The 140,842-nt window shown below is 49.3% G+C and overlaps 3 protein-coding genes, 1 non-coding gene and 1 pseudogene across 8 annotated transcripts; 2 read left to right on the forward strand and 3 right to left on the reverse strand.

The window, feature by feature from the left end:
• Positions 1–1,282: 1,282 nt before the first annotated feature.
• LOC103225943 (alpha-actinin-4-like) lies at positions 1,283–15,573 on the reverse strand (annotated as a pseudogene).
• EPHA10 (EPH receptor A10) lies at positions 15,520–60,881 on the forward strand. Its single transcript, XM_007979347.3, has 17 exons — positions 15,520–15,677; positions 17,783–17,847; positions 18,550–19,228; positions 26,890–27,045; positions 27,975–28,325; positions 42,842–42,975; positions 46,662–46,833; positions 50,910–51,018; positions 55,107–55,168; positions 55,313–55,438; positions 56,643–56,828; positions 57,627–57,688; positions 57,917–58,120; positions 58,414–58,563; positions 58,953–59,146; positions 59,738–59,893; positions 60,068–60,881. The coding sequence occupies exons 1-17, from the start codon at positions 15,572–15,574 to the stop codon at positions 60,180–60,182; spliced, it is 3,027 nt and encodes a 1,008-aa protein (XP_007977538.3). The 5' UTR covers positions 15,520–15,571; the 3' UTR covers positions 60,183–60,881.
• Positions 30,944–31,042, reverse strand: LOC119626496 (small nucleolar RNA U13). The gene has a single exon (XR_005242670.1). It is a non-coding gene; the product is annotated as a small nucleolar RNA U13 (small nucleolar RNA).
• An 8,259-nt stretch (positions 60,882–69,140) lies between the features above and the next one.
• On the reverse strand, positions 69,141–86,656 carry CDCA8 (cell division cycle associated 8). The gene is made up of 10 exons (XM_007979361.3): positions 86,345–86,656; positions 86,096–86,224; positions 82,847–82,887; positions 79,849–79,921; positions 78,645–78,730; positions 77,339–77,403; positions 75,520–75,615; positions 73,313–73,439; positions 71,788–71,874; positions 69,141–70,509 (listed from the first exon to the last, which is right to left on the reverse strand). Exons 1-10 carry the CDS (start codon positions 86,436–86,438, stop codon positions 70,465–70,467), a joined length of 843 nt encoding a protein of 280 aa, XP_007977552.1. The 5' UTR covers positions 86,439–86,656; the 3' UTR covers positions 69,141–70,464.
• Positions 86,657–86,832: 176 nt separating this feature from the next.
• Positions 86,833–98,355, forward strand: AIRIM (AFG2 interacting ribosome maturation factor). Of its 5 annotated transcripts, none has more exons than XM_073007466.1 (5): positions 86,833–86,939; positions 89,261–89,541; positions 93,517–93,696; positions 96,498–96,616; positions 96,773–98,355. In XM_073007466.1, exons 2-5 carry the CDS (start codon positions 89,267–89,269, stop codon positions 96,808–96,810), a joined length of 612 nt encoding a protein of 203 aa, XP_072863567.1. In that variant the 5' UTR covers positions 86,833–86,939; positions 89,261–89,266; the 3' UTR covers positions 96,811–98,355. The 5 variants fall into 5 exon arrangements, with proteins under 5 accessions (XP_072863567.1, XP_072863570.1, XP_072863568.1 ...); XM_073007469.1 differs by lacking the exon at positions 86,833–86,939 and adding an exon at positions 88,563–88,679 and having other exon boundaries at positions 89,264–89,541; XM_073007467.1 differs by lacking the exon at positions 86,833–86,939 and adding an exon at positions 88,591–89,145.
• The last annotated feature ends 42,487 nt before the right edge of the window (positions 98,356–140,842 follow it).

Consider the following 140,842-nt stretch of genomic DNA (forward strand, 5'->3'; position numbering starts at 1 on the left):
ATTTGTAAACTGCTGATTTCTCTGGGGGTATTGTATTAATCCATTCTCACACTGCTATAAAGAAATACCTGAGACTGGGCAATTTATGAAGAAAAGAGGCTTAATTGGCTCACGGTCCTGCAGGCTGTACAGGAAGCATGATGCTGGCATCTGCTTGGCTTCCGGGGAGGCTTCAGGAAACTTACAATCATGGTTGAAGGTGAAGGGGGAGCAGGCATGTCACATAGTCAAAGCAGAGGCAAGTTGGGGGGAAGGTGCCACACACTTTTAAATGACCAGGTCTCACCAGAACTCACTTACTATCACGAGATAGCGCCAAGGGGATGGTACTAAACCATTAATGAGAAATCCACTCCCATGATCCAATTACTTCCCACCAGGCCCCACCTCCAACACTGGGGATTATAATTCAACATGAGATTTGGGTGGAGGCACAGATCCAAACCATATCAGGCATTGCCCCTACAAGCTTTTTGTAAAGCATCAGCGATTTCACCATTCTTCCGCCCAAGCTTCACCATAAATGTGGTTTGTTCTTCCTTCAATTTTAACAGAATTCATGTCACTTTCTGATAAGGGCTGTTTTCAAACTGATGTCTTATCCTTTTAGTGCCTCAAAGTAGATCCTGTTCAGACATGTTGTAACTGGTTAGTACCAGTTTATTTTGGTGCAATCCATGGATAGTTTTTCATAGTATGTGATAATGTTTTTCTTTCTTTCTCTTCCTTCCTTTCTTTCTTTTCTTTTCTTTTCTTTTCTTTTCTTTTCTTTTCTTTTCTTTCTTTCTTTCTTTCTTTCTTTCTTTCTTTCTTTCTTTCTTTCTTTCTTTCTTTCTTTCTTTCTTTCTCTCTCTTTCTTTCTCTCTCTCTCTCTTTCTTTCTCTCTCTCTCTCTCTTTCTTTCTCTCCTCTCTCTCTCTCCTTCTCTCTTTCTTTTTTCTTTTTTTTTTGGAGACAAAGTCTCACTGTGCTGCCTGGGCTGGTCTTGAACTCCAGGGCTCAAATGATCCTCTTGCCCCAGCCTCCCAAAGTGCTGGAATTACAGATGTGAGACACAGCACGTGGCCTGTAATATGCATGTTCCATGAACTTTTTGAAGACCCCTTAGCCAGGCACAGTGGCTCTTGCCTGTAATCCCAGCACACAGGAAAGTAGAGGCAAAAGGATAGTTCACCTGTCTGGGCAACATAGTGAGACCCCATTCTCAATTTAATAAATAAACAAATAATAAGAATGAAGACCGCTTGTATATTTACCAGACCAGAAACACTAACCTTGAGAGTCTTGCTTACCTCTACCTTGTATGTGTGTGTGTGGACGCAGGTAGGAGAGAATCTCCTGGCCCACCAACAAAGAGAGAGAAGAGAGCCCACCTGCCTTTCCCCACTCAACCCCCCATAAAGGACTGACAGAGTGCTTCACGAAGATACAGACTTAGAGGAATGGGGACTGTAGAGGCCTACATCATGGGAAGGGGGCAAAGGGCTCTCCCAGCCCCTACCAGAGGCCATGAGGAAGGATATTTGATCTAAGTCTCACCAGGGGCCTCATAGTCACTCTTGTTGTATAGAGCTATAGAGAAGGATTTGTAGACAAGGGCACCAGGCACTGGGGACCTGTTGTGGTGCCAGGTGGGCGATTCAGTACTTGACCTGGTCAGAGACACCTCTCCCTGCAGCTCCTCAGCCGTGATGAAGTTCTTGTCCCCTGCCAGGACCTTGAAGGAGGTAATGACCTGGCTGTGTCTATGTTGGTGGTCTCCCAAGACCTGAAGTTGATGAAGGCTTGGGAGGCCACAAGGCTGCTATGGTTGCGGTCAACCACACTCATGATACAATTGAACTCCGCATTGCTCTGCTGCTATTCTCCACATTGTAGCCCAAGTTGATGAAGCAGGCCTTGACCTCCTTCGGCCCCAGCACCCTGCCACGGCTCTTGTCAGTGTGGCTGAAGGACACCTGAAACTCTTGCATCTGCTCTTGGCCAGTGCCCTTGGTGTTGCAGGTGAGGATCTGGTTCTTGACCTCACTGATGATGCAGCCAATGGTGGTGAGCAGCTGCTCCCAGCCATGCAGATGTGTTCCACGATGCAGCTGTTATGCTTGTTGTTGAAGATGAAGACCTCCTGGAGGAGCTGGTGCTCTGCTTCAGCAGGTCCAGGTTCAGCTTGTGGCCCACGATGCTTTGCTCATATTGCTTCAGGTTTAGCTGGTCCTCTGGGGTCTCCTTCATCCTGATGGAGATGTACCCAATTTCCTCCATCTTGGTTTGGATCCAGGTTCCCATGACATTGGCCTGGCTGGAGAACTGGTGGTGAAGGTGCTCGTTGGACTGCTGCTTGCTCTGCTCCTCCAGAAGGACATAATCCTGCTTTGGCACCAGCTGCTGCACCTTTGCCCACCGGGAGTGGATGATCTGGGTGGGGTTGGGGGAGGTGACAGTGGTGTAGGGGTTGCTGCCTGACAGCTTAGTATGTTTGCTCTCTGTGATCCTCTGGGCCTCCTTGTGGGTGGCCAGGATAGCCTCCCTATCAGTATCTGGCAGGTTCAACTTTTGGCTGTGGGCTGAGATCAATCTTCTCAGTAGCGTAGATGATGAACGTGTCCTGGAGCTCCTCCACGGCACTCTCCATCCAGTTGTAGAAGGCGCTGCCCACTTGGCATACTCCAGGTGCAGATAATCAGTGGCCTCCAGCTGCTTCTTCATTTTCTCCAGAGCTTCCCTGTGACAGTGGGTCAGAGAGCACAGGGTTTCCCACTGCTCATAAATCTTCCGGCACTGGGCATTGATGCCATGGGAGTCACAGTAATCCAGCTCATTGAGTTCCTGGGCAATGTTCTCTATGATATTGTGAAATATCTATTTGGTCTTTGATCCTGCTTCCTGGCATACAATGACTAGAAAATCATTAGAATTTCCGAAACCATGTCTTTTTGTATGCTGATGAGTGGATGGATGACTGGCAGCCCCTAGGGAGCTTCAGGATGGAGGCTGGCCACCAGAGAGACCAAGGCATAATTAGAGGGTTGGGAATTTCAGCCCCACTGCCCAACCCCTGAGAAGGGAAGAGGGGCTGAAGATTAAGTTGATCAGCAATAGCCAGCGATTTAACTAATCATGCCTATATAATGAAGCCTCCATAAACCCCTCAAAGGACAGCGTTCACAGAGCTTCTGGAGAGCTGAACACATGGAGGTTCCTGAAGAGTGGCATCCCCAGGGAGGGCATGGAAGCCCCAAGTCCCCTTTCCCACACCTTGCCCTATGCATCTCTTTATCTGTATCCTTTGTGATATCCTGTGTAATAAACAAGCCAATGTAAGTAAAGTGTTTTTCTGAGTTCTGTGAGCTGCTCTAGCAAATTAATGGAACCCAAGTAGGGGGTAGCAGGATCCCCAGTTTATAGCCCGTTGGTCTGAAGCACAGGCAAAAATAATTGGGCTTGTGATTAGCATCTGAAGTGGAGGCAGTCTTGTAGGACTGAGCCCTTACCCTGTGGGATCTGACACTATCTCCAGGTAAATAACCGTCAGAATTGAATTGAACTGGAGGACAAGCAGCTGGTGTCTGCTGCAGATTTGATTGCTTGATCGGTGGGTGGGGAAAACCCCACACACATTTGGTCACAGAAGCATTCTGGGTTGTGTGAGAGCAGAGGAAAAATCGTTTGAGTTTTTTCCACTCTTAGAGCCTCAATCAGCTCCACAAAGTCCTGGTGTATGGCCAGGTCACTTTCGAAGGCTTCGTGGTTGTGGATTAGGGCTTTGATGTCTGATAGGGTGGCCATCTCCTAGTCCCGCTGCTTAAGCCTGGCTTCCTTCTCATGGGTCCAGGCCTCATGCATGGAGATCTTCTGCTAGAACTTCTCTGCCAGGTGGTCGAGCTGCTCCAGCTTGTGGATATCATTCAGCAGCAACTCCTCAGTGAGCCGAGATCGTGCCACTGCACTCTAGCTTGGGCGACAGACGAGACTCTGTCTCAAAAAAAAAAAAAAAAAAAAAAAAAAAAGGGCTGGGCGCAGTGGCTCACACCTGTAATCCCGACACTTTGGGAGGCTGAGGTGGGCAGATCACCTGAGGTTGGGAGTTCGAGACCAGCCTGACCAACACAATGAAACCCCATCTCTACTAAAAATACAAAATTAGCCAGGCATAGTGGTGCTTGCCTGTAATCCCAGCTACTCAGGAGGCTGAGGCTGGAGAATCACTTGAATCCAAGAGGCGGAGGTTGCAGTGAACCGAGGTTGCACCATTGCACTCCAGCCTGTGAGACAGAGCAAGACTTTATCTAAAAAAAAAAAAAAAAAAAAAAAAAAAAAATTACAGTGTTAGTTTAGTGATACTGATTTTTTTAGTTACTGTTTGTACTATATACTGTTTGTATGTTTGTTTGTTTGTTTGTTTACAACCTTTGCTTTAACATATCTGTATCCTTATGTGGAAATTTCTTTTCTTTCTTTTCTTGAGATGGAGTTTCACTCTTGTTGCCCAGGCTGGAGTGCAATGGCATGGTCTTGGCTCACCACAACCTCCTCCCACTGGGCTCAAGCGATTCTGCTGCCTCAGCCTGCTGAGTAGCTGGGATTACAGGCGCATGCCACCATGCTTGGCTAATTTTGTATTTTTAGTAGATATGGGGTTTCTGCATGTTGGTCAGGCTGGTCTTGAACTCCTGATCTCAGGTGATCTGCCCACCTTGGCTTCCCAAAGTGCTGGGATTACAGGCATGAGTCACTGTGCCCGGCTATGTGTAAGTTTTTTAAAGCAGTATAAAGTTGCTGTATAAAACCCAATCTGGGCCAGGTGTGGTGGCTCATGCCTATAATCCCAGCACTTTGGGAGGCTGAGGCAAGTGGATCACTTGAGCTCAGGAGCTCAAGACCAGTCTGGGCAACATGGTGAAACCTCATCTCTACCAAAAAAAGAAAAATACAAAAATTAGCTGGGCATGATGGCATATGCCTGTAGCCCCAGCTACTTAGGAGACTGGGGTGTGAGGATCACTCAAGTCCAGGAGGCAGAGGTTGCAGGGAGCTGTGATCATGCCACTGAACTCCAGCCTGGGTAACAGAATGAGACCTTATCTAAAAGAAAAAAAAAACAAAAACAAAAACAAAAAAACAAAAATCCAGTCTGGGCTGGCCATGGTGGCTCTCCCCTATAATCCCAGTGCTTTGGGAGGCTGAGGCAGAAGGATTGCTTGAGGCCAGCAGTTTGAGAGCAGCCTGGACAACATAGCAAGACCCTCACTCTACAAATTTTTTTTTTAGAATTAGCCAGGTGCAGTGGCACATGCCTGTAGTCCTAGCTATTTTGGAGGCTAAGGTGGGAGGATTGCTTGAGCCCAGGAGGTTGAGGCTGCAGTGAACTATGATTGCACCACTGCACTCCAGCCTGGGCAACAGAACAAGATCCTGTCTCTAAGAAATATTTTGAATACTAAAAAATAAAAATAATAAATAAATTAGAAACTCAATCTGACTATCTTTGTTTTTATTTTATTTTATTTGGTTTGGTTTTAGTTTCTGAGACAGGGTCTCACTCTCATCCAGGCTGCAGTGCAATGTCACAATCAAGGCTCACTGCAGCCTCAACTTCCCAGGCTCAAATGATCTTCCTACCTCAGCCTCTCAAGTAGCTGGGGCCACAGGTGTGCATCACCATGCCCAGCTAGTTTTGTATTCTTTTGCAGAGATGGGGTTTCATCATATTGTCCAGGCTGGTCTCTACCTCCTGGGCTCAAGTGACCCTCCTGCGTCAGCCTCCCAGAGTGCTGGGATTACAGGCATGAGCTACGGCACCCGGCCCAATTTTTATTTTAAAATAGGAATATTTAGGGGTTGGGTGTGGTGGCTTACTCCTGTAATCCCAGCACTTTGGGAGGCTGAGCTGGGCAGATGATGAGGTCAGGAGTTCAAGGCCAGCCTGGACAACATGGTGAAACTCTGTCTCTACTAAAAATTACAAAAATTAGCTGGGCAATGTGGTGCGTGCCTGTAATCCCAGCTACTCAGGAGGCTGAGGAAACAGTATTGCTTGAATTCGGGAGGCGGAGGTTGCAGTGAGTGGAGATCATGCCATTGTACTCTAGCCTGGGCGGCAGAGCAAGACTCCATCTAAAAATAAATAAATAAAAGAAATATTCAGTCCATTTATATTTAAAATAGTTATTTATACATCTGAGTTTCAAGATATCCTAGTATTTGTATTCTATCTCTCCCACATGTTCGATGTTCCTTTTTTCCTCTCTTCTAGATATTTTTTGATTATTTTTATTATTCCAAATGTTTCTACATTAGCTTGTTAGTAACATATTTTTGTTACTATTTTTCCATGATTACCATGGTAATTACAGCATGCATCCTTGACTTGCTAAAGTTTAACATAAATAATTCTTTTACCACTTCATAGACAATGCAAGTACCTTAAAATACTTTAACTCCATTTATCTGCTCCCACACTGTGTGCTATTTTTGTGATGTGTTTTAATTCTACGTGCGTTTAGAACTTCACATGACATTATCACTTTATACAGTTATTGTTCATTTATTTTTACCCACATATTTACTTTCTTTTGATCTTATTTTTTTTCCTGGATGTTCGTAATTCTTTTTGAGTTTCTTTTTTTTTTTTTTTTTTTGAGACGGAGTCTCGCTCTGTTGCCCAGGCTGGAGTGCAGTGGCCGGATCTCAGCTCACTGCAAGCTTCGCCTCCCGGGTCTTTTGCCTCAGCCTCCAGAGTAGCTGGGACTACAGGTGCCCGCCACCTCACCTGGCTAGTTTTTTTTTGTTGTTGTATTTTTTTAGTAGAGACGGGGTTTCACCGTGTTAGCCAGGCTGGTCTCGATCTCCTGACCTCGTGATCCGCCTGTCTCGGCCTCCCAAAGTGCTGGGATTACAGGCTTGAGCCACGGCGCCCGGCTTGAGTTTCTTTTTAAAAATCGCCTTTAGTATGCCTTTAGTGTGGATCTGTGAAGAATTTTGACTGTCATAAAACATACTTATTTTACCTTCGTTTTTGAAGAATATTTTCACTGAGTATAGCATTTTAGATTGATACTTTCTTTTAGCACTTTAAAGATGCCATTCCATCATCTTCTGGATTTTATCATTTATATGAAAGAGTCAGTTGTCAGTCTTTTCACTTTATTTTATTTTATTTTCGAGACAGATCTTGTTCTGTCTCCCAGTCTGGAATGCAGTGGCATGATCACAGCTCACTACAGCCTTGACCTCCCAGGCTCAAATGATTCTCTTCCCACCTCAACCTTCTGAGTAGCTAGGATGACAGGGGCATGCCACTATGCCTGGCTAATTTTCCCATTTTTAGTGGAGATGGGATTTCACCATGTTGCCCAGGCTGGTCTCAAACTGCTGGGCTCAAGTGATCCTCCTATCTCAGCCTCCCAAAGTGTTGAGATGACAGGCATAAGCCACTGTGCCTGGCCTCAGCCCTTTTTTCAAAAAATTGAGACAGTCTCGCTCTGTTGCCCAGGCTGGAGTACAGTGGTGCGATCCTAGCTCACCGTAGCCTCAACCTGCTGGGTCAAGTGATCCCCCACTACAACTTCCTGAGTAGCTGGGACTGCAGGTGCACACCATCATGCCTGGCTAATTTTTGTATTTTTTTGTAGAGATGGGGTCTTGCCTAGGCTGCTCTTGAGCTCCTGGCCTCAACTGATCCTTCTGCCTTGGCCTTCCAAAGTGCTGGGATTACAGGCATGAGCAACCATGCGTGGCCGAAGTTTTGTGTGTGTGTGTGTGTGTTTGTGTGTGTGTGTGGAGGGGGGTGTTGTTGTTGTTTCATTTGTTTGTTTGTTTGTTTGTTTTTAAGACAGAGTCTTACTCTATCGCCCAGGCTGGAGTGCAGTGGTGCACTCTTGGCTCACTGCAACCTCCGCTTTCCGGGTTCAAATGATCCTCCTGCCTCATCCTCTCGAATAACTGGGACTACAGGCACGTGCCACCACGCCTGGCTAATTTTTGTATATTTAGTAGAGACGGGGTTTCACCATGTTGGCCAGGCTGGTCTTGAACTCCTGACCTCAGGTGATCCACCCACCTCGGCCTGCCAAACTGCTGGTATTACAGGCGTGAGCCACCGCACTCTGCCATTGTCACTTTTTTTTTTTTTTTTTTTTGAGACGGAGTCTCGCTCTGTCGCCCAGGCCGGAGTGCAGTGGCACAATCTCGGCTCACTGCAAACTCCGCCTCCCGGGTTCACGCCATTCTCCTACCTCAGCCTCCCAAGTAACTGGGACTATAGGCATGTGCCACCACACCTGGCTAATGTTTTGTATTTTTAGTAGAGACGGGGTTTCACTACGGTCTCAATCTCCTGACCTCATGATCCGCCCGCCTCCACCTCCCAAAGGGCTGGGATTACAGGCGTGAGCCAGCGCGCCTGGCCCATTGTCAGTCTTAATGTTGTTCCTTTGAAGGTTATGTGTGTCTCTCTCTCTCTAATTGCTTTTAATATTTTTTCTTTGTCTTTGGTTTTCAGCAGTTCTATTATGAAGTGCTTAAATATAGTTTTTGGTCGAGCACGGTGGCTCATACTTATAATCTCAGCACTTTGGGAGGCCAAGGTGGGCAGATCACTTGAGGTCAGGAGTTTGAGACCAACCTAGCCAGCATGGCAAAACCCTGTCTCTAATAAAAATATAAAAATTAGCTGGGCGTGGTGACACGTGCCTGTAATCCCAGCCACTCGGGAGGCTGAGGCAGGAGGATTGCTCGAACCCAGGAGGCAGAGGTTGCAGTGAGCCGAGATCACACCACTACACTCTAGCCTGGGTGATACAACGAAACTCTGTCAAAAAAAAAAAAAAAAAGTAATTTTCTTTGCATTTATCCTGCTTGGGATTGATAATGCTTCTTGAGTATGTGTCTTGATATCTTTCATCAATTTTGGAAAATTTTCAAATACTCTCTCTTCAAATAGTACTTCTTTCCTATTTTTCCTCTTTCTTCTCTTTCTAGGACTCTAATTCCATGTAGTTAGGTCTTTTTGGCATGGCCCATATGTCTCTTTCTCTCTTATCTATATTTTCAATTCTTTTCTCTCTTCCCATACTGGATATTTTATGCTGAAACTATATTCCACATAATTAATCCTAGAATTAGCTGTGTCTAACCTGCTATCAGTTCCATCTACTATGCTAAATTCAACTATTATATTTTTCAGTTCTAGGATTTCAATTGCATTCCTTTTTAGAGTATCCAGGTTTGGTGATTTTGCACTCTACCACAATTCCAATGCAAAATCTTACTGTTCTACACAGATCTACTCCCATCCTATTGTATCAACCAATAAAATCTCATTTTTGTTTAAGCCAGTTTTATTTGGTTTCCTGTTAAACACAACTGAAAAATCTCAACTGCCATTGCTGAGATATCCCCCTTCATGATGTTGTAATGGCAGGCAGCAGCTCCCGGTGTCAGATGCAGACATGACATCCAGAGAAGAAGTGGAATGCTGCCTGTCATCCATCTCTGTTTATTAGGAGTGAAAACCTTTCCTATAATTTCTGATTCAGAATGCCAGGGTTGTAATCACACGCTACATGGAATGGGATGGGAGTGATTAGCAAATAGCAATCTTTACTTATCCCTGAACTTGGGGAGAGGATCATCTTTCGCTAGCAAACAGCTACAGTAGAAGAACATCCAAATAAAACTGAGACTCTGGCAGCAATATAAAATATGAAAGGGGAAAGCTATTGGGCAAATAATCAACAGCATTTACCATACTAATAGATGTATTAATTTTCTGTAAAGTTGTGTGTGTGTGTAGAAAATATCAGGAATTGTACATATCAGTCTTTTTTTTTTTTTTTTTTTTTTGAGACGCAGTCTGGCTCTGTCGCTCGGGCTGGAGTGCAGTGGCCGGATCTCAGCTCACTGCAAGCTCCGCCTCCTGGGTTTACGCCATTCTCCCTCCAGCCTGTAATCCCAGCACTTTGGGAGGCCGAGACGGGCGGATCACGAGGTCAGGAGATCGAGACCATGCTGGCTAACACAGTGAAACCCCGTCTCTACTAAAAAATACAAAAAACTAGCCGAGCGAGGTGGCGTACATATCAGTCTTTAACAGGATTTAAATTTGGGAGGGGGACTATCTGGAATGGAAAGGATAGATATTTTTACCTATACAATTTTCATTAGTTTATATTACTTTGGTGATTTAAATTTAAAAGAACTGCAATCTAAAAATGGGCTGCTTCCAGAATTAGAGCTAGAATAAAAATAGAGAGTCAGAAGGCTGGATATGGTGGTTCACACCTGTAATCCCAACGCTTTAGGAGGTTGGGGCAGGAGGATCACTTTAGGCTGGACTTTGAGACCAGCCTGGGGAACATAGTGATACCTCGTCTCTACAAAAGAAAAAATAAAAAGAATTATGAGCATGGTGGTGCATGCCTGTAGTCCTAGCTACCCAGGAGGTTGGAGGATTGCTTGAGCCCAGGAGGTTGAGGCTGCAGTGAGCTATGATCGCACCACTGCACTCCAGCCTGGGCAACAGAGTGCTTGTCTCTAATACATACTAAATATATGTATGTCTGTGTATGTGTGTGTGTTGTGTGTATGTGTGTGTGTGTGTGTGTATCTGCGTGTGTGTGTATGTATATATGCATTAGGGAGAAAGAGAGAGAGAGAGAGAGTCAGAGAAGCACATGTTTGTATATTCCAGTCCCAGTCCTGGCCCCTACACAGTTACTCAGGTGCCAACAGCAGGTTTATCCCTTCTGGGGATTTGGAGGAACAAGGCTATCAGAGCCTGATGCCATCAAATATTTAAACCATTCACTTCCCTCTCCTCCCACTCTCAAAGCTGTCTTCACATCATAAATTGGCTTCCAGGACATGTTTTCCTACAGGGAAAGAATGTGCTGGACATGCCATTGTGAGCATTCTGTCCCCCTTGGCTGTTCCATTTCTCATCATAAATTAATACATTGCTTCTCTGGCTCAGATAGCAGGATAGGAGCTGGGTTAGTAGGATCTACTTTCCATTCCCCAATAGACAGATTCTCTCTTAATGCTGTTAAAGTCAAGTTCATAAGCCTGGACCATGATGAATTCAAAGTAAATGTCACCTCTGATGCCACTTGGCAGCTGGCCAGCCAACCTGCCCTGATGACACTCCTGTCTCTTCAAGCACATTTCTTTCAGACTCCTGTGCTTTCTAGCCACATTCACCTCAACCAGCTGTCTCTTTCTTTCTCTCTCATTCTGTCTTTTCCTCTATGACTCTCTCTCTCTCTCTCTCTCTCTCTATATATATATATATATATATATCTTTCTCTCTTCCTACCTCACCACTTAACCTTCCTTTATCCCTTCTTTTCCTTTTTCTTTTTCTTTTTTTTTTTTTTTTTTGAGATGGAGTGTCTCTCTTTTTTGCCCAGGCTGGAGTGCAATGGCATGATCTCGGCTCACTGCAACCTCTGCCTCCCAAGTTCAAGCAATTCTCCTGCCTCGGCCTCCCGAGTAGCTAGGACTACAGGCACACACCACCGCATCCAGCTATTTTGCATTTTTAGTAGAGACAGAGTTTCACCATGTTGGCCAGACTGGTCTCGAACTCCTGACCTCAGATGATCCACTCGCCTCGGCCTCCCAAAGTGCTGGGGTTACAGGTGTGAGCCACCATGCCCAGACTTCTTTTCCTTTTACCTTCTGTTTTTTTTTTTTAAACCTTAATTAACCATGGAGTTGAATAATAATATATACCAGAGCTACGTGCCAAGCACAGAGCTGGGCCATATGTAAAAATTATATTCTGACCTCACAATAACTCTGAAAGGTGTTTTTGTTCCTATTTTACAAATAAAGAAGTGGAGGCTCATAAAGGGTAAGTAGTTGTGTTTCATAATCTTAAAGGTTTTCTCTGCTTAATTTTCAAAATTAGTAAATTAAATGCTTTATGCTTCCTTTATCCAAGAAAATACAATTGAGGCCAGGCGTGGTGGCTCATGCTTATAATCCCAGCACTTTGGGAGGCTGAGGCAGGTGGATCACTTGAGGTCAGGAGTTTGAGACCAGCCTGGACAACCTGGCAAAATCCTGTCTCTACTAAAAACACAAAATTAGCCAGATGTGGTGGTGTGCACCTGTAGTCCCAGCTACTTGGGAGGCTGAGGCAGGAGAATCGCTTGAACCTGGGAGGTGGAGCTTGCAGTGAACCGAGATCGGGCCATTGCACTCCAGCCTGGGCAACAGAGTGAGACACTGTCTCAAAAAAAAAAAAAAAAAAAAAATGACCCTTTGAACGATAAAGCTCCCACTGCTCTTTGCCTCTCCCCATCCTTCTTCCTGAGAGTGGGACTTGACCCTGATTCCTCTGACACAATCTTAAACTTCTTTATAGAAGAGATAACCTTCTCTGTCCAGTCAGGCTCACCATACTTTCTGTATCTGTGCAAAAGGAAGAGGTCAAATCTTCAGCATCTAGATTTGTAACTTTCAGTAACTTGGAGATGGAGGTTGTGGTAACATTAAATCTGCTCCCTGGAAGGTCACTTTTTATTATTTTGGGTGCTTAATTAAGTTGCTCAGCCACATCAAGTGTCCTCCCCCACGATCCTAGAAGATAGTGAGGTAGAAGTAGAGAGGGGTATCTCTTCCAGCCTACTTCAGTAGAAGTCTGAGAGGAGCAAAAGAGAAAACAAGATGTTTCTGGGTGGGTTCCAGGCCCCTCCACTCTTCTGCAAGGGAGTGAAGGCTGTTTATCTCCTGAAGACATGAATTGTCAGATTTTGGTTATAGGCTGGAGGAGTAGAAGCCACCACTGTATATTCTTAGCTAAAGGAAATATAAAGCATTTAATTTACTAATTTTGAAAATTAAGCAGAGAAAATCTTTAAGATTATGAAGCAAAACTACTTACCCTTTATGATCCTGCCAAGGATCAGAACATGGCAGTAGAGAAGTCCCAGGTCCAGCTGAGGGTCCAGACCCTGTTGGATTCAGCATCATGGATAGAAAGCCCAAAGCTGGCCGAAGGGCTGAGGGTTCAACACCAGGGACAGATACCCCCCCCTCCCCTACCTCCAAATTTCACCAGTCTCCACTGCTATTCCTGGGAGGAACCTAACTCTAGCCATTAGTTAACTGGCCCCCAGCACTTAAATGTCCTGATAAACAATGGGTTGGTTTCCTTCTAAGGCCCTCCGGAATTTTACTGAGCTGTCCGTTCTGCAGCTTCCTGATACAGTGGGGTCCGCCTTAGAGCAACTCTTATTAAGATCCAGCTGATTTGCATATATCTGCATTCACTGGGGCTTCTCCATTCTGGTTTTATTATAAATGAATTGCTCAGAGGAAGAAAGGGAAGGATTATTTCACGACTTTTTGTCCTCTTCTTTCCTCCTATTCCTAGGGTCTCCATCTGGAAATTCACCCCAGATGCCTGAAGGTGTGTATGGTGGAAGAGGGTAGAAACCAGACTCCAACAGTCAGATGTTTGCCAGAGCATCCTATGTAGATTTCCCCGGGGTAATTTCCCCCATCTGCTTGGTTTCTGAAAGGTCCTTCTCAGGTTCAGAGGACGTCTGTATTTTGTTTTAGCACCTAGGGTCAGAACCTCTGGGTTGAAGTCCCTGGAGCTTCAGTAAGAAACCCTGACTGGTGCCTTAGAGCCTGCTAAGGGGATGGCACCCTGTTCTAAAGAGGAGTGAGGGATGGTGGAGTGAGGACTCATTTTGAAATGAAAGGAGTCCCGGGTCTCTAAGCAGCTTCTAAAAATACCATCTCCCAGAGCTGGAGGGAGGGGGAGGGGAGAAATCGAGCGTGAGGAGAATGAAGATGGAAAGGAGGTGGCAGTGTGAGAACCCTTCCTCAGGTAGGTCTGGTTTTAGAGGTTCCGCCTCCATCCAAGGACTGGAGGGATGCCACACCTCCTTCTGCTTCCTCAGCGGGCTTGTCTCCCGTAGTGTCCAAGCCACAGCCTCTCCTGATGACCTTTCTTTCTGCAGGTAAAGAAGACCAATTCCTCCCACCTACTCCTCCTATTGCTACTGTCCAGCAAGTATGTCTGAGTGAGCACGTGTGCATTTACTCACACACATACACACGAACACACGCAGAAATGGCACATGAAAGCAGGTTGTAAATGGCCAGTGATCTACGATGCCAGGAATCCTCCTTACACTCGGTATTCAAAGAGGTATGGACTGTGGCAGAGACAGAGTGGTTCACCAGGGCATCTGCAGCACAGAGCATGGCGCCCAGTGAGGGCTGGGTGGAGGGGTGAGGGATACATAGATGCAAAAGCACAGACACTCAGACCGCAGGGGCCAAGTAGTCACAGGATTCACATTCACTCTCGAGGCTTCTTAGGCTATGTTCGCTTCCAAATAGAGAGTGGGTGGGTGCCCCAAGAAAAGAGATCGGAAAAGCCACGAGGTGGGTGGAGCTTTCTCCCCTCAAGTTCAGCCCAGATGGTGGCGCTCAGTAGCCGCCTCCCTCGTCCTGGAGGGCCCCAGCCCTTCCCACCACCAAAGTGTTAAACCCTCAGCTTGCACATAAATGACCTTCACTAGACAGAGGTCGTGTTCCACGTTTTCTTGCGGCTTCTTCAGTTCCGGCTGAACTCTTCCAGGATTGCTCCGCCTCTCTCGCAGGAATCTCCAATTCCTGGCGGCTGTGCTGTTCACTAGTCCCCTGGGGTGGGCGGAGTGGGGTGATCAAAGAGGCGAACCCCCGATTCTGAGCAGACTGAGGACAGGGGTGGTTGTGAGGTGTGCTGCTTGTGTCTTGACAGCAGGAGCAAGAACCTGAGGAACAGATCGTTCATGCAAAACCACCACCGCCCCCATCCCAGCGTCCACATGGTTTCCCAGCCTCGGCAGCGCGCGCTGGTAGGGCGGGACCCCGTCCCTCACTTTGCTCTCCTTTCCCGAGCAGCTCCCGGGTTCGGGTTCTTTTCCTCCTTCCTGCTGCTGCTGTGTGTGTGTGTGTGTGTGTGATGAGGGCGGGAAGAGAAAGGGGAGGGATGAGCCAGGAGACACCAGGAGCCTCAGACACAGGAACAGACCTAGGGCAGGGAGACAGGAGAGCTCCCCAGAGCTTGGGGTCAGGACATAAAGCTTCAAAACCCCCAAGTCCTGGGAACAAGGGAGCTTCCAGACTAGCTCAGAGGCTGCAAGTGTCGCTGCCTCCCCGAGGGTCGCCCCTCTTTAAGCCAAGCCCACGTTGCCTGCCTACTTCTCAGGAATGAGGAGCTAAGGTTTAGCGCTCTGGACCACCGACGCCAGCTCATCCCCCTCGCTCAGAAGCCCAGCCAGCTTCCACGGCTGCCCCACCCCCCACGGTTTGGGGATCTGCGGGACCCCTTCCTTTCCCCACCAGTTGGGTGTTCCGCCCCTGGCCTATGAAACTCCACCTTCCCACCCTCTGCTGGCGGGGATTGGTGGGCATCCCGCGGCGGTGCCTAGTGATTGGTCCCCATGGATGATGGCGAGCGGCGAGACCCCGCCCCCAGCTGGCGCTGGGGTCTGGGGGCACTGCTCAGCGGTGCTAGGCTGGCGCGGCTTGAGCCGCCGCCGCACTGACAGCTCGGTCTGCGGACCATGGAGACCGGCGCCGGTCCACACCCGCTGCGCCTGTTCCTCTGCCGGATGCCGCTCTGTCTCGCGCTGCTTTTGGGACCCTGGCGGCCTGGGACCGCCGAGGAAGGTGAGAAGACTGGTGGGCTCTGCTCGGAGCCTGGCATGCCAAAAGATAGGGGGTTGGGGACGGGGGTTCTGCGGGAAGGAGTCATTGGAGAGACTAGAGTCTGTACTGGGGCTTGAAGTAAGCAGGCAGCAAAGACCTGGAGAGACAGAGAAAAATGTGGCCAAGCAATAGCGAAGAAAGGGGCGCTGAGGAGCTTGGGGGCTGGAGACCTGGGAGGTTGGGGAAGAAAGAGACCAGGAACCGCGGGAGCCAGAGGCAGAGGTCCAGCGGCTGCCGGTGAGACGGACAAGCTGAGTGATTGGAGGTGGAAGGTGCGGGGGCGGGGAGATGAAGAGTGGAGACAGGGAGATGCGGAGGTGAGCTCGGAATATGGAAAGACCGGACGGAGCCCGGACCACAGGGGCTAGGAGACCACAGTGTGGCCAGCATGAGGTGGAATGCTAGTCGAGGGGGGCTGGGTCCGGGCGCAGCCCGACGTGCAGATCATGGAACTGTCCGCAGTGCTGAATTCTGAGCGTAGTCTACCGCTCCGCGTTGCCGGGTTTGAGGCTGTCGGCGATACTGGAGCCCGCGTCTTGCCTCTGATTGTGCATTTGGGGGAGCTATACGCTCAGTTGAATCCAGAGGCGTCATATCCAGGTGCAGAATCCGGAGGAGCTGGAATCTGAGGCGTTGACCGCGGGGTTGGTCGGGGCCCTGGATGGCTGATGCCTTCCAGTATGCAATTCCGATGTGCTGTCAGTTGCGCGGATCTCGGAAAGCTGTCGGCGGTCCTGCCCACAGTCGCTGATGCCTCTGGAGAGGCCCTCACCTTGGTGGCCCACCCTCTGGCTTAAGCTCCAGAGGGTAATCTTCCAAGACTGCGGGATGTCCTGGCCTCCTGTCTCTGGTCTGCGGGCTCTGCTGTCCAAACCAGTTTCTGTGATCCATGCTGAGAGGTTGCAGGCTGCTGATCCAATGCCTCCTGGGGGAATAAAGGGACTCCAAGCTTCTCTGGTAGGAAGGGTCATAGATGTATACATAAAAGGACCCCTGACATTCTTTCAAAAGCAGTGGAAGTGACAGCCCCTGGGAAAAGGGTTGGCTGAGGAGAAGAGAGATTTTATTTCTCCAGTTGTTAGCAGTATCTCTCCACATTGTTTTCTCAGAGGCCCAGGGAGTCAGACTAAAAATGTTCAAGTCTTCATGCCTGGGGACCACCGACCTCAGAAAAACCCCTGAGTGGGAGTGGATTGGGGGGTATATACAGGAATCCCCTGATATATTCACTACTCACTTTCTCTCTCTCTCTAATTGACACTTAGTTATAACTTTGGGAATCTAAGAAGGCTGGGAAGAGTCACTGACTCCCACCCCAATCTGAGAGCCAACCTTAGAGTATTTGCCATGGACCCTGTAGAAGGCTGAATAATGACCCCCACTCCCAATATGTCAATATCTTAATCCCTAGAACCTGTGAATGTTACCTTCAGTGACATAAAGGACTTTGCATATGTGATTAATGATCTTTTGAGATGGAGAGATTGTTTTAGACTATTTGGAGGGGCCCAATAATCACAATCGTCCTTGTATGAGGGGTGCAGGAGGAGTCAGAGTCAGAGGAGGAGGCAGTGTGATGTCTGAGGCAGAGATTAAAGTGATATGATTTGAAGATGGAGGAGGAGACCACAAGCCAGGGACTACAGGCGGCCACCAGACACTGAAGATGGTAAGGACATGAATTCTCCCCTCAGAGCCTCCAAAAGAAAACAGTCCTGCTGACACCTTGACTCTAGACCAGTGAAAGTGGCTTTGGGCTTCTGACCTCCAGAACTGTAACAGAAAAACAATATGTTGTTTTAAGCCACTGTGTTTGTGGTAATCTGTTACAGTAGCCCCAGGAATTGAATACAAGCTCCTTCCCTACTGACTGTGGCTACCTCTCTCTGGATTTGAGCTATTCACACCCCCTCCTGGGGATTTATGAAGTAGGAAAAACTTGTCCATATCATTTGTCACATTTTGCATTCTCTCAGCAAATTTACAGGGACTTCACCAAAGGATTCCACTCTCTTGCTAAACTGACGTTCTCGATTTCTGACATTTCTGTCTTCCCCTCTCCTTAGTCATCCTCCTGGATTCCAAAGCCTCCCAGGCCGAGCTGGGCTGGACTGCACTGCCGAGTAATGGGGTAAGTGCACAAGTGTCCCTCCCTGTCCCAGGGATCTTCTGGTGGTCCAGGACACAGTCTCCTCAGCTCCTCATGTTTACATCAGACAAAAGTGCTCCTCAGAGTGTGTGGTCTCCAGCAGCCCTGGCTTCAAGCCAGAGTTGCCTATTAGAAAACGTTGAGTCTTCAGGCAGTTAGACAGTCCAAAAAAAAAAAAAAAAGTGAATAAGTGAGGACAGAACTGGCTGTCTAGGAACAGAAACCTGGCATCCAGATGGAGCTAATACAGGACAGTGGCTTGCACATAGTAATAGATCCTCCAAGCAATGTTGTTGATTGATTGACAGAGCAAGCAAGACTGGGAGTCCTAAAAGAGGCTTGGAGACTTGGGGTAGGGGTGGGATGATGTGGGCTGTAACAGCAGCTTGGTGGAGTGCAAAGGGCACTGGTCGGAGAGTCAGGAGACTACAGGCACCATTCCTAGCTCCACCACTAACTTGATGTGCATACCTGGTCAAATCGCTCTCACTCTGGAGCCTTAGTTTCCCCATCTATAAAAATAAAGATTGGGATCATTTGTTTCCAAAGTTTCTCCCAGCGCTGCATCTTACAATTTCCGGGGTGTGCATGGTGGTGAGAAAGAAGTCAGGAGTCACTGCTAGCGCTCCACCTCCTGGAAGGACGTTGACTCTGGGCTGCCCACCCCTTTATTCTTGTCCCCAGTGGGAGGAGATCAGCGGTGTGGATGAACACGACCGTCCCATCCGCACATACCAAGTGTGCAATGTGCTGGAGCCCAACCAAGACAACTGGCTGCAGACTGGCTGGATCAGCCGCGGCCGCGGGCAGCGCATCTTCGTGGAGCTGCAGTTCACACTCCGTGACTGCAGCAGCATCCCTGGCGCCGCGGGCACCTGCAAGGAGACCTTCAACGTCTACTACCTGGAAACTGAGGCCGACCTGGGCCGCAGGCGTCCCCGCCTAGGCGGCAGCCGGCCCCGCAAAATCGACACGATCGCAGCGGACGAGAGTTTCACGCAGGGCGACCTGGGTGAGCGCAAGATGAAGCTGAACACAGAGGTGCGCGAGATCGGCCCACTCAGCCGGCGGGGTTTCCACCTGGCCTTTCAGGACGTGGGCGCATGCGTGGCGCTTGTCTCGGTACGCGTCTACTACAAGCAGTGCCGTGCCACTGTGCGGGGCCTGGCCGCATTCCCAGCCACCGCAGCCGAGAGTGCCTTCTCCACACTGGTGGAAGTGGCCGGAACGTGCGTGGCGCACTCGGAAGGGGAGCCTGGCAGCCCCCCACGCATGCACTGCGGCGCTGACGGCGAGTGGCTGGTGCCTGTGGGCCGCTGCAGCTGCAGCGCGGGATTCCAGGAGCGTGGTGACATCTGCGAAGGTATCCAGCTGGTTGGGGGCCGTGGGGTGGGAGTGTAGAGCGTAGGTGGCAATTGAGAGAGAGTGTGCCCTAGATGAGGAGAGGCGGGGGTGGGGTCGGGATGCAGTGGAGAAGCCTTGGACTCTGGAGCGCAAGGAAAGCCCTGAAGTTTGTGGAGTTTCCAGTGGGTCCAGTCAGGGCCAATGAGTGAACGTACTAGGAGGTGAAATTGACTAGCTAAGGAGGCATTAGGGACCTTTATCTTAGGCACCTCACACAGGCCGCCTCGTTTATTTTCATGGCAATAAAGGAAGTATTTTTTTTTTTTGATACGGAGTCTCTCTTGCTCTGTCACCCAGGCTGGAGTGCACTGGCCTGATCTCGGCTAACTGCAACTTCCACCCCCGGGTCCAAGCGATTCTCCTGCCTCAGCCTCCTGAGTAGCTGGGATTACAGGCATATATCACCACGCCCAGCTAATTTTTGTATTTTTAGTAGAGACGGGGTTTCACCTACGTTGGCCAGGTGGCCAGGCTGATCTCAAACTCCTGACCTCAAGTGATCCACCTACCTAGGCCTCCCAGAGTGCAGGGATTACAGGCGTGAGCCGCTGCGCCCAGCCTAAAAGAATTTTCTTTTTTTTTTTTTTTGAGACGGAGTCTTGCTCTGGGGCCCAGGCTGGAGTGCAGTGGCGCGATCTCGGCTCACTGCAAGCTCCGCCCCCGGGTTTCATGCCATTCTCCTGCCTCAGCTTCCGGAGTAGCTGGGACTACAGGCGCCCACCACCACGCCCGGCTAATTTTTTTTGTATTTTTTAGTAGAGACGGGGTTTCACCGTGTTAGCCAGGATGGCCTCGATCTCCTGACCTCGTGATCTGCCCGTCTCGGCCTCCCAAAGTGCTGGAATTACAGGCGTGAGCCACGGCGCCTGGCCAAGGAAGTCATTCTTTTTTTTTTTTTTTTTTTTTTGAGACGGAGTCTGGCTCTGTCGCCCAGGCTGGGGTGCAGTGGCCGGATCTCAGCTCACTGCAAGCTCCGCCTCCCGGGTTTACGCCATTCTCCTGCCTCAGCCTCCGGAGTAGCTGGGACTACAGGCGCCCCCCACCTCGCCTGGCTAGTTTTTTGTATTTTTTAGTAGAGACGGGGTTTCACCGTGTTAGCCAGGATGGTCTCGATCTCCTGACCTAGTGATCCGCCCGTCTCGGCCTCCCAAAGTGCTGGGATTACAGGCTTGAGCCACCGCGCCCGGCCGGAAGTCATTCTTATCTCTATTTCACAGATGAAGAAACAGAGCCTCAGAGAGATTAGTACCTCACTTGCAAAGTTAGGAAATGGGGAGCTAGGACTTGAATTCAGGCTTGCCCAACTCTCACATTCTTTGTATGACACCATGTGGTCTCCCCTGTGCATAAGGAAGAACTCTACAACAGCCCAAGCTTCAGACTAGTGGGATTGGCAGCATACAGAGAGGAATATCCCAGTCACAGACCACATACTTGGAAGTTAGAGACTGGTGGGGGGATTTTCATGCTGGAGAGAGGGATTGGGAGGTTGCACTAGATGGTTACTAAGATCACATCCCACTCTCTGAACTACAATCAGTGTGCTCCCTGGGGGAGATCCTTCATGTTGAGGGTTTTGCTGGGTTCTTAGGCTGGTGGGGGCATTAGGAACAGACCTCTCATTCTCTCTCCTGCCTGTGGCTTTGGACACAGAGAGTGAGGATGGGGTTATGAATGTGTATACTTAATATAGAAAGATCAAGGTATGCTTTTTCTAAACCATGTCCTTTTCTGGGTGCCAGGGTGACAGAAATGAGTCAGACATAGTCCCAACTCTCAAGAAGTTCACAGTCTAGATGGAGAGATGCAAAAATTTAAAAATCACAAGAGGGTAAATATATGCTATAACAGAGGGATACACAGAGTGGTGGGAGGATGGGAGGAAGTGACTAAATTTGCTCTCATCCCTTTGTTCAATCATCCATCCAATATGAATTGAGGATGTGCCAGCTGCATTTATTGAGGGCTTATTATATGTATATAGATGAATGCCACCATCTCCTCCCTGCAGAAATTGTAATTTAGTGAAAGACTGGGAGGCATGAACCTTCCTGAGCTCTCCAGATATAGTTAGGATCCACCTCTGTACTCTCCAGTATTCACTGAAAACTATTTCTGTACTTACCCCATGGTATGCAGTGATCTACTTATGTGTGTTTTCATCACTAGATTAAGACCTTCTTTTATTTTTTTAGAGATGGGGGTCTGTCTATGTTGCCTGGGCTTGAGTGTAGCAGCTATTCATAGGCATGATCATAGTGCATTACAGCCTTGAGTTTTTGGGTTCAAGCATTCCTTCTGCCTCAGCCTCCTGAGTAGGTGGGACTACAAGGACCACACACTAGTTTAGGAACTTCTTGACCTCAGGCACTGGGCCTTACTAGTGTCAGCAGCCCCAGCATCCATAACAGGATAAGCCATATGGTAGGTGTTTAGTGAAAATGCATTGGGTGAAAAAGTGGTTACTATAGGGTGTGATATATAAACAGAGAGCGAAGGAAGCATGGAAGGGAGAACCTAATTCTAAGCATGGAGAAGGCTTCCCGGAGAAGACTTCCCAGGGAAGGTGAGAAGGTCCTTTTTCCCAGGCAGCCTAGAGCATTCTAAGCTTAGGAATTGCATGCAGAAGCATGGAGGCAGGAAGGAACACAGCATGCCTGGGCCTATGTAACTAAATGTGGTTAGAGCAGAGGGCATGTGGGGGTATGGGAGTGAAGTGTTGGGGATGAAAGGAGCAGGGGGAAATTGTGAAGGGCCTTGAATGTTGGGATAAAGAGCTTAGACTTTATGCTGTAGGCCAATGGGGAGGATTTCAAGCAGGGATCTGACATGCTCAGATTTGTATTTTCAAAATATCACTCAAGCTGAAATTGCAAAGAAAGGATTGAAGAGGGAATAATTAGGAGCCAGAAGATGAAGAAGGAAGATGGTGCAATAGTGCAGGAGAAAGAGCACAAGGGCTGAACTAAGATAGTAGCAGAGATCATTGAGAGATGAGGACAGATGGGATCATGAGTTAGCAGCCACAGCACTTAGTGACCATGTGTTACAGGAGGAGAAAGGAGTCCACTTTGACTTACATGCTACTGGGGATTGAATGGACAGAGGGATAATTCACTGGGGTACAGAACACAGGACACGGATAGATACATCATATTTATGATGTCCATGGTGCATTCCAGTGGAGGTAGCTAGAAAGTGGGTTTGGAGCTCAGCAAGAGAGAGACAGTACTTGAAGCTGTGGGTGTGGTTGGGACAGACCAGGCAGAATGTGTGGGGTAAGAAGCCAAGAGGGCCAACAATGAAGACTCATAGAATAGCAATATTAAGGACAGGTAGAAAATACAGAGCCCATTAAAAAGGCTAAGAGGGAGTGGTCAGAGTATGGAGGAGAACCAGGAGAGTGTGATATTATGATAGCCAAGAGAGATAGAGGTGTCCAGGAAGGAATGGCCTACAGAGTTGGGAAGCAGTCAGGTAAGTTGAGGGTTAGAAAGTGCCCAGTTGGTGGCCTTGGTGAGAGCAATTGCAGCTGAGTGATGGACAGAGAGACCAGGTTGCAGTAGACTGAGGGATAAAGGAAGTTGAAGAGCTTGAGTCAGGGAGTCTAGAAGCCTGGATTTGAATTAGGTGAAGAGGAGGTATCTCGAGGAGAACATTGGGTTGAGAGAGGAGTTTTATTATAGATGGGAGAGACTTGTTTGTATGCTGAAGGACAAAGAGCCACTGGGGTACCAACTGTGTATATGGGCATATCCCCATCCCAGTCCCAGGAGACAGGAGTATTTTATTACTGATGTGGGCTAGAATTGCTGGTGCATGTTGCTAATAAAAAGCAGGCCAGATTTTAGTCAGTTTTATTATTGTTTTTACACACTCTTTAGTTTGTGCCCTTATTGCCCGCACCCAAAATGGAACACTTTTTACTGCTTCACTACCAAGAGGGGAGACGACTGATGGAATGTAGTCTTCAATGAGGTTAAAGGGAGAGATCCAGGGTGGAGACAGAGGGGCTGGCCTTCAACAGGAGGTGGCTCATTCCCTCCTCTAGGACTGAAAGGGAGGAGGAGATGGGAGATGGTTGTGGATGGGGGCATTTGTGTGTTTTGATGGGCAGATGTTGAGGGAATTACCGACTGATGGCTTCCCTTCTCCCTATAAGGTGGGAGGGAGGGCATCTGTACAAATGGACAGTAAGGTCCTTGTCTGTTTTATTCATTGTTGTGTATCTATAGAGTCTACCTAATAGACGCTAAAAACTATTTGCTGAATGAATGGATCAGGAGTGAGAGGAGGAGGTTTCTCTGGGAAATGAGGGAGAAAGAGAGAGACAGACAAAGAGACTCAGGAACCCAATCCATGTCTGATGAGACCAGAAAAAGGCCACTTGTAATGGCCTCAGCTCTGCCTTGGGGAGTGGGCAGCTGGGGACAATGCCAAGGAAAGCTTCACAAGGGAGATGTTATTTGAACTGGGGTTTGGAGAAGTATAGAAGTTTGCCAGGAGAAAAGGGATATAAGGAGTTATAGAACAAGACCCAGAGATGTGAAAGGACGAGCTCACTGTACCATGGGTAGAGTGGTTGGCAGTGGGGAGCTGTTGGAGGATATTAGGAAGGGAAGAGAAATGATTGGATTTGTATTTAGAAAGTTAAGGCCTTCCAAGTGCCTTCTGCAGCTAACACGGGCTCCCCTCTAAAAGTAGATGGATAAGGGGGAAATAGAGCTAAGATGTTCTTTTCCACTTTTTGTTTCTCTTTAGTGACCTTGACTTTTGTTCTCCCTCTGTTAGCCATTAGAGAAATTAGTGAAAGAACTGGGGTTTCCTTTGGGGGAAAAAATCAGGGCATGTAACCAGTATCTTTAATTCTCTGCTAGGGCCAGATGCAGTGGCTCACACCTGTAATCCCAGCAATTTGGGAGCCCAAGGCAGGAGGATCGCTTGAGCTAGGAGTTCAAGATCAGCCTGGGAAACACAGGGAGATCCCATCTCTACACACAAAAAAATTAGCCAGGCATGGTGGCACAGCATGCCTGTGGTTCCAGCTACTTGGGAGGCTGTGGTGGGAGGATTGCTTGGCCCCAGGAGGTGGGGGCTGTAGTGAGCTATGATTGTGCCACTGCACTCCAGTCTGGGCAACAGAGCAAGACCCTGCCACAAACAAACAAACAAACAGAAAACAACTCAGTGGGATTGCCTTGGAGCCAAGGGACCTAAGCAGATATGTTCTCTAAGGCTCCATAGGGAACAATGAGCCCCTGTGATGGGGTGGCACAAGGGGCATTACAGACAGGGAAGCTAATGCGGGCTCATCCTAACAGGCACTTTCTGCCAGCATTGTTCAACAAAGGCAGCCTCAGAAGCGGGTGAGTGCCTCATGATAAAGTATGTGACAAAGACTGTGGCTACTGCTGGGGAAGCTGCCGGAGGACCAGGCCAGTGGGAGCTGAGCTACATTATCTCTGAAGTTCTGACCTTGAAGAGAGGGAGGGGCTGGCAGTCAGGAATCCCTGAATCTGCTCTTCAGCACAAACTCCTTCTAAGCAGAGCCTCACACAGCAGAGATACCACTGTGGTCACTGATGGCCCACCCACCTCTAGCACAGCAGCCACCCTCATCCACTTGTGGGGAGGGAGCCTCCAGCATTCTTCCCCTTTTGCTGTGAAGCCCCGTGAACAGATCATTTATCTAGGCTCTCACTTGCTCTCCTATTTCACCACAGAGGTGGGCAGGGCATGGTTGTTATTGCTATTTGACCAATGCTTCCTTGAGGCCAGAGAGGCACAAGGAGTGGCCCAGCCAACACTAGAACCCAAGCTTTCCAAGTCCCAGCCTGGGTCTCTGCTGCCCACCAGACCACAGGGATAGTTGGCCCATGCTCTGTTCTGCAGGCAGAGGAGGCTTCTGAAGGCTCCTGGGCTGCCAAGCCCCTCCCCAGAGTTGTGATGCCCAGCACTCTGAGCGAGATGGACCCTCTCAAACCTATGCCTTCCAGACAGCGGAAATCCTAGTCCCCTTCCCTCTTCTGCCACACAGGCGAAAAGTTCTTCCCAAGGGCTAGCCTGCACCCTTTCTGTTGTACTGCGTCTTCTTGGAGCTGGAGAGCAGCCAGCTAGACTAGAGGACAGGGCCAGGGAACAAGGTGAGAACCACCCAAGCTCTGAGAGGTAGGGCTGGGAGCCACCTGGCCCAGCTGGTGAGAAATTTTTTAAAAGTGGGTGTTTAGCAGTTATCACTTAAGGCCTGTAGGGGAGGAACAGTAATTACTACCATTATTGTGAAAATGTGGTTGGTACTGGGCTAGGTAGTTCACATGTTTTATCTCAATCCTCCAACAACCTTTTTGAGGTAGGTACTCAACACAAGGCTCAGAGGGGTCAACTGATGTGCTCAAGGCCACACAGCAAATAAGCGGTGTGACTCAGCTACAAACCCAGGTTGTTCAGGTAGAAACACTTGTGATCTTAACAACCTGTGTTCTGAGAAGTGAGAGAAGCAAACTGAGTAGGTGTCAAGACTGGAACTAGGTCTGACTCATGGTCCAGGGAACTTTTACTGGCCCTTCTCTCTCCACCCACCCCCCTCCACCTGGTTGGCTTTACTTTCAGTTGGGAATTTATGACGCACTAACTGTGGTGGTGGGAGGGTGTGTGTGTGTGTGTGTGCGCGTGTGCATGCGTGCTTATGTGTTTGTCCCTGGGTAACTGTGGAACAGCTCTTGGGGCACTTCTCCTCCCCTCTTTTCCTCACAGCAGGACTGCAGAATTTGACTCATTTTCTTCCAGTGGTCCTGAGGGTGGTGTGATGTGGGCTTGGGTTGGAATCCCACAGGCTGTGGGACAGTAGCTGTAGGCAACCTCACCTCTCCTAGCCTTAGCTCCCTCATTTTTAAAAGGGGATAAAGGGCCAGGCACAGTGGCTCATACCTGCAATTTCAACATTTTGGGAGGCCAAGATGGGCAGATCGCTTGAGGCCAGAAGTTCGAGATCAGCCTGGTCAGCATGGTGAAACTCCATCTCTGCTAAAAATACAAAAAAAAGTAGCCAGGCATGGTGGTGCACGCTTGTAATCCCAGCTACTCAGGAGGCTGAGGCAGAAGAATCGCTTAAACCTGGGAGGTGGAGGTTGCAGTGAGTGGAGATCCGGCCACTGAATTCCAGCCTAGGTGATAGAAGGAGACTCAAAAATAAATAAATAAAAAGAGGATAAAGTATATAACCTCACAGACAGTTGTGAGGATTCGATGAATTAATAGATGTAATTTTAAAAATAATACATAGAGACGGGGTTTGGCCATGTTGTCCAGGCTGGTCTCCAACTCCTGGGCTCAAGTGATCCTCCGGCTTTGGCCTTCCAAAGTGCTGGGAATACAGGAGTGACCACCGCGACCGGCTGAAAGTAAAATGTTTCAAAGTATTCCGAACACACTGAGCATTTTCTAAGGGTAGGAAATGGGTTGTTCAGGAGTCACTCCACGGGGCAGTGCTGACTGGAGTGGCTGAGTTCCCTGTTTTTCTATCACAATTTGAGGAGATAAACGCTGCCCTAACCAGGCCAGTCAGGAAAGTGGGGAGAAACTGTGGAGGAGCCCCCTCTTCTCACCAGCCATGCCCTGCAGCCTGTCCCCCAGGGTTTTACAAGGTGTCCCCGCGGCGGCCCCTCTGCTCACCGTGCCCAGAGCACAGCCGGGCCCTGGAAAACGCCTCCACCTTCTGCGTGTGCCAGGACAGCTATGCTCGCTCGCCCACCGACCCGCCCTCTGCTTCCTGCACCCGTGAGTCCCCCTCCAGGCTGCACTGCGGAGGGTGGGTTGGGGGGTGGCCAAGGAGGAAGGCCTGATCCATGTGGTGGTGAAGGCAGGGGTTCCGCACTGGGGCCCACGAGGACGGACATGGGGGCCAGCTCCCGGAAGGCGGGGTATGGGGAGCGGAGCCTGGGCGCGCCCTGGGGGCCGGGGCCTTTGACGAGAAGAACCAGAACAACTACAAGAGTCCAGACAGAGGATGGGGTTAGGATGCCTGGTGGATCACTGAGGAGAGCGCCCCTCCGCTGCCCTCTCCTCACCCTGCCTACCCTCCAGCCGAAAGGGGGGCTCCCGACCTTCCTTCGCACCATCGGTTCTTGGTCCCTATAGGTCCCCATCCTCCGCTCCTCACTAACCTCCTCCCAAATCCTCACCAACCGCCCCACCACTCTCACATTCCAACCTCCCAAGGGCTCCCACGCCCCCATCCCTGACCCCTGGGGGAGGGGCGAGCCCCTCCTCCTGCTCGCCCGTGCTCCGGCTCACCCCGGGCTCATCCGCCATCGACCCCTCACTGACTGACCATGTCTGTTCCAATGTCCTTGACTGAACCCACGCCCCCATTCCTCCCACCCCAGACCCCTCACCCCTGTCCTATCCCCACTACCCACTGGCTCCCACGACCCATTGCCGCTCATCCATCCCTGTTCCTTCACTGGCCGTCCCTTCTACCCTCCTCCCTGACAGACCCCACGCCACTATCCCTCCCGTCCCCCGTCCCCCATCATCCACCCAGTCCCTTGATGAACGGCCCCGTTCCCTCCTCCCCGACTGACCCTCGCGCCCCTGCTTCTCCTGCCTCCCGGGGGGTGGACCAGCCCCCGCCCCCCTCGTGCATTCCGCCCCCCTCACGGGCACCCACGCCCCGCCCTGACCGCCCCGCCCCTCTGCCGCCTCAGGGCCGCCGTCGGCGCCGCGGGACCTGCAGTACAGCCTGAGCCGCTCGCCGCTGGCGCTGCGACTGCGCTGGCTGCCGCCGGCCGACTCGGGAGGCCGCTCGGACGTCACCTACTCGCTGCTGTGCCTGCGCTGCGGCCGCGAGGGCCCGGCGGGCGCGTGCGAGCCGTGCGGGCCGCGCGTGGCCTTCGTACCGCGCCAGGCCGGGCTGCGGGAGCGAGCCGCCACGCTGCTGCACCTGCGGCCCGGAGCGCGCTACACCGTGCGCGTGGCCGCACTTAACGGCGTCTCGGGTCCGGCGGCCGCCGCGGGAGCCACCTACGCGCAAGTCACCGTCTCCACCGGGCCCGGGGGTAAGGCCGCCCGCGCCCCCCACCCTGAGGTCCCCGCGCCCTTTCGGGGCCACCCGGTCGGTCTAGCAGGAGCCCCACCCACCCGCCCCAGAGAAGCCACCCTCTGTACACGCACCCCGCCCCTCTCCAGAACACAAAGTCACCCCCCGGACGCCCCAGCGTCAGTCGCCCTCCCCAGTGTGCGAGAGGGACTGAGGATGCAGGCGTCCCCTTACTACCGGGCCAGAGGGGAGACGCGCGGTTCTGTGCGTCTGCGGGAAGCCCCTGGGCGCTCGCCTTCTCCTGGACGCCTTGCACAAAGCCTCTGTCCCTCTCACAGCCCTGCAGTTGGCCTTACCGCTGATTTCTCAGGGAAAAAGAGGTGGAAAGTCCCTTAATCTCTTAACTTCCCTTTAAAAAAAAGTCAGTAGGAAGCCGAATTTACTTCCTTCCCTCTGTCTCGGGAAGCAGGATCCCGTCCTGTGTCCCTTACCTCCACCACTCGGCCTCTGCATGGTTTTGCTGCATCGGCCACCTCCTTTCCTGGTCCCGGGAAAGGGCAAGGAAGCTTGTAGAGTTAGGCTGTAGGGGCGATGGAACCCACCAGCCAACACGTCTCCGAGTCTGGACATGAGGTGAATAAGTGAAGACCTACAACCTTTTTACACCACGCCTTCATTCCTGACAGTTTCTTTTGATTCGCTTCTCAGCTGGGGTGGACCTTCAAGTATGCTTGTATTCTTTGCAAGAAAGATAAGCGAGTGGTATGGTTTCCGATTCTCTTCCTAATCGAGGCTATAGGATCGGCCTGTCACCCTGCATCCCTGCTTTCTGTGGTCCCGCTTCTGTCTTCTGGTAGTGGTGTTGCCAAGGAGAAGTCTGAGGCCAGGGTTACTTTCATTCTTTTCTACGTAACTTGGACATATGACATATACACGTATGCACACGGATGTTAGAATAATTCTTTAACCTACTTAACTTACTGTTGAATATAAACTTTTTTTTTTTTTTTGAGACAGAGTCTTGCTCTGTCGACAGGCTGGAGTGCAGTGGCACAATCTCGATTCACTGCAACCTCTGCCTCCCGGGTTCAAGTGATTCTCCTGCCTCAGTCTCCCGAGTAGCTGGGACTACAGGTGCATACCACCACACCCAGCTAATTTTTGTATTTTTTAGTAAAGATGGGGTTTCACCATGTTGACCAGGATAGTCTCGATCTCTCAACTTCATGATCTGCCCGCCTCAGCCTCCCAAAGTGCTGGGATTACAGACGTGAGCCACTGTGCGCCCAGCCAAACTTTTTTCTTTTTTTTTTTTTTGAAATGGAGTTTCGCTCTTGTAACCCAGGCTGGAGTGTGGTGGTGTGATCACAGCTCACAGCAACCTCTGGCTCCCGGGTTCAAGCGATTCTCCTGCCTCAGCCTCCCGAGTAACTGGGATTACAGGTGTGCACCACCACACCCAGCTAAGTTTTGTGTTTTTAGTAGAGATGGGGTTTCACCATGTTGGCCACGCCGGTGTCAAACTCCTGACCTCAAGTCATCTGCCCGCCTCTGCCTCCCAAACTGCTGGGATTACAGGCATAAGCCACCACGTGCCTGGCCGAAAATAATCATTTAACCAATATGGATTTCTTTTCTTTTTCTTTTTTTTTTTTTTTTTTTGAGACTGAGTCTTGCTCTCTCGCCCAGGCTGGAGTGCAGTGGCGCGATCTCAGCTCACTACAAGCTCCGCCTCCCGGGTTCACGCCATTCTCCTGCCTCAGTCTCCCAAGTAGCTGGGACTACAGGTGTACACCACCATGCCTGGCTAGTTTTTTGTATTTTTAGGGCTAGTTTTTTGTGTTTTTAGTAGAGACGGGTTTCACCGTGTTAGCCAGGATGGTCTCCATATCCTGACCTCGTGATCCGCCTGCGTCGGCCTCCCAAAGTGCTGGGATTACAGGCATGAGCCACGGAGCCCGGCCACCAATATGGATTTCTTTTGATTGAGTAAACCTTTTTATTTGCACAACTTTTTTTTTTTTTTTTTTTTTTTTTTTTTTTTTTTTTTTTTTCCGGGTGAAGTTTTCTTCAGGCCAGGAACAGTGGCTCATTCCGGTAGTCTCAGCACTTTGGGAGCCTGAGGCCAGGAGCAACATAGTGAGACCCTGTCTCTACAAAAAAATGTTAAAAATTAGCCAGGCATGGTGATGTGTGCCTGTAGTCCCAGCTGCTCAGGAGGGTGAAGCAGGAGGATCAGTTGAGCCCAGGAGTTTGAGGCTGCAGCGAGTGATAATTGTGCCACTGCACTCTAGCCTGGGTGACAGAGCCAGACCATGTCTCTTAAAAAAAAGAAAAAAAAGAAAAAAAAAAAAGTTTTATTCAGCCACTGCTTTGACTAGAACTTCTGATAACTCAAATATATCTCTTAAAAATATCTCTAAGCCTTAGGTTGTACATTCATTTTATGATTCTCAAATCTTGTCACTTCACTTCCCTTATCATTTTGAGCTCTTAATCCATTTCCACTGCCTTTTGGAGATTTCCCAGCTTGTCTGGGTTTCTGAAACAGTGCTGTTTTTTACTGTCTCTATTGTGATTTAACGTTTGCTATTGCATTTACATTTTTAAAAATTCTTTTTTTCCATCTTTCTTTCATGTCAGATGAGTATTTTGCCGACGTGAAAAGGTTTGAGGGTGACACATCTCACACGAGTGTGAATCCCCAATCATCACACTTACAAACTACAAAAGGATCATATTTTTAAAAATTCAGTATAGAAAAGGAAAAAACTCCATAATCTTATTACGTAGATATAAACAACTATTAATATCTTAGAGTATATACTTGCAGAAAATTTTTCCTGTCTATCTTGATCTCTGTATTCGTATTTGTAACTATCTACCTATAAAATCCCTTTTGTTTGAATACAGTCATGCACCATATGAAGACATTTCGGTCAACAATGGATGGCATATATGATGGTGGTCCTGTTAGATTATAATAGAGCTGAAAGACTCCTGTCACTTAGTACTTTCTGTCACAATTGCCTGCAGTATTCAGTACAGTCACATGCTGTCACCCAGGCTGTACAGGTTGTAGCCTAGGTGTGTCATAGGCTATGCTGTCTAGGTTTGTGTACGTACACTTTGATGTTTATACAACAATGAAATCACCTAACAACACATTTCTCAGAACATCTTCCCATCATTTAGCAACGCATGATGGTAGATGTAATACTAACTTTTATGTGGCATTTTATATTAACAATCTTAACTGTTTTGACACAGATAGATTTAGAAGCTTTGTTAGGGATATACTCTTCTATTTCCATGTTCTCAGTAAGAATACTAAGCTTCCACTGATTGAGTGCCGCTGTGTTTGGCACTGTGCAATATGATTTTCTACATTAATTCATTGAAATGGGGCTGGGCGCTGTGGTTCACGCCTGTAATCCCAGCACTTTGGGAGGCTGAGACACGTGGATCATTTGAGGTCAGAAGTTCGAGCCAGCCTGGCCAACATGGCGAAACCTCGTTTCTAAAAATAAAAAAAAAAATTACCCAGGAGTGGTGGTGCACACCTGTAATCCTAGCTACTGGGGAGGCTGAGGCAGGAGAATCGCTTGAACCCCAGAGGTGGAGGTTGCAGAGAGCAGAGATCGTGCCACTGTACTCCAGCCTGGGCGACAGAGCGAGACTCCACCTAAAAAAAAAAAAGAAAAAGAAAAAGAAAAAAAGAAAAAAGCAATGAAACTCATCTTAGATTGGTCTTGGAACCCAGGTCTGTCTGACCTTAAAGCCCTGTGCCTTTAACCCCTAGGCCATATAATGCTTCAGTGAACTTTTCTAAAATCAGAAATGGATGCTAATTTTATAAAATGCTTCTTAAGCATTTTCAATATGATCAATTTTTTTCCTTTTTGACCTGTCAGTATGATGAATTCTATTAATGGATTTTTCAGTGTGAACTCTCTGCACTCCTGGATTATACCCTACTAGATATGAGTATATTATTCTTTGGATGTTTTGCTGAGTTCATTTGCTTATATCATAAGATTTTTTCCATCTACATTTCTAAGAGAGATTAGTGTTTTGTAATGTGTTCTTTGTTAAGTTTTGGCACTATGGTGATGCTGGCTTTGGTAAAGGCATTGGGAAAAATTTCTTCTTTTTCTCTGCTCTGGTACAGTTTTAATAACACATTTATATATTCCTTGAAGGCATGAAAAACTGCCTGGGAAACTTTCTGGGTTCTATGCCGTTTTTGGAGAGAATGTTTGATTTATTTATTATTTATTTATTTATTTATTTATTTATTTATTTAGATGGAGCCTCACTCTGTCGTCCAGGCTGGAGTGCAATGTCACCATCTCAGTTCACTGCAACTTCCACCTCCCAGGTTCCAGTGATTCTGCTGCCTCAGCCTCCCAAGTAGCTGGGATTACAGGCGCCCACCACCACGCCCAGCTAATTTTTGTGTTTTTAGTAAACATGGGGTTTCACCATGTTGATCAGGCTGGTCTTGAACTCCTGACCTCAGGTGATCTGCCCGCCTCAGCCTCCCAAAGTGCTGGGATTACAGGCATGAGGCACTGTGCCTGGCAGTTTGATATTTTTAATCTTTACTGTAACTTCTTCTTGATCAGTTTTATAAATCGGTGCTTTCCTAGAAAATATTTTGGTATTCTTTTTCTAATTTATTATTAGAAATGTATATATATTTCCTCAGTACCTGGAGTTAACATCTCTTTCTCTTTCTTCCTGTTGCATGCTTGTGATTTCTCTCTTTTTTCTTAATTATCCTTGCCAGAAGTTAATTTTATTGGTTATGACACAGAATCAGCTCTTGAACCTATCAATTACATTGTTCTTTATTTTCGTCACTTATTTTATGATTTTTTTTTTTTTTTTTTTTTTTTTTTTTTTTGAGATGGAGTCTCACTCTGTCGCCCAGGCTGGAGTGCAATGGCATGATCTCAGCTCATTGCAACCTCCGGCTCCCAGGTTCCAGTGACTCTGCTGCCTCAGCCTCCCAAGTAGCTGGGAGTACAGGTGCAGGTCAGCATGCCTGGCTATATTTTATGATTTTATCTTTATTAATACCTCTATCCTGCTTTCCTGAAGTCTTTTTTTTTTTTTTTTTTTTTTTGAGACAGAGTTTCACTCTGCCTGTCACCCATGCTGGAGTGCAGTGGCACAATCTCGGCCCACTGCAACCTCCGCCTCCTGGGTTCAAGCGATTCTCCTGCTTCAGCCTCCCGAGTAGCTGGGATTGCAGGCACACTCTCCCATGCCCAGCTAATTGTTTTTGTATTTTTAGTTGAGACAGAGTTTTACTATGTTGGCCAGGCTGGTCTCGAACTCCTGACCTCGTGATCCGCCCGCTTCAGCCTCCCAAAGGATTACAGGCGTGAACCACTGTGCCTGGCCAAAAACTTTTAATTTTGATGAAGTCGAATTTATTTATTTTTTCTTTGATTGCTTGTGCTTTTGGGGTCATCGCTAAGAAACCATTGCTTAGTCCAAGGTTAACATTTCTGTGTTTTAGTGTTGTAATTTTGACTCAAATTATTTTAGAGGATGTGCTTTTATTTCCAGATGACTTGTTTTTATTTTGTTTATCTTTATGTTGCTGATTGTAGTGCTTCATGGAGGTTCGTACAAGTTTAAAAATTTTTAAACTATTTCATGGCTACTGTAAAACAATGTGCACTATTTTATAGTGTAGTTGTTTTTCTCTCTCTGTTTATATATCTATATCTCTATCTATCTATATATCTATATATACGCACATCTTCCTCAACTTAATGACAGGCTTATGTCCCATTAGGCTCATTATAAGTTGAAAATACTGTAAGTTGAAAATGCATTTAATGCATCTAGCCTGGCAAATATCATGCCTTAGCCTAGCCTTCTTTAAACATGCCCAGAATGCTTACATTAGCCTACAGGTGGGCAAAAGCACCTGTTTTACAATGAGTATTTTACATTGAGTATCTCGCGTAATTTATTGAATACTGTATTGAAAGTCCAAAAACAGAATGGTTGTATTGTTTTTACACCATTGTAAAACAATCATCAGTTAAACCATCACGAGTTATTAGTGTTGTAGTTCCTTCTTATTTTTTACTTGATGTTCCAAAGACTGAGAGGGGTTTGTTTTGCATTCTACTTGTGATTTTGTTAAAATTCCTTGTATTTGTAATGAATTTTATTTTAAATATTTCAATTTTGCTGATGCACTTTTATTTTCTTCACCCAGGCCTTCTCAGTTTCTCCATTTTTATCTCATCTCACCTTTTTTTTTTTCTTCTCCACCTGTTTACTCCTTATGACCTTCTGTACCTAGTTGGTGGAGGCTGTGTTTTCTTTCTTCTTAAAGTGCCAGAGCGTTTTACTTACTCTCTATCATATTAAATCACTTTTCAAGATCTGCTTCTCCTGAGTCTTCAGAATAATGTTGCTATTCCCTTATTCTGAAATATTTTTCCATATATCCAATTTCTGGTGTTTTCTGTTTACTTGTTCTTTTTTTTTTTTTTTTGAGACGGAGTCTCACTCTGTTGCCCAGGCTGGAGTGCAGTGGCCGGATCTCAGCTCACTGCAAGCTCCGCTTCCTGGGTTTACGCCATTCTCCTGCCTCAGCCTCCCAAGTAGCTGGGACTACAGGCGCTGCCACCTCGCCTGGCTAGTTTTTTGTATTATTTTTAGTAGACACGGGGTTTCACTGTGTTAGCCAGGATGGTCTCGATCTCCTGACCTCGTGATCCGCCCGTCTCGGCCTCCCAAAGTGCTGGGATTACAGGCTTGAGCCACCGCGCCGGGCCCTACTTGTTCTTGAGTAAGGAGATAGCTGGTGTTTGTTAACAACAACAAAAAAGATGGCGTGAATTGCCCTTTGAATTAGTTATGAGGTTTTCAGCTGCAAGTAACAATAAATCTCAGTCTGATTTTATTTTATTATTATTATATTATTATTATTAGAGACAAGGTCTTACTCTGTCACTCAGGCTGGAGTGTAGTGGCATGATCATAGGCTCACTGCAACCTCGAACTCCTGGGGTCAGGTGATCCTCCCACCTGGGTCTCCCAAGTAGCTAGGACTGCAGGCATCTGCCAACATGCCCAGATAACTTTTTTTTTTTTTCTTTTTAAATTTTTTTGTAGAGACGGAGTATTGCTATGTTGCCCAGGCTGGTCTCTAACTCCTGGCCTCAAGCAAGACCCCCACCTATGCCTCTCAAAGCTCTGGGATTATAGGCATGAGCCACAGTGCTGGGCCCTAACTGACTTTAACTTAAATGATTTCTTAGCTCACATAAGAGGGCTAGAGTTAGAGCTTGGTTCATTCAGCAGCTCAAAAGTGTCAAGGACCCAGGTTTTTTCTGTCTGTCCACTCTGCCATTCTTATCACATAGGCTGGTTCCCTCATGGTAGCAAGGTGGCTGCAGCAGCTCCAGACGTCACATCCTTACCATTCAGTGGCAGAAAAAGAGCTGTTTCTTCCTTGCAGGTATCTTTTCAAAAGCAAGAAACTTCTCTGAATCCCATGTCTCCAGCTAACTTCTTTTGTTGGCCAGAACTGGACTGTAAGCCCAACCCTAAACCATTCATTGGCAAAGGGAGTGAGTGCACACAAATGTCTTAGAACAACCAGAATTTACCCAAGTCACCTATGGGGAGACAGACTCTGAACCAAAAATTCAGCTCAACTAGCAGGAAAGGGAACAAGGCTGTTGACTAGGTTTCCAATAGTATCTGCTGCAACTTTGGCCCCACTTGGGTGCTGGCTGATTCCTATCCCAAAGCTACAGCTGGAGAGCAGGCGCTGGGTGTTAGTTTTTAACTCCATTAGCAGGATTTATCAGGCTTTCATCTAACTATCTCTTCGGAGCTGAAATGGAACCATCTTCTACCTCTCTATCCTCTCTATCCTGGCCATCTGATACTTTCCACAAATGTAGCTCAAAAATTAACATTTCTAGCCTCCCTTCCCCATCTCTGCCCCTATCTGAATTCACAAGGAACTTTGCCACCTCCTAGAATGCTTCATCACTCCTCTTACCTTTGTGCTCAGGTCTTTTCTGGGAGCTGCCATCTCAAAGTGAATTTTGGCTGAGAAGCGCCCCTGGGGGATAGGGAAGAGCACTCTTCCTCGAAAGCAGCTCTGCAGTAGAGTGCTGGCTGTGCATTGTCCACTTGACAAAGACCTGTTTTTTTTTTTTTTTTTAAAGGATCAGACACTGAATGGAGGAATAAAGGATTTTTCGAGTTATTTTTAGAATGGGAGGCAGTGCTACTCTGTGGGCAGTGTAGCCTGGGGATTCATTACAATTGCACTTTTTGATCTAGTCCCACTGGCTTAATCAAAGTAGAAATGTGCCACTCTTCTCTCCAGCGCCCATTCTGGCGATCAGCTGTCAAGACTAGTTCATGGTGATGGTGTAGGTTTTCAACTGCTACTGTGTCTTTATGTTTTAATTGGAATTTGGGAAAGACATGGAGTGGAGGCTGCTAGCTGTATATAACATTGAAGACTAGAAACCACATCCACGCACTTATCAGAGCCTGAGCCACCTACTCCCTGTCTCCACTTCCTTGCCTTATTACTCTCTGATCAGTACTTTCCTCAATCCCCAGAAGGCACCAGGAACGTCCACTTTATGAAAGCCAGTGGGAAGTTTGAATCATCATCTTACTCTGTCTCCTGTCAGCGTAAGACATTGCCCAGTGCCAGCTCCTCTTGCTGGAATGCTCAGTCCCTCATACACATGACTTCATAAAATTCCCACAGCAAGCCTAGGAGGTGTCATCATTGTTCCCATTTTACACATGGGGAAACCAAGGATCAGGGAGTAAGATCACTTGCTTGTGGACCAATAGTGGGCTGACCACCAGAAAAGTCAGGAGGGAACCTTCCTAAATGTTCTCTTCCCTGGGCTTCCATCACCATGGTCTTCCTCCTGCCTCTCTGGCTCCTTCTTGTCAAGCTTCTCTTCCTTTGCCTGGTCCTTAAATGTTGGCGTTTCTCAGGCTTATTCCCTGAAAGCCTTTCCTCTTCTCTTTCTATGCATTTTCCCTGGATGGTTTCATCCCTTCACCTTCTCATGGCTCCTGCATCTCCATCTTTCTCCCAGACACCTTTTCTGAGCCCCGGAACCATTTCTCCCACTGCTTTCCTGGCATCTTCTCTTGGAAACCCCTTTGCTGAACACTAACCTCAGACCTTATTACCTCGCATACATATGTGTATGTGTGTGTATGCTGCTGTTCATCTGACGTCATCTAGACCGGCTGTTCTCAAACTTGCCTGCATACTGAAATCACCAAGAAACTTAAAAAATAAAACAACTAATCCCTGAGCTCCAGCCTACAGTGATGATGATTTGTTTGCTCTGGGCTGTGACCTGAGCATCATTTTTTTATTATTGTAAAAAACACATAAAATGTATCATCTTAACCCATTTTATGTGTATAGTACGGTAATGTTAACTAGATATGTTGTCCAATGGATCTCTATAACTTTTTCTTTTCCTTTTTTTAATTTTTTTTTTTTGAGACTGGGTCTTGCTGTATTGCCCAGGCTGGAGTGCAGTGGCAGCCTTGACCTTCTGGTCTTAGGCAGTCCTCCTGTCTCAGCCTCCCACGTAGCTGGGACCACAGGTGTGTGACACCATGCCCAGCTAATTTTTTTATTTTTTTGTAGAGACAGGGTTTCACTTTGTTGTCCAGGCTGGTATTGAACTCCTGGGCTCAAGCGATCCTCCCACCTTGGTTCTCTCAAAGTGCTGAGATTACAGGCATGAGCTCTCATACCTGGGGTGTAGAACTTTTTCATCTTGCAAAACTGAAATTCTATATCCAGTCAACAACTCCCCTTTACCCCCACCACCCTCCCCTGGCAACTACCATTCTACTTCCTTTTTTGGTGGGGGGTGGTGCTGGGACAGGGTCTCTATCAACCAGGCTAGAGGGCACTGGTGCAATCTTGGCTCACTGCAACCTCTGCTTCCCGGATTCAAGTGATTCTCCTGCCTCAGCCTCCCAAGTAGCTGAGATTATAGGTGCCCCCCACCACACCTGGTTAATTTCTGTATTTTTAGTAGAAACAGGGTTTCACCACACTGGCCAGGCTGGTCTTGAATTCCTGGCCTCAAGTGATCTACCGGCCTTGGCCTACCAAAGTGTGCTGGGTTTACAGGCATGAATCACTGAGATTACAAACATGAGTCACTGCACCTGGCCTACTATTCTACTTTCTGTTTCAAAGAGTTTGACTACTTTAGATACCTCACATAAGTGGAATCACGCAGTATTTGTCTTTTTGTGACGGATTATTTCACTTAGCATAATGTCTTCAAGGTTCATTCATACTGTAGCATATGACAGAATTTTCTTCTTTTTAAGGACTGAATAATATCCTCTTGTATGTATATACGACATATTCTTTTTTCTTTTTTTTTTTTTACTCTTTTATTATTATTATACTTTAAGTTCTAGGGTACATGTGCACAACGTGCAGGTTTGTTACATAGGTATACATGTGCCATGTTGTGTGCTGCACCCATCAACCGTCATGTACATTAGGTATTTCTCCTACTACTGTCCCTCCCCCCACCCTTACCCCCAACAGGCTCCAGTGTATGATGTTCCCTGCCCTGTGTCCATGTGTTCTCATTGTTCAACTCCCACCAATGAGTGAGAACATGCAGTATTTGGTTTTCTGTCCTGGTGATAGTTTGCTTAGATTGATGGTTTCCAGTTTCATCCATGTCCCTGCAAAGGACATGAACTCATACTTTTTTATGGCTGCATAGTATTCCATGGAGTATACACCATATTTTCTTTATCCATTTATCCACTTATGAACGTTTAAGTTGCTTCCACCTCTTGGCCATTGTGAATAATGCCACAGTGAACATGGGTGAGCAGTATCTCTTCAAGACCTGATTTCAGTTCATTTGGATATATGCCCAGAAACAGGATTACTAGATCGTATAGTAATTATAATTTTTTGAGGAACCTCCATATTGTTTTCCATAGCAGCTGCACCAATTTACATTCCTACTAATTTACATTCCTACACAATGGTGTACAAGGGTTCCAATTTTTTCATGTCCTTGCCAACACTTGTTATGTTCTATATTTTTGGTAGTGGTCATCCTAAAGGATGTGAGGTGATATCTCATTGTGATTTTTATTTGCATTTCCCTGATAATTAATGATATTAAGCATCTTTTCCTGTGCTTCTTGGCCTTTTGTATATCTTTTTTTTTTTTTTTTTTTTTTTTTTTTGAGGCAGAGTCTCACTCTGTTGCCCAGGCTGGAGTACAGTGGTGCAATCTCAGCTCACTGCAAACTCCGCCTCCCAGGTTCAAACAATTCTTGTGCCTCAGCCTCCCGAGTAACTGGGATTACAGGTGCACGCCACCATGCCCAACTAACTTTTGTATTTTTGTACAGACGGGGCTTCACCACATTGGCCAGGCTGGTCTCAAACTCTTGACTTCAGGTGATCTGCCCCCTTGGCCTCCGCAGGTGCTGGGATTACAGGCAAGAGCCACCGCGCCTGCCCGGCCTGTATATCTTTTTTGAAGAAATGTCTACTGAAGCTGGTCTGAGTGCAGTGTTGTTTACAACTAATTGATCACAATCAGTCATAGATTTCTTTGTTCCTTCTCCACTCCCGCTGTCTCTATTTTTTAATCGAGCTATCTGGTCTTTGTTGTTGAGTTCTAGACGTTCTTTGTATATTCTGGATATTAACCCCTTAGATAAATGGTTAGCAAGCATTTTCTCCCATTTCAAAGATTGCCTCTTCACTCTGATTATTGTTGCCTTTGCCCTGCAAAGTTTTGATGTAGTCTCATTTGTCTATTTTTGTTTTTGCTGCCTGTGCTTTTGGTGTCATATCCAAGTAATCATTGCCGAATCCAGTGTCATGAAGCTTTCTCCTGTGTTTTCTTCTAGGATTTTTATCATTTCAGATCCTACCTTTAGGTCTTTAATCCACTTTGAGTTCATTTTTTGTATATGATGTTAGGTGAGGGTCCAACTTCATTCTTTTGCAGGTGGATATTCACTTTTCTCAGTGTCATTTGGTGAAGAGACTATCCTTTCTGTATAGCATAACCTTGGTACTCTTGTGGGAGATCATTTGATCATACATGGAGAGGAGTTATTTCTGGGCTCTGTATTCTGTTTCATTGGTCTATATGTCTGTACCATATTGTTTTGATTACTGTAGCTTTGAAATATGTTTTGAGGTCACGAAATGTGAGGACTCTACCTTTGCGTGTGTGTGTGTGTAGGTTTTGTTGTTGGTTGGTTTTTGTAAATGATGGAGTCTCACTGTGTTGCCCAGGCTGGTCTCGAACTGCTGGCCTCAAGTGATTCTCTTGCCTTGGCCTCTCAAAGTGCTGGGATTACAGGTGTGAGCCACTGCCTCTGGCCCAGCTTTATTTTTCCTTCCCATGATTGTGTTGACTATTCACGGTCCTTTCAGATTCCATATGAATTTTAGGATGTTTTTTGTATTTCTGCAAAAAAAAGCCTGGGATTTTGATAGGATTGCATTGAATCTGTAGATCACTTTTGGTAGTAGAGACATTTTAACAATGTTAAGTGTTCTATTCCATGAACACATGATGCCTTTCCAATTATTTGTGTTTTATTTAATTTCTTTCAGCAATATTTTACAGTTTTCTGTATAAAAGTCTTTCATCCCTTTGGTTAAGTTTATGTCTAAGTATTTTATTATTTTTGATGCTATTGTAAGTGGGATTGTTTTCCTAATTTCTTTTTTGAATTGTTCCTTGTGTATAGAAACACAACAAATTTTTGTGCATTGGTATTGTATTCTGCAACATTGCTGTATTTTGTTTATTAGTTCTAAATTTTATTTTATTCTTTTGAGATGAAGTCTTGCTCTGTTGCCCAGGTTGGAATGCAGTGGCACGATCTCGGCTCACTGCAACCTCTGCCTCCGGGGTTCAAGTGATTCCCTTGCCTCAGCCTCCTGAATAGCTGGGACTACAGGCATGCACCACAACACCCAGCTCATTTTTGTATCTTTAGTAGAGACGGGGTTTCACCATGTTGGCTGGGATGGTCTCGATCTCTCTCTCTCTCTTTTTTTTTTTCCCCTGAGACAGAGTTTTGCTTTTGTTGCCCAGGCTGGAGTGCAATGGTGCAATCTCGGCTCACTGAAACCTCCACCTCCTGGGTTCAAGCGATTCTCTGGCCTCAGCCTCCCAAGTAGCTGGGATTACAGGTGTGCACCACCATGCCTGCCTAATTTTGTATTTTTTAAGCAGAGATAGGGTTTCGCCATTTGATCAGGCTGGTCTCAAACTCCTGGCCTCAAATGATCTACCCACCTCGGCCTGACCTCAAGTGATCCACCCGTCTGGCCGGTCTAGATCTCTTGACCTCGTGATCCGCCTGCCTCAGCCTCCAAAAGTGCTGGGATTATAGGCACGAGTCACCACGCCTGGCCTAACAATTTCATGTGTAGACTCTTTAGGGTTTTCTATATATAAGATCATGTCATCTGTAAACAGAGATAAATTTCCTGCTGCTTTTCCAGTTTGGATGCCTTTTATTTCTTTTTCTTGCCTAACTACTCTGGCTAGAACTTCTGGTATTATGATGAATAAAAGTAATGACAGCAGACATCTTACCCTTTTCCTGTTGGAGGGAAAGCTTCCAGTCTTTCACCATTGGGTATGATACTCCCTGTAGGCTTTTCATATATGTCCTTTATTCTTTTGGGATAATTTCCTTCTATTTCTAGTTTGTTGAGTGTATTACCTCTTTTTTTTTTTTTTTTTTTTTTTTTTTTGAGATGGAGTCTCGCTCTGTCACACAGGCTGGAGTGCAGTAGTGTGATCTCAGCTCACTGCAACCTCCACCTCCCGGGTTCATGCCATTCTCCTGCCTTAGCCTCCCGAGCAGCTGGGATTACAGGCGCCCGCCATGACACCTGCCTAATTTTTTGTATTTTTAGTAGAGACGGGATTTCATCGTGTTGGCCAGGATGGTCTCGATCTCCTGACCTCGAGATCCACCCGCCTTGGCCTCCCAAAGTGCTGGGATTACAGGCGTGAGCCACCGCGCTGGGCCGAGTGTATTACCTCTTGGTCAGACCATTGGAATCATTAAGTAGCAGGTCTTTCTGCCTCTAAATGCTCCCTTACGTCTCCAAGCTGCAGCAAGTATAGAAAGAGCCTGGAGCATTAGAGCCAACCACCATGAGAGAAGCTGGGGTGTAAGGGGTGGGCAAGCAGCAGAAGGCCTAATGCTTTTCCTCTACGGGACAATGAAGAAAAGGGCTGTGCGGGCAGAGCGGCCTCTTTCCTCTGGTCCCACAGACTCCTCCCCTTTGGCCGCGCCTCTCAGACTGTTCCCTAGCCCCGCCTACAACCCCTTAGACCACGCCCCAGGCCTCTTTAGTTCCATCCCACAGCCACGCACGCCTCACCCTCTTCCCCCGACCCCCAGCCCTGCCGTGCAGTGGGGCAAGGTGGAGAATCCCACGTTACTTACTTTCAGCGCCCTGGGAGGAGGATGAGATCCGCAGGGACCGAGTGGAACCCCAGAGCGTGTCCCTGTCGTGGCGGGAGCCCATCCCTGCCGGAGCCCCTGGGGCCAATGGCACGGAGTACGAGATCCGATACTACGAGAAGGTGAGTGCGTGTCTGGGAGGGACCTGGAGCCTGCCCTGCACCTGTCCCACCGGGCTTCCGGTTCTTCAGGCAGTCCTCCCAGCAAAAGCCCTCGTTACTCCCTTTGTAAACAGAACCGCCCGTCTCCTAGGGGCCCCAGGCTCGAGTCTCCTCGTCCTCCCCCGGACTCCTACTCTTCCTCTCTCAGCTCAGGTCTATCTCCATCACCAACCATCTCCATTGTCCCCATGTCACCTAGTGTTTCAGTTGACAAAGAGCTTTCTCTGGGGCCTGGCCCAGATTTTGTGTGGCTGAATCTTATACGTACCATATGTAGAGACCTTTTAAAGAAAAAGGACACAGAAAGATCATATCATTTCTAATTTTACAAAAATGCCTGACCATGGAGCACATTGCTAGGTGTGGTGGTGTGCTGGTAGATGTTTAACAGCCAGCTTTCCAGAACAATAAATGTATGAGTTAATATAATTCCAGTCATATAAAAAAAATGTGTAGCACAACATTTACAGTGATAATAAAATACGTACAGAACTCTTGATTGTGAACTCCATATAGCCAATTGATCCCCATAGGATACTTGTGCTGATTTTTGCTGACCTCTTGTATCCATTGTCAGTCGGTGGTTGCAGCTTAGCTGTGATGTAACAAATGGAGTCACATCCCAATCTGCTCTTTTCCCCATAAGTTTATTATCTTTATTTTTATTTATTTATTTATTTGGAGGCAGAGTTTCATTCTTATTGCCAGGCTGGAGTGCAGTGGCATGATCTCAGATCACTGTAAACTCCATCTCCCAGGTTCAAGCGATTCTCCTGTCTCAGCCTCCCAAGTAGCTGGGATTACAGGCATATGCCACTACACCCGGCTAAGTTTTGTATTTTTAGTAGAGACAGGGTTTCTCCATGTTGATCAGGCTGGTCTCGATCTCCTGACCTCAGGTGATCCACCTGCCTTAGCCTCCCAAAGTGCTGGGATTACAGGCGTGAGCCACTGCACCCGGCCAATTTATTATATTTAAATCTGATATGCAAGCTACCGTTAAACTGTTTCTCACTTCGGTGCAAATTATATTCACTAAAGTGAAACCTCTTTCAGCTTCTACATGTGTCAGAACTTCACTCACTCCTCAATGACATGAGGGACTCCTTTGCTGAAAATAGTTTTTGAATACTAGAAGTCTATTGAGACCTGTGAGTGTTGGGGGTGAGTGAGAAGGAGGAGAGAGTCCTGAGTCACTGCTGGGTGTCTAACCTGGGTAACCCAGAGTATGAGGTACCACTGACTGAGATGGAGAAGCACTGAGGTGGAAGCACAGGCTTGGAGCAAGATGATGACCCTGGTTTTGCTCATCTAGCATTCAGGTGGCCTGTGAGAGATCCAGGTGGACTTGCTGAAGCTTAAGGGAGAGATCTGGCCTGGAGAGAGAGAGAGAGAGAGAGAGAGAGAGAGAGAGAGAGAGAGAGAGAGAGAGAGAGAGAGAGTTGGGGGCTCTCAGCATAGAGACAGTAGCTGCTGCCAGGGGACTGGAGGAGAGAAACGAGAAGGGGAATGTGTCTGAGAAGAGTGGCCAGGACAGAGCCTTGAGGAATGCTGATGTTTAGGGACAGCAGTAAAGGACACTGGGAAGCAGGTGCTTAGAAAGGACTCACTGAATGGACTTTGAGGATCAGGGCACAGATGAGAGTCCCAAGGCTGAGGTGGGTGGATGCTCCCAGGTTGCTGAGCATGAAAACCCTCAAAAAGAGGAGCAAGGACCAGGCTCAGTGGCTGCCACCTGTGATCCCAGCACTTTGGGAAACTGAGACGGGAGGATGGCTTGAGGCCAGGAGTTCAAGACCAGCCTGGGCAACAAAGTGAGACCCCCACCTCTACAAAAAAGAAATTAGCCAGGTATGGTGGTGTGCGCCTGTGGTCCCAGCAACTTGGGATGCTGAAGCAGGAAGATCGCTTGAGCCTAGGAAGTCAAGACTGCAGTGAGCAGTGATTGCACTGCTGCACTCCAGCCTGGGCAACAGAGTGAGACCCTGTCTCAAGAAAACCCACCAAAACCCCAAATACAACAAAAAAGAAGGAACAAGGCCGGGCGTGATGGTTCACGCCTGTAATCCCAGCACTTTGAGAGGCCAAGGCAGGTGGATCACCTGAGGTGAGGAGTTTGAGACCAGCCTGGCTAACATGGCGAAACCCAGTCTTGATTAAAAATACAAAAATTAGCCAGGCATGGTGGTGGGTGCCTGCTACTCCCTGCTAATCCCAGCTATTCAGGAGGCTGAGGCAGGGAGAACTGCTTGAACCCGGGAGGCGGAGGTTGCAGTGAGCTGAGATTGCACCACACTGCATTCCAGCCTGGGTGACGCAGTGAGACTCTGTCTCAAAAAAAAGAAAAAAAAGAAAAAAAGAAACAAGTATCAGGTATAAAAGTGCTATATTTGAAAGGCTTCAGGGCACTCTCATGGAGCCTGCTGAGCAGAAGCCTTGCTGGGCCACTAGACCTGGGCGGGTGTCCGGCAGCTCCTCTCTGGAGCCACAGTGCTTCTCATCTCAACCTTTCTCTCTGCACACCAGTCCAGCCCACGTTGCAGAGGAGCTTGCTTGCAGCACATTGCCAATGCCCAGGTGGGCAGCCTTGCTCCTTCCTCCTCCCTGCCCCTAGCCTGCCCTACCTTGGAGGTCCTGACGCCACTGCTTCTCCGTCTTTCAATGGATTGTTGAGATGCCTGGAAGAGAGATTCTGATTGGCCCAGCTTGGGTCAAAGTCCGTCCCAATTCCTGAATGCTATGGTCAAAAAGCTGGAGCCACAGAATATTAGCGGGGAGAGTAACCTTCCAGGGCTGTGAATATGGCAGGGACTCTAATAAGGTGTGGGCAGGGACGAAACGACGGGAGGAGCATCTCTAGTATGCCATTGTCAGGTGTGTTGGGGTGGAGTGGGGGGCAGCATGATGTTAAGCAAAAAACACAGGCTCTGCAGGGATTCCGAGGGTGCACCGGCCCCTTCCTTGATGTGAACCTCACCTAAAAAGGAGGTGGAAATGCTGACTCCACAGGGCCATTGTGAGGCTCACGGGAGGTAAAGAGTCTCATGTAGAAGCTGGCACTGAGTAGGCACTCATCAGTGATAGCCCCAGCTGGGGCCTTGGGGGAGTCTTCACCCCTCTAAGCTGGGTTTCCTTATCTGTGAAACAAAGAAATAAGATAATACTTTCTGTCCTCTGAGCCTTGCAGGACAGTTGTGAAAATCAGACATCAAGGAAAGGAAAAGTCTTGTGGGCCATTGGGGGCTTTCGTGGGTTAGGGCTCATTCTCTCATTCTGTCCTCTGAGGCTTCAGGCCTGCCTAGGGCACTGGCCCAGCTCAGCCTGGATGGACAGGCCCTGGTGGCCCTCATCCTATCATCCCCCGGAAGGAGGATCTGGCGTCTTCTCTAAAATTTCTCTTACACAGAGGTGGGGCTATTCTCAGCTACAAGTGCCACAGACTGTGGGTGGGAGCTTGTGGTGAAGACGGGCTGAGGATCCATGGGAAAGATCCCTGGGAACCCCCAAGATGATTGGGGTTGGGTTTTCCCGCTCAGCCCACGTTCACCTAAGGATGCTTCTCCTGCCTCCCTGTTCCTGTTCACCCTTTGTTCTCCTAGAACAGTGGACCTGGCGCTGGTGGGCTTCACTTCTTGATCTCTCTCCAGGGTCAGAGTGAGCAGACTTACTCCATGGTGAAGACAGGGGCGCCCACAGTCACTGTCACCAACCTGAAGCCAGCTACCCGCTACGTCTTTCAGATCCGGGCTGCTTCCCCGGGGCCATCCTGGGAGGCCCAGAGCTTTAACCCCAGCATTGAAGTGCAGACCCCGGGGGAGGGTAAGTAGTGTGTATGAGTGGACAGGGACCTAGATAGACAGAACCCTGCACGGGGCTGAGGCAGGGAGACAAATAGAGGGGGAGAGTTATCTGGAGTTATCTGTGCCATTAAGGGAGCCTGCAGAACAGTTTAATTACAGCCTAATTAATTAATGACTTTGGAATCCACTGACTAATACCTGTTCACCGACTTGAATTAGATTGGGAAACTGTCCTGGAGGAGCTCACAGAAGAGGGGTTTGTGAACAGCTGTAACCCATGTCTCAGCTGGATAGAGACTCAGTTTGGATAGAGACCCAAACATGGGATGCTGTCCCTTTCCTCACCAGGCCTTAGAGTGTGATGCTGACTTCACTAAAGGTTGATGGATATGAAGGGGTTGCATTGCAGTGATAAAAACAACAAATAAGGACTGCAACCGGGCGCAGTGGCTCACACTTGTAATCCCAGCACTTTGGGAAGCCGAAGCAGGTGGATCACCTGAGGTCAGGAGTTCGACACCAGCCTGGCCAACATGGTGAAACCCTGTCTCTACTAAAAATACAAAAATTAGCTGGGCATGGTGGCGGGCACCTATAATCCCAGCTACTCGGGAGGATGAGGCATGAGAATTGCTTAAAACCATGAAGCAGAGGTTGCAGCAAGCCAAGATTGTGCCACTGCACTCCAGCCTAGGGTCACAGAGTGAGACTCTGTCTCAAAAAAAAAAAAAAAAAAAAAGGAAGAATTGTGTACCTTAAGTGGGTAAATCACATGTTATGTGAATGGTATCTCAATAAAGCTGTTACCAAAACCAAACAAAAACTGGACATTGAATATCCTCATCTGAAAACATCTCTGGCTTCTCCACAATATTGTGCTTTCCTCCCTCCTCCTTTACTTCCCTCCCCTGGTTCCTCTTCTCCCCACCCACTCCCCAATTCCCTGACGTGTGCAGAGCAGTTTAGCTCTCTTGTTGCTTTGCCTGCTGCTAACCTGGCCCTCAGGATCTCACCTCTATCTACCCTGAGCAGCTCATGAAAATATTTTCCTGAACAAAGGCAGTTCCCCCTAAGAGGCATTCTGGCACCAGCTGTCAAGATAATAATTCTTTCCAACCTGCTACATGACTCTAATCCAAGATAGGAAGAGCTCTGAGCCCAAAGCAAGGTGAAGATAAAATGTTGAAGGGGTCTGAGTTCTGGGAAGAAAGACCACACTTCTTGCCTGAATGCAAAAAGTGTTAGACCTCGGCCAGGTGCTGGAAAGAGGAGATTAAAGCTGGGGAATATTTGAATGTGTACAGATGGGCAGGGAGGCATTTTGGGGAGAGGAAGCCATCTGAACAAAGGCGGGCAGGTTTTTCTGGAGTGGGCGTGTGGGGGGCAGGAGCTGGGGGCTGTCAGCGGAGAAGGGCTGATGGTCTCCATTCATTGGGTACCTCTCAGTTGGTAGAGACTGCTGAGATCCCCAGCCCCCCTTCCTGTGGCCGTGGCTATGGTTCTCCTAATCTGCAGAGTGTGGTTTCCCATGAGCTGTGTCTCCAAACTGAGATTTTTGTTTGTTTGTTTGTTTGAGATAGGGTCTTACTGTGTCACCCAGGCTGGAATGCAGTGGCACAGTCACAGCTCACTGCAGCCTCAACTTTCTGGGCTTAAGTGATCCTCCCACCCCAGCTTCCCAAGTAGCTGAGACCACAGGCGCTCGCCACCATGCCCAGCTAATATTTTTACTTTGTTGGGATCTCACTATGTTGCCCAGGCTGGTCTCGAACTCCTGGGCTGAAAGCAGTTCTCCTGTCTTGACCTCCCAAAGTGTTAGGATTACAGGTGTGAGCCACCATGCCCGACCCCAATCAAGGTCTTGGTGAGCATTTATGCGTCACCACTGTGCTAGTTACGTGTTGCTATGTAACAAGTTGCTGCAACATCTAGCAGGTGAAAACAACAAATATTGAATATCTTATTTTTCCATGGATGGGTAATATAGGTGCCTCTCAGCTAGGTGCCAGCGACTTAGGGTCTCTTCCAAGGCTGCCGTCAAGTTGTCCTCAGGGGCTGTGATCATCTCGGAGCTTAGCTGGGGGAGAGTTCACCTCCCTGCTTGGGGTCTTGCTGGTTGCTGCTGAGGCACACTGTTCCTTGCCCCGTGGGCCTCTCCTTAGGGCTGCTCACCACAACTGCTAGGTTCTTCCAGAGACTGTGAGCCAGGGAGAGGGCACCCAAGACAGAAGCCATTCGTCTTGTTTACTCATCTTGGGAATGACACCCCAGTACTCTTGCCATATTCTGTTCATTAGAAGTGAGTCCAGCCTGCACTCACGGGGAATGGATACCAGGAGGTAGGGATGCCATCTCAGAGGCTGCCCACTGCTGGCATCTTTCTCCATTTCTGTGTCCACATGGATGCCTCATTTCAAGCAGTTCTTGGCAACTCTGTTCCCCTCTGTCCATGCCCAGACCCTTGACCCTCTTTACCTCTGGAACCCTGGGCTCTGAAATACCCTCTTTGACTCTAGCATTTTTGGTCTCTAACTCTCCTCTTCTGTTCCTCCTCACATGCTCTGTGACATCCGAAAGACAGCTCACTGGATCCTACCTCATCTTCAAGGCTTTTAGCTCCTCCGGGCCCCACACCCATCTCTACCCAGCCCCTGCAGATGAGCTCATCAGAAATACCCCCTAACTCTGCCAGCCCTCATTCCCTCGGCGTCTTGCTGCGTCCACCTGCTAGTCCCCAAACTTGGACCTTTCTCCTCCCCATGTCCCACGCGGAAGCTGCCTGCAGAGGTGTACTTTCCAATCTCAGTTCAGTCTTCAGGGCCACTTAGTACTTTTCCCATTCCTAATAGTTACGCCAAACCTTCACCTCTCTCAAGCACCTCCTCTCCATCCTCACTCCCACCTCAGCAGACACCCTCATTCCTTTTCTTCTTGGGCAGGAACTCTCTCCACTGCTCCCTGTTGCCCACAGGAGAAAGTTTTTACTCCTTAGCTTAGCATTCAAGGCCCTCCAGGTTCTGGCTCCCCCAGTTCCCTCCGTCTTCCCACCCTCCAGCTTCCTATTTGCCACTCTCCGCCTTCATGCAGTCTGTTTCCCAGACACATGGGACGACTTGCCATTTTCAGACCCAGCGTGTGCATCAAAGCACCATCAAAAATCCTTCCAGTCTGCAGGTCCAGTTCAGATAGCACCTTTCTTTGTGAAGCCTTCCTCATTGACTTTAGGAATAAATTATTGTGCCTCTGCTCAGCTCTGCTCATTTCTGTTTCTTTTTCTATCCTACAGTTAAGATTTTTGTTTCTATCTCACCCATAGGCCCATGCACCCCTCCAGATTCATCACTGTCTCCTCAGTACTAATGCAAACTGGGCACATAGGTTGGATGGATAGATGGGTCGATTGGATAGATTGATGAATAGGGCTGAGAGCGAGGGTCCTCTGGGCTGCTCTCTTGGGGAAATAGTTCAAAGCAGAAACTTTGGAATCAGGCAGAGACTTTTGGAGTCATGCTCAGATCTTAGGTTCACCACTTTTTAGCCATGTGATCTTGGGCACATTATGTAATTTCTCAACCTTAGTCTCCTCAGCTGTAAGATGGAGATGATAATGCCTTCCTGGATTATTGTGATGATGAAACAAGACAGTATAGTGAAGGCAAATGGCCCAGTGTCTTGAATGGAGTAAGGTGCAGTTACCATTAGCCTTTTTTATTGCTGTTGGTGGATGGTCTGGATGGGGGGTAGGGAGCTCAAAGCAGAGGTCATTCCTCCTGCAGAGCGACTTTGAATCTCTCACTGCTCATCTGAAAGGCATAGAGAGAGGCCTGGCCCTGCCTGTCTGGACTCCTGCCTGTCTCTCTGAGCAGGAGCTGGGCTGCCATGGAGGTGTCCTGCCCTGAGAGTAGAGGAAGCTCTTGGGACTCCAGGTGCCACTGTGGTCAGTGGGACTGCCTTGGCGCCTCTGTGGCTGGGAGACAGTGCCAAGTGCAGAGGTGCTGTGGGAATCCTGCTACAGGGTGAGGACAGGAGTCTGCCCTGGGGCTTGCCTAGGAGCCTGGTCCTCTGCCCGCCTCAACCTCGTGATTTTCCTCCCAGCTGCCTCAGGGTCCAGGGACCAGAGCCCCGCTGTTGTCGTCACCGTAGTGACCATCTCAGCCCTCCTCGTCCTGGGCTCCGTGATGAGTGTGCTGGCCATTTGGAGGAGGTAGGTGGCTGGCCCCAGCCTAGGTGACCCCTGGTGTGCCATGTCCCGTGCACAGTAATGTGTGCTCACAGGTATCTCTGCCGCTTTCCACACAGGCAGATTTGCACCCGCAAGCACACTGCTGTACAGATATAGGTGCGCATCGTTCTGGCCCCTCCCCCGCTCACTGTTCATGCGGCAGCCAGCACTGCAGCTAGATCAGCCGCTCTGGGATGAAGGGATTTAGCGCCTTAACTCATTAAATGTCAGAAGGCATCACTGAGGAAGGAATCAAGCTCTGGCTGCTCCAGTGTGATTAGGATTCTCCGGAGGTGCTCAGAGGCCCCCAGGCCTCTTGAGGCCCTTGAACACAGGAAAAGGGGGAACAGACAGAAATCTTGTGTATGTATGTGTGTGGGCGGGGTAGGACAGGGAGGGCAATTCATAAAGCAGAAACCTCCCACCCCTAGCAGAAAGAAGCTTGCAGGAGGGTGAGCAGAGAAAGGGAATAGGAGGAAGGGGAAAGACGTAGAGCTTGAGTCTGGTTCAGAGAAGATTCTAGTCCTTTTGCAGGCAGCAGAAGCCTCCTGGCATGTATCCTCCCCTTCTCCCCCGGGCTACACTCTGCTGCAGGCAGAGTCACCCAGATGGGTCCCAGGCTGCGCTGAGATCAGCAGACCAGAGAGGTTAGAAATTCTGCATGAGATGGGCTGGAGTGGGAAAGCAGAGGAGAGAGGTGGCCTTGGGAGCCACCTCAGCATCCTGAAACTGCCTGGCAGCTGGATGGACAATGAGCGTTCATTTGGTACTGGCTATTTGCTTGGCCTTGAATGAGGCACTGAAAGTGACTGAGTGGGAGAGAACACTGTCTCGCTAGTCTAGAAGCCAGCTCTGCCTGGGCCAGGCAAATCAGGAGGGCAGGACAAGAGTAGGGAGCTCCTTGCTCATGGAGAATGAAGGTTCATGTGCTGGACCTGTTAAAAAAGCAGGGATGGGCCGGGCGCGGTGGCTCAAGCCTGTAATCCCAGCACTTTGGGAGGCCGAGATGGGTGGATCACAAGGTCAGCAGATCGAGACCATCCTGGCTAACCCGGTGAAACCCCATCTCTACTGAAAATATAAAAAACTAGCCAGGCAAGATGGTGGGCTCCTGTAGTCCCAGCTACTCAGGAGGCTGAGGCAGGAGAATGGCATAAACCTGGGAGGCGGAGCTTGCAGTGAGCTGAGATCCGGCCACTGCACTCCAGCCTGGGCAACAGAGCGAGACTCCGTCTCAAAAAAAAAAAAAAAAAGAAAAAGAAAAAGCAGGGATGGACAGATGCCAAGAGCATCTTATCCTGGCTTTGCACTGAGGGGCTCTGAGAGGCAGAAGGCAGAGGGAGATGAGCAAGCCAAGAGCCCCTCTTCCGGGCAGAGGCTCTGCAAGACAGGAGTGCCCTGGGGACAGGTGCACTACAGAGGCGGAGCAAGCCAGTGCGGGATTCCAAATCCAGCTGCACCGAAATGGGGAGAGTGAGCCTGGTTTAGTGTGGAGGGGTAGAGAGGCGTTCTCTGCCAGCATGCGTGTCCCAGCCTGGCGGGCTGTCTGCAGCACCTCTCACACCGTCCTGTGTTTAGGACCTGCTCTGCGCCGTGGTCCCTCACCTCCAGTTTCCCTCCTCTCCAGTCCACCCTGGCTTACCCACTTCTGACCAGGCCGTGTGGTCCAGTGGAAGCCTCTCTCCTCTCCGCACCACGTACCCTCTCTCGCTCCTCCATCCACTCAAGCTTCCCCACTTCATTTCCACCCATCTTTCCTGGATGTTGCTCCTCATTCATGGAAATCCTGTCACCACCCTGGGTGACTTCAGTAGCTGCCAGACAGCTTGTCCCATCCCTTGCCCCTTGGTTCTTTGACTTCTCATTCCCAAGAATCATCTCTTCTGTTCCTCCTGGCCATCCCCCTGGAATCCTTCGCCTCATTACCTTTTTTTTTTTTTTTTTTTTTTGAGATGGAGCCTTGCTCTTGTCACCCAGGCTGGGGTGCAGTGGCACGATCTCAGCTCACTGCAGCCTCTGCCTCCCCGGTTTAAGTGATTCTTTTGCTCAGCCTCCTGAGTAACGGGGACTACAGGCCTGTGCCACCATATCCAGCTAATTTTTTTTTTTTATTTTTAGTAGAGATGGGGTTTCATCATTTTGGCCAGGCTGGTCTCGAACTCCTAACCTCAGGTGATCCACCCACCTCAGCCTCCGAAAGTGCTGGGATTACAGCCATGAGCCACCATGCCTGGCCTCATCCCAATACTTAATCCAGTACCCCTCTTGGCCTACAGATTCCCTGTCTTTGCAGCTTGCTGTCTTGGCCACACCTGTCACACCTGTTCTTTAGCCTCCTCACTGGCCCCTGGACTACTTACCACCAAACCTACAAACCTGCCTGCTTCTGCACCCGTCCTCACCCCCTTTCCTCTAGAGGAGGTGATCCTCCCAGCCAGGATCAGTCCTTCCATCTATGACCGAACCCCACCCTTTTGCCATCTTGGGAGCCCACTATTACTCCTAATGTCCCCCTTTCCCCCCATAACAGTGAACATGTGTGGAGGCTTGGTAAGCTGTCTGACATGCTGCTGTCTGGCAGGCCTATCTTTATCTTGATTTTATTAAAGAGAAAACGGAGCCATCCAGTCCCACAGTTACCGAGTGGAGGAGCTGGGAAGCAGGTCCGTGCAGTCAGGTTCTGAGCCCAGGCCGTCAATACCCTTCAGTGGCTGCTTCCCCCTGTGTAACAGCCTTGCTCCTCCTTCCCATCTATATCTACATGTGATCATCTCTGTCGTGAAAACTTCGGAAACTCCCCGCTTGTACCTTTATGTGATTTCTCTCTACCACCCCCTGTACTTTCTCTGTCCTTGGTCCCCGTGATACCCTGCCCGAGTCTCCCTCCACTCTCCTTCTGTTCCTCTGGTGGTTCTTTTGTACTGTCCTTGGTGCTTCCTTCCTCTAGCCTGGATGTTGGGGTTTCCCAGACTTATTCCTAGTCCCTCTTCTCAGACTCTATCCTCTCCCTGGGCCACGCTCATTGCTCCTGATTTGTATCTGCAGAGCAGGCCTCTCTTCCAAGTTCCAGATACATACACGTTGAACCCCCTTCTTATCTTCCCTGCTTATCCCCTAGGCCTGCAAACTCAGGTGTCTAAATATGAACTTTTTGTGTCCTCGTCCCAGTAAATGGCACCACCATAAACTCTGTGGGCAACTTCTCCCTCTTCCTTTCTGCCATCCAGCAACCTCTCAGCCCTGTGGCCCTGTCACCTTCATGTCACCCGAGTCCTCTGCCTCTCTCCATGCCCATGTTGACCCCATAGCTGGAAGCACTGCCAGCTCCTCTCCTGTGGTGACACCCGCGGCAGCTTCCACTCTGCAACTGGAGCTGTTTCTAAAGTAGAAATCAAATCATTGCAGTCCTCTGCTTCAACTCCACGGGGGCTGTCCTCTCCTCCCAGAATCAAAGCTGAAGTCTTTATCTTGGCCAGAAAGGCCCTGCCCCTGGGGGCTCCAAGTGCCAACCTGTGGCTTTGTTGACTGTGATGCAGTCCTTTGGCCCGTGGCTGCCTCTGTCTCAGGAAGCCATCCACAATGAGCTCAGATCAGGTCAGGGCTGTCTGTCCCATGTCCCCACAGTACACCGCCCTTCTTTGCCAGCACTGATGAGTGGGCTTGTGGCTAACTCTCCGTGTTTGTTTTCCTGACCAGACCAGAAGCTGCCCCTGAGTGCTGGGTCCGCTTGCCTCATTCACACTTTGATAAAACCGCAGGTTGGGGTCAGCTGGGCCCCTGCAGTCAGGGTGTGGATTGGGTGCCTCTGGAGTTGCAATAGTTTTCACCGTGTGAAAGTAGCTAGGGATGGTGGTGGTGGTGAGGGTTTGGTCTAGGGCTATGGTTGTATCTGTGCCATGGGGAGGTTGTCAAACCACAGAGAAACTTTTAAACCAGCTGGACAGGAAGGTCCCTCCCCCAGGGCACAGGCCTTGTCTTTTGAAGGGACCAAGGGGCACTGCCCTCAGTGCTCCGCAATGGGAAGGGCTGGGGTGGCCTGGCTGAAAGAATGATCCTGAACTCCCTGCCAGGCCCTGCAGCTATGGTAAAGGAGGAGGGGACGCCCATGATGAAGAGGAGCTGTATTTCCACTGTGAGTTGGCTGGGCCTGGCTGGGGAGGGGCGGGCTCCACCTTGCCTCACTCCTCAGCCCTCTGCCTTGCTCTACTGCATGAGCCCGCTTGTCCACCCCAGTGGCGGAGGCCCCGTTCCTTAGGTTCATCTCTTTCTCTCCCAGTCAAAGTCCCAACACGTCGCACATTCCTGGACCCCCAGAGCTGTGGGGACCCACTGCAGGCTGTGCATCTGTTCGCCAAGGAACTGGATGCAAAAAGCGTCACGCTGGAGAGGAGGCTTGGAGCAGGCAAGCTGGGCGCCCAGGAAGACTTGTCCCCATCTGGAAGCCCCACCCACTCTACAGGCCCCGCCCCTACTCTGTCCACACCGCTATCCTGAAGGCCACCTCCACCCAAGTCCCTGCTCGTGTCTGGAAACCCTGCCTCCACACCAAGCCCACCCTCCACCCAGAAAGTCCCTGGCTTGCCTGATTATAGGGAAGAGGATGGCAGAGGGGTCTGTGACCCTCTCCTGGTCCTCAAGGTCAGACCTCTGCACACTACCACTGGCAGTTTAGTCCCAGGCCTTTATGGGGCCGTGGGGAGGGGCCTTTGCAAGCTTGGGGGCCAGACATAACTGAGTTCTAGTCCTGGCCCTCCCCCTGACCCACTGCATGATCAGGGGCATGGCCCTCTTTTGCTTAGAGCCTCAGTTTCTCATCTGTGAAATGGGCATGATATCTGCCTTCTGGGGGCTAATGTGAGGACCTCCCAGCACTCCTCACAGGGCCTGGCTGTCGGCTCTTGCTCTCTAAGCGCCAGTCTCCTGCTAGCCTTTCTTCCTGACTACAAATCCTCAACCTTCTGTACTCAGAGACGGCAGCTGCTTTCACTGGGAGCCTGACATTATCCCCTGACACTGTCTCCAGGCAGAAGCCAGAAAGGAGCGGGGTTGGAAGAATAGATGTCATTGTTATCCGTCCTGGGTCACATGGGGTTTGATGGCCATTGGCACGCTGGCATGTGCCCCGTCCTTTCTTTAAGACTTGGAAACCTCCCCCCACTGAGGAAGGCAGGGAGGAATCCCCATTTCAGAGAGGAGACTGGCCAAGAAAGGGAACGAGATGGAATTCTAGGTCACACTGCTGGTACTAAGTTTACCAGGATTTAAACTGGAAACAGTCCATGATCTGGAGTCACTTTTTTTGTTGTTTTGTTTTGTTTTTTGAGACTGAGTCTTGCTCTGTCAACCAGTCTGAAGTGCAGTGGCACAATCTCAGCTCACTGCAACCTCCGCCTCCTGGGTTCAAGTGATTTTCCTGCCTTAGCTTCTCAAGTAGCTGGGATCACAGGCATGCGCCATCATGCCTGGTTAATTTTTGTATTTTCAGTAGAGACTGGGTTTCGCTATGTTGGCCAGGCTGGTCAGAGTCACTTTCTCCTCGGCTCAGCCTGTTCAGCTCAGCCAGGGCAGTGGCCTCTGGCAGTATCTGATGTGCTGTTTCCCCACAGGGCGGTTTGGGGAGCTGTGCTGTGGCTGCCTACAGCTCCCCGGTCGCCAGGAGCTGCCCGTAGCCGTGCACACGCTGAGGGACAGCGCCTCCGACTCACAGAGGCTCGGCTTCCTGGCCGAGGCCCTCACTCTGGGCCAGTTTGACCATAGCCACATCGTGCGGCTGGAGGGTGTTGTCACCCGAGGTAGGGCCCGGTGCTCCCTTGCTGCTGCCCAGCCCATGAGTATGGTGGGTGGAAATGATGGGGTGGGAGTTTGGGGTGCCCCTGCCCCTCCAGGTCCTTCCCTCAGCTATGGGAGGTAGCTTCAGCCAGGGACCTCAGCTTTCACTGACTCAGGGTGGCCCTTCTCCTAGAGTGGCCACTCTGGCTCAGAATGACCTTTCTTTTTTTTTCTTTCTTTTTTTTTTTGAGACAGAGTCTTGCTCTGTCGCCCAGGCTGGAGTGCAGTGGCATGATCTTGGCTCACTGCAGGCTCTGCCTCCCGGGTTCACACCATTCTCCTGCCTCGGCCTCCCGAGTAGCTGGGACTACAGGCACCCGCCACCATGCCCGGCTAATTTTTTTTTTTTTTGTATTTTTAGTAGAGGTGGGGTTTCACCGTGTTAGCCAGGATGGTCTCGATCTCCTGACCTTGTGATCCACCTGCCTCGGCCTCCCAAAGTGCTGGGATTACAGGCGTGAGCCACCACGCCCGGCCAGAATGACCTTTCTGACCTTTCAGTGATATTCTGACCCCCTAGAATATCACTCCTAGAAAGACTGATCTTTCTTAGCAAGCTTGTTGCAGCTCATGACCTTGGCCTTTGTCTCTTTTGTTCCTCGGCATAGTGGACCCTGGGCTGGGCAGGCGGATGGCGAGATTAGGGAGCTTGGTGCTGGTTCTGGCTCTCGAGGCCCGGTCTGGGGCACCGGGGGGGAAACTTGTGTGTGCGCGGGGTGGAGTAGTCAACTTAGCATGTGTGTTCCCATCCCTGGGCACAGGAAGCACCTTGATGATTGTCACCGAGTACATGAGCCATGGGGCCCTGGACGGCTTCCTCAGGGTGAGTGGCCCTGGGGCTGCCAATGACCACTTTATTCTGTAAAGCGGGCAGGGGTCCCTCACTTTTCTCTTTGGTAGGGCTTGGAATTGGCATCATCCCCAGTGGCCGGGCTGACTTGTGGTCACAGGGTGAACTAAAGCCTGGCGAGAGCTGGGTGACTGCCCTGGCATCACACAACACCAGGGGATCCAAGCCCACAGCCCTGGCCTCAGTCTCTTCCCTCCACAGCGGCACGAGGGGCAGCTGGTGGCTGGGCAACTGATGGGGTTGCTGCCTGGGCTGGCATCAGCCATGAAGTATCTGTCAGAGATGGGCTACGTTCACCGGGGCCTGGCAGCTCGCCGTGTGCTGGTCAGCAGCGACCTTGTCTGCAAGATCTCTGGCTTCGGGCGGGGCCCCCGGGACCGAGCAGAGGCTGTCTACACTACTATGGTGAGGGTGCCCCCAGCCAAGCCTGCCTGCGCCTTCTGATTCCCGCCAAGCTGCGCTGGAACCCCTAGCTCCCCACTTCCACTCCCTTCCCTGCCCCTCCACCCAGCTGGTCTTGGCATAAATGCGAGTGGACCTCCCCTTGAGGTCAGCTTCTGTGTCTTTCCCAGATGTGAAGCTGGAGTTGGGGATTGCTTGGGAGGATGACACTCAGGGCTGGATCTAGGGTTCAGTCGGGTGGGGGAACCTGTGTGTCATCCAGTTCCTTCTTGCCCCTGACCTGCCTGCTCCTACAGAGTGGCCGGAGCCCGGCGCTGTGGGCCGCCCCTGAGACGCTTCAGTTTGGCCACTTCAGCTCCGCCAGTGATGTATGGAGCTTTGGCATCGTCATGTGGGAGGTGATGGCCTTTGGGGAGCGGCCTTACTGGGACATGTCTGGCCAAGACGTGAGTAACTGGTGACTCCAGCTCCATGCCTTCTGACCCTCTGACCTCAGGCCCCAGCTCCCTGACCTCTGCCCATTGGCCCTCAGCCTTCCAGCCCCAGGCCCCTCTTCTCCGTCTGCTTGCTTCTGGTTCTGCCTGGCCACTGCCTGAGTCTTCCTTGTGTGAGTGTGTGTGTGTGTGTGTGTGTGTATGCGTGTTTGTGTGTCTGCGCATGTGTGTATGTCTGTGCGTGTGTGTGTGCGTGTGTGTGCGCGCGCGTGTGCACGTGCACATGCCTGTGTGTGTGCATGCATGTTTGCGCGTGTGTGTGTGTGTGCGTGTGTGTGTGCGGGCACCGTGTCCTGGGGAAACCCGGAGCCTCCTCTCTGCTCCCCATCCCCGTCGTCCAGGTGATCAAGGCTGTGGAGGATGGCTTCCGGCTGCCACCTCCCAGGAACTGTCCTACCCCACTGCACCGACTAATGCTTGACTGCTGGCAGAAGGACCCAGGTGAGCGGCCCAGGTTCTCCCAGATCCACAACATCCTGAGCAAGATGGTGCAGGACCCAGAGCCCCCCAACTGTGCCCCGACTACCTGTCCCAGGTATGTTCCCACAGAAGACAGCCAGCCTCTCACCTGTCCGTGGAGGGTCTTCCTGCATGTCTCAAGTGCAAACCCACCACCTCCACCCCGCAACCTGTCCAGGAGCGATTGCTCACCCCATTGCCCCAGAGGGCTGTAGCCCTCCCACCTGCCCAGGCCCACCCCACTGCACATCCTCCTGGTCACTTCCGCATCTCCTGGATTTTGCCTGCATCCCTGGGTACAATGACCTCTGACTGGAGAAATAGATGTGGTAATAGCCCTAACACATTTGTAGTCCCAATGAATCAAATATGTGAAATTAATATTCATTGTTCCAAATATGAGTCACCAACCAGTCCTAGACATGTCCTACCCCAGACTGTTCCAGATACTCCAATACCTTTAGCTGGCTCTGCCTCCACCTGCCTGAAGAACCTGAAGCCCTCGCCTCTTCAGGAAAGCACGGTGCTCATGTGAGCTGGGTCCAGCCCCAGGGCCCAGTTACCCTCCCCTTCTCCTGTTCATCCTCAGCTGGCCTCTCCCCGGGAGACCACCAGGTTTGGGCCCAGATCCCAGCTGTTGGTTGAGCACAGCTCCTCTGACCCACAGGCCTCCCACCCCACTAGCGGACCGTGCCTTCTCCACCTTCCCCTCCTTTGGCTCTGTGGGCGCGTGGCTGGAGGCCCTGGACCTGTGCCGCTACAAGGACAGCTTCGCAGCTGCTGGCTACGGGAGCCTGGAGGCCGTGGCCGAGATGACCGCCCAGTGAGTCCGAGGCACCAAGGTCAAGGCCGGGGCTGGGGGATACCAGGGGCCCTGCCCCTGCCTATATTGGGAAGTCCCAACCTGTCCGGAGAAGCGGAGGGAGAGTGGAGGGCCTTCATGGGAGGAGCAGAAGTTGGGGTCAAGCCAGCTGAGTGTGACCAGCCTTTGTTTCAGGGACCTGGTGAGCCTAGGCATCTCTTCAGCTGAACATCGAGAGGCCCTCCTCAGCGGGATCAGCGCCCTGCAGGCACGAGTGCTCCAGCTGCAGGGCCAGGGGGTGCAGGTGTGAGTGGACCCCATTCTTCAAGGCAGGACTCTGGTGGGGGTCCAGACCCCCAGCCCTGCCCAAGGACCGTGGCAAGCTGTGCTCCAGCAGCGTGGGAGGGAGCACTCTCTTCCTCCACTTGGGCCCAGATCTGGTTTGGGGCCCCAGCTTCCCCGCTTTCACTGCCTGCCCCTCCCATTTTCACCAGTCTGAACACCTTCGCTAACTCAGTGCCCCGGAAAAGAGGTTCAAGTCCCTAGAGAGGACCCCTGAGATAACAGCAGGAGGAAATTCGGGGTCTCAGAGAAGAGCTGGGGCAGGGATTGGAGGGAAGACAGTGGGTTGAGATTGCCCTGGCTCATGCCCTACTGCCATTCATACCCACTAGGGGCTGGGGCCTACCCCGTGGGGTGTTCCCTTTTCCCACAGACCCATTGACCAGTCAGACAGCGTGGGTCCCAGAGGGCTCTTGTTCTACCTGGCAGTGACTGCAGCTGCCTGGTGGCTCAGGCCTCGGGGGCTGTGCCAGAGATGCATCGTCCTCAGCTCCCTGTGCCTTGGCAGGGGCTCACTGGACACTGGCCAAGGCCCAGGCAGGCAAAGATGGTGCTGAGCTCAGGGGCTGACGCCCAAGAGCCCTAGACTCAGGAGCTGGTTTCTGTGTTCCCCTGTCTTGAGCTGACAGTTCAGGGTGAGGCCAAGAATCCTGACCAGGCTGGGTCATGCAAGGCCCTGGTGTTCCCTGGGGCTCCACGAGGCCCTCGTGTGCATTCCTTTATGAACTCAGTGGCCAAGACATCTGGGAAAAGCATAAAGGGCCATGTCATCTCCCCAGGGACCCAAGAGCTTTTCTCTTCAGCCTTGGGGAGGGTGAAGAGGAGACTCAGAGACGGGTCCTCTCTCTCAGACAGGCTAGTCTAACCCCCAGTGTACAGATGGGGGAACTGAGGCCAAGTGAGGTGTCAGGGTCAGAGCTGGGGTCAGAACCCAATCCAGGGATGAGGCTGGCTCTGGAGAGAGAGTCCTTGGTCCTGCCCTATGGCACCCCCACTTCCCTGTATAGCCCGTGGGGACTCTAGAGGTGACCCCCTCCAGCCAGCTCTGTGCCTTGGGCACTAGCCAGCCTTCCATGGAGCCCCTCCCTGCTCTGACTTCGTGGAGCCCTGGCAGGAGTGGTTGTGCTGAGCCCACCATGGAGTTCCTTATCCACAAGGGCCCCCGGGAGTGGTGGGGCCCAGGATGCCAGGGCTTTTGTAGGATAGCAGGAAGGCAGCTGGATTTTGGAAGGGCCACAGGGGCTGAGTTTGTTCAGGCCACCCCTGACACTTGTCTGCTGTGCTTGGCTGTGTGTGGGTGGGGTGGGATGGGGCGGGAAGGAGAAGACAAGGGGTAGAGAAAAGAGATGAAAAAGACACACAGCCTGCCCTTGGGGGGCTCAGACTAGACCAGGAGAAGAGCTCAGGTACCAAGAAGTAATTCCAGGGCACCATCCACCAGTGCCCAGGGCCCCCAGGAGCCCTCTGGGTCAGTGGGTGGGTGGGCTGGAGGGGGAGATAGCCACTCTTGTGAAGTGTGAAGTTGAGATGTAAGTTGAACAAGGCCTTGCAGGTGGGAAAGGGAAGGTTCTTTCCTTGGAGTAAGGGGAGTGTTTGGCAGGCAAGATGGCAGGCCTCAGACAAGAGGAGTCCATGCAGAGAGGCTAGCATGAGAAAGAGCCCAGAGGCGGAAGGTGCAGTGCATCTTTGCAGAGCACCCCAAGGTGGGGGACAGTGACTCACAGCGGTGCCTTTGGCCCCACCCTGCCAACAGCAGCTCCTCTGCTCTTGGAATATCCCCCAGCCCCCTGCCTCCCCGTCTCCTGAGCACCTGCCCCAGCTCAGTGACTCTAGGGGTACTGGGGAGACCAAGATGTTGCTACCACCTTTGTCAGGGTTGGGGGAGCCCCCGGCCAGGTGCCCTCCAGGGTCCGCCTTCCCCACCCCTCCTGGGAAGCCTGGACCAGCATCCCTTCTTGGGTGGATGGAGCCTCATCCCCATCTCCAGCTACATCAGTCATTCTCTGCAGGGAAAAGTCTCCTCCCGCTACCCCAGTTGTTCCTGCAGAAGGGCCCCTGGCTGTGTTGGCAGGACTTCGGTGTCCAGGGTAGATCTCCCCTCCACTGAGGAGTGAGGTCCCAGAATCCTGATGGGTCCCAGGCCTCAGCCCTGCACAGGCGTGGTGCGGGGCGATGGCTCTCTGGGAACCCTCTACAGATCTATTTTTATATGGAACTTGTTCGCTGGACAGAGGTGGCCTGCAAGCCCCCATTACCCTGGTCTGAGCTCACCCTGGGAGGGAGGGGGCCAGTCGGAGGGGGTTCCTTCTGGACATGTTTTTATATTTCCTGGGTTCTCTATGCAGGATAATAAAAACTTGTCTGTGATAGGGTGCCTCTTTGAGTGACAGTTTCTTGATCATTGTATAGCTGGTGTGGAAGGGTTTCTGCTCCCTTCCTCAGGGACAGGGATATCCTGAGTGTGCATCTGAGATGTCTTTGCATAGAGGTGAGTCCAACACTGCTCCTGCCATGAAAGATGTCCCAGGATCCGTGGCAGGACGGTGTGACCCAGGGTACCGAGGGGAACTGGGTGCCCTGGGTGTAGAGAAGTCTGTCACCCAGTCTCAGGAGCAGCAGAACAAGGGAGGTGTCCCAGACACAGTGGGGTCCTTTGCTGCGATAGACAGTACCAGGGAGGGCAGAGACCAGGAAAGGATGCCCAGCACTCAGTTTTGGATATGTGTTTGAGATGCCCGTGGGATGTGCGGCAGAGATGTCTAGGAGGCAGGTGGATATCTGGTCTGAACCTCGGAGCACAGATGTAAGTTAGAGACAGTTTTGGGGTCATCAGCGTTCAGATGGGGGTGGAAGCCGCGGTGAGAAGGAGGTCACCCGGCCAGCATGTGCAGGAGAGGGGAGACGTCAGCGTTGGAGGCACCCGGATGAAGGGGAGCAATGGGAGAGGCCAGGAGGAGCTGTGCCATTGCTGCTGAAGAGCAAGTTTTGGTGTTAAATACAGAGAAAATGGCCGGGTACGATGGCTCACACCTGTAATCCCAGCACTTTGGGAGGCTGAGGTGGGTAGATCATTTGAGGCCAGGAGTTCGAGACCAGCCTGGCCAACCTGGTGAAACCCCATCTCTACTAACAACACATAAATTAGCCGGGTGTGGTGGCGGGTGCCTGTAATCCCAGCTACTCAGGAGGATGACACAGGAGAATCACTTGAACCCAGGAGGTGGAGGTTGCAGTGAGCTGAGATTGTGCCACTGCACTCCAGCCTGGGTGATAGAGCAGAAAAATAGACAAATAACAACAAAACAGAAAACAGAGAAAGCAAGTGACAGAGGAGGGAGGAGTGGCTGTCATTGTGGGCACTGGGATGTTACCAGTGAGTGTATTCATTTGCTTGGGCTACTGTAACACAGCACCCGTGGCTTTGCTGACAGGGGTTTGCCGTCCCACAGCTCTGGAGGCTGGAAGTCCAAGATCGAGATGTGGACAGGGTTGTTTCCTTCGGAGAGCTGTGAGGGAAGCTTCTGCTCTGGGCCTCTCTCCCTGGCTTGCCTGTGGCCATCATCCCACTCTGTCTCTTCACATCATCTTCCCTCTGTAAGTCCAATTTCCCGTTTTTATGGATGCCAGTCATATTGGACTGGTCCATACCAGCCCACCCTAACAGCCTCATTTTAACTTAATCACCCCTTTAAAGGCCTGTCTCCAAATACAGTCACCTTCTGAGCTACTGGGAGTTAGGACTTCAACATAGAGGCCTGGTGGGGGGCACAGTTCAACCCGTAACAGCAACTTTGTTGTCAGGGCAGAAGCCAGATGAGAGGATTAGGGAGTGGAGTTTGGGAATCTTTGAGGAGTCCAGCGAAAGGAGGAAGAATGGGCTGAGACAATGACCAGGACAGGCTGCGGGTGTGAGCCAAAGGGTGCATGGGCAAGGCCTGAGAGCCCATGCATGTGCACACATGTGCACATGGGCACACATGCACACACTTGGACCACATGAGTCCTTGCATGTCTCAGTTGGCTTTCTAGTGCTTCCCTCTCCGTGGCCCGGGTCATTCATGTTCTTTAGGCTGGGGAAGGCGTCTTCCTCATCTGCATAGCTCAGGACATGGGAAGTGCTTAGGGCAAGGGGTAGGGTGGTGGGGGTGGTGATAAATCATACTCCTTCCCCGACTTCCTGTGCTCAGAGCCAGTTAAGTACTAATTCCCTGGGACAGGTGGAGAGTAAAATATCAGCTCTTTGATAAGGCTAACTGGAGAATGTTGCTTACCAAGTTTCTTTGACTCTAAGATTCCATTGAGTGTAACATGTCCTACCAAGAAAGAAACATCACAGTCAACTGTGTTGTGCCATCCAACCGGAACATGCATCCCAGTTTCAGAGATGTTAACACGTACGTCTTCAATGAATGAGATGCTGTGCATCAGGGACAAAGTGTGTTTCCCATCATTCCCCTGAACTAGACCCACCCAGTCCCAGGCTGAGCCGGGTGGGGCAGACACCCACTGCAGGGGCAGAGCTGCCCCCTCAGCTCCTGCCTGCACGATGGGAGCAGAGCGGGGTGCACCTTTCTTGTGGGCAAGCAGATCTGCAGGAGAAGCCAGATGGCACTGAGTCAAGCAGGTTGTTCCTGCTGTCCCTCAATTCCACTTGAGAAGCCACCCTCTGGTGGGGAGGAATGAATGAGGAGTGGGTTAGAGATGTTAGCAGCATTGCTCCACTGAAGTCATCCCCAGGAGAGGCACGCAGCCAGGGAATGCAGGACCCCAGCATTAACACGGTGCCTGGCACACAGAACACAGGAAGTGCCCACTTGTTATTAGGGTTACTATTATTATTACTATTACCTAGCTGGTGTGAGGCACCAGGTAGACATACAGCATGTGGTCAGGAATGGAACTTCTCTAGGCAGTGGGCCTGCTGATCTGGCTTGATAAGGTATTTGCCCATTCACTGTGCATGGACCAGGCACCTGCAAGATGGCTGGCTCTGGCAGCTTAAGGCCTCAATGCCCAATGGACGAGTCAGTTAAGTAAAAAAATACCCATGTTAAGTAAAAAGCCATGGCAATAAGGATGAATTCTAGGTGTTTGGGGGCTCAGGGAAGGAAGGGCTCTGCCTGGCTTTGTTCCCGAGGAGGTATGAGCAGGCTCCCGGGGGAAAGTGGGTAGTGTGTTCGCTGCCTTTGGTAGCCAATGCCTGTGTTCTGGACCTTACAGGAGGGTGTCTCAGTTCCTAGCATTACCTCCACCCCGTTGCTCAGGAAGTGAGTAAAACTCACACTGCACCACCTGCAGCTCTCTTTAAATCTCTTTGTACCCTTTGCCATTGAAATGGAACGGTCTGCCAGCATCTTGAAAAAATCCTGCTATTCGCAGGATATTTCCCACCCCAGTTTACTAGTTGAGCTCCTTGGGATCTTGGGGCAACAGAAGCCAGAAGTTGGTTGGGTTCATGAATGACCTCATGTTGCCTGTCAGCGTCTTGGGATCAGATTGTGGGTATCTCAAGCCTAGGTCCAAGAAATGTGTTTGATCAAGACTGCTTGTGGAAGTGTAAGAGGAAAATGAAAAAATCTAAACCAGACTTGTTTCCCCATTGCAACACCTTCCCTTCCCTTTCACTTAGGCTTCCCCTGGGCCCCTTCTCCTTCCTCCACCCAGCCCACAGCACTCCTTTTTTTTTTTTTTTTTTTTTTTGAGACACAAGACTTGCTCTGTCACCCAGGCCGGAATGCAGTGGCATGATCTCGGCTCACTGTAACCTCTGCCTCGTGGGCTCAAGCGATTCTCTTGCCTCAGTAAGTGACTGGGATTATAGGCATGCGCCACCACACCTGGCTAATTTTTGTATTTTTAGTAGAGATGGGGTTTTGCTGTTTTGGCCAGACTGGTCCCGAACCCCTGACCTCAGGTGATCCTTCCACCTCAGCCCTCCAAAGTGCTAGGATTACAGACATGAGCCACTGTGCCCGGCCAGCACTCCTTCTTGACCCTCACCTGGAGACTTATGAAGGGTCAAGAGGAGGAGGTTTGCCAGGTCACACCTTGGCGTTTGATTGGAAGGGTGTATCCTTGAAGATGGTCAACTGTCTCCATCCTGATGGTTCTTAGCATATTGTGACATATGTGTGCTTGTGGGTACTGACAATTCGCAGATGGAGCTGCGTTCTTCCTGGTATCTTGGTGCCAAGGGTATGTTTGTCCTCCACCATATCCACTACCCAAGGATCAGGAAAGATGAACCATGCAGATCCTAATATCAGCTGAGGGAAGGATGATGGCAAAGCATAGAAGGCAAGAAGTGCAGGTTACAGCTGGCAGGGAGGGGATGGCGGAGGCTTGTTTGACAGGTGGGGTGATGCAGGCTGGGATGATACAGGGCTGAGCAGATGTTTAATCCCGCAAAGGGAGATGACACCTTAGGCAAAGCAAATTGGACTCCAGACTCCCCTTTAGCAGGGAGCCCAGTGTAGCCCCCAATTCTGATTGAATCCTCTCTCGAGTGTCTCTCAGTCCTTCCATTTCTGAAGCCACAGGAATTATACCTACTATGAAAGTTTTGAGTACATATGGCATGCTGAATTTTAGGTAGGGGTCAACAGCTATGATACTGTGTAAAATTAGAAAACAGATCCACCAGAGTGTGTACACAGGTAGGCACTGAGACATGCTTTGTTTTTCAGAGGTCTGGGGATATATCGTGGAGCTAAGCCCTGCAGTGGTATGTGAACTCATTATCTGGGTGGGGCCGGGGATATTCCTCCTGGTAAAAGCCATATCTGATGCTTTGGAGAAATGCTTAGGTGATGTCCTGTCACACACACACGAGCTAACTCGTGAGTAATGTAATCTAACTCTTCACAAGATAATACATTTGTAATCCTCTCAATAGGAAGCCCCAAGTGGGGCTTTTGGAAATAACAGGGGCCCTGTAGGACAAAGAATGAACTTACTGTTGACTGGACCTCTGGGGTTCCTTAAAACTGCCTCAGGGGCCCTAGGGAGGGACTCCAGGCCTCCATTCTCCCTTCAACCTGGGGCAGCCCTACTTTTCTATGCTTTCTCTCCACAGCAGACAGTAAAAACTCAATTGCCTACAGAGATGAGGCAGGTAACATCAAGGGAAGAAGTAATCTCATCAGGATTGCTTTGAACTGGAAGAGGATTCTCTGTGGGCCAAGGAAAGCTGCTACTGAGCTCTAGCCAACTGTTGACCCGTGCTGTCAGATCTTATTTTCAGAGGTTAGCAATCTTTGTGTAATCGCCCCATATTTAAATGGTCAGCAACTAATTTGGGAAAAAAACAAAACAAAACAAAACCCAAACCCAACCTGAGTGTGAAAGTATGCCTTGGGGCTGGCAGTGAGATTTAGGTTGTCTTTGTCCCAGCCCTGTGACATAGTTCAGCCTGTACTTAAAAATCCTGGGATGGTAGGGACATAAGTTCTGCAAAATCTATCAAATCAACAAAAGATACCAAATGATAAAAAAACAAATTTTTTTTTAAAATCCTGGAATGTAGCTGGGCACGGTGGCTCATAACTGTAATCCCAGCACTTTGGGAGGCAGAGGTGGGTGGATCACCTGTCAGGAGACCAGCCTGGCCAACATGGCGAAACCCTGTCTCCACTAAAAGTACAAAACTTAGCCAGGCGTGGTGGTGTGCACCTGTAATCCCAGCTACTTGCAAGGCTGAGGCAGGAGAATTGCTTGAACCTGAGAGGTGGAGGTTGCAGTGAGCCGAGATCACACCACTGCCCTCCAGCCTGGGCAACAAGAGTGAAACGCTGTCTCAAAAGTTGATCAATCAATCAATCAATCAATCAATCCTGGGATGGGGAACTCTTTACTTTCCAAGCCAGCCCCTTATATGAAATGAAGAACTGTCATGTCTCAGTCCCAGGCATTAATCAGGCACCTGCTGCATAACGTGCATTTCCTATGAGGTGATTTAGGCAGTGGTGCAGACTGAAATGGGACGAGCCTGGTTCTGGGTAAAGCATGTTGGATCCTAAGTGTTTCCTTGGTATCAGGCTCTTTAGGCCTGATGACCTATAGTCTAGGTTGCTTATTTGCACTGAGTAACCCTTCTTCCAAATGCTGGCACTACCAGAAGGCTCCTAGTCTATAAATTGTTAATGCCCAATGACCTGGCTAAGTATGCCCCCAGGTTGTCTTCTCTTGCATCATTAGCTCTAGGTTGATCATTTTCAGCCTAGAGAGTTCTGGGAAGGCAGATCTGCCAGGGCCTCAGAAACTTTGGGAAGTAAGACTCATGATCACCCAATTACTCTTGCCCCGTTTTGTTCCTGGTCAACAAAAGTCCACTACAAATTATAGAGACCCTAGGCGTTGTCCTCCCAGATACAAATTTCTAGCTCATGGAATGAAAGTGCTGGGGGTGCTCTGATGGGGGTTGAAGGTACTGATGCTCTGGATCTTGTAGTAAGCCCCTTTTTCAGATACCAGAATGATTCTGTCCGAAGCAAAGGTTTTTTTTTTTTTTTTTTTTTTTGAGACGGAGTCTCGCTCTGTCTCCCAGGCTGGAGTGCAGTGGCCGGATCTCCACTCACTGCAAGCTCCGCCTCCCGGGTTCATGCCATTCTCCTGCCTCAGCCTCCCGTGTGGCTGGGACTACAGGCGCTCGCCACCGTGCCCGGCTAATTTTTGTACTTTTAGTAGAGACGGGGTTTCACCGTGTTAGTCAGGATGGTCTCGATCTCCTGACCTCGTGATCCGCCCATCTCGGCCTCCCAAAGTGCTGGGATTACAGGCCTGAGCCACCGCGCCCGGCCCCGAAGCAAAGGTTTTCATATCTTCTGAGAAAAGCAGATGTGCAAAGACCCCCACAACAATTGCTGCCTCCCTAGTCCACGGAGCACAGCTTAGAGAGGACAGGCAGGATGAATAGTGATTACAAAAGAAAACACAAAACCAGAATTTATTGAAAGTAGGTACCAGCTCTGATTACAACAATCAGCTCAAAGATACCATTACTCAAAACAATATATACAAAAATCTCAGGGAAAGGAGAATAAAAGAACTTAAAAGAATACAACTTGAATAGGACTGTTTTACTAAAATGGTCATGTTGCAAAACAACAGATACCACAAAGAGCCCTACATGAGAAAGTCATGTGCCCTCAAGCCTGGGGGTGAAGACTCTAGTTCTCAAATTCTTAGAACACAGCTCATGATTCTCCAGGGCAGAGAGGCTGGCTGGAGAAGAGGACCTCACTGCTGGCTGTTAAACAAAGTCCATGCCCCAGGCACAGGCACACATGGAATGAGGCCACCAAGCAAGTCACACCTGCCCCCTGTCCCCATAAGCCCCATAGTAGAGAAGTGCTCTCTGAAGTCTACTGACTTGGCAGCGACCACTGGACCATGGATAGCTTAGAGACAGTTATTCTGTGGCCAGTGACATAAAACCCCCAGAATCTAAGCCCTACAATTCCCTTATCCAAATTTCCACTAACTAGGGAGGTAGAAGAGCAAGACATGGAAGTTGCCTCCAAACCAGTATTTGGTCTTCAGTAAACAGGGATAAACATAAAACACTGTTCCACAAGCAGGCTTCAGAACTACTGGGCACAGCAGGTGAAAGATCCCAAAGTCCCATTTAGCACCTCCCACAGGAGGAGGAGGAGGGCTGGTAGGGGAGATGTGATGAGTGCCAGAGGGGAGATGGGCATGTTCCCTACCGAGGTCCCTGCTGACAACTATCCTACTCTGCTGATCTGTACAGTTCCCTACCTTCGGGACTGACCCTCTCATGACCCAGAGCTCACTTATCTCAGCCTAAACCTCCCAGTCTCAAGCACAGAGAGCAGAAATACCAGATGCAGAGGTTCTCTGGGTAGGAGTGGTGGACGCAGTCTTCCTGAGAACACAGGGTTCTTCTGCGCCCCCTCAACTGCAGGCAGGGCAGGGCGAAGAGGATGTCGAGTTGCAGGAGGCAGAAGGCAGCAGCTCAGAGGGCAGGGAGGGTTCAGCTGGGAGACTGATGGGAAGCTTCTATGGCATGGCCCCAGCAAGCAGTGACTGGGGTCAGCTGGGATGGGAGGGTGAACAGACAGCTCTACCTAACTGGTGTGGGAACAGCATGTCTGAATTCCTGAATTCCCCTAGAGGAACACGGCTCCTTGCTCTGGAACTTCACACTCAAACAATAAGCCTGAAGGGAAGAAGTCTCTTCAGGGTCCCAGAAGTGCCCATTAAAAGTCCATCCTGTCAACTTTGGCATCTCATTTGTGGGTCCGTATGCTGCTGCAGATTTGGGCGAGACGGTTCTAGAAAGAAAAGGAGAGAGGTCATTGTAGAAGATGTCATTTGGCAGGCTTGCCCCTTGGCCTCCCACAGTCAGCCTGAGCACAGGTCTGACTGAGCCTCAGCTCCTCCGTTCTCTATCTGTATCACACATGAATTCACCTTTTTGAACCTGTTTCTCATCCGAACAAGGGAGTAAAATAACAACTCAAGTGAGACAGTAAAGGTATCATAGGAGATTATTTGAGAAGAACATTGCAATAGGTCTAGCTAGAGGATGACAGTCACAAGATTTGGGTGGCTAGGTGTGTGTGGGATCTCAGCACTGGGCCTATGTTCAGAAAGACAGGTTTGGGAAACCAGCCCCACCTTGTCTCCTTCCTTGGATGTACCCTTCAGACCCCATAGAAGGGTGAGGGTAAGGTTGCCATGTTTACACTAAGTGCTCCATCCACCACCCAAGATGATGGCTGACTGGACCAAGGAGGTTCATCCCTGGCTGAGCCAATTAAATTCTTTCTATTGATAATTTACTTTACTTTTAGAGCTGAAGTCTTTCTCTGTCACCCAGGCTGGAGTGCAGCAGCACGATCATGGGTCACTGCAGCCTTGTACTCATGGGCGCAAACAATTTCTCTCACCTGAGCCTCCTGAACTGCAGGAATTACAGGTGTGCGCCACTGTGCCTGGCCCTCTTGAGAATTTAAACCAAGACAAGAAATTGAACAGTTGAGAAATGGAGCAATAAAGTTAGGGTTGGAGGTGTGGTTACTCAAAGTCACATGCAAAACAATGTTAAGTAAGCACAGAACCTGGAGCCTGTGGAGAAGGTTATCTGCTGAGAGGGAGGAATGAAGATGTGCGAGAGAAATGAGCACACAGGCCTCAGCTGATGGCCCCACCACTCCAGAGGCTTGGCCATTCAGCTCGCTCTTCGATTCTGTAAGATTCCTGATAACAAGCTCCGACCCTCATTCTTGAGTTATTCTAGGTTTCAGTTCCTGGTGGCCAATAGTGACCTAACATAACCCTAGCACTAACTGCCTGAATGAGGCAGAATTTTGATTTTGCAGTGGAACTTCTGTGGCAGGCACCCTGGGATTGAACAAAACTCAACATCAGTTGAGGAACAGAATTGCTGCTATCTAAGTAGGGTAAGTGTCAAACTCTCTTGGGGGAAGAAAGACAACACAAATATAAGTAGAAAGTATTAGCCCAGGCCCAAAAGACAATCCTAAACAAAGGTAGCCCAAGAAAGCTACTGGAGGCATCCTATGTGTAGAGACGAATATGAGACTTACGGAGAGCTTCTTAATGTTTCCCAAGGCCTCTGGATCCAGCTGGGCAATATTGTGCCTCTGCAAGTCACTGGCCAGTAATCGCAGGCTCTGTATAGAGACGGGAGTGGGTTAAACTGGCCATGGCCCTTAGGGCAGGAACTCCCATCCAGCAGTGTGCCCTAAAGGATCCCCCTGATATCCTGCACTTAGTGGTGGGGAATGGCTGGGATGGAGAAGTGGCAAGACAGGCAGGAAGTATATGAGCCCTAAGGAGACAATGACTTCATTAGCGCTATCACTGGGGAGGAGGCTGGATTACCTGGGCACAAAAGGCATGTACATTATCTAAGAAATGCCGTGCAGAGTATGTCTGAAACAAACCGTCCTCCCCTCACAAGGGCTGAGGTCAGCAGCTCGCTCCATGAAGCCAGAGACACTAAGCTTAGCCTGTTTCAGAATCCCTTAAAGTTATACAAAGCTGAAGGCACAGCTCATGCTCCCGGTTCTAGACTAAGCACATACCTCGGTGGTGCCCTCCTCTGCACCACCCTTTAACATGTCTATTATTGCACATATCACAGATACCATGATTGCAAACCCATCTTGACCACTGAGCTGCTTCTCAAGGGCAGGCCCCATGTCTACTTCTTGGGCCTGTGACAATCGGGTGGGCAAATGTTAGTTGATGAACAGATGGAGGCTGGCGTGGTGGCTTGTACCTGTAATCCCAGTACTTTAGGAGTCCGTGGTGGGTGGATCACCTGAGGTCAGGAATTCGAGACCAGCTTGACCAATATGGTGAAACACCATCTCTACTAAAAATACAAAAATTAGCCGGGTGTGGTGGCGTGTGCCTGTAGTCCCAGCTACTCAGGAGGCTGAGGCAGGAGAATCACTTGAACCTGGGAGGCGGAGGTTGCAGTGAGCCAAAGTCGTGTCACTGCACTCCAGGCTGGGTGACAGAGGGAGACTCTGTCTCAAAAAAAAAGAAAAAAAAGGCCGGGCGCGGTGGCTCATGCCTGTAATCCCAGCACTTTGGGAGGCCAAGGAGGGCGGATCACGAGGTCAAGCGATCGAGACCATCCTGTCCAACGTGGTGAAACTCCATCTCTACCAAAAATACAAAAATTAGCTGGGCATGGTGGCGTGTGCCTGTAGTAACAGCTACTTGGGAGGCTGAGGCAGGAGAATCGCTTTAACCCAGGAGGTGGAGGTTGCAGTGAGCCGAGATTGCACCACTGCACTCTGGTCTGGCGACAGAGTGAGACTCCATCTCAAAAAAACAAGAACAAAAACAAAATAAAACAAAACAAAAACAAAAAAAAACCCCAGAAAAACAGATAGAACCCAGAGCTGAGCAACGATCTTTGCAGTCTGGGCCTCTAACCTGGGAGAGAAAACTGGGTTCTGAGTCCTGCAGAAGTGTGGAGATCAGGACCCACGCCCTGAAAGGACTCTGAGGGTGAAGTGTGGGTGAGGGCCCAGGGAAAAGAAATGCTTGACTAAGCGGCACACTATGGCCTGGCTTCCCTTGGAAATACTTCACCTCTCCGCCGCCCACTGGCACAGTGAGGAAGATCTCTTTGCTGTCAGCAAGAGGGCTGCCATTCCCTGAGATGTTGTAAATCCGCTCTCCTGCTGCTGGAGTACGCAGGCCAGGGGTCTTGAAGACCCTAGAATGGGAAAATCTCTGTTAAGATAGCTTGGCAATTGGATGACACCAGACTCTATAGGTCATTTTAACCTCACTCTGGTCTCAAGCTGCAGTTTTCAAGTCACACATTCCTAAGAAAGCATGTTCTAAATTTAGAAAAAAAAACTGTTTTAAAGCAGTAATGACTAAACACAGCTGGAGAAAGAAGGTTGTAATTATTGAACATACATCTTGCAAACAGCCAACTCTTATCCACATAAAGTTTAGGTCCAAAGCTCCATATGGGTGCCAGTCATCCATCCATCTACAAAGCCAGAAATAAGCTGGTTAACTGTTTCCAGGCATGGCTGCTTCCATCAAGAGGAATTTTTCAGAGGCAAAGGAGGATGATTTAGAGATTACATCCTTATACTAATTTCTCAAGACAGTTAAAATACTGCTACCTAGTTTTCTCTAAATGCCTTTTGTTACATACTCATGTGAAAAAACAAACTGTAAAGAAAAGTGAGAATTGGCTGAGTGCAGTGGCTCACACCTGTAATCCCAGCACTTTGGGAGGCCGAGGCAGGTAGATCACCTGGGGTCAGGAGTTCGAGACCAGCCTGGCCAACATGGCAAAATCCTGTCTCTACTAAAAATACAAAAATTAGCCGGGCGTGGTGGCATGCGTCTGTAATCTCAGCTACTCAGGAGGCTGAGGCAGGAGAATCACTTGAACCTGAGAGGTGGAGGTTGCAGTAAGCCGAGATCGCACCACTGCACTCCAGCCTGGGTGACAGAGCGAGACTCCGTCTCAAAAAAAAAAAAAAAGTGGCAATTAAAAGTAGAAAATAAATCTTCCACACTTCCCCCATACTAGAGATAACTACTTCTTGCTCTCCTCCCCAGGGGTAACCACTCTGAGTTCCTTATCTGTCCTTCCAGAAACTTTCTATGTATATAAAACCAAATGGGATCACACAGCACAATGTTCAGCAACCTGCTCGGAGATGCTCTGTGATCACGGCGCTCTTTCCCTATCAGCACACACAGATCCAGTCTTTTTTAATAGCTATACAGCATCTCCTATTTAGTCTACTAGATTCTTTGGAAGGTATTAACTTATGCTGCAACAATATCCTTGCTTATGCCAGCCTCCAAAAAAGCAGTATCAAGTTTTACTTCTACCAAGAGTGCGGAAGAGTGCCTATTTATCTTTAAAAAACTGATTTGAGGCCCAGTGTGATGGCTCGTGCTTGTAATCCCAGCACATTGGGAGGCCGAGGTGGGCGGATCGCTCGAGCCCAGGAGTTCGAGACCAGCCTGGGCAACCTGGCAAAACCCCATCTCTACAAAAAACCCAAAAACTTAGCCGGGCACAGTGGCATGCTTGGGAGGCTAAGGTGGGAGAATCACCTGAGCCTGGGAAGTCAAGGTTGCAGTGAGCCGTGATTGTGCCACAGCTCTCCAGCCTGGGCATTAGGGAGAGACCCTGCCTCAAAATAAATATATATTTTAAAAATAAAATAAAAACCTTCTGATTTGAATCAGAAAAGGCCAAAAACGTCACTTAGAGGCCTCCTAGTCATCCCAGGCAGAATATTCACCTCCCTCCCATTAAAGAATCATTTTGCCACTGAAGATGGGTGAAACTACACTTAAGGGAGAGGCATACACCAGGAAACCCAGCTGGCCACTGTCCTCTGACAAGGCACCCCAGGCCAAGGACTTGGGACTATTTTCTTTTATTTTCTTAAGACAGAGTCTCACTCTGTTGCCCAAGCTGGAGTGCAGTGGTGTGATCTTAGCTCACTGCAACCTCCACATCCTGGATTCAAGCAATTCTCCTGTTTCAGCTTCCCAAGTAGCTGGGATTACAGGTACACCACCATGCCTGACTAATTTTCATATTTTTAGTAGACGTGGGGTTTCGTCATCTTGGCCAGGCTGGTCTTGAACTCCTGACCTCAAGTGATCTGCCCACCTTGACCTCTCAAAGTGCTGGGATTACAACATGAGCTATCGTGCCTGGCCTAGGAGTATTTTCTTAGACACTCCTTCTCTGGGTAGTGCTCAATGTTGGAATCCCATCAAATCCAAGTGTTCCCCTCAATACTCACCTTGAGTCAAACCTGGGTGTCAGGCCTGGAGTTGGTTTGACCATGGACATCTCCAATCGGCCCACGGCTGGGGTAACAGTGTTAGCACGGCTTGACCTACAGGTAAGAAATGGCCATCAGGTATGCCAACTCTCAAGTTCCACGAAGGCAGCAGCACAGGAGTGACACGTGGAGAACTGACTGTGAGATACTGCTCCGGGCGCCTCGCGCACATCGACTTACATGACCCTTCTAACAACATGGGAGGCCAGCACTGCTGCCATCCTCATACACAGATGCAGAAACTCAGGTGCATCGAGTTTTAAAAACTTGCCCAAGATCACATATCCAATTAGGATGGAGCCAAAACTTTGAACCGAAGCAGCCTGTCTCCAGAATCCGACTTTTTTTTTTTTTTGAGATGGAGTCTTGCTCTGTTGCCCATGCTGGCGTGCAATGGTGCAATCTTGGCTCACTGCAACCTCTGCCTCCCGGGTTCAAGTGATTCTCCTGCCTCAGCCTCCCGAGTAGCTGGGACTATAGGCATGCACCACCACACCCAGCTAATTTTTCTTTTTCTTTTTTGAGACGATCTGTCGCCCAGGTTGGAGTGCAGTGGCTGGATCTCAGCTCACTACAAGCTTCGCCTCCCGGGTTTATGCCATTCTCCTGCCTTAGCCTCCCAAGTAGCTGGGACTACAGGCGCCCGCCACCTCGCCCGGCTAGTTTTTTGTATTTTTTAGTAGAGACGGGGTTTCACCGTGTTAGCCAGGATGGTCTCGATCTCCTGACCTCGTGATCCGCCTGTCTCAGCCTCCCAAAGTGCTGGGACTACAGGCTTGAGCCACCACACCCGGCCCCAGCTAATTTTTGTATTTTTAGTAGAGAGAGGGTTTCACCATGTTGGCCAGGTGGGTCTCAAACTCCTGACCTCAAGTGATTCACCCACCTTGGCCTCCCGAAGTGCTGGGATTACAGGCGTGAGCCACCGCGCCTGGCCTCAGAATCTGACTTTTTAATCAAGGAAACAGCCTCTTCATGTGAAGGCTCCCCCAGCTGGAATTCTGTCCTCGTGCCATGCAGCTGCTGCACTGCTCAAGAGAAATGCATTCGTTCCTCCACAGACATGCATCCCGGTGACTACTCTCCTAAGCTGCTTTACCTTCCCCCACATGGCTTATGGTAGAGTCCAGCATAATCAACTCAAGCCCATAGAGGTTCTTCACTTTGCAGGACTGGACAAAACATTTTAAGAAACCAATTATAAGTAAGTGACAGTCACTCTATGACAAACTATGGGGTAGCTCTACACATGGGCTATTAAGAACTGAAACATAACAGGCAGTTCTTGCTATACTTAAAAAAAAATGGGGGCCGAGGTGGGCGGATCATCTGAGGTCGGGAGTTTGAGACCAGCCTGACCAACATGGAGAAATCCCGTTTCTACTAAAAATACAAAACTAGGCGGGTGTGGTGGCGCGTGCCTACTATCCCAGCTACTCGGGAGGCTAAGGCAGGAGAATCATTTGAACCCTCAAGGCAGAGGTTGCAGTGAGCCAAGATTGCGCCATTGCACTCAAGCCTGGCCAACGAGAGTAAAACTCCGTCTCAAAAAAAAAAGTGGGGAAGGATAGAGAATGTACATTAAAGTACTGGAGATGGTTTTGGTTTAGGCCATTTCTAGAGACCCCTCCAGCTCGGACACTCAAGGATTCAGTGATTTTAAGCTGCATTCAAACACTAGCCACCAGAGCTTTTTTCACTGCCCCTCACTTTCTGCCATGATATATATGGCTCTCCAATAAAACCCAAAACACCACAACTTTAGAAAATCCACTACCTTTTCCTTTTGCCTTTTCCTTGTATGGACTGAGTTCTCTTCTTGGATGGAGGACACCTTTTGACCTGCAGTCACAATCAAACGAGACTAAGGTTACAAAACACCCAGCAAAGAGGAAAGGTAAGGAGGGTAAGGAGGTTTTTTTTTTTTTTTTTAAATGGTTAAGAACAAGCTTTGGATAGTTAATACTAAATATAATAAGGTGTATCTCAGAATACAATGACTTAAAAAGTTCAGAACATAACTAATTGAATAAGGACTTCTACTGGCTCGGTTTTCAAAATAGAGGATTTTGGCCAAGATTAAAGGTACATCTCTTTTGAATTGATTGCAGCCTGGCTTGTACCCCACTACTTTACATAAAGGGCTGCTGTGAAGGTCACTCAGGGCATCCCAGGTGCCCAATCAAAGGCAAACCCTGCAGTGCTCCCTTCCTGGGGCCTGGGAGGTCCCTGGTAAGAATCACTCCTTATCTTCCATATATTCTCTCCTCCCTTGTCTTCCGTGATGGATCCGTCTTTCCTGCTTCTCTAGCTTCCTTGGCAGTCTGCCTTAGGAGCTCCTCTCTCTACCATCCCTCTAGTGTCCACTCTCAGACTCCCTCCCTTCCTGCTCTCCCGGCACAACCATCTCCACTCCCACACTGGGACAAACACCTTAAGACCTGGGAGGCAGTGAATCTCTCGATCTCCCTCTTCTCCCTGAGCTCCAGGCTGAAATTTCTGTCTAGCCTAGATGTCCTGGAAAAGTAATGAATAGTCAACATGTCATGCAATTGACATGTGCTCCCCTTACCCCCAGTCCAGCACCTCTGCTGCCTGGATCCCACGCTTCACTGGATGGCAGTTGCCTTAGCTAGAAACCATGCAGTTGTCTCTGATTCCTCCTTTTCTCCACCAACCATGCCACTTCTTTCTAAAACCTACCTCAAAATCTTCCCTTCATTTTATAGTGTCAGCATATCAGTTCAAGAATTCATAGGCTTCCAACTGGTTTCTTCATCTCCAGTTTCCCCCCTCCCCCATTTATCCTGAATACTGTTCCTCTTTCCTTTCTTCTCCAGCTAGTAGTAGACTCTCACTCACCTTGAAAGGCCTGCCTATGTCCTAGTGGGGTAGGGGAGACTTGCTAGCTTCCTCTTCTGTGTTCCACACACTTTGCACACCAGCCAATTATCACTTTTGTCATTGCCATGTAAAGTAGGATCATCTCTACTGAACTGTGAGCTCTGGTGTACAACAGTGTATTTTATGCATTTGTATTTGCTTGTGATAACCCCCAGCCTCCAACCTCAGTGTCCACTTACTCTTGAAGTTTGAGGATTCTTATGTTCATTTTCTTCTTCTTCTTCCTCTTCCACTATCATTTCATCTACTTGTATTACCTTTCGTGCTGTAAGAAACAGTTTCAACAGGGTAGTGTTTCTGATGAGAATCAAGTTTTGTGCATTCACATTTCTTATAGGAATAAACGTATGCAATCTGAAGCTGCAATGAAGAAATGGACTAAAAATAAGGAAGACTTTTTAAGAAAGAGGGTTTAGACAAAGGAAACTAATCAGAGTGTTAAGAAACCCCATATGATGCTTTGTAGGGACAGCCCAGCATTCTGAATAATTGAGTTTGCCCTGCCCAATGCAGAGGGTGCCCTGGTGTGTAGCCTCGAAATCCTGGCCATGGGTCAGGATGTTGTTATAAGAGTTGGATGCATCCAACTATCATAGCTTAATGACAGTGACATTAAATCCATGTCACAATTCATCCTGATCCGATTCCCTGCTCACTAGTCACAACCTGGTTTCCCATACAACTTTTCCTATAAGACAGTGTTTCTCAGAGTGCGGGACATGTATGTAAGATGATTTTATGCAGATAGATCATGAAATTGAGTAACTTTTTCTTTTTTTTCCTTTCCTTTCCTTTCTTTCTTTTTTTTTTTTTTTTTTTTCAGAGACATTGCCCAGGCTGGTCTTAAACTCCTGGGCTCAAGTAACCCTCATGGCTTGGCCTCCCAAAGTGCTGGAATTACAGGTGTGAGCCATCACAGCTGGTCTGAATTGAGTAACTTTGAATTAAATGCAGAGAAAGTCATTCCTTTTTCAATTCTCTTTCAACTTTGCTGATTACACCAGGGAGCGTCTCAGTTGGTGTTACCTGTCTTTTAACTCCGCTCTAAATCTTGCCATCTATTTAACCCAGGGGAAAGTAACCAGGCCACAATGTTTGGTTTCCAGCACAGTTTTTTCCCTTTCACTTTAGCTCACACACGGCTCTTGAGTTTGCTTAGTAGCAGTCCTGCACACAGTTAACTAAATTTCTGGTTTGAGTTGCTGTTCGGGGGGAAAAAATTAACTAAATGCACCATCCAAAAGCAAATGTTTGGATTTACAAGATTAAGAACCAGACTTTAAAGGGAAGAGGCTCTACCAACAAGGCCCTGCCTGAGCCGCCAACCAAGCAACCTGAGCCTCGGTTCTTTCTGTTCAACAAGGAGTTTTGACAGGTACTCACTTTTGGCAGATTTCAGGGGTGTCTGAATAGCTTCTGCTGTTAGTTTGTTTATTTCAGTGATATCCAGGTCAGCCTGTGACAAACATAGCCAGAAAGCACCAGGCTTATTCCACCAAAATATGAGGAAAAATATTTCAAGATAAATTTTTTTAAAAAAACTCTTATTTGATACATAAGACTATTAAATGTTAGTGATACAATATACAATACAGCAGACTCCCATAAACCCACCACACAACCCAAGACCTAAAACATTGCCAATAACTTGCTTCTGGCTCTTTATTCATTCCTTGTTCCACTTTCTTATCTTTCTCCCAAAGGTGATGAGTCTCCTAACCCTGTCATTCCCCAGAGGTAACCATATCATTCCACTTGTCTAATCGACAGGTATATGTGCATGTGCTCACAGATACATGCAAATGTGTGTATATGTGTGTACACATAGATGTGCTTTTTCACAAGTGTGTACTTAAGCATTTTGTTTAGTCTTGGCTGTTTTCACCACTCTGTGGTTGTAGTTAATTTGTTTTCATTGCTATATCATATCCCACTGTGTGATTATACCACAATGGATTTGTCCATCTTCCATCAATAGTTTCCTATTATAAACACTGCTACCTTGAACTGTCTTACATGTGTCTGAGGTACATGTCCAAGTTTCCCCTTGGCTCTATCCTTTGGATAGGGCATGACAGGGATTATAGGTTACATAAATATTCAGCCTTCGCATTACACCAAATTGTTTCCCAAAGTGGTTACCCTTGTCTAGCCCATTTGCAAACAATCCAAGTTCCTAATGATCTACATCCTCTACAACACTTGGTGGGGTGTCAGGCTTACCATTTTTTTTATAAATCTACAGGGTCTCAGTAAGGTTTTCTAAGATGATCCTGGGTCCTTCAAAAAGGCTTCCAGTCACCATTCAAATTAGGTTTTCTTTCATATGGTAGTAAGTATGGACACTACAAAGAGCAGTCAAGATTCTGTCCTTTCCTTATAGAACACATGTAAATATCAGAATTATCATTACAGGTTTGGAATGGCACAGCTTTCATTTCTGGTAGGGACTGCTTGACGTACTCAGAGAAGGATTCTGAGGCTGTCTTAGGCTTAGCAAGAAATAGTGCTGTAATAAATTACTGATGTTTGCCAGGCTTGATGGAACAGAAGGTAGGGGCATTCCTGCCAACCTTCTGCCATCTCTAGAAACAACTGGCATGTTTTGGAGTCATCAGTAGTGGCAGGCCACTGGTCATCTACTGGGCAGGAGAGTTAACAGAGCAGGCCTGAGACTGATACACATAGAAAGGCCTATTTGCAAGCTTGGCCTTGGTTGGCGTCTGGGAACTTGGATTTCAGAAAGGTTCCCACTTTTCCTTAGCAAGAATGCCTCATTGTGCCTAAACTTCATGCAAACAATACGGCTCATGCTGAACACCTACTTCCCTCTGAAAGTCCAGGATTTTGACATGTGCTAGGCAGAGGATGCCTATGTGAGCAGCCCCCAGGTAAAACTCTGGGCACTGACTCTCTAATCAGCTTTTCTGGTAGACAGCATTTCGTATGTGTTGAATTAAGCATGTTCTGTGTGACTCCATAGGGAGTAGACTCCTAGAAGCCTGGTTTCCTCTGGACTTTGACAAAGGGGAAGCACTTTTCCCCTTTGTTGATTTATGCTTTGTATTCTTTCACTGCAATAAATCATTGCCATGGGTGTGACTGTATGCTCAGCCCCGTGAATCCTCATAGCAAATCACCAAACTTGGAGGTGGTCTTGGGAGCCCCAGTACACTTCCCAACTAAGAGCTTTTATAGATTTTCTATCATTCCTTTCTTGAGTTTTAAATCATATTAGTCAAGGCTAGAATTCTCTCAACTTGGTGTGGTAACAATGGCTCTCTCATCTGACATTAGAAGTTCTCATTTGCAGTTCTGTATGTCTAATTTAAAAAGAGGGAACTGCATTAGCTAGTAAGCATAATTCATCTCAGAGGTAACTAACTTTTAAAACATTAGAGCTCAGTGTGTGTAGGGGGGTGAGTAATCCCTACCTCTCTCCTATAGTATTCATCCCCAAATGCTCCAATTTTTTCCAAATTGATAATTGGCTCCTCATTACCTTTACCTTCTGAATGAAGCTGGTGGAGATCTGCTATTGTACCCTTGGTGGTCAGACTCCTTCAGACCCTGAGATTCCAAATGATTCTGATCAACTCAACAAAAGATGTCAATTTTGGGATTTACTTTGTAAATCTGATCAAGGCTACAATAAACTGACAGAAAGATACACAAATGCGTGCACACATGCATTGTTTGTATATGATTTTAGAGTGCCTAGGGACTCTGTGAAGCCCATGTATGGACTAGTTCCCAATGCTGTCTCATAAAACTTTCTGCAAGAGTAGCAATGTTCTATTTCTGTGCTCTCTGATGGAGTAGCTACTAGTCACATGTAGCTACCGAACACGTAAAATGTGGCTAGTATGTCTGAGGAAATGAATTCCTTAATTTTATTAATTGTGATTAACTGAAATAGATACATATGCCTGGTGGCTACTATACTGGATGGTGCAATCCTGGCACTGATGCTGGGAGGAAGGAGATGAGAGGGGTTGGGGAGTACTGAGCATCCCAAGCAAGAGCACTGCTTCTACAGTACAACATGATGAAACAGCCTCATCATCTAGCAGGTCAGTGCATAGTGCAATGACTCAGGCGCTTAAAGGAACTTGGGCTTGAGGCTTTCTACTTCTGCTGTAGAGTTCAGGACAAAGGACTGCAAGAAATTGGTCAAAAATAGAACTGCTACCCTCTGTAGGACTCAGAACTATCTGGGTCTCATGTACACAGTGTCTGGCCCAACTCTAATTTTTCAGTTGACACAAACAGATAATGTCCCTTTATGAAACCTCTTCCACAGTAAGCACCTATTAGTTGGATCTGGGGACTGAACTAGACTTAAGTAACCACTGACTGGAAAATAGGACAGGTCACTTACTGTTGCCGCCTCTTCCAGGGCCTGTTTGTTTCCTCCAAGGGCTTTAAAAAGAATGTTGTAGTTACTATTAGATTTTAACAATAAATCATCTGCCTAATAGTACCATTTATCTTTCTAAAACTGGTACAGCTCTTAGTCGAACATTCAAGGACCTTCACCATCTAATCTATTCTTTCTCCAAGTTATATCCCAAATGTGCCACTGACTCTCAGGACTTGTTGCCATGGTACTCTGTATTTCCTCTGCCTGAAATTCTCCTCCGTACTTGATAAATTTCTAACTCATCCTTCAAAACTCAGCTCAAACATCACCCCCAAAATTCTGCTTATCTTTTTAAAAAATATATTTTAAATTTTATTTATTTTTGAGACAGAGTCTTGCTTTGTCACCCAAGCTGGAGTGGAGTGGCGCCACCTTGGTTGTCTCCTGGGCTCAACTGATCCTCCACCCTCAGACTCCCAAGTAGCTGGGACTACAGGCATGCACCACCACATTTGGCTAATTTTTGTATTTTTTTGTAGAGATAGGGTTTTGCCAAGTTGTCCAGGTTTTTTTTTTTTCAAATAGAGATGTGGTCTCCTGCTATGTTGCCCTGGCTGGTCTTGAACTCCTGGGCTCAAGTGATACTCCTGCCTTGGCCTCCCAAAGTGCTAGGATTACAGGCATGAACCCCCACCCCATGCCCTGCCCTCTGCTTTTTTTTCTTTAAAAAAAAAATGTGTTTTTATTTTAATTATTTTTTTAAAGTTTAAAGATAGGGTCTTGCTATGTTGCCCGGGCTGGTCTCAAATTCCCGGGCTCAAGCAATCTACCTGCCTCGGCCTGCCAAAGTGCTGGGATTACAGGTGTGAGCCACTATGCCTAGCCTGCTTATTTTTCTATCTCAGCAGGTTGCTGCAAAGTGTGGAGTAAGTTGCTCACCCTCATCATACCCAGTAACCACTCAGAGCTTTTTAAACAGTCCATCCTTGCCTTGGACTGAATTCCAGAGATAAATTTTTGCTTCTGGCAAAAATTTAGCAGTCAATAGAAGTACAGTAAATGTGTGTTGAATGAAAAGGTCTTTGTGAGATTTACATGTAGAATAAAAAGTTAGGTTAGATCCTCCTGCTAGAAACCCTCACAGTATCTTGTAAAACAGTTAAGATCTCAGGCTATGAAACCAGAATACCTGGGTTCAAACAGACTATTCCATTAACTAGCTTATGAGGCCTTGAGCAAAGTATCCAATTTCTCTGTGCCTTAATCTTGTCATTTAGAAAAATAGGGATATTATTAGTTATGAAGAAAAATTAGTTAATATATGTAAAACACTTGGTACAATGCCCATCCGGCATAGAAATCACAATATGCTCACTGACAACTACTCTATTCTATCTCCTTTGTAGTACCTATACTTTTAATTACATAATTGTATGTGGATTTTTCTAATAGCTCTTTTCTACTAACCTGTATGTTTCTGAAGGCAGAGACAATGTCTGTTTTATTCCCCAGTGCATCTTTAGCACCTAGCACTATGACTCACACATGCTCAGTATTTGTAGAAATGAGCAAATGAATGGCTTAATATTAATAAATAAAAGGACAAGTCAAAAGGATCATTCAACGTCTAATATGTGAACAGAACATGCATTTCTATCCAGCAAGGAGACTACATGCTGGATAATTAATAATAAGGAAAACATAAAAAGGCAACCCAGCAGAAAAGTACAGCCTCCTGCATTTCTCTGGACATTTAATAAGGGAGTGGGGAAGCAGGCTGGGATTTTTCTCTGGCCAGGAAAACTGATGTGCCTTTTTTTTTTTTTGAGATGGAGTTTCATTCTTGTTGCCCAGGCTGGAGTGCAATGGCGGGCTCTTGGCTCACCGAAACCTCCACCTCCCAGGTTCAAGCGATTCTCCTGCCTCAGCCTCCTGAATAGCTGGGATTAGAAGCATGCGCCACCACACCCGGCTAACTTTTTTGTATTTTTAGTAGAGACAGGGTTTCCTTTTTTTTTTTTTTTTTGTGAGATGGAGTCTCTCTCTGTCGCCCAGGATGGAGTGCAGTGGCCGGATCTCAGCTCACTGCAAGCTCCGCCTCCTGGGTTTATGCCTTTCTCCTGCCTCAGCCTCCCGAGTAGCTGGGACTACAGGCACCCGCCACCACGCCCGGCTAGTTTTTTGTATTTTTTTAGTAGAGACGGGGTTTCACCGCGTTAGCCAGGATGGTCTCGATCTCCTGACCTCGTGATCCACCCGTCTCGGCCTCCCAAAGTGCTGGGATTACAGGCTTGAGCCACCACGCCCGGCCGAGACAGGGTTTCTCCATGTTGATCAGGCTGGTCTCTAACTCCTGACCTCAGGTGATCTGCCCGCCTCAGCCTCCCAAAGTGCTGGGATTACAGGCATGAACCACTGCGCCCAGCCTGATGTGCCCATTTTTAAGTTAGCAATTTCCATAAGCTGCATAAGGAGCTGCTTTGGGTTATTCTTTCATCTGAGCTCTGGTTAACTAACCATGTCATTTATTCATTCATTTTTAAATGGGTTAGGTAAAATATACATATTTTTTTAAAATACTATTTTCTGGCTGGGCACAGTGGCTGACTCCTGTAATCCCAGCACTTTGGGAGGCTGAGGCATGCAGATCACTTGAGGTCAGTAGTGCGAGACCAGCCTGGCCAACATGGTGAAGCCTCGTCTCTACTGAAAATACAAAAATCAGCAGGGCATAGTGGCAGGAGACCGTAATCCCAGCTACTCCAGAGGGTGAGGCAGGAGAATCACTTGAATCCAGAAGGTGGAGGTTGCAGTGAGCCAAGATCGCACCACTGCACTGCACTCCAGCCTGGGTGACAGAGTGAGACTCTGTTCCAAAAAAAATAAAATAAAATTCCCGATGTGTGAAAATTATGTGAAATTCACATTTCAGTGTATCCATAACTAAAATTTTATTGGAATACAGCCCATCCATGCCCATTCACTACAGCTGTTTTGGACCTGTAACAGCAGAGCTAAGTTGTCCGACAGAGACCCCTCCCACCGGCTCAAGTAGCCTAAAATATTTGCTAGCTAGGCCTTTAGAGAAAAGGATGGAGACACATGACTTAGGGAAGTGAGACAGAGAGTGAAAGGGTCTGCAATTTTCCATAAGTGGTCATGTCAGCTCTCATTAAAAGGTGACATCTGAGCGAGTCCTTTCTGAAGGGTGTTACCTAACCCCAAGGGGCTCCCGGCCTCCGCCCAGGGAAGCTCTCCAGCTCTTACCGAAGTAGTCAAGCCAGTTCATCTCGCGCAGCGCCTTGGGGAGCCGCAGGATCTCGATGTTGTAGAGGTTATCCACCTCCTTGAGGAGGTTCTGCCTGTCTGACTCAATTTGCTTGATTCGTATTTCCACTGCGGGGGGCAGAGCCGACAGGACACGGGTCACGGGGCGGGTGAATCTGTGCAGCTCGTGTCCCCACCCGCCAGCATCCCGCGACCGCCCCAGGAGGCCGCGACGCCCTGGCCCCTTACCTTCACGGTCGAAGTCTTTCAGAAAGGAGGCGAGCTTCCGCCTCCGTAAGGAGTTGATCTTGGCCACCCGACTACTGCCCTTCCTAGGAGCCATGGCGCTCGGGGGAGGCTGCGGGGAGCGGCAGAGACGGGCAGGGAGGCAAGGAACCGGGTAGGGACGAGGAGGGCGGACGGGGACCACCCGAATAAGTCGCCAGGCACGTACCTCCGGTCTCGCGACAAGGGCTGAGTAAGACCTCGCTATGCCAGTGAGGGAGAGCGGCTCTACAGTCAACCGCCACCCAATTCAAACTCCACAGCCACAGACTGACGAATGAGAAACCGCCGTCCCACAGCATCCAATCACGAGCAAGTTCCTACCTGCCCGGGGTCTCCCGCCCAATGCGCTCCCTATAGCCGGAGTGCGTCAGCGCGGCCGCCGCCGTCGCGGGTACTCCTGGGAGTTGTGGTCCAGGCTTGTTTCCCTGCCCTCCCCACCAACCCACCCGGCTCCGCTCTGGCCGGCTGCAAACTATACAAACTACTACTCCCGGCAGGCCTTGCGGCGGGTCCTCATTACCCCAGGTTCTGGAGGGCTAGGGGTCGACTAGGTCAGGTAGGCTGTAGGATTCTGCTCCGGGGCCGGGGGCTGCTTCTTCCAGGCCTGGCTGCCACTGAGTAGCCGAGGGGCCGCCGTGACCCTCTGACTGATTGACTGGCTGGCTGCCTACGTCTGCGCTCCTCAGGGCCCCAAGCTCCCCAGGCCGAACTTGGGGCAAGTGGAGGGTCGGCGGAGACAGAGCAGCCCCGACAGGGTTTGGAAGGGGCCGGGGCGGAATGACAGGGGAGCGGGGCAGGGGTGCAGGCTTTGGGGTGGGCGCGCCAGCCCGTGGCCAGTTTGGGCAGCGAGTGGGGAGAACCCTCTCGTTCCTCGCTCGCCCGCGGGCCGGCCACTCCCGCCCAGTTCGCGTCTTGGCGCCTCGACTGGCTGTGCAGCGCGGGCCCGCGACTTCAGGTGCGAGTAGTCGCGCTTGGCAGCTGGCCACGCGGTGACTGCAGCGTGAGCCGCGGCCACCACACTCCAGGGAGCCCAGGGCAGGAGGCAGCTCTGGGTGTTCTGGCCGTGGGCCTGGGAATGGGCGTGTAGACCTCGAACCCCGCTGAGCCGCAGTCCTGTCGGAAGTGCTAACTGTGCATCTTGGCATCTGCCCACGGCCACAGGGTTGGATTGCTCAAGGGTTGTGCTGAGACCCAGCAAGGCTAGAGGCTAGTTTCGAAGCTGTAGCTCAGGCTGAGTCTCAAGGCGGGCGACGACTGGACGGCCAGACCGGCGAGCTCTTGACAGGTTTGTGGCCTGATTGTTTGGATTTGGTGCTTTTCACCTGTGGATGCGGTCTGAAGCCATGTCAGAGGGGTTGTTTGTGTTTAAGCGTGCATGTTATAGGCTATGGGAGTGGTAATCTTGCCTCGCCCCCTCTGAGTTCAGGAACAATCGAAGAAATAAGCAAAAGTGCCAAGCAGGCTCCTGATGGGCACCAGTGAGCTTGGGGACAGAGCAGTCCAAGCATAGAAACCCTGGCAAGCCTGGCCCTTCCTAGAAAGTCCTTTCTCTCTCTCTCTTCCACCCTGGTTTGTTGCTCCATATGCAAAAAATATTTGAATGTCGCTCTTCCGCCCGAGGTCAGCCCTGGGCAGTGGGTAGTGGGGGTGACACCCAAGTCTGCTGGGTGCCTGAGGATCTCCATCAGTCAGATGGCCAAGATGAGAGGGGACGACAACCCGTACCTCATGTAGGCTTTCCCGCAGCAGATGTTTTTATGCTGGGCAAATTGGGCTTCCAGCCTCTCGGTTTCAGGGTTTCCTTCACCCGACTCCCCAATGTGCCCGACCTCCCTGGGCACCTAGGACGTCCACCTGCATCTCAGCCAGAGCTGCCACGTCAGGAGCCCGTGATTCACTAGTTTTTGCCAGTTGGTTGTGATACACAATGTCAAAAGTGTCATTAAGGCACAGCCGGAGGCGCAAGCTGAGAGGAAAAGACTCCACAGTTAAGAGGACATGCCACCACTGCCACCCAAATTAACTGCCGCAGGCTGACAAATGAGAAGTCGCCGTGTTTGGACGGTCCCAACATCCAGTCCCAAGGAAGCTTCAAGCCGAGTGGCCAATCCACATGTTGGACTACAGTACCCAGAAGTAATTTCGGTACTACGATATATTTTCGCGACTCAATAGCCTTGCAAGCCTGCGGAGGAGCTTTGAGGGCGGTCGCCTGTGAGCATACGCAGAGAGACTATGGGCGCGTGGTGCTCACGCTTTGGGTGTCTTGACTTTTAAGTTTTTCCGCTGGTTTCAGGTACGCGACCGGCAGCCTCGGGCAGGGGAGACAGGACTGTAGGTCAGAGAAGGACGGCGATTGGCCACCAGGAATCCTCTGAAGCAGGAGACTGCCCTATCCAGGTTACCCTTCCCAAGGGGAAGCCAGGGTCTCCTTCAGAAAGCTGAGGCAGGGCCGGGGCTGGTGGTTCACGCCTGTAATCCCAGCACTTTGGGAGACCGAGACGGGCGGAAAACCTGAGGTCAGGAGTTCAAGACCAGCCTGGCCAACATGGCGAAACCCTGTCTCTACTAAAAATACAAAAATTAGCCGGGCGTGGTGGCGAGCACCTGTATTCCCAGCTACTCGGGAGGCTGAGACAGGAGAATTGCTTGAACCCGGGATGCAGAGGTTGCGGTGAGCCGAGATAGCGCTACTGCACTCCAGCCTGGGCGACAGAGTGAGATTCCGTGTCGAAAAACACACAAAAAAACCACTTCTGGAGGTGAGACAACTCCTGTGTGAACACGAGGACGGAGATGACGCCCACCCTCGACCCAGTGCCTCCTGGACTGACTTGCCACCCCAACGTGGTTATTTTCTATTTTTATCTTTTTCAGCAGAAGATGACTCAAGACCGGCCTCTGCTTGCCGTGCAGGAGGCCCTGAAGAAGTGCTTCCTCGTGGTGCAGGAGCAGCAGGGCCTGTGGCAGAGTGCCCTGCAGGACTGCCAGCCCCTCCTGTCTTCCCTCAGCAACCTGGCGGAGCAGCTGCAGGCCGCACAGAACCTGCGGTTCCAGGATGTGCCGGCGCTTCGGGCCTTCCCAGACTTAAAAGAGCGGCTGAGGCGCAAGCAGCTGGCGGCTGGTGACATCGTCCTGGACAAGCTAGGGGAAAGGCTGTAAGCAGCTCCGTAGTGCTCTTTCCTGGTGGAAGGATTTTAAAACGAGGTGTTTTATATGTAGCTAGTATCAGTCCAGAAGGTGTGTTTCTCCTTGAAAGCGTGGCATTTGGAGGTATCTCAACTGTCCTTACTTATCATCTGGGGCAGTGAGACCTCTGTCAGAAAGCCATTTTCTGGCATTTTCCTTGTCAGAGACTAGGCATGGCAGTGGTGGGCTTAGTGGAAGTCACAAAAGAAGAACAGAAAAGGAGCGGAGAAAGCCTATTAGCTCTGCCCTATAGTTTTCTTTGGTAAAAGGCAATGAGGAGCTGTGTAAACTTAGTAGGTGCTAGAGCTAAGGGCTTTATATATATTACGTTATAAAGGCTCTTCAACATATCTGTGACTTTACTGCACTTAATTCCATGCAGGTAGGAAACTGAGGCTCAAGCAGATTGCCCATGGTGACACAGCCAGAAAAGGGTAGAGCTGGGATTCTAACTCAAGTGTGCCTGACACAAAAGCTAGAGCTCTTAATCACACTTTGTTCTGCTGTAGGTTGGTGTCTTTGTGCCCAATAGTAGCACGTCTCCAAGTTCTGATATGCTTGTTGTCAGACCCAGTATCTGTGTTACAGATTTTTTTTTTTTTTTTTTGAGACAGGGTCTTGCTCTGTCACCCGGGTTGCAGTGCAGTGGCACAATCACAGCTCATTGCAACCTTGACTTCCCTGGTTGAAGTGATCCTCCCACCTCAACCCCCCAAGTACCTGGGACAACAAGCGTGCACTTCCATGCCCGCTAATTTTAAATTTTATTGTAGAGATAGGGTCTCACTATGTTGCCCAGGCTGAGAGTTATAGGTTATTGAGGACAGAGGAGAGACAGGGCATGTGTGGCCTTTCCTTGAACCAGAACAAAAGAAAGGTCCAGTATATAGAGTCTGTGCCATAGACTAATAGGAAACTGTCACAGATGAGGATTTTCCTTTTATTTATTTGTACAAAATACATTCATTAGGCACCTTGTGGGATGCCAAGCACAAGGTGCCAGGAATACAACAATGAACCAGACTTAGTTCCTGTTCTTAGTTGAGTAGAAGAAATAAACAATCAGTGAATTAAATTGTGGGATGTCCTAAGATATTGATAAGTATGGCTTGTGTGGAGGGGGGAAGCTTCTGGGGAGGAAGTGATATTAAAAACCTAATGGTTGAAAAGGTGTAAACAGAGTCAAGACGTGGGTGTGAGTAGTGTGCATAGGGAATAGTATGACTGGCCCGGCACGGTGGCTCATGGCTGTAATCCCAGCACTTGGGGAAGCAGATCACTTGAGGTCAGGAGTTTGAGACCAGCCTGGCCAACATGGTGAAACCCCGTCTCTACTAAAAATAAAAAAGTTAACTGAGTGTCGTGGTGCACTCCTGTAGTCCCAGCTACTGGGGAGGCTGAGGCAGAAGAATCTCTTGGACCCGGAAGGCAGAGGTTGCAGTGAGCCAAGACTCCCACTGCACTCCAGCCTGGGTGACAGAGCAAGACTCTGTGTCAAAAAAAGAGAAAAGTATGACAGGAGCAGAGGCCTGATAAGAGATGAGATCAGCTGAGTATGGCAGCTCAGCCTGTAATCCCAGCACTTAGGGAGGCAGAGGCAGGAGGATCACTTGAGCCTGGAAGTTTGAGACCAGCCTGGGCAACATAGTGAGATCCCATTCTCCACAAAAAGGAAAGCAAAACGAAAAAAAGATGAGGCCATTTATGGTGCCTCACACCTGTAATCCCAGCACTTTGAGAAGCTAAAGGCAGGAGGATCATTTCAACCCAGGAGTTTGAGACCAGCCTGGTCTCAAAGCCTAGGCAACAAAGTGAGACCCTGAGTCTATAAGAAATCAAAAAATTATCTGGGTGTGGTGATGTGCACCTGTGGTCGCACAGGGCCTACACAGGGGGCTGAGGCAGGAGGATCACTTGAATCCAGGAGGTCGAGGCTACGGTGAGCCATGTTTGTGTCACTGCACTCCAGACTGGGTAACAGAGTGAGACTCTGTCTCTAAAAAAAAAAGAAAAAAGATAAGATCAGAGAGGTAAAGCAGCTCATGAAATGATGGGTAAGTTATGTAGAGGATCATATGGTTGCTAGATCTATCTATCACCTCCGACAGAGTCTCACCCTGTCACCCAGACTGGAGTGTGGAGGGAGCACAATCTTGGCTCACCGCAACCTCTGCAAGATCACTGCAACCTCCACCTGCTGGGTTCAAGTGAGTCTCCTGCCTCAGCCTCTTGAGTAGCTGGGGTTACAGGTGCCTGCCACCACACCTGGCTAATTTTTGTGTTTTTAGTAGAGACAGGGTTTCACCATGTTGGCCAGGCTGGTGTCGAACTCCTGACCTCAAGTAATCCACCCTCCTCAGCCTCTCAAAGTGCTGGGATTACAGGTGTGAGCCACCACACCTGGCCTATAATGACATTTATATACCATTGTATTAACAGAACAGGTTTACTGTAAGTTGTATACTTTTTTTTTTTGAGATGGAGTCTCGCTCCATCACCCTGGCTGGAATGCAGTGGTGCGATCTCGGCTCACTGCGAACTCCGCCTCCTGGGCTCACGCCATTCTCCTGCCTCAGCCTCCCGAGTAGCTGGGACTACAGGCACCCGCCACCACGCCCGGCTAATTTTTTGTATTTTTAGTAGAGACAGGGTTTCACCATGTTAGCCAGGATGGTCTCGATCTCCTGACCTCGTGATCCACCCACCTCGGCCTCCCAAAGTGCTGGGATTACAGGCGTAAGCCACCGCGTCCAGCCTGTCAGTTGTATACTTTTAAAGGGTGAATTTTATGGTATGTGAATTATATCTCAATTTGAAAAATAGAACACTGCCTGTCAAAGCCTACCACCCAAGAGGCACTTGGTTTTTTCTAGTTCAGTGGCTTTCAGACTTTGGACCTTGACTTAGAGGAAGAAATATATTTTATATCATTCATAGACACACATACATACATATATCACTGGAATGTTTCACAAAACAATATGAGTGCTTTACTTAATATTTTGTCTTTTATTTATTTTTATTTTATTTTTAGAGATAATTTCACTCTGTTGCCCAGGGTGAAGTGCGGTGGTATGATCATAGCTTACTGTAGCCTCTAACTCCTCCTGCCAGTGTCCTGAGTAGCTGGGATTCCAGGAGCATGCCACCATACCTGGTTAATTTTTTTAAATTTTTGTAGAGACCGTCTTGCCGTATTGCCCAGGCTGGTCTCAAATTCCTGGCTTCAAGCTGTCCTCTGGCCTTGGCCTCCCAAAGTGCTGGGATTACAGGCATGCCATTGTACCTGGCTTTTTTTTTTAAAAAAAAGTTTTAATTTAAAAAAAATTATATTTACTTTTGAGATGGAGTCTCGCTCTGTCGCCCAGGCTGGAGTGCAGTGATGCAATCTTGGATCACTGCAACCTCTGCCTCTGGGTTCAAATAATTCTTGTGCCTCCCAAGTAGCTGGGTCTGCAGGTATGCACCACCACACTTGGCTAATTTTTGTATTTTTAGTAGAGGCAGGGTTTTGGGACATTGGCTGGTCTCAAACTCCTGACCTCAGGTGATCCACCTGCCTCAGCCTCCCAGAGTGCTGGGATTACAGGCAACAAGCCGCTGCACCCAGCCCCTTTCTTGAGTCTTGAGCCACCCCTACATCCAAGGCACCGTCACTAATCTCCTTAGACCAGTGGTCTCGACTGGAGATGGTTTTTCTATGAGGGGACATTTGGCATCATCTAGAGGCATTATTGGTTGTTATGGCTTATGAAGGGTATAGGTATGGTTTACTCCTGTCGTTTAGTGGGTAGAGGCCAGGCATGCTCCTAAACGTCCTACAATGTACAGGGCAGCCCTTCACAACAGAGAATCATGTCCAATATATCAGTAGTGCCAAAACTGAGAAACCTTCCTTTATACCTGTCTCATGATATTGCCTAACGTCAGACTCTTTCTTGCAGAGCCATCCTCCTCAAGGTGCGAGACGTGGTCAGCAGCCATGTGGAGCGAGTGTTTCAGATCTATGAGCAGCATGCAGACACAGTTGGCATTGATGCTGTCCTGCAGCCTTCAGCAGTAAGCCCCTCTGTGGCTGACATGTTGGAATGGTTGCAGGATATTGAGAGACATTATCGAAAGTCGTATCCTTTGCACACATTTCAGGTCACGGCCAGAGCTGTTCTAAGTCTTTCAAATTTCAGTTTTCACAAGATTGGAAAACTGGATAGTTTGAGTCAGTTCTCTTTGGTTCCTGAACCTGGATTCTTCCTGCATTCCTTTGTATAATCCTTCCTCTAATAATTTACTGAGTCGCTGCTACCTGTCAGGCACTGTTCTTGGTACAGAGAGACAGGCATTAAAAAAGGAAAGTAGAGTGCCAGATGGCGATAAGTGCTATGGAGAAAAATAAACCTGGGAAAGTGAGGAGTGAGGGTGGGGTTGTGATTTAAAATAGGGTGGTCAGAGCAGGCCTGATGAGAAAGTGATATTCGAGCAAAGATCTGAAGAGGGTAAGGGAAAGAGCTATTTGGGGAGAGAAAGCTACTAGGCAGAGGAAACATCAAATGCAAAGGCCTTGAGGTAAGAACATTCCTGGTCTATTCAGGAAATAGTGAGGAGGCTAGACTAGAGTATGAGGAGGAACCTAATAGCAGGTGAGGGTAGAAAGACGGAGGGGCTTGACTTTCTAGGGCCTTGAAGGTCTTTGAAAGAATTTGGGGTCCGGGCGTGGTGGCTCATGCCTGTAATCCTTGCACTTTGGGAGGCTGAGGTGGGAGGATTGCTTGAGCCCAGGAGTTTGAGACCAGCCTGGGCAACATGGTGAAACCCCATCTCTACAAAAAATACAAAAATTAGCCACACGTAGTGGTATGTGCCTGTAGTCTGTAGTCCCAGCTACTCGGGAGGGTAAGGCTGGAGGATTGCTTGAACTGGGGGAGGTTGAGGCCGCAGTGAGCTGAGATTGTGCCACTACACTCCAGCCTGGGTGATAAAGTGAAACTCTGTCTCCAAAAAATAATAATAATAATTTTGGGCCAGGCATGATGGTGTGCAGCTTAGTCCCAGCTACTCAGGAGGCTGAGTTGGGAGGGTTGCTTGATCCTGGAAGGTCAAGGCTGCAGAGAGCCATGATCGCCAGCCTGAGTTATCACCAGCCTAGGTGACAGAGCAAGACCCTGTCTCAAACCGCCCCCACCCCCACCAAAAGAAAAAGCATTCGAGTGACAGAAAAAGCTCTTAGAAACTTGATTAAGGAGTAACAGGATAAGACCTATGTTTTTAACAGTATCATTCTGGCTTCGTTCTAGGGTAAGATTTGGGGTAGTAGGGGCAAGGGTAAAAGCAGAAAGACCAGTTAGTTGAAGCTCTAATATTTTTCTCTCAAAAAATTCTTTTTTGCCTAGGAGATGGGGTCTTGCTGTGTTGACCAGGCTGGTCTTGAACTCCTGGCCTCAATGATCCACCTTGGCTTCCCAAAGTGCTAAGAGTACAGGTATGAGCCACCATGCCTGGTCTCTCAATTCTTGTCTGATACCTGATTTTAGCCTTTGGCTTAGGTTTCTGCCTTCATGTGAATTTTTCTTGTCTCCAGTCTTGATTTTTGGTTCCTGCAGATGCCTCCAACTGGATTGTTCTTGGAACTGCAAACTCAAGTTTAAAATTGAACTCCTCAATCTAGCCGTCAAATTCAGCCCCCTTTTCCTTGAGTTGTAGAACCTACCCTATTTTCTCTTTTATTTATTTATTTTTTGAGACAGAGTTTTGCTCTTGTTGCCCAGGCTGGAGTGCAGTGGCATGATCTTGGCTCACTGCAACCTCCACCTCCCGGGTTCAAGCAATTCTCCTGCCTCAGCCTCCCAAGTAGCTGAGATTACAGGCACCTGCCACCACACCCGGCTAATTTTTGTAGTTTTAGTAGAGATAGGGTTTCACCATGTTGGCCAGGCTGGTCTCAAACTCCTGACCTCAGGTGGTCCTATTAGCTTGGGCTCCCGAAGTGCTGGGATTACAGGCATGAGCCACTGCGCCCAGCTTATTTTCCCTTTTAAATGTGTTGGTAGCAGCAGTAGTAACAGCAACAGGAACATGGGCAGATGGAGCAAGAACTGCGGCTGACATTACTAAGCACTTGCTATGTGCTAGAGTGTTTACACAGTCACTCGTCAAGTCCTTTCCCTCTGTTTCCCTGGTGCTTCTTTGATTTTCCTTCTCTGTCCCCTCTGCTGCTTACATGGCTTCTTACCTCTCACTTGGATTCTTAATTGCATGTAGCCTCTTGACGGGTTTCTCTGTCTAGTTTCTTTCCCTCTAAGCTGACTCTAATTAATGACCTCTATTCCTTCAGGAAGTCTGGCTCTGATCCTGCTCCTTAGGATCAGAATTGTACTGTACAGTATAGGAATAGCTCCTGTTGCTAATGGGATAAAGTTCAGAGCCCTGCCTTGGTATTCAGTGTTCTTTCTGTTCTGACTTAGCCCACCTTTCAGCCTTTCTGACTGCTTTCCATGTGGTGTCCATGCTGAGCAGACTGGAAGATTTGCTTTCCCTGAATTCATTCTATGCGTCTGTGCCTTCATTTATGTTTCCTACCAGCTGGGATGTCCCTGCTTCCTCTGAATTGGATGTATTTATCCTCTGAACCTCCACTAGCTTTACCTCTCATGTTAGTTTTGTTCTTTCTTTTCAGGATCTGGTTTTGTCCTCACCATGCTGAGATCCCAGATTTCAGAGATAGTTTCATTCCTCTTTCCCTGTAGCACAAAGCCATATTAGTAAACAGTTGCTCAGGAAATATTTGTAGCATAGGTGAATCAGGCCCACCTGGTAAAATGTAAGGATATCTGCACTTTCATTTTTATAGCTCCCTCTGGTTCTCACCAGCGTGTTTTTTTAACTTCAGCATATTTCATTTTCTTTTGAGCAGTCCTTAACTTCCAGAAAGGTACCTGAATAGAAAGTATCTTCTTTCCTCTATCCGGTGGGGAGACTTGGCAAACATCCAAGCTTTGCCCAAGGCCTGGGACCGAATTTCAAAAGACGAACACCAAGGTCTTGTACAAGGTACTCGTTTGTGTTCTTCCTTCGTGTCTCCTCTCCTCCTTTCTCTCCCTGTGGCTTACCTCTTTGGAAGCTTTAGGAAGGTACCCTTGCTGTGCCTCTGTGTTTTATGTTCTCGGGAGAGGTGATAATGCCATTTTTTCTTTCTTCCTATTTCAGATATCCTATTGAATGTTTCCTTCTTCCTGGAAGAGTAAGGAAGCTGTGCGTATCTGGAGACCATGGGCACCACAGTTGAAGACTGACATTCTAAACCCTGATGTTTTTAAAGAAACGTCAGTATTTCAGTCTGACATATTTGAAATATCAGTGCCTTGAACCTGAGGACTAGGTCTTGGGGAGGATTAGTGCCTAGATGTCTGATGTCGGAGCTGCAGCATGCCAGGCCATGGCTGAGAGTATGTGAGCCACACCTTGCCCTTTTCTGAGGCTCAGGGAAGTGGATGGAGATAGAGACACAGCAGGAAAGACGGTGCTGAAGAACATAGTGCCTTGCCTCCACTGTAGTCTTGAAGAGGTGGGGAAGCAAGGACAGGAGGCAAAGAGCCACACTGCCCTTGGCATCATCCAGAGCATTGTCTGGTTGGCACCAGGTCCTGGTTTTGTGTCTTTTGTCAATATCTGAATCTTTGACAAAAGAAAAAGTGATTTTGATGATTTAAAGAAATAAGGGTGATTTTGACAGAAAATATATTTTAAAAATAGTGACCAATTGCAGTAGTTATTCTCAAGCCAATTTCCAGAGCCTGCCACCAGGGGGAGGTGGTGCAGCATGAGTCTTTCTGAATGCTTTGTCTTTGAAGTGTTCCCCTATTGCTGTTACTGTCTCAGAGGAAGTAACTGGGCATGGTGAGACTCCTGACGTGACAGGAGGTTTTTTGGCCAAAGCTGGCATCTGACTTGCCACATTCCTCTGAGTCTGTAGTACCTGCAGGGGTGGGAGAACGCCAGCCCAGGGTCAGTCCATCAGGGTTACATTTCCAAGGCCCGCTGCCTTCGTCTATGTAATGGCCGTGTTACTTTCAGACCTTTCAACTTCCCAGGGTGTTGTAGAAATCTTGGTCATTGAATGTAAAGGGACTTAGTAAAGCGTATAGATGTTTTTCAAAAATGAAAATAACTTTTTTTCTTGTAAGTGATAAGCTTTTATAAAGATCATAGGAAAACTAGAAAAAAATGTAAAATGTAGAAAATTGTAAAACAAACTTCATTAGAGATATTTTGATATGTATCTTTTCAGTGTCTATTTACAAATTTTTTCTTTTAACATAGATAGGGTCTCACTATATTGCCCAGCTCAAACTCCTGAGCTCAAGGGATCTTTCCACCTGAGCCTCCCAAAATGTTGGGAACACAGGCGTGAGCCACTGCTCCCGGCTAATTCACAAATTTTTTTAAAGGACAAACATGGTATCATCGATACATACTGTTAGGTTGTCTTTTTTAAAAAACCTACTATAATTTGTTCATCTTTTTATAAATATAGCTCAACACAGTTATATTCCTTTTGTGAATGTATTATATCTACAATTTACCTTTTTTCTTACATTTTACATGCATTTTCCCAAATCTTTTTGTTTTCCTATCTGTAAAGGTAATACATTCTGATTATGAAAATTTAAAACGCTACATAGAAATGTACTATTATCTATCTGCCAGATAATTATTATTAATAATGTGTATTTATTTTTCTAGGAATTAAAATCTATCATATAAGTATTGCAAATAAAACTTAAAAAGCATTTGAGCGTCAAGTCTTATGTTGGGCTCTGGGGACAGAAATAAAAGAGAGCCCTAGAAAGGTTCACAATTCTACCAGGGAAAGATGAATGTGCAAGTAAATCACTGATATCTTGTGGAAATTTTGGTTTTGATTCTGTAGGTCTGGGATGGGGCCCAGATTCTGCATTTCAAACGAGGTCCCAGCTAACGGTCCAAGGACCAGACTTTGGATGGTGGAGATTTAAGTTGTAATACAATAATAAAAGTGTCAGAGTTAAGGTAAAAACAGGTGCTATGGGAGAATAGAGGTGATAACTAATTGCCTGTGGGACTCCTTGATGACAGTGACATTTGCCGTGTGCCTTGGAGGGAATTTTACTTGGGGCTAGGAGAAGGGTGCGGGACATTCCATGCACAGGAGACAGTCTAAACAAAGGCCGTGTTTGAGGCAGAATGGAAGCCAGCACTTGATGAAAGTTTGCTGTGTGCCAGGCATTGTGCTTGTTGCCTTTACCCTCCAGAACTGGCAAATAATAGTTCAGTATCGCAAATAACGAGTTCACAGATGGATGGAAGGATGGCAGGAAATGGGTCAGTAAGGGTGGATTGGAACCAAACTGTGAAGAGGATTGTGAATCCCAGCTCAAGTGTTTGTATTTTGCTCTACAAATGGGAGTTGCTTGCTTATGTGTATGCATGAGTAATAAAGAGGTTTTTAAACCTCCCTCATGGAAGCAAGTAATGGCTAAGTAGAAACAAGCATGTTTATGGTGCTCAGTAATAACTATATAGTATTGAAGTATAATTGTTACTGTTTTTATTTTGTTCCCTGTTAGTATTTTGTCTGTTAAAATGCCATATTTTTCATTGTTCTTTTTAAATTTAAAATAAATTTTATTTTTTTGAAACAGTCTCACTCTCACCCAGGCTGGAGTGCAGAGGCACAATCTCAGCTCACTGCAACCTCTGCCTCCTGGGTTCAAGTGGTTCTCCTGCCTCAGCCTCCTGAGTAGCTGGGATTACAGGTGCTTACCACCATGCCTGGCTAATTTTTGTATTTTTAATAGAGACGAGGTCTCACCATGTTGGCTAAGCTGGTCTCGAACTCCTGACCTCAAGTGATCTGCCTGTCTCGGTCTCCCAAAGTGCTGGGATTACAGGCGTGAGCCACCACACCCAGCCTGGTTTATTTTTTAAGTGATACATCAATATTGTAAAATAGGTATGCAAGAGCATACCTATTAGGCTGGGCACAATGGCTCTTGCCTGTACCAGCACTTTGGGAGGCCAAGGTGGGAGGATGGCTTGAGGTCAGGAATTTAGACTAGTTGGGCAACCCTGTCTCTACAGAAAAATACGAGCCAGGTGTGGGGGTGTGTGCCTGTAGTCCTAGCTATTTGGGAGGCTGAGGTGGGAGTTTCCCAATTTCCTTCCCTGAAGGCAACCAATATTGAATGTTTCTAGTGTATCTTTCCAGAAAGACTATGCCTGTGTGAGTGTGGTGGGTAGGTATCCTCAAAGACAGTCCCCAGTGCTCCCACCTCTGGTATTCATGCCCTTGTGTATTCCCCTCCCCTTCCAGATGGACTTTTTTTTTTTTTTTTTTTTTTTTTTTTTTTGAGACAGTCTCGCTCTGTTACCAGGCTGGAGTGCAGTGGTGTGATCTTGGCTCACTGCAACCTCCACCTCCCGGGTTCAAGTGATTCTCCCGACTCAGCCTCCTGAGTAGCTGGGACTACAGATGTGTGCCACCATGCCCAGTTAATTTTTGTATTTTTAGTAGATACAGGGTTTCACCATGTTGGCCAAGATGGTCTTGATCTCTTGATCTCATGATCTGCCTGCCTCTGCCTCCCAAAGTGCTGGGATTACAAGCGTGAGCCACCACACCTGGCCACAGATATACATCTGATGAATAAAATACTACAAAAGTGGTAGGATGTTACTTCTGAAATAGGTAAAAAAGACTTCAGCTTCCATCTTGGGTGCTCTCTGTCTCTGGGATCACCCACCCTGGGAAAAGGCAGCTGCGATGCTGAGGCCGCCCTGTGGAGAGGCTCATGTGAGAGACCAATGCCTGCCAACAACCATGTGACTGAACTTGGAAACGGATCCTCCCTCCCACAGTTGAACCTTCTAATGGGTCCACAGACCCTGCTGACAGCTTGACTACAGCCTCTTGAAGACCCGAGCCAAAGGCAGCCTGCTAAGCGGTGCCCGGATTCCTGATCCATGTAAACTGGGATGATAAATGTTTTAAATCACTAAGTTTGGGGGCCATTTGTTCCACAGCAATAGATAATCACTACATCAAAAAAACCCTCCATTTTTATATGAAGGCTAACATACCATATACCCACTTTTGCACCTTGTTCTTTCTTACTGTATCTTGGACTTCATCCTATATATATGAGTTTCCTTACATTGTTTTAAACAGTTGCATAGATTTCTGTTGTGTAGGTAAACCATAATTTACTTAAAATAGCCCCTTAGGGTGGACATTTGTTTCTAAAGCCTTCATACCTATTGGTTTTTATAGTAGCAACCCCCCTGTACTCCCACTCTTGTTCATTAGGCCTCCCCTCCACCCCCTGGAATTTTCCATTTAGCTAATTCCACTACCTTCCAACAACAACAGAAAATAAATTGTCAGTATCTTTTATTGGAATCATTAAATTGATAAACAAATTCAGGGAGAGTCACCACAATGGGAATACTTCTGGTGCTCCTCCTTTATGTATGCCACTGGCTTATGGATGAAGACACCAATGTGAGTTCTGTTCTGTTTTCCCTCAGCTGGGTCAGAACCCTTCTCTGTCAGTGTAAGACAGTCTTGGGATGAAATGAAGAATTTTGGTTTCCCTCTATTCTGTCCCTCCCCATCCACATCTAGAAATTGACCTTCAGATTCTTCTCTCAGAGTAAGGGTTGTCTCAAGGTGCTGGGTTGCCTGGGCCCTAAAGAGAAGGTCTCCTGTCTGTCCAAGGAGAGCCCCGGCTTTATGGGGACTGTATTACACCAGTCTTTAAGTGGGATGAGAATCCAGATGCCTTCCCAACCTGCTCAAACACTGGATCGTTTATAATTCCATTTCCCTATGAGAAGGGAGGAAGAGTGCACATTTCAGGGAGTAGGTTTGGGGATGAGGGGAAGGAGAGAACCTAGACCTGGGTTCAAGTCTCAGCTCAGCCTTTGCTAGCTATGTGATCTTGGGCAAGTAATTTTCCCTAAGTCTGTTTTCTCATTTGTATAGTGGAAGTGATGATATGTCCTTACAGGGTTGTAAGGTTTAACTAAGAGGAGATAGTGAAGGCTTTGGGTACATTTATGAGCATTTAAGGAACTGAAATTCACTTAAGCTTTATTAGCCACCTACTGAGTGTATAGCTCTGTGCTAGGCTCTTTAACATCTTTCTAAACCCTAACAAATATTGAAACAAGTATGCTTACTTCCATTAGGTAGATGAGGAGACCGAGATAGAGACCTGGTAAATTCTCTAAATGCCCACAGCTTGTCACTGATGTTGCCAGAATTTGCTCCAGGGCTTGCCTGGTTCTGGTGAAAGGTGCTTTCCCCCACGCCACTGTTCCTTCTCTGCCACAGAAGGCAAGAGCGTGCCTACCATCTACTCAGCTGTAACAAGGGTGAGGTTTTCTGATACCCAGTCCTGCACAGGACATGGATCCCGCAGTGCAGAGCTACCTCCGTCGGACTTGGCTGTGGCACATAAAGTATTCAAGCCTCTTCCAGGCCAGCCACAACCTTGCCAGTTACCCTCCCTTCTGATCCCATAGCCAAGAGGGTTGGAGCAAATCCTAGCACGGTCTACCAGAGTCTTACACTTTTGCCCTTGATTTCAGGGTCTGATAGGAGAGAGCCAGTGATTCTGAAGGAATGACAGGGGTACCCCTTCCAGGCACTCTCCTCCTCCCCACCCTTCCTGGAAGGCTCCTTCTTGGTTTCCGCATAGACCAAAGGAAAGTCATTTTTCCGAGACTATAGGGCCCCAGCCCAGAGATTCCAATCTAGTATGTGCGGGGAGGGGCTAGATATCTGAATCCTTAATAAGTACCCTTCGTTCTGTTGCAGGGTCATTCCTTCAGAAAGAGCCTTCATCCTGAGAAAAAGCAGCAGTTAGCACAGAGATTGATGGCTGGGTAGAGTAGCCACAAAGACTGCCCTTCTCTGGGGAAGAAACGTCTCCATAACTCCCTCGCTGCACCTCTTTCCCCCTTTTTGTTGCCAGTTCTGAAGTCCAACGGGTACCTCGGCATTGCTCCCCTGGCCCCTCTATGCTGTTTGGGGTGGGATAGTCATAACTTATGTATAGGGGACTTGAGAGTCTGTCGCATCCATATCCATTAATTCTGAGGGCTCCCTGTGTGCCCAGCACAGAACTCATCATTAGCAATACAGAGGTAAATCAAAGAAGTCCATGATTTAGTAGGCCACGCAGATCTGCAAGCCCTTCGTGAGAAGGGCTGTTGTGAAGGATGTGTGGGGAACGCAGTGGATGGAGAGAGTGACTGATGGTTTTTGTGGATTTTTGTGGGAGGCGAGATAGCGGAATGTGAGACTAGCTCCTCTGTGAGTTAAGTTTCAGCAAGAATCTTCCCTCTGGTCTCTAGTAGAGTAAGTGATGGGGGTGGGGGTCAGCGTGTCCTGTTGGTCATCATGTGAGCGGGGAACAACCCTCTCTGCTCTGGCTCATCTCTTCTGATTGAAACGTGTGGAGCAGTTCTTAATTTGCACAGAGAGCCCAGACTAATAAATCCGCTACTCAATTGCAATTCCCACAGTGCGTTTATAGGCAACAGCTGACTTTTATCAGCTAGTTTGTTCTTTCATATAAGCAGAGTTTTATGAGGGTCTCCTGAGCTGGCTCGTAACGTGATGAAACGTCTGCAAAACTCAACCATAAATCCCTGGCACCTGCCAAGCTGAGGATGCTGTTTTCCAGGCACATTTTGTCCAGCTGGCGGCTCTGTCCCCTTGCCCAGTTTGCATTTTTGCACTTGTCTCTTTAAACTTGGATTTGTTTTTCAGTTCTCTGCGGCCTCTTTAAAGGCAACTGAAAAATGAGGGGTAGGAAAAAGGAACTAGAAAGTTACGTCTGTGCTAAAAATTACCCTTGGCTTATGTTGCTCTGAAAGCCAGTTTTGATCCCACTGTTGAAACAGAGACATCAGGCTTCCCAGCCACATGAACCCCAGGGCAGGGGACAGGAGGCCGGTGCCAGCCGAGCCCATTATTAATACTTTGATTCTTTTCTGGGCCATCACCCTTTGTACTTACCAAAGGCCCCTACCCTCAGTTGTCAGTTCTGTAAATTAAAGAAACAGCTCCAGAGGCCTTTTCCCCAGATGGTCTCCAAGCATGACATCTTTTCCCAGCATTTAGAGCTCCCCCAACACAGACAGATGAAATTTAAATGCCCTCTCTCCTCCAAATGGGGCGAGACCTGTACTCTTGGAGAATGCTGGGTGGCTGGGGTGGACTGGGAGGTTGGGAGAGTTACAAAGGCCTCAGTGGTGCATCTAGGAAAGGTGAGTGTGGTCCTGTCTGTGTCTCAGGATTACCCACCTGTGTTTATTGGTTCTCTTCATTTTGATCAGACCATTAGGTCAGAAGGCTCCTGCGGCTGCCCTTCCTGTGGCCTTATCCCTTGCTTGCTTTCCCTAGCCCACACTTCAGGGCTGGCTTCATGTGCCTGTGACCCACGCTTACAAGGGTTCCCAAGGCTGGTTTCGTGCTCTGCTGTCATTCTCGAAATTCTGAACAGTTTTCAAATAATTTTCCTTTTGCACTGGGCCCTGCAAATTATGTTGCCAGTTCTGCCCAGCTTCTCTCTGGTCCTACTGCTTGTAGCTGCCCCAGCACTGTGGACAGACCCTTTTTTCTCCAAGTTTAAGTCTGAGCCTTTGCAGAGCAGATTAGTTACCTGTCACTGAGACATCTGCCTTGTCCCTCTCCCAAAGGCTCCCTGTTATCCACTCTTCTGGCTACGGCCAATCCCATTATGTGATAGTATCTCTACAGGCCCTAAAGAGGTGCCTGTCAATCCCAGCTCGCTAAGTCATCTGCAGCTGCTCCTGGCCCCTTCTTATCATTTTCCAGAAAAGATTTCCAGTCAATGCACTCTGCTGGGAAGAAGCTGTCTGCTCTTATGGAGGAGCTGGGGTCTTTGCTAGAGAAAATATCCCCTAACTCCCACCTCCACCTCAAAGGCAAAACATTGTTTCCTGCTATGGGAAAGAGACCCACTTTCTTGTTTCTCCAAGCCCCACTCAGACACCATCTCCTCTGTGTTATCTCTTCTTACACCCCTAGATGAAAATAACCCTTCCTTTCTCAGCACAGTACTTGTACTTCCCTTTACCACTTAATTTTTAAATTAAAAAAACCTAGAGACAGGGTTTCACCATGTTGTCCAGGCTGGTCTTGAACTCCTAGGCTCAAGAGATCCACCTGAGCTGGGCTGGGTGCAGTGGCTCACACTTGTAATCCCAGCACTTTGGGAGGCTGAGGCGGGCAGATCCCTTAAGCCCAGGAGTTTGAGACCAGCCAGGGCAACATAGTGAGGCCCCATTTCTTAAATAAATAAATAAATAAACAAAAGAAATCTGCCTACCTTGGCCTCCCAAAGCACTGGGATATAGGCATGAGCCACGACACTCGGCCTATTTTTTTTTTTTTTTTTTTTTTTAATTTAAATCCAGTTCCTGCAGGAAATTTTATTTTTTTTCTTACCCATTCTTATACCCCTACCAGCTCAGCAAGGGGCTCAGCCCCATCTGGGAATTGAGCCAAGCGGTAGAAACGGTGCAGGGGCCTTTGCAGCTGCCTGGCACGGAGAAGGCGGGCCCTGCTCTACCCGGTGGGATGGTGCAAGGGGTGGCAGTGGTCTCTGGCAGAGCTGGCTGGCTGCTGGTAGCCACGGCCTCCTGTAAAGCCGCGGTATCCTAGAAAGATTGTGAGCTTCGGCAAAATCCTGGCTCCACCCACCTAGGATGTGGGCCTTGTGTTTTACTGCTCTGACCTGTAGGATGAGGATAAGAAGACCCAATTCACTGAGCTATTTTGAAAATGAAATGAACTAATTCATTCAAACCACAGAGGATGAAGCCCAGCACACAGTAGGTTCTTCATTAATTATAGGTTTTATCCTCCCCCTGGAGGAGGACTTGGGGCTGAGGCCCATTTCCTCCTCTGTCAGGTACCAGCTGGGCTGAGGGTGTAGTCACTGGCTACCTGGGAGCTAGGCTGGCTGATGGAAGTGAAACAGGGCAGAAGATGACCCCTATTCCAACAACAAAGACCCACAGGCCACGCTGGGCAGAGCATCCTCCCTTTCCCAGCCAGCCTGGCTTGGGTTCCCTGGCAAGGCTGGCAGACCTAGATCCACCCGGCATTGCCACACTGGCGGAAATGGTGATTACCATCTGAGCCAAACCCTAGGACTGTGGCGACAGCCCTGACGGAGGCCCAGCCGCCACATCAAGGACACGGCTCCACCCTCCTCTCAGCATCCCCTCCCTCCCCAGGCTTCCCCGCCTCCCTCCTTCCCAGAGAACCCAGGGTGTAACCTCTCCTCGAGGCCAAGGTAAGCCACAGCCCTCTGTGGCTGCTTCTGTGTGGTGAAGGTCCTGGGCAGGGAGTCGGGACATCGGAGTTCCTGACCCAGCTCTGCCACTCCGGTGGGACCTGAGTGTGTGACTTGACCTCTCTAGACCCCAGGGTCTTCATCAAACAAAGAGGGCGGGTAGGCAAAAGTTTCAACATAGAGCTGCTACAAAAATGAAATGGGCTAATGCACGTAAAAAGAGCTTGAAATCAGGGCTCGGCACAGTGGCTCACATCTGTAATCCTCGCACTTTGGGAGGCTGAGGCAGGAGGATTGCTTAAGCCCAGGAGTTCGAGACCAACCTAGGCAACATATCAAGACCCTGTCTCTACAAAAAAATAAAAAATAAGCTGGATGTGGTGGCATACACCTGTAGTCCCAGCAACTTGGGAGGCTGAGGTGGGAGGATCACTTGAGCCCGGGAGGTCAAGGTTGCAGTGAGCCATGATAGCACTACTGTACTCCAGCTTGGGTGATAGAGCAAGACCCTGTTTTGTTTTGTTTTGTTTTGTTTTGTTTTGTTTTGTTTTTTAAGAGCTTGAAACCATGTCATAGAAATAGAAGCAATTTTCCTCTGAGAAGCAAAAGGATTTGGGAGCCAATAAGAATAACTGTAATTGCCACTCCTGGAAGTTTCTCAACTTCATGCTTACTCCTAGTGCTTTCACATCCATTAAAAAACCCTGTGAGGTAAGTGCTATTTCTCCTGTTTAACAGACAAGGATGCTGGTTTAGGGGGATGGTGGTCAAATGACTTCTCAAAGGTAACATAGCCAATCTGAGATTTTAACTCTGATCAGACTCCAGGCAAATCACCTACCCTCTCTGTGCCTCAGTTTATCCTCCTGTGCAGTGGACACCATTATTCCCCTCTGAGAACCACTGTAATGAAATGAACCCATGTGTGAAAAGCACCTGGCACAAGTGCTGGGCAAATTTTCTTCTCTTGCTCAGAATCAGGAATTCCCGCTACGCATCTTAGCCTTAAGAGCTGCTTTGGGTTGGATGGTCGCTGACTCCAGCCTTTCTGGGGAGTTCTGGTGATCGCTCAGTGCAGGAAGCATTGCCCAGGTGGGAGCACAGGCGTGTCAATTCCCGGCTACACTTCAGCGCCCAGGCCATCCAAGTGAGCCTCCTCCTTGCCTGGGGGAATCTGGGGACCTGCATCATTTCTATCTCTGTCCACTGAAATCGTCATTGTTCCCTGCAAGTCTCCAAAGCACCAGAATCCTGCATCACAGCAAGGGGGAAAATGCTCTCAGTGCAGCAAGCCGTGCAGACGTGTTTGAGAGAATAACCAGCGCCGTCTGTGCAAGCGGCCGATCCCATCTCTTTGATCCACAGCCCGGGACCAAGGAGGGTAGTTCTCACCCACAGAGAGCTGAATAGCTTCCTCCGTCCAGTTGCCCTTGGGCCTGGCTGCCTGGTCCAGCAAGACAGAGTTGTCCTTATTTATATCCTGTGTAACTCTGGTCCAGTGAAGAATAAACAATCTCTCCCTCAGTGAGGATTTAAGAATCTAGACCAGTGGTTCTTATTCTCGGCTGCACATTGAAATAATTTGGGGAACTTTATAAAACACTGATGTCTGGGTAGACTCAGGTTCACCCCCTAAGATTCTGGTTTAATTGGCTGGGATGCAGGAATTTTAAAACCCCCTCCCTCACAAGTGGTTCTAATAGAGAGCAATGGCTGAGAACCACTGCTTTGATACAATTCATTCATTTAAAGATCTTTGACACTGTGTGTCAGGCACTATGCTGGGCTCCAAGGTGAACAAAAGAATCTGGGTTTTGTCCTCATGGAGCTTGCATTCTAGTGGGGAGGAACAAAATGAATTAGCAATAAAACAATTTCAGATGGTAATAAGGTCTATAAAGACCATGCAAGCCGGGCATGCGGCTCACACCAGTAATCCCAGCACTTTGGGAGGCCAAGGGGGAAGAATTACTTGACCCCAGGAGTTTAAGACCAGCCTGAGCAACATGGGGAGACCCTTGTCTCTATAAAAAGTAAAAAAAAATTAGCCAGACTTGGTGGCACACACATGGTTCCAGCAATGCGGGAGGCTGGGGTGGGAGGATCACTTGAGCCTGGGAGGTCGAGGCTGCAGTGAACTGTGGTGATACCACTGCATTCCAGCCTGGTTGAAAGAGGAAGACCCTGTCTCCAGAGAGAGAAAGAGACAAACATGCAAGTAGTAACAGGATAGAATGACTTGAGGGGAAGGTGAGGGGGCGGAGAGGTTTCTGAGGAGGTGACTTTTGTGCTTAGACCTAAATGAAGTGAACGAGGGGGACGTGTGGATCTGGTGCAGCTGTGCTCAGCGCTGTCTGGGCACTCCAAGACCCTTTCAGGGGTTTTGCAAGTGAAACATTTTGTGATACTAAGATGCTATTTGTTACTCTCATTCTCTCACCAGTCAACAAGGAAGTTTTCAGGTGCCCTGTGATGTATATGATGTCATCACTCTGACAGCTAATGGGAATTGTTCTTGAATATTCTCATGTTTGGGTTTTTTGTTTGTTTGTTTGTTTGTTTTAAGACCAAGTCTCACTATGTTGACCAGGCTCGTTTAGAACTCCGGGGATCAAGCAATCCTACTTCCTCAGCCTCCCAGGTAGCTGGAACTACAGGCGCACCCCACTGAGACTGGCTTGTATTCTGTTTTTAAAAATCCTCAAATTTAATTTCTCTGTTGGTAAATAGTGATGGATATAACCCGTATAAACACAAACGGACACTCTTTAGAGTCATCAATTATTTTTTCTAATTTTTTGGAAACAGGGTCTCACCCTGTTGACCAGGCTGAAGTACAGTGGCACAATCACAGCTCACTGCAGCCTCAACTTCCCAGGCTCAGGTGATCCTCCCACCTCAGCCTCCCGAGTAGCTGAGACCACAGGTGCACGCCACCACATCTGGCTGATTTTCTTTTTAGTAGAGATGGGGTCTTGCTATGTTGCCCAGGCTGATCTCGAACTTCTGGCCTCAAGCAACCCTCCCATCCCTGCCCCCCAAAGTGCTGGGACTATAGGCATGAGCCACCACGCCTGGCCTGGAGTCCTCAATTCTTTTTTCTTTTTGACCTCCCGGGCTCAAGCGATCTTCCCACCTCAGCCTCCTGAGTAGCTGGGACTATAGGTGCTCTTGAGTAGCTGAGACTACAGGTGCACACCACCACGTGTGGTTAATTTTTGTAGTTTTTGTAGAGATGGGGTTTTGCCATATTTCCTAGGCTGGTCTCAAACTCCCGAACTCAAGCAATCCACCCACCTTGGCCTCCCAAAGTGCTGAGATTACAGGTGTGAGTCACCATGCCCAGCCCCTCAGTTCTTAAGAGTGTAATAGAGTCATGGGACCAAAAGTTTGAGAACTGCTGATCTGGCAGGAGAGCCTTCCAGAGAGTCCAGGGGTGGGAACCAATTTGGTGTATTCAGGAAAGTGCAGGAAGCAGGGCAACCAGAATGAAGAGAGAAAGGGGATGGAAGCACATGAGGTCAGAGGGGAAGGCAGAGACCAGCTCTGCAGGGACCTAGAGGAGGACGGTTTCAGGCAGAGAAGACTGGGAGGCTGTCCAGGTGTGAGATACCAGACCACGCTACAGTGATGACAGCGGAGATGGAGAGAAGTTGATCCCAGAGATATCTGGAAAGTTGAATCAGCAGGACCTGGTGATACATTTGATGTAGGGAGAGTAAAGGTGGAGGGCTCCAGTTTGCTGGCTGTTCAGCAAGGCAGGGGACAGGTGGGGAATGGGTGGGCAGGGGAGACAGAATATGAAACATGGGGTTGGGGACATCTGCTGGCTTCTTCGATGGGTTTGGAGGTCACTAGAGAAGTCAGAGCTGGAGTGAGGATCAAGCTTCGGGAGAATGTGTGCAGAGAGGAGAGGCATCCGAGGGGCTTTGCTGGGGAAGCCCAACCTGCATGACGTAGCCCAAGGAGATGGCAGAGAGGGTGAGAGGAGAACCAGCAGGTACTGGGGGGCAGGAGCCAAGGAAGGAGACAGAGGAAGGAAGAAATGGAGGCGGGGGAGGAAGGAAGAAAAGAAGGTGGGAAGGAAGGAAGGAAGGAAGGAAGGAAGGAAGGAAGGAAGGAAGGAAGGAAGGAAGGAAGGAAGGAAGGGAGGGAGGGAGGGAGGGAGGGAGGGTTGGTTCGAGGTGATAAAGATGCAGAGAGGACACGTAGGATGAGGACAGGCCCGTACAGGCTGTGGCCTCTGTAAGAAGAGTTTCTTGGAAGTGGGGGCACAGCAGCTAGTTTGCAGTGGGTTGAAGGGTGAAAGAGATGAGGATATGGAAGTGATACATGTAGAAAGCCCTTTAAGAGGGAAAGGAAGAAGGCAGTAGCTTGAAGCAGATGCAGGGGGCACTTTGAAATGGAGGAGACAGGACCCTGTTCTGTCAGCTGAGGGGCAGAAGACAGCAGCGTGGGAAGGGATGGTTGATGGCACAGAGTTCCCGAGCACAGGTGGAGAGGCTGGCTCAGGACCAGGGCAGGGAAGGACGGAAACCTGACAGTGAGTTTGAGGGGTGAGAGTGTCTTTGGGGTGGCAGGTAAGAGGCAAGGTCATTTGCTGAGGGGTACCAGGGTGGTGTGGAGGCTCCAGGGGAGGGGAAGGTATGGAAAGGCCCCTAAGGATGCTGGATGAGGAAGTTGCTGGGCTTAACAGCAAGCCTGGGTTTGGGACTTTCTGTCCCTCACCCATCATGAACCTGGTGGTCTCAGAAAATCCAAAGAGCTCCTCACACCTTCCCCAAATGTTTCCCAGTTATCTTCTCCATGCTGGGAGGAGATGGATGGAAGAGGGGTGGGAATGAGCTTTCTGACTTGGTGTGGGGAAGCAGGTGCCCAGTGGAGAAGAGGAGCTCTCACAATGCTTCGGGAAGCAGCCGGGATGGTAACATGGATGTCCTGGCTCCCTGAATCCTAACCACTGGCAGCCATGCCTGGAGCAGGATCCTTTTACCCCTCCCCATGTGGGCTTCCTCTCACCCATCAGCCTCATGGTTCCTAACTCTTTCTTCTTTTTTTCCTCCTCACCACTCCCCACTACGTCCAACCCCAGCATAGAAGTCCCCAAGATGGTGGTACTGTCCAAACCTCTCATGAATCTGCCCTTTCCTCTCCCTTCTCCCTGCCTGGACAATTGCTGGCCTCTTCCTCCAACCTCTCTCCCTCCAGCACACCCTCTGCCAAGAGGATCGCTCTAACATGGAAATTGAGACATGTTGTCCTCTTGCCCCAGAAGACCTTCAGAGGTTCCCGGGGTCTTCAGCCTGGTGTCCAAAGCCCCTTGTGAGCCCCTGAGCTCCTCGTCTTCCCGTGCTCTGCAATATGCCCTCCTCTGCACCATGCCTTTGTCACGGGGGATCTCTCGCTGGGAATGCCTTCTCCCTTCATCCATCTGGGGAGGTTCCATTTACCTTTCAGTTTAAACATCACCTCCTCTATGAAGTCTTCTTTGACCACCAGGTCAAGTCACCTCCCTCGTCCGAGTCCCCACAGTACAGTAAATCTGCACTTAACGTTGTTGGTAGGTTCTTGGAAACTGACTTTAAGGGAAACAACATACAGCAGGTCCTCAAATAACAGCATTTTGTTTCATTCAATGTCCATGAGGAAAATATTGGTTTTGTTATATGTTGTTTTGCTTAATGTCAGTTTCCAAGAACCGATTGACGATGTTAAGTAAGGACTGACTCTATCACACGCTCCAGTATCATAACCCATCCCACTTTCCGGTAACTGGCTATTTATACGTCCATCTCCTTTCCCTGGACTCCTCCAGGACAGGGGCCAGGTTTGCTCCTCTTTTCTGTCCCAGCCAGGAACAGTTTGGAGCTTTGTGGGTGCTGGAATGAATGAATGAATGAATGAATCAATCAATCAATCAATCAATCAATGTTCTCATGGATTGTGTGTCTTCAATGTGGGAATCTTTTCTATAGCTGTCTTTAAAAAAATGTGTTATCTGGTTTTATACAATCCAAAAATGCACAGGGACTCAAAGACCCAAGAAGGGACTTTGCAGTGCATGTGGAAGAGGACTCAGCCCCGCTGGAGTGTGCACAGAGGACCACTGGCAGCTTCCCGGGTTCCCCTGAAGAAGGCCTCCTGAGGCCACTAACCAGGACCCCTGGGGAGTCCTATACTACCAGCTGAGCCTCTGGACAACACAGGCCCGAGAAGCACTGATGGCCAGGAGGCCTAAGGGAGACAGCAGTCACTCATCAACCCAGACTGGCACAAGTTGCCCTTGCCCACAGGCAGGGGGCTGTATGGGAGGAACCCTGCTCCATGAGGCCCTGGCTCCCCGAGCCTGCGTGACAGCCTGGACAGTCACAATGGTTGTGCATAGTCACATCTGCAGGTAATTTCTTCATCCATCTGCATTGGAAGGGATCTCATTCAGTTCATTAGAACAACACCCTCTGTCCCAGTGCCATCTCTCAGGCAGGAGGGGCTGCTGCGTGCCCTGGAGAGCATGCTGCTCGGGTTCTGTGTTGGAACCTTCTGTCTCTTAGTGGGCTCTAATTGCATTAGGAGTAACCATGAGGTCAGCGGGCATGCTTGTTATAGGCGGCCTGGCCTCCAGCCGCCTGGGTGCGTGCACAGGGAGCTCCCAGGCCGTGCTGTCTGACATTTGCGATCGTTTAATGGAAATAAGTTCCATCTTGGAGCTCTGCTCAGCCTTTCATACAGCAGCCAAACTGTCCTCCTTGGACAGTACATAAATCCTGCTGGCAAGTCACTGGGCCAGCTCGCCTCCTGGAGCTGGTTCCCTCCCGGAGCTCGGCAGGGTGCAGCTGTTTGCACCCCAGTTCAGGAAAGGTCCTGGGGTGCTGATGGGGTGCAGGGGGGAGGAGAACACTATTTTGGGAGCCAAATTCCAGAGGAGCAGCTTCCAGGCTGGGCAAATTATTAATGCTTAACTCTCTGAGCTTTGGTTTTTCTCATTTGTAAAAGGGGAAGGTTGATACCTGCTTCTCTTAGTTATTCTAAGAATTAAAGGCCCAACGATGCCTGACAACCTGGAGCTACACAGAATGTGATTTTTTCCATCAACCATGTATCAGCTGTGTGACCTCGGGTGAAGCACATGACTTCTCTGTGCTCCCATTTCCTCACCTGTAAAATGACATCATGGCAGTGCCCATCTCATATGGCGTTTGTGAGGATTATGTGGGGCAACATGGGTAAGACGGTGAGAACGGTGCCTGCACGTGGGAAGCCCTCAGTGCACATTGCTGTCACTGTTTTTACTTCTTTGTAGGACACGGCTTTGGAGCGAGGCCGGGTAAATACATGATTTGGGATGGTTTGGCAGCTGATCCTCTCCTGGCAGGGTTCTAAGCTGAGAAAGGTTGCAGGTTTGGAGGAGAAAGAGGGCCAGTGAGAATACTGAGTTCCAGACTGATCAAATATCTTGTTCCTTTAACAGATGTTTGTGGAGGTCCTACTGTGTGCCAAGCACTGGGTTAAATATGTCGAATTGACAGGGATATCTACCTGGTTACTGGATATTCATGTGATCTGTTGATTTTATTTTTCTCTTCATTGGGCTATTCACTTATTTATAAATAAATACCTCACTGGTGCTGCCGTAGCTGAGCTTCGGGGTGTACTTCAATGGCTCACAGGTCCCAGAATTTTAGAGTCCAGCTCTTGCTCTGTTCACCATCTCCCCCTTTTTCCAGCCTAAGCAGAGACCTCCCCTCTTCCAGGAAGGAAGTGCTCCTGAGGCCATTAACCAAGACCCCTGGGGAGTCCCATACCACCATCCCCTCTAGACCAGGTGAGATGTCCGGACCTGATTCTTTGTCTATCACAGCACTGACAATGCACTATCTTGAAGTTTTCTGGTCACTTGTTCCTGACCAGTGATGGACAGGCACTGTGTCTCTTGCTCCCTGCTCTCTAGACACCAGTGAATGCCCAGCACCGAGGACATGCTCGACCAATATTTGTCAAACAAAGGGATGAGCATGGACTTTGGGCCTGCAGCTGGGCTTAGGAGTAGGGCCCCTTAGAGGTGACCTACCTCTGTCTAAAACAGCCCCTCAAGACTACCCACACACCCAGGCCCCATAGAGTGTCTCCAGGGCCAACGAATTCACCTTCTCCCTCCCACTCCTGTTTCAGTTTCTAAGCCCGTTGGTCAGGAAGTTCTTCCCAATGTCTACCTAAGTCTCCAGAAATAACTTTGGCCAATTGTCCTAGAGCCAAACAGCATGGAGGCAGAGGGGTGTCCTCCCCAAATGCCTCCGCTTGCTTCCCCAAGGAAAAGAATGCACGAGGAACCAGCACAGCAGGGTGAGGAGGATGGGGGACAGGTTGGAAATTGAACTGACGGATGTCCAGTGCATGTTCCCATGGAAATACAATGTACTTGTAGTGAACAGGGCTTGGCAAAGAGGGCCTGCATCTGATCTGAAACTCAAGAGCTTTCCTAGTGGAGAGGCACTGGCAGCCAAGAAGGGTGAGCTCTCAAGTCATGAGCAGCCAGGCATCCCCCGAGCGTGGCAGGTGCACCGGGAATCTTGGAATACCTACCAGGCACAGCGGAAGAAGCAGACAGGGTGGGCCTTTCCAGACCCTTAGCCTTCCCAGGCTGGGTTGAGAGAAGACACCCAGGCTGGCCTGGACAAACAAAGAACCATGTAGCCTGGGCCAGGACTACTCACTATTGGACAGGCCAGAAAGAAGGGGCCTCCAGCAGGGCTGCCCCACAGGAAGGAAGGACCTCATCTGCAGTCTGGGTCAGCCTCAAAGGCAGGAGCTCTCCAGCCCAACTGCACACAAGTCCTTGCCATCCTCACTGCCCTCACTCGCAATGTTCAATGCCACCTTGTGCTGGGCACAGAGAGACCAAACAACTTTCCAGGGGCTCTGGGAACACCAACCAAACCCTTCTTCCCAGCTCTCCACTCCCTGAAGGACCACTTCTAGCCTCTCTCTGGTTTTCCTGAAGTCTCGCTGGTTACTCTAATCAGAGGGTGGTGGGACCACCTCTGGGCCAGGAGGCCAGTGACTTGCAGTCAATTTCCAGCTCTGTGTGACCTTCACAAGTCCCATCTCTCCGAGTCCTGAGTTATTTCACCTCCATAGGGTGGCAAAGAGCAAAGATTTTTAAATGCTTTTTATATTTGTTATTTTCTTTGAGACAGAGTTTCGCTCTTGTGCAAAACTCTGTCTCAAAGAAGCTGGAGTGCAATGGATGTGATCTTGGCTCACTGCAACCTCCACCACAGGTTCAAGCGATGCTCCTGCCTCAGCTTCCCAAGTAGCTGGGATTACAGCTGACCGCCACCACACCCAGCTAATTTTTGTATTTTTAGTAGAGACAGGGTTTTACCATGTTGGCCAGGCTGGTCTTGAACTCCTGACCTCAGGTGATCCACCTGCCTCGGCCTCCCAAAATGTTGGGATTACAGTCGTGAGCCACCGTGCCCAGCCTATTTTTATTTTTTAAAGAAGTAGAAACCTTAGTATTGTGGAGAGAAATGTGAGGAATGTCAACATGTAAAACAAAGTGGGACTGCTCTGGCAGGAGCCCGGGAGCCTGGGAGCCTGGGGTCCTGCCTGCTCAGCCTCCTCTATACCTCTGAGCACCTCTCCCACAGCCACAGACTGAGAGCCATGGCACTGCAGGACAGCTAAGGGACTTCTTGTCCTTAAGCTTAATAGGGGCTTCCAGGTGGGCTAGGACTGGGAGGTCCAAGGGCAGTGCTATCTGCTGGAGAGACGACAACTGGCTCACTAGTGGGGATAGGGGAGGGCAGGCCCATTGTACCTTGCTCATGAAGACATTTCTCAAGGAGAACTAGCTTCCTGGGGATGGTTGTGGCTCCAGCCGAAGGTGCAATATGAACCACCTCCCTCCCGGAGCTGCGCATGGAGGCAGGCAGCTACCCAGACATCCCTCAGCAAGCTGCCAGGGTCACACTGCCTGGGGACAGGAGACCCGTGTGATGACCCCCCACAGGCGCCTGCACCTTGGGCGGGATAGCAGGAAGCAAATGCAGAGCAAAGCGCGGAGCATGGAGCCCCTTACCTAGAAGTGATTGGAGCCCTCGGGTCCAGCCTTACTATCCCCAGGGAGAGCAATCGTTGGGAGTACCAGACCAGGCCCTGCTGCCAGCCTCTGCTCCGGAAACCCCCTCATTCCACGGTGTCTGCTTAATCCCTGTTAACAGTGGGCTGACCTCCCGCCTCCGTGGCCTCACACTGGGCCTGCCCCAGATCCTCACAGGCCTCCTTCGAAAAATAAATAAATACTTTCTCCATTATCCCATTAGCAGCTTCACAGGTTTTTCTGCTATTAGTTCCCAGCTCCAGTGAAAGTGGAAACACGTGTTCCAAAGAGCCTCCGCTTGCCCACCAGCCACCACGGGGCTGGTGCTACACTCGAGGCAGGAGCTGTGCCTGGCCACCTGCAGCTGCCCACTGGGGAGAGTGGGGGTCAGAATCCATTCAGCTCCCCCCAAAATTCTGCCACCTTCAGCATAAACCAGGGGTCTCCACACAACTGGGCAAGGAGCTGTGAGACACAGCTTCTGTGTGATGCTCTTCACTGGCTGTGTGTCTTCTGGCAAATCTCATTATCTCTCTGGGCCTCAGTTTCTATTTTATTGTATTTTATTATTTTGAGACAGAGTCTCGCTCTGTTGCCCAGTCTGGAGTGCAGTGCTGCAATTTTGGCTCACTGCAACCTCCATCTCCTGATTTCAAGTGATTCTCCTGCCTCAGCCTCCCAAGTAGCTGGAATAACAGCCGGGCGCCACCATGCCTGGCTACCTTTTTTTTTTTTTTTTAGTAGAGACGGAGTTTCACCATGTTGGCCAGGCTGGTCTCCAACTCCTGACCTCAAGTGATCCACCTCCACAAAGTGCTAGGATTACAGGCGTGAGCCACCGTGCCCGGCCTCAGTTTCTATTTTAAAATGGAGATTATAACTCCTATTTTAAGGACTAGAGGATCAAAATGATCTGAACAGACAAGAAAGGGTCTTCAAGTGCTTTGCCAGTGGGGATGGGGTACTTGGGAAATGTCTTACTCTTCTGGCCTTTGCTGGCCACCTCTGCTTCTTCAGATATAGTAAAGGATGTAGCCAGGCCTTCCCTCACTGCACTGCCCTACACCCCAAGAGAGGGCCTTTGGGAGCTCAGGCCCCTGGGGTTGGCTACCTCCCTTTTGGTGCCTAGTGCATTCCCCTCCCCATGGCCACAGTTCTCTGAGAAGGTTCTAGGATGCTCCATCATTGGCTCCTCAAGGTGAGGCAGGGCACTGCCCAGCTGGCCTCAGCTAACACCCCCACAATGCCCAGTGCAGACCCTCGCACAGAGCAGAATCAGGCTGGGAGCTGCAAATGTTTGTCTTCCGGTTCCATCTCTCGGCTCCTTTTCACTTCCTGTGCCTGTGGCCCCAGGCAAGGCGGGCCCAGGTGTGCAGGAGTGTGGCCTGCTCTGGCTGCCCACTGGGCACCTGGGACTTGGGTGGACAGGCAGTTAGTCTGTGCAGAGTCTATCAGCGGTTGGAATCTGTTGGCAGTGCCTGTGAGGCCACTGCTCTGCCTTCCCATTTCAAAGGAGGTGGGACTAAGTCCTAACTCAGGCCATCTCTGGAACCCTCTGTCCCTTGGCTCCCACTCTTCTGCCTGCCCCTTCCCTGCTACTCCACCCTGCTTCACTTCTCTTGTCTGTGAGCTTCTTGAGACAGAAAGGGTATCTTGTTGTCCCTTGGACGTGCTGTGTTCCATTCAATGCCAAATTGGAATGGTGGTTTTCTTATGGATTGGCTGTAACCTTGAACAAGTGACCTAACTTCTCTGTACCTCTAATTGTCTCATCTTTAAAGTGCAGATGCACATTGCATTGCTGTGAGGGTCTAGTGGGATAATGCATTAGCACAGTCCCTGGCACCTTGTAAGCCCCCCAGAGAATGAGCTGTTGTTCTTACTCCCTATCCTGGCAACTCAGCACAGCTTGCTAGAGGGTAGTGCGCAGCAAATGAGCATGTGAATGCATGCTCAGTCCTAGGCCCTGGCCCTCAGCCTCTCCCTCTGGTTTCTGGCCAGGTGGGAGATGCTGTCAGCTCCGCCAGAGTGTGGTTTTCCAGCATGGGAAAGGCTGTCCGGACACCTGGGAACAGCAGGATGACTGTGCCTGGGCAGCCCCGGGGCCCACAGTCTCTCTGGGCAGAAAGGAGCCCAGAGCGCATTCCTGGGTGGAGAGCTGGATTGGCCTCCCTGCACCGTGGGACTTGGCCTCAGTGTTCATCTGATGAGTTGGCCTCAGCTTACCAACCCCATGGCTCCTCTCTGTGGGTCCATTTGAGCAGCCTGGCAGCAGCCAGGCCTCCTTTCCCGGCCCCCTGGGAAGCCCCCCTTCTCACCTATCAACCAGCAGCTCTCATCCCCTCGGTTCTCCCAGAGGTTGGACCAGGGCATTTTTCCACTCTGACGTGCTAAGCCCCTGCCAGAATGAACCACCCGTGTAGGGAGAGGTGAGGCCGGGGCCGGACTGAAGGATGCTGTGACTTGCTTTCTCCATCTTGGCCAATGCTGGCCCTCAAGGAGGCAGAGGTGGGAGGCCTGGTAACCTTCTCCCTCCTGGGATCCTGGGCTGTCTCTGGCCAGAAGCCAATTAGGCACTTTGGCATCAGGTGCCTTTGCAAGCCAGGATGGGGGTGGGAAGGCCCAGCCCCCTCTGTACCGATGTTGGTAGGGGGCTGGGCACGGCCTCATGGGGAGCTGGCCCGGACATAGCAGAGGCAGGCGGCTGTACCGCCTGACCTCCTGTGAGTCCAGAGGCTACCATTCTGTGATTGATTCTCCCCTCGGAGCCTCTGGGCTGCTCTCCTGGGAAAGCCGCAGGTCTGGGTCAAGGGGAGGGAGTCTGGTATGGACCATATTCAGGGACGGATTAGCCGGGGGAACTGCTCCCACCAGCAGGGAGGGGAGAGAGAAAGCTTGTGAGCTGGAGAAGGGGGGCCCAGCACCGAGACACTCCCTCCATGACCCCAGGCCCGTGCAGAGCTGGTGTCTGTGGTGGGGGAGGGGGCCGCCCCCTTTCCCAGGGTACTGGCTGGCCGTGGAGCCCAGCACTTTCTCAGGCCCTTTATTAAATTTCTCAGGAGCAAGAGGGGAGGTTATCCCTCCCCTTCTTCCCCGGGCTCCCCTCCTTTTGTCTCCCTCCCCAGGAGGGTCGGGAAGGAGCTTTTCTCATTATTGTGGTTATTAAAAAATAAATGAGGCAGAGACAGAGACACAGGGAGAGACAGAGAGGCTGAGAGACAGAGGCAAGCAAAGAGAGACAAAGAAAGACAGACAGATAGAAGACGGAGCTAGGAAGACAGATGCAGAAGGAAATAGACACAGAGAGACCGAGAGAAATGGAGGAGAGGTCCAGGGCAGCTTGGCAAGGTGGGAAAAACAGGTTTGGGGACTTTGAGCTGCGTTTAAAGTCACACCTGGTACCCAGTCGTGTGGGCTTGGGCAAGCTACTTCATCTACTTGAGCCTCAGTTTCTCGTCTGCAAAATGGAATAATAATCCTTACTTTGTAGTATCAGAAGCATAGACAGAGAGACAGAAGGGAGAAGGGACAGAGAGAGCTCAGTGGTGCCTGGGAAGCCCCCACTGCCCATGAGCAGAACAGGACTCTGAGTTGCAGGACCTCTTCCCTGGAGATGACTGTTTCTGGGGTCCAGGCTCCTCTTCCTTATTCATCATCTCACTTCTATGAGCCAATTCATGGCTACTAAGTGGAAAACAAACTGGAGTCCTAGAATGTTCACCTTGACCAGGTGCTCACACCTGGAATCCCAGCACTTTGGGAGGCTGAGGCGGGCAGATCACTTGAGATCGGGAGTTCGAGACCAGCCTGGCCAACATGGTGAAACTCCATCTCTACTAAAAATACAAAAATTAGCCAGGTGTGGTGGCATGTGCCTGTGGTCCCAGCTACTCGGGGAGCTGAGCCAGGAGAATCACTTGAACCTGGGAGGTAGAAGTTGCAATGAGTTGAGATTGTGCCACTGCATTCCAGCTTGGGAGACAGAGTGAGACTCTGTCTCAAAAAATTAAATTAAATTAAAGTTAGCCGGGCGTGGTGGCGTGCGTCTGCACTTCCAGCTGCTTGAGAGGCTGAGGTGGAGGTGGGAGGAGGGCTTGGGCCCGGGAGGTTGAGGCTGCAGTGAGCTGTGATTGCGCCACTGCACTCCAGCCTGGACAACAGAGTGAGACGCTGTCTAAAAAAAAAAAAAAAAAATGTTCACCTCACGTTGTTGTTTTTCCTTTTATCTCCCAAACTAAAGAACCTGACCATAAGCTTTGGAGGCAAACAAACCTGGCACTGAATTCCAGAAATCTACTATGAAGTTTTTAAGGGCAAAGGGCTAATATATGTTGATCTCATAGCTTTTTTTTCTTAAATAACTTTCTTCAGGTATAAAATTCACAGGTAAAATGTACCCACTTTAAGAGCACAATTCAATGATCTTGAATAAATGTGTATAGTTGTGCAACCATCATCACCACCCAATTCTAGAACCTTTCCATCGCCCCCAAAATGTCCCTCATGCCCATTTGCAATCACTCCCCATTTCCATCCTGAGCCACCACTTGTCTTTTTTGTTTTCGTTTTTGATTTTGAGACGGAGTCTCACTCTGGCACCCAGGCTGGAGTGCAGTGGCGCAGTCTCGGCTCACTGTAACCTCCGCCTCCCGGGTTCAAGCGATTCTCCTGCCTCAGGCTCCCAAGTAGCTGGGATTACAGACATGCACCACCACACTCAGCTAATTTGTGGGTTTTTTTTTTTTTTTTTTTTTTTTGTATTTTTAGTAGAGATGGGGTTTCACCATGTTGGCCAGGCTGGTCTCAAACTACTGACCTCAAGTGATTAGCCTGTCTTGGCCTCCCAAAGTGCTGGGATTATAGGTGTGAGCCACCGTGCCCAGCCCTATTTTCTTTCTCTATAGATTTGCCTTTTCTGGACATTTCATTAAAATAAATCATGCAGCATGTGGTATTTTGTGTTTGACTTCTCTCAGAATGCTTTGAGATTCCTCCATGTGTGGCCCACTTCATCCTTTTTCACTGCTGAGTAGTATTCCACAGTGTGGATGGCCGTGTACTATCCCTTTACCCACTGATGGACCTCTGGGTTGTTCATAGGGTATTTTAAGGGTAGAATAAGACACTGTGTGTAATGTAATTGGGTCAGTAAACAGGTCATCTTACATGGGTTAAGGAGAGAGAAGGAGGGGAGAAATTTCTTTGCAGACTAACTACGAGGCAGGCACAGATGGAAGCACACTATAGCCATTTCCTTCTTACACCACAACTTTGGGGTAGCAGTAAGTACTATAATCCTCTGCATTTTGCAAAGGAGGCACACATGGCTTGGAGAGGGGATTGTGACTGTCTTGTCCGAGGTCACACCCAGTAAGTGAGGAGCTGGGAGCTGAGCCCAGGCGGTTGGCCCCCACCCTGCAGCTTCTCCTTGGCTCTGCCTGCCCCACACCCTAGGGAGCACCAGGGGGAAGAGCTGGAATTCCCGCAGGCTTCCTGCACTCAGCACCCAGCTCTTGCCTCCACTCACACGGCCTGCTCCTTTGCCTTTGCTTTTCTTCCTCAGCACTGGCTAGGAAACTCCCCCGTGTCTTTTCCCTCCTCGACATCCCTGTAGCACCTCCAAGTGTGGAGCACCTGTGATATGCCAGGCACTGCTTCCCAGGAGTGGCCTTAGAGATCTGCTGTCATCCTCAGGTCATCCTTGGAGGTGGTTGTGTTGGCACAAAGGCCCAGAAAGTTTCAGAAACTTGCCCAGGATCAGAGTTCGTGAGCAAGTTGTGGAGCCCGCATTCCGATGTCTACATCTGTTGGATTCCAAAGGCCACTCTCCCTCTCTCCCCTTCTGTGCTCCTCCCTCCCAGAGGCTGGAGCTCCACATCTGGCTCCCAAATGACCCCCCAGGAGGGAAGGCGAAAGGCTGGGGACCCTGTGGTAAGGGAAGACAGAGCAAGGGAGGGCGGGGGATACCAGAAGGAGTGGGCAGAAGGGCCAGCTGGCCTTCTTCCCTGTAGCTTGGAGGCCCTCCCCGGGATGGCAGGGTGCGGGAGCTGCCCTCTCCTCTCCTCCCAGCGTCTTCTGGGAGACAATGTGCTTCTCATTAGGCTGGCGTTGGGTTTTGCAAACCGGACCTCTAATGGTGAAGGTTTGGGGGTGTGAGGAACTGCACATCTCTGCACCTCACATCTCCTGAAGGGGAGAGCAGTCAGGCCCCTCCTACTTCCTGGGTGGCTCTCAGCCACGGGAGATGGCTGTGCCCTCACCGGCACCGAGTGCTAGCCCGAGGGGAGAGGAGTCCTTGAGAGGAGGGCCTGATCAGCGCCGAGACAAGTGAGATGAGACCATGCTGACGTTATCTGCTTCACAGGATGGACTAACTGTCCACCTCTGGAATCCTCTAGGACCACCCACTCTTCTTATTAGGCCTCCCCCAAAGCAGAGTCATATCTCCCCTGACATTGGGGTCCCTGAGGGCTGAGGGCTCTCCCTCAGTCTTCCCCACACCCCACAGGAGGGCTGCGGAGCTGTGGTGGAGGGGCGCATGCTGCACCCTACCCGTGCCAGCAGCGTTGGGCTCACAGTGGGGAAATTGAGTAATGAGTGTGTAACTGAGTTAGGCCCATGGGAGCCTCCCAAGGCTCCGGTTTCTGGTTTCCTCCCCACCCAGTGTGTCTGTCTGGGTGACTGCAAGGGGCCAGGATGCCGCCTTCTCAAACCTTCCAAAATGCTCTCCGAGAGTCTGAGGCCTGCAAGGCAGGGCTGCCAGGGGCGGGCAGGGTGTGAATGTCAGGCTGCCGGAGCTCCCGGTCCCATCTCACTGCACATAAACACGCCCCGTCAGAGTCACGTAGGCACACGGAGACCCATGTGAGACCCTCCCTCCAGTTACTGACATGCACACACATACACTCACACACACACGTGTGCCCCCCAGGTACTAACACACATGGACACACAGAGACAGCCACCCTAGGGAGGCACTTGAGAGTCTTACAGCCAGGTGCAGTGGCTCACGCCTGTAATGCCAGCACTTTGGGAGGCTGAGGCGGGAGGATCGTTTGAGGTCAGGAGTTTGAGACTAGCCTGGCCAACATGATGCAACCCCGTCTCTATTAAAAATACAAAAATTAGCCGGGTGTGGTCATGGGCACCTGTAATCCCAGCTACTCAGAAGGCTGAGGCAGGAGAATTGCTTAAACCCAGGAGATGGAGGTTGTAGTGAGCCAAGATCACACCACTGTACTGGGTGACAGAGTGAGACTCTGCCTCAAAAAAATAAAAATAGAGTCTCTTACACACTCAAGCACACTTCTGTGGGCACACACTCAGGCATGTATATGTCAACCCACAACTGGCACACATACACACACTGACACCTGTTCACAGTCCACATGGCTGGGGCACACCACTTCAGACACACTCGGGCGTGTCCTCAATCTCAGTGCAAGCTCAAGTGTGAAGAACCCTCAGGTTCCCAGCTGGGAGGAACCTTGAAAGAGCACCATGCCCATGCCCAGGCCCTGCCTGGCAGGCCCTCCCTCCAGGCCTCCCCAGCTGTTGTGACATCACCCAGGGAGAGACCTAGCCTAGTCCTGGCTCCAGCCTCTGGAAGTCCTCATGGCATCTGACTTTTGTCAGATGGGCCTTGTTGATCTGGTCCTTTGGGAACCACCTCTGGTGACTTGAAGTCTCAGGTGCTGGAGCCCAAGGCTGACTCTCAAAGGGAAGGGGCTCTGGGAAGGGGTGAGAGGGCAGGAAGACTCTCAGGGGTGGGGGGCAGGGGCCTTGCCAAAGAGAAGCATTGGCTTGGATTAGGGAGGACACCTCCCATGCAAACTGAGAACCTTTGGTTTATTTGTTTACTTAAGCAGAAGGAGCAAGAAGCCCAGGCGCTCTGACCCCATGGTGTCTTCAGCAGACAAGGAAGATGCAGCGGTAGAGACCAAGGCCACGGCAGGTTAGGGAATCCGAGCCCCAGGAAGGCTGATCTGAACCCCCTAGGCTGGGCAGGATGGCTTTTGGTTGGTGGTGGGGGAGGGGTCCTGGGTTTTGAGGGAGGGAAGAGAGCAGGAACCAGGGTAATGTGAAGAGGAGAGGCCCCATCCTGTTCCTGGCTACAGGGACCAGAATGAGCAACTTGAGGAGGAGCCAGAATGGGATCTACCAGCTGTTGGGATCTGGGGCCTGAGCTCTAGGCCACTCAGTCTCCATGAGTCTACCTCTCATTCAATCCTAGGTTAGAGCTTTCCTCTGGCTCCCAGAGCTGCTGGGCTGCAACTTGTCTGTCTCTATTCTAACAACTACCTGTCTCCCTCACCAGGCGGTGACCTTATTTTACGCCATTCATTCATTCGTTATCAGCTAAATAACCTGAGGCCTAATTACCTTATCTGAAACATGGATAATAGTATCTTTCTCATAAGATTATTATTTGTTTTTTTTTTTTTGAGAAGGAGTTTCACTCTTGTCTCCAGGCTAGAGTGCAGGGGTGTGATCTCAGCTCACTGCAACCTCCGCTTCCCAGGTTTAAGCAATTCTCCTGCCTCAGTCCCCCAAATAGCTGGGACTACAGGCACGCGCTACCACGCCCAGCTGATTTTTGTATTTTTAGTAGAGACAGGGTTTCACCATGTTGGCCAGGCTGGTCTCGAACTCCTGACCTCAGGTGATCTGCCCGCCTCGGCATCCCAACGTGCTGGGATTACAGGCATGAGCCACCGCACCCAGCCCCTCATAGGATTTTTAGATGGAATAAATTGTTATGTAAATCTCATAGAATACCACCTTCACCAGGTGCAGTTGACTCACACCTATAATCCCATCACTTTGAGAGATTGAAGGAGGATTAGTTGAACCAAGGAGTTTGAGACCAGCCTGGGCAACATAGTGAGACCCCATTTCTACAAAAAAATTTAAAAATTAGCTGGCATGGTGGTGCGCACCTGTAGTCACAGCTACTCAGGAGGCTGAGGTGGGAGGGTGGCTTGTGCCTAGGAGTTCGATACTGCAGTGAGCCAAGAGTTATGCCACTGCACTACCTTCCAGCCTGGGTGAAAGAGCGAGACCCTGCTTCTAAAAAAAAAAGAAAGAAATAAAGAAAGAAAGAAAAAGATAAACCACCTCCTGGCCCAAAATTAATGCCACACATATATTAGCTTTAAAAACCTAACCAGCCCTATGCCAAACATTTGATAGGCACCGGGTATATGGCAGAGAATAAGGTAGACACAGTGCTGCCCTCAACAAGCTCAAAGTCTTAGGGCCTTGGGGACAGGGTGGGGAGTCATCCTTGACCAAGTGGCTGAGATAATGTGTAATGACTATTGTAATGGGAGAAGGCAGAATTTTTACGGGAGCACAAGGCAGAAGGTCCTAGCCCAGGCAATGGGTTGGGGAAAGGCTTCCTGAGGCAGGAACTTTCAAGGTGAGACCTGCAGGGATGAGTAGAAGTAACCAGGTGAGGATGAGGAGGAAGGGGCTCCAGGCAGAAGGCACAGTGTGCACAAATGCTTTGAGGCCATTATCAACTCCAGGGTCTAGCCCATGGCCTGGCCATACCAAACTGCCAGTCAATATTTGTTTTTGTTTTTGTTTGTTTGTTTTGAGACAGGGTCTGGCTCTGTCACCCAGGCTGGAGTGCAATAGCATGATCTCACCTCACTGCAACCTCTGCCTCCCAGGCTCAAACTATCCTCCCATCTCGGCCTCCCAAGTAGCTGGGACTACGGGTGCACACCACCACACCCGGCTAATTTTGTATTTTTGGTAGAGACAGGGTTTGGCCACGTGGAACTCTTGGGCTCAAGTGATCCTCCCGCCTCAGCCTCCTACAGTGCTGGGATTATAAGCTCTGCCGTGATACCAGACCAGTCAATATGTGTTGACTGGAGCATCGATTGCTTACCAGCTTCTGCATTTCATCGCATGGGATCTTTGTAGCAACCTGGTAAGATGGGAGCTAATGTACACCAATTTCACAGAGGTGATGCTCAGCAGCTTACAGAGGTGGCCAAGGTCACATAGCTCCGGGATCTGTAGTAAAGTCAGGACTGTCTACCTTCTGTCATCTGGCTTTGGGGGTTCAGGGGAATGTTTTCTTCGCTGATACTGTAGAGAACCACTGAACAGAAAAGGCCCAGGCAAGAACTGGCAGGCTAGGGACAGGCTCCCAAGGCTCTCTCCTTTGAAGCACAGCCCCTGGTGTCTCTGAGATCAAAATCCCTGGAGCCCAAGTTTCTGGAAGACCTTTGTCCATCCTGAGCCCTGTGGTCTGTCCTCCTCCCACACCAGTCTCTCGGGGGCCTGGACTAGAGACCCTGGTTCCCTGGGCTCACTTCTGCCCATCTCTCCCTCCCTGGGGTCCCTGGGTGCTGCATCTGGCTCCTATGAGAATAAAGCCTCTGGGTCGCCACTTCCTGGGTAGTTCTTAGGAATGTGCCTCTGCAGCAGTGGCAGATGTGGGCTTGGGATGCAGTCGTGATGAGGGTGGCGGTGAGGCCTGGCAGAACACGCTCTGTCCGACACAGCTGAGCTCCCTTCTCCAGGCCCCTGCCTGCTTCCACCAGCCCCAGATGTAATAGTCTCACCAAACCCTTCAAACCAACACATCTGGGAGAGGCGGATGAACAGTGCATCTCGCTTTGGAAAGTTTAAGGCAAGTAAGCTCTGGGGATCTAGGAGGCCCCATGTGTGCATTGAGAGGTGTGGGGGGTGGGGTGGGGCGGGTAGTGCAGATGCCAGGCCCAAGGAAAGGCAGGGGCAGGGGGCAAGAGCCTGGTTTCTGACCCTCAGCCCCATTGTCTGGTTGACTGTCAGCCTGTTTCCAAGTTAAAAATGCTTCTTCCTGGCCTGGCGTGGTGGCTCACATCTGTAATTCCAGCACTTTGGGAGGCCGAGGCGGGTGGATTTCCCGAGGTCAGGAGTTCAAGACCTGCCTGGCCAACATGGTGAAACCCCATCTCTAAAAATACAAAAATAAGCCAGGTGTGGTGGCGGGCACCTGTAGCCCCAGCTACTCGGGAGGCTGAGGCAGGAGGATTGCTTGAACTTGGGAGGTGGAGGTTGCAGTGAGCCAAGATTGCGCCATTGCACTCCAGCCTGGGCAACAGAGGGAGATTCCATCTCAAAAACAAAACAAAACAAAACAAAAAAAACAACTTCTTCCTTAGGGGGCCAGGTCCCAGACCAGGCCGGCTACACAGACTGAACACCAAGCCCACTACACAGATAGGAAAACCAAGACCTACGTATGCTGGGGGTGCTAAGGGCAGGTCTGTCTTCCCTTCCTCCCAGGATAGTCTGCCCTTCCCGGGAAAGGGGAGACCAGTCTGTCTGTCCTTCCACTCACCCATCTTCGGGCCAGTCTCAACCCCCAACCCCTCTAAACGCCCCCTGGAACCTGTCCCCAGCGACCCCCTTCTAGGGAATGTGATGAAAGGTCTATTTATTATACTTCAGCTCGGACAGTTGTTTCAGATGTTTCCAATTCGTCGGACTGCTCAGACATCTGTTCCTGGTTGAAGGCAGAGAAGAGAAAGAAAAAAGGAAAAAACTCGATGCGTTTCCCACACCCTCACTCAGATGCACACAGACTCACACATCCCCTTGCTCTCTCTCCCTCCCCAAGACCCTCGCGGCAGGCTCCCTCGTCCTCACCCACACTCACAGCCTCACTCACTTTCACTGCAACCATAGCCTGTGCTCGATGCAGCTCCCAGGTTTGTGCCGAGACGCTGATGTGCCCACTTTCCACCCTCGCCTACCCCACGCAGCCTAGTGTGCACACTCACGCCTACACCTGTCCCCTCTTGGGGCCTCACACCCCCATTCCTAGGTCATGGTGAGGGTTCCTACGGTGGAGGGCCTGGACCGTGTCTCACATTCCAGTCAAGACCCTATAAAGCGGGCTGTTATCTTCCCTACCTCCCAGGGCTATTGTGCTGGTTAAAATCTTGCGTGTTAGGCGCCTGACCTGGCAGCAAGCTGGCACTCTGAGAGTGTCTGTCATGGCTCCTGGTGGCATTTCCCCCTTCCCCTATGTACAGACACACAGCCACACATGTATTTGCTCCTACGGTGGGGATTGAAAGATTCCAAGGTCCCGGGAAAACTTGAGGTTCTGTGATTCTTGCCCCTCACACACAGATGTACAAGCTGCACATGCATGTGTGCTCAGCAACCTGGTCTAACACATGCCTGCAGGCAAACAAATGCACACGTATACTCCTTAATGCACACACACTCATCTGCACACTTGCACACATGTACACTCACTTGCACTTGCACGCTCCTCTCAGCTCACACATGCACACTCAGCGCCACACATGGAACGCCCAGCCAAGGGACCGGGGATCGGAGGGGTGGAGGGAGGCCTGAGTTCATGGGGACCAGGCTGGACTTGCTGAGGCGGGGCTGGGGGAGGAAGTCAACCACTCCCTGGCTCCTAGGCAGACTGGGTGCATTCTTGCAGTGGGGACCTGCCCCACCCGACTCTGGGGGCCAGGGGTGGAGAGGTGCGGATAGTAACCCCTCTCCTAATGCACTGCCATGTGCACTTTAGTCACCCCACCTCTGGAGGAACTCTGGAGCAGCAGATAGAAGGGGAGGTTCTGGGGGGGTGGCAATCAGCGGGGGTGAATGGTCAGGGTGATGACTCCCCAGTCTAGAGTTCGTTGATTGATACCTCCTGTCTATGACCCCAATCCCCAGATCTGGGCCATGAGCCTGGAAACAAGAGCACCTCTCTCACTGCTCTCCCACCTCCTCCAGTTCCACCAGCCACAGGTGGCTTTGGTCAGACGAGCCCAGGACCTCCTCAGCCTGGGGCCTTCCAGGCAGGCTCAGCTGACCTCCCCACTAGGCCCCCTGGCCCTCCAGCATGGACATCGCAGCAGACTGCTGTGAGGCTGAGGCACTCAGAACCAGAGAGCAGGAGGAGGGGCCTGTGGGGTCCACCATGCATCCTCCCACTTCCTCCAAGCCGCCCCTCCATCTGTCTGGGAGTCGTAGTCCCTGCTCCCTCAACCCAGACCCCCAAAGCAGGTGGAGGAAGTATTGTCCTTGTGTTAGATTTCAATGACCCCAGAACAGCTGGGAAACCCCCTTCCCCGCCAGAACCAGCTCAGCTTTTGTGTGTTGGGGGCCTGAATCCGAGCCCCACTTGGGGAGGATCCCCTCTTCCCCAGTCTCGTCCCTCCCACTGCTGGTGCCTTGGGGCCTTGGGCCAACTGGGGCCTCCTCCTCCTTCTCTCCTCTGTCTTAGAGTCAATGCTGGCCTTAGAGTCGGACAGAAAAGACTTGGGCTCAGCTCCTCTCAGCTGCTGACCTGCTCTGTGATTTGCTGCTAAACATGTAGCCCCTCCCAGCTTGGATGTGCTCCCCTGCAAAGCGGGCAGGGTAGAGGCTCTGTGGAGAAGACCCGTTTACATCATGGTCTCCAAAGGGCCTGGCGGTACGTGCTCAGTGAGGGCTGGTTGACTCGATCCTGGAGCCAGGTAACCTGTCCCCACTCCAGGGCAGACTGCACCTCAGGAATTCCCTTCTCTGGCAAACACTCCCCTTTAGGCCTTCACCTCAGTGGGAGGAAGCCCTGCCTGGACAAGGAGGGGCAGAATCCCAGACACCACCCTCTTGCTTTACCGGCCTCCTTCAGTTTTCCTATCATCAAATCCCCAAGGCCAAGGGCAGCATTGCTACTACTACACTTTTACCTATTGCTCAACTGCCGTGTTTGCAGCTGTTTGCCCACCCTCTTCCTACTCTTGAAACAGGAGCCAGAGGCTTCTGCAGGGTACTGGGGCTGGAGTCAAGAACTGTAGATGGAAGCGAGAGAGAAGAAAGAGGCTGCTGCCTGGCTTCTCACCCACAACATACTGTTGGGTGTGAGGAGACGGTGAGAAATAACCATTTTTTGAGCACCTGCTGTGTGCCAGGCATAGAATCGGGGCCACATGTTAGTATGTATGTACCAGAATGTAAACTCCATGAGGGCAGAGATTATTCTGTTTTGTTCACTGTTGTAACCTTAGTGCCTAGCACATGGTAAGAACTCAATAAATATGTGGAATAAATGAATTTGTACCTGTTATTCTCATCATAACTCTATGAGGCAGGTATAATTATTATCACCATGTTACATGATCTTCAGCTGAGACTCAGAGAGGTTAAGTGACTTGCTCAATGTCACACAGCCAGGTAAGTGGCAGAGGTGGGCCTGACTGTAAAGCCCTTACTCTGCCCACTGCACTCTTGAGCAGGCCCAGATGACCACAGCTACTCCGTGTGTGTTTCTGTGTGTGTGTGTCTGTGTGTGTGTGTCTGTGTGTGTCTCTGTGTGTGTGTGTCTGTGTGTGTGTGTCTGTGTGTGTCTCTGTGTGTGTGTCTCTGTGTGTGTGTGTCTGTGTGTGTGTCTGTGTGTGTGTGTCTGTGTGTGTCTCTGTGTGTGTGTGTGGCTGTCCTGGCATGGGAGTATCATATCTTGGAGGCTCATTGACTATACAAGTCCCATGGTCACACACAGAAGCTGTCATGTGTTCTTGTGCCTCAGTGTGCCCCCGAGGCTCCTGTGTAGATGCTGCACACAGAAACCTGCTCTCCACTAGGCCCACATCCGTTCACCTGCACAGTCCCTGGATACAGACCCGACACAGCATGCAGGGTGCAAGACATAGGACAGGGCACCCAGGCCTCTCTGGGGCACCTGTGCCCTAGCGGACCCTTTCTACCTCTCTTGGCCTAGTGTCCAGAGAACATGAAGGTGTATGCACATTTACACTCACACATGGCATGCATGTGTGCACACATGTCTGTGCTAATGCACGTGTTAGGTATGCATGTGTATCCCTGTGAAACTGAGTCGCTTCTGCCTCCGAGATCCTGGCCTGCCCCACTTCAGGGTTCAACTCTTCACAGACAAATCAGGTACCTGGAAAAGCTGAATAAAGTTGCTAGAAGAAATCAACTTTCAGCCTGGTGCAACTGGGAGGGTGCTTCACAGAGGGGCAGCTGGGGGTGGGGACAAGCCTGGTGAGTCCAGGCATGGAATGGGAGTAATGCCTTGGCTGGGAGTTAGCAAATCCCAACCCTCCTCGTCCCCTTCCAGAAAAAGAGGAACACAGCAGAGTCAAAGTGAGATCACATACACACTCAGAACCATGCAGACACACACGCATAGACACAAGCACACACCCATGCCCATTGATTCACACACACACACAGATTTACATGTACAACCATGCACACTGCATGGACGTACATACTGATGCAGGTTCATATTACTGATAGCAAGAGGATGCACACACACCTGACAAGTACTCACATCCACAGACACACACAGCATATGAACAGCCCCAGCATAGGAGCCCGGGCGGAGCCTGCTTGCTCCACCTCCTGCCAGCCACCCCGTCCTTCCACCAACACCTCCCTTTCCTTAAACCTGAGCTGGTTCAGGATGAACTGCACTAGAGGGCTGCACTGAGGCCTTACTCTGCAGGAGGGGGTGGGGATGGGGCTCTCCATTACCCACCCCTTCCCCACAGAGGCCAGGGGCCAGAACACCTGAACCTGGTTAGCTGTCCAGCCTACCCTGTGTAACTCATGTCTGGGGCAGGCTGGCAGCAGGAAGGGCTGGCACGAACACTTGGAGGACTTGGACTCAGTCACTCCCGCACTGCCAGGCCAGGCCAGCTCTCAGCTTGATCTCCAGGGAACCCAGGACTGAGCCCCACCTCCCCCACTGCCCATGACACCTGCCTGTCACTGACTTCCTTGCCTCCATGCCATTCCCCTCCAGTCTGCCCTCTACATTGCAATGGCAGTGACCTGTCTCTCCCAGAAACCAGATTGTGCAACACCCCTACTAATAAAAAGAATTTTTAATTGCCCTCTGGGTGAAGAAGTGACTGCTAACGCGGCTTCAGGGCCCTCCTTGGCCAGCCCCTGCTCACTGAGGCTTCACCTCGCCTTACTCCCGCTCATGGCAGACACCCCATGGTCACCGGCTCCCTGTGGGTTTCTGATGACAACTTACCTGCAGCCTCCAGGCCTTCCCACAAGCACTGGGTCTCCATAGGAGGCTGTTCCCTTCTACTCTTGGCCTGACCAACTTGTGCCATCTGGTCCCAGCTGAGAGTCACTTTCTCCAGCAATATTGATTCCCCCTCCACTTCTGCTCAGGGCTCCCACTGCCTCCGACTTATCCCAAAGGGAGCAGTGTTTCTCAGAACTGTCTCTCCTGTATTACATGCTCCTCACCTCGTCTGCACTACCTCTGAGGGCAGGGACTATTTGTCTTATTTGTTTTCTAGCTTTAGTTTTGATTTAGTTTAGAACTTGAAATATAGTAAGTGCTTAATAAATATTAATTGAATAGCCACAGCTTCTCAGAGATGATGAAAAAGGAAGAAATACTAATTGAATAAATGAAATAAGTGGGTGAGAGAATAAGTGCTTCACACTAGCTCACAGATACCCTGGTTGTGTTCAGAGGGGCTGAGTGATTAGAAGATAGGGTCTTTAGCTGGGCATTGGACACCTGGGTTCTAATCCCTAAGTTGTAGTGTGAGCTTGGCTGAGTCACCGCCCCTCACTGGGCCTGGTTCCCTCCTCTGTGAGGTAGACAAGGGCTGATGGTCAGCTGTTTCTCAAGTGCCCAGGGTCTCAGGCTTCCCAGTTATGGGCTCCATAGTCAGGGTGGGGTTGGTTCTTGTTTTCTGGGAAAGGGAGGGGGTGTGGTGGAGAATCTGACTATGCTTATTCTACGTATTCTACAGAATGAAATCTGACTCTCAGGCTCAGCATCCAAGGCCTTCCACGATGCAGTCTCAGTCCAATTGCTTCCCCTCATCCTATGCAACACATAGACACACTTATTCTCTCTCTCTCTCTGAGACACTGGGCAGAAACAACAGCTTAGCCAAGGCCATGAGTCCAACCCAGCAAGGAAAAGGGGCTTGGGACTTGTACCAGCTGCCTGTCGATGACCTGGGCTTTACCCCCAGCAACTCCACGTGATGGAGGAAGCACAGGATATAAATCCAGGTTTGACCTCTACAATCAGTGTGCTCACGGGCAGTCGCTTAGACTCTGTGTGCCTCTGTTTTCTCATCAGCAAAATGGAAATGGTGATGCCTTCTATCTTGGCAAGCCTTGCTCAAAAGAAGTGACAGTGTCTATCAAGTGCACTTTTGCTGGGGGAGCCTGGAGAAAATTTTATCAGAAATCTACTTTGCGGCTGGGTGTGGTGGCTCACGCCCATGGTCCTAGAACTTTGAGAGGCCAAGGCGGGAGTTCGAGACCAGCCTGGGCAACATAGCAAAACCCTGTCTCTACAAAACATATAAAATTAGCCGGATATGGTGGACTATGAACCTGTAGTCCCAGCTACTTGAGAGGGTGAGGTGGGAGGATGGCTTGAGCCTGGAAGGTCGAGGTTGCAGTGAACTGTGATCACACCACTGCATTCCAGCCGGACCACAGAGCGAGACCCTGTCTCAAAAATCAAAACAAAACAGCCGGCATGGTGGCTCATGCCTGTAATCCCAGCATTTTTGGAGGCCAAGGCGGGTGGATCACCTGAGGTCGGGAGTTTGAGATCAGCCTAACCAACAGGATGAAACCCGTCTCTACTAAAAATACAAAATTAGCTGGGCATGGTGGCGCATGCCTGTAATCCCAGCTACTTGGGAGACTGAGGCAGGAGAATTGCTTGAACCCATGAGGCAGAGGTTGCAATGAGCCAAGATTGTACCATTGCACTCCAGCCTGGGAAAACAAGAGCGAAACTCCATCTCAAAAAAAAAAAAAAAAAAATCAAAACAAAACAAAACAAAAATAAACAAAAAACACGACTTTGTGGTCAGACCCCTGACAAAGGTCTGAGAGAGGAAAAGTCCGAGATACAGTTGCTACCTACTTTTTTTTTTTTTTTTTTTTCTTGAGACAGGGTCTCGCTTTGTCACCCAGGCTGTGGATCTTCCACTTCATGGGTTCAAGTGGTCCTTCTACCTTAGTCTCCCAAGTAACTGGAACAACAGGTACACACCACCATACCTGGAAAATTTATTTTATTTCTTATACAGATAGAGTCTTGCCATGTTGGTTTTGCGCTCCTGGCCTCAAGCAACTTCCTGCCTTGGCCTCCCAAGGCCCAGTGGGATTCCACACGTGTGCCACTGGGTCCAGTTTGCTGCCTACTTTTTGAGACTCATAGTTTACCCAGGAGATGCATGCTTAGGAATGCTGTGGGACAGAATAATATAATCTCAGATAAAAAGCAAACAGCAGGTTGGAGGAAATAGTTACAATTAACATGACAAGCAAATAGTTAATATTCTTGCCATATAACAATCTTACACGACTTAAGGGGTAAAAACCCCACAGAGACCCCAGTACATTAATGGGGTCTCATGATAGAGACAATGAGGGCAAATAATATGGATAGCAAAATCCACAAGCCAGAAATTATAAATATGTAGTGGTGGGTATTTGTAAAACACATGTCATCTCATTGATAATCAAAGAAGTACAAATTATTATTATTATATTATTGAGACAGAGTCTCACTCTGTTGCCCAGGCTGGAGTGCAGTGGCACAATCTCGGCTCACTGCAACCTCCGCCTCTCAGGTTCAAGTGATTCTCCTGTCTCAGCCTCCTGAATAGCTGGGATTACAGGCACCCACCACCACGCCCGGCTAACTTTTGTGTTTTTAGTAGAGACAGAGTTTTGCCATGTTGGCCAGGCTGGTCTTGAACTTCAGGCCTGAAGTTATCCCTCCACCTTGGCCTCCCAAAGTGCTAGGATTACAGGCGTGAGCCACCACACCCGGCAGAAGCGCAAATTAAAGTGACAATAACATTTCTGTCTTTTTTCTTTATCGAGAATCCCCAGTGTAGGTACTACCATAGTGAAAAAGGCAAGCTCATATACTGCCACCGTTTTCAGTCATTAGTTTGATATTTATCAAGCACATACTATATGCCGGACACTGTTCTGGAGGCTGGAGAGCACGTTTGCAGTGTGCACAAAAAGGCTTGAAAGTACTCACAGCAGCACTGCAAAAATAAATCGACTTTATAGCACTAACCATGGACAAGGCTGAGCCAGGTGGTATTAACAGTTCACAGAGGCCAGGCGCGGCTCACGCCTATTTAATCCCAGCACTTTGGGAGGCCAAGGCGGGCAGATCATGAGGACAGGAGATTGAGACCACCCTGGCTAACACAGTGAAACTCTGTCTCTACTAAAAATACAAAAAATCAGCCAGACGTGGTGGCGGGCGCCTGTAATCCCAGCTACTCGGGAGGCTGAGACAGAAGAATGGCATGAACCCGGGTGGCGGAGCTTGCAGTGAGCTGAGATCGAGCCACTGCGCTCTAGCCTGCGCAAGAGAGTGAGACTCCATTTCAAAAAAAAAAAAAAAAAAAAAACCAGTTCACACAGATGTGGATCCAAACCCAGAGGCTGCCACTGGGCCACCTTAGGGGAGCTGCCTAATTGGCCAAGCCCTCTATCTCCTTGTCTGTACAATGGGGATAATAATGTACCCCAATGCTCACAGAGTTGTCGTGAGCACAAAGTAAAACAACAGGTATAAAAGATCTGGACTAAAGTGAATCCTTGGCCAGGTGTGGTGACTCACGCCTGTAATGCCAGCACTCTGGGAGGCCGAGGCAGGTGGATCACCTGAGGTCAGGAGTTCGACACCAGCTGGGCCAACATGGGGAAACCCTGTCTCTACTAAAAATACAAAAATTAGCCAGGTGTGGTGGTGGGTGCCTGCAATTCCAGCTATTTGGGAGGCTGAGGCAGGAGGATAATGGCTTGAACCTGGGAGGTGGAGGTTGCAGTGAGCTGACATTTTGCCACTGCACTCCAGCTTGGACAACAGAGCAAGATAACATATCTAAAATAACAATAATAATAAAATAAATAAATAAAAAGTGAACCCCTGAATAATAATGTTTATTTTGCATTATTTATCACTGAGAGAAAAACCCACCCACATCTCTAATAATGGGGGAGAGGATAAATGTGTGTCGCTACTCACCATTTGCTGTGTCACCTAGAGAAGCCATTCAAAAGGGTTCTTGAAAGGATCTTTAATGCCATAGCTGAATACTTGCGAAGTAACACTTGATCCAGACGTATGTGACGTGTGATACAATTGTTGCCAAGCAGCATATCTGGAAGGAATGAATTCTACCACAATGGAGGGATTAGGGTAACTATAACCCTCCCCTATGTTTTCTAAAAAATCACAAATTGCTCTTATAACTGGAGACTAGTTATATATATTTACATATTATGTATAATATACATTTACATATTATATATAATGTATACTTACATATAATTAATGTTATATAATACAGTTAACCATTAATTTTAATAATGTATTGCCAGAAGGGCCTCGTCAGGCAGGGAGTAAGAAAGGTATTACCATGTTTGACACAGACTTGTTAAGAAACTTCAGGTTTATTAAAACCAGGGACTATATCTTACTTATCTTTGTTTTCTTGGCACATTGCTGGAAACTAATCAATCAATCACTGAGAAAATGTGGATCTGCAGGCTTTACATGCATTATATCAGTTCTTATGACAACCCTGTAAGGCAGAAATTATAATTATCACCATTGGACACATGAGGACACTTAACCTATCAAGTTCAAGAGATTTGGCCAGGAGTAGTGGCTTACGCCTATAATCTCAGCACTTTGGGAGGCCGAGGCAGGTGGATCACCTAAGATCAGGAGTTTGAGAACAGCCTGGCCAATGTGGGGAAACCCTGCGTCTACTAAAAATACACACAAAAAAATTAGCCGGGCGTGTTGGTGCATGCCTGTAGTCCCAGCTACTCAGGAAGCTGAGGCAGGAGAATCGCTTGAACTCGGGAGGTGGAGGTTGCAGTGAGCCAAGATCACGCCACTATACTCCAGCCTGGGCTACAGAGCAAGATTCAGTCTCAAAAATAAAAAGAGAGAGAGAGAGAGAGACAGAGAAAGAAAGAGAGAAATTTACCAAGATCGCAAAATTAAAAGGAGCAGGGCACAGTGTCTCACACCTGTAATCACAGCACTTCGGGAGGCTGAGGAGGGAGGAGTGCTTGAGCCCAGGAGTTTGAGACCAGCCTAAGCAATATGAGACCCTGTCTTTCCAAAAAAAAAAAAAAAAAAAAAAAAAATACAAAAATTAACCAGATGTCACATCTGGTGGCATGTGTCTGTAGACCCACCTCCTTGGGAGGCCAAGGCGGGAGGATCATTTGAGCCCAGAAAGTCAAGGCTGCAGTGAGCCATGATGGTGACACTAAACTCCAGCCTGGGTGAAAGAGCGAGACCCTGTCTCAAAACAAACAAAAACAAATAAACAAAAACAAAATAAAACAAGATTAAGAGGTAGAGCTGGGATCGGACCCAGGTTTGTCTCACTCCAAAGTACCTCAGCTGTCTTGCTCTGCTGTGCCATGGGTTAACATGGAGACCGACAGTGGAGGGAGATGACAGGGAGGCAAAGACCTCTTCCCAAGGCCCTGAGATGGCCAACAGCAGATCCAAGGGCTCAGCATGAGCCTGCCTGGAAGAGTCAGGCTGTGTCAGAGGCAGGAAATGGAGAGGAGCCAGTTTCTGGAGGAAGAGTAATCCAGCTTTTCTTAGGTTGAATTTGAAGAACTAGCAGGATACATGTGCTGGAAATAAGCCGCAGGCAACTTAAAGTATTGACTGGTGTGAAGATAAGAACCAAGCTGGAGATGTATTTATTAGGGAGCCAGAGGACTCTGAACTAGTAGCTGAAAAGGTGGTTGGAAAAGACGGAACTCATGTCAGTTGAGAGCTGAGCTGGAGTGTGTGCTCAGTGCTTTGCACCACTGCGGACATGTTTTGGGGTGCCTGCCCAGTCATATTTCTTTCTTTGGGATTGTGTCCCATCCACAGTCCCTTCTGAGGGCATATGCCCAGGCAGCCACACAGGGCTCATGACCTCATCATCTTGTCCACAGGTGATGGCACCAGGGGTCAACAATGTGTTCAGTCCAGGGCAACTGGACTCTCTCTCCCTGGAATGAGGTTTAGGACTCTGAGAGACAGTAGCTATGAAGAAGCTACGCCATAAGCTCACAGAGAGTTGAGGCCATTTTGAGCCATAAGTGACCATGTGGAAGCAGAAGCAGCTAGTCTTCAGAGAGAAGGCCCAGCTGCACAGAAAAAACTGGTGATAAGGGATCATACTGCTCCTGGAAGGAGTGATGTAGGGTGATAAGCAGCCTGTCTCTCCTACATTTTACCCTCTCCTTGGATGTTTACCAGGTTGTCTGTTATAACCTTCCAATAAACCTCCTTTTTCTTGAACTGGCTTGAGAGGGTTTCTGTTCCTTGCAACCACATGGCCTTGAACTAAGACATGAACAGTGCATCTTAAGTGTAAAGTTCCTGGTGCAGTGCTTAACTCATCATTGGCCACTAAAAACTGTAGCTATTATTATTTCCTTTGCTCCTCAAAGAAACCTGATGAGTCAAAAGGTATTATTATGCCCATAGTGAAAATGAAAATGAGAAAACTGGGACTCATTGACATAGCAGCAAATACTGGTTGAGTTCCAGTGCTGGGGATTCAGGAAAGACAAGGTCCCAGCTTTTTTTTTTTTTTTTTTTTTTTTTTTTTTTTTTTTTTTTTGAGACGGAGTCTTACTCTGTCGCCCAGACTGGAGTGCAGTGGCTGGATCTCAGCTCACTGCAAGCTCCGCCTCCTGGGTTCTCGCCATTCTCCTGCCTTAGCCTCTGGAGTAGCTGGGACTACAGGCGCCCGCCAGCACGCCCAGCTAGTTTTTTGTATTTTTTAGTAGAGGCGGGGTTTCACCGTGTTAGCCAGGATGGTCTCGATCTCCTGAAGGTCCCAGCTTTGAAGATGCCTGCATTCTTATGCAGCAGGCAGACAACAAACAAATTTAGGTTGAGCATCACAAATTCAAAAATCCGAAATCCAAAATGCTGCAAAATCCAAAATTTTTGAGCACAGACATGACATTCAAAGGAGATGCTCTTTGGAGCATTTTGGATTTTTGATTTCTGGATTTGGAATTCTGAATCAGCAAAATGCAAACATTCCAAAATTCAGACAAATCTGAAATCAGGAACACTTCTGGTCCCGAGCATTCTGGATAAGGGATGCTCAATCTATAGTGAACAAGAAAACGTCAAGCAGAGATAAGGCACTATGAAGGAAACAATATGAGATGATCTACTAGAGCTACTTTAGACAACAGAAAGCCTCTCTGAGGAGTGACCCTTGAGCTGAGACCTAAACGACAAGAAGGACCAGGCCACATGCAGGTCTGGGAGGAGGCACTCAGAGCAGAAGGAAAAGCAAAAGACTTTCGGGCAGAATTGGGTTTGGTGCACTCAAGGAACAGCAAGGAGGCCAAGGTGGGCAGAATGAGGTAGCAGGGGTAGGTTCCTGAGGGTTTTATAAGTCAGGTGAGATGTCTGGCTTTAATTCTAAGAGCAATGTGGAACCACTGGAAGGATTTAAGAGTACTGTGGTAGACAGCTTTCCAAAGATGTCTCCATTCTAATCCCCCAAACCTGTGAATATGTTACCTCACATCACAAAGAGATTTGCAGATGCTATTAAGGCTTGAGATGGGGAGAATATCTTGGCTTATCTGGGTGGGCACTGTGGAAGCACAAGGGTCCTTATAAAAGGCGGGCAAGAGGGTCAGAGTCAGAGGAGATGTGATAACAAAAGTGGAGGTCAAAGGGATGCAAGGAGGGGGTTGTGAACCAGGGAATGCAAGTGGCTTCTAGAAGGTGGAAAAGGCAAGGAATCAGATCTTCCTAAGGTATCTGGAAGGAATGCAACCCTAACAACCTATTTTAGACTTCTGGCTTCTAGAACTGTAAAATAATAAGCCTGTGTTATTTGGAGCCACTAACTTATAATTTGTTATAGCAGCAATAGGAAACCAGTACAAGTGCTATGATCTGATCTATATTTCTAAAAAATCACCCTGGTTGCTGTGGATTGTGGAGGAAAAAGCAAAGCTGAGAGATAAGCAGCAGGTCTGAGGCATCACCCAGGCAGGTGACAGTGGTGCTTGGACCAGGTGATGGAGTCTGACACATGGATCCACTCTGGAGGTGGAAGTGAAACAATTTGCTGATGATCAGGAACGGGGAATAAAGGAAAGACAGCAATCTAGAAGAATGACTTCTTGGGGTTTTAATCTGATTATCTGGATAACTGGAGGTGCTGTTGATGGAGGTGGGAAAGATTGAGGGAGAGGCAGGTTTACAAACATCGGGAGACTTGGATAAGATCATCCAGCCAGCAAGTGGCAAACCTGGAACTAGAACTTGGGTGTCCTGACTCTCAGACCTCATATTTGGATCTGTGAGAAAGATTTCACTAAGGAAAGAGTCTGTGATTTTTTAAGTTAAGATTTATTTAGCACCTACTCTATTAGTCAGGGTTCTCCAGAGAAACAGAGCCAATGAGAAAGAGAGACTGAATTTTAAGGACTGGCTCACATGAGTATAAAGGCTGGCAAATCCAAAATCTGCAAGGATGAGCTGGCAGGTTGGAGACCCAAGGAAGAGCTGGTATTGCAGTTCAAGTCCAAAGGCAGAATTTCTTCTCACTCAGGGAAGTTCATTCTTTCCTCTTATGGCCTTCATCTGATTGGATAAGGCCCACCTACATTATGGAAGGTGATCTGCTTTACTCAAAGTCTACCGATTTCAGTATTATTCCCACTGAAAAAATACTTGCAGAGAAACAAAAAGTACAATGTTTTTCCCATGGCCTA

The sequence above is a fragment of the Chlorocebus sabaeus genome, chromosome 20 (assembly GCF_047675955.1).
Source record: "Chlorocebus sabaeus isolate Y175 chromosome 20, mChlSab1.0.hap1, whole genome shotgun sequence".
Lineage (NCBI taxonomy): Eukaryota > Metazoa > Chordata > Mammalia > Primates > Cercopithecidae > Chlorocebus > Chlorocebus sabaeus.

What these genes read in the sequence shown, in the direction of transcription:
- AIRIM (XM_073007466.1), top strand. Translation starts at nt 89,267, where the DNA reads ATGACTCAAGACCGGCCTCTGCTTGCCGTGCAGGAGGCCCTGAAGAAG. An exon ending in GACAAGCTAGGGGAAAGGCT is followed by an intron (nt 89,542 to 93,516) that starts GTAAGCAGCTCC and finishes TCTTTCTTGCAG; the next exon opens with AGCCATCCTCCTCAAGGTGC. An exon ending in GAGAGACATTATCGAAAGTC is followed by an intron (nt 93,697 to 96,497) that starts GTATCCTTTGCA and finishes ACTTCCAGAAAG; the next exon opens with GTACCTGAATAGAAAGTATC.
- CDCA8 (XM_007979361.3), bottom strand. Translation starts at nt 86,438, where the DNA reads ATGGCTCCTAGGAAGGGCAGTAGTCGGGTGGCCAAGATCAACTCCTTA. An exon ending in CCCTGGAAGAGGCGGCAACA is followed by an intron (nt 79,922 to 82,846) that starts GTAAGTGACCTG and finishes TGTTTGTCACAG; the next exon opens with GCTGACCTGGATATCACTGA. An exon ending in AGAATCCTCAAACTTCAAGA is followed by an intron (nt 77,404 to 78,644) that starts GTAAGTGGACAC and finishes TTGTGACTGCAG; the next exon opens with GTCAAAAGGTGTCCTCCATC.
- EPHA10 (XM_007979347.3), top strand. Translation starts at nt 15,572, where the DNA reads ATGGAGACCGGCGCCGGTCCACACCCGCTGCGCCTGTTCCTCTGCCGG. An exon ending in GCCTGGGACCGCCGAGGAAG is followed by an intron (nt 15,678 to 17,782) that starts GTGAGAAGACTG and finishes CCCTCTCCTTAG; the next exon opens with TCATCCTCCTGGATTCCAAA. An exon ending in GCCCCGACTACCTGTCCCAG is followed by an intron (nt 59,147 to 59,737) that starts GTATGTTCCCAC and finishes TCTGACCCACAG; the next exon opens with GCCTCCCACCCCACTAGCGG.